The 144179-nt window shown below is 42.3% G+C and overlaps 1 protein-coding gene, 1 non-coding gene and 1 pseudogene across 2 annotated transcripts; 1 reads left to right on the forward strand and 2 right to left on the reverse strand.

Annotated features, from left to right (window-relative positions):
- The first annotated feature begins 5309 nt into the window (after positions 1-5309).
- Positions 5310-120855, forward strand: WLS (Wnt ligand secretion mediator). The gene is made up of 12 exons (XM_052636697.1): positions 5310-5633; positions 45834-46106; positions 76351-76475; positions 81586-81747; positions 82651-82787; positions 87923-88091; positions 90270-90367; positions 90727-90790; positions 93096-93239; positions 101824-101907; positions 108771-108924; positions 119838-120855. Exons 1-12 carry the CDS (start codon positions 5528-5530, stop codon positions 119945-119947), a joined length of 1626 nt encoding a protein of 541 aa, XP_052492657.1. The 5' UTR covers positions 5310-5527; the 3' UTR covers positions 119948-120855.
- On the reverse strand, positions 47418-47490 carry TRNAG-CCC (transfer RNA glycine (anticodon CCC)). The gene has a single exon. It is a non-coding gene; the product is annotated as a tRNA-Gly (tRNA).
- Positions 73996-74482, reverse strand: LOC128044468 (60S ribosomal protein L29-like; annotated as a pseudogene).
- Positions 120856-144179: the final 23324 nt, after the last annotated feature.

Consider the following 144179-nt stretch of genomic DNA (forward strand, 5'->3'; position numbering starts at 1 on the left):
CTTTATTTTCCCACATTACACATAGACGCCCGAAGCTGTTTTTATTGGAGATTGTCTTTCATACGGAGATCCTTAGTGATGATTCTGAGCTAATTTACAATTAGCATGGGGTAAGGATTGGGCTTTGGTCCAAGTCAGGGCCTATTCTCACCCCAGATGGTCTGGGGCTGACGTTAAGTCTGAGCCTCTCTTCCTGCCATTGGCCACCTGTGGGGGGCCTTTGACTTGAACCCCTGGATAGCCAGGGACTGGAGCAGGTTCACTTGTCATTCATTCATTCAGCAAAATGTGTGTACTGACTCTGTGCCAAGGTGTTGAGCATTGTCTCCACATCATAGGATCACTCTCCAGGCTCTCCTCCCACACTACTCTCGTGGGGAGGAGCAGATGGAGAGAAGCTTGTAAGTATGGGGGACTACAAGGTCAGAGGCAGAGGGACAGCAGTCATGAGAGAAAGGGGAGGTGGGGTAAGCAGGCAGCTCAGACCCCATTAGGCTTATCCTATGAAAACAGGCTGAGGGAGAAAGCCATTTCCCTCACCCCTGCTCTGGGAATCCAGCACCTGTGACCTCGGAGGTTTCAACACTGGAGGCATGTCTGCTCTCTGCTGAAGCTTCTTTCAAGCCTGGGAAACAGCAGGGGGTTGACTGGCTTCTTCAAGTTGCCAGCTGCCTCCCACCAGAGGCCTCTGAAAACCTATAAAGTTTCTTACCTGCCCTTCCAGGTTGCAATTTCAAAGAGACAATTTTATGAGACAATAATTAGGTGTTTCATAGTTCTTTGGGGTTTTCTTGTTTGTTTGTTTGTTTTTCCTATCTGGGAACAGAAATCTCCTTAACAACATGCAAAATGTTGGTTGAATGCCCACTTTATGCTCTATGCTGGGCACTTTGTAACATTATTTTGTTTAATGCTCATCACAGCCTATAAGGTTGATCTGATCACCTTTTTTAAAAAAAGAAATAAGTATCAAAAAGGTATGTAATTTTCTCAAGCTTATTTATACAATTACTAAGACTTAAAGATAAGCATGAATCATGTCTGAAATGTATGAGAAATGCAAAAGAAAAGGTGAAGTGGAGAACGGCAGGGCAGGTGCTGATGTGTAAAAGGGAGCAGAGGTGGGGATATTTATTACTTAAACAAATTCATCTAAAGGGTGAAATACTGATCTTCCAAGCTCTGGGTTCTAAATAGTTGCTACTGAAGATTAGTGTGTGAAGGGAGGGATTGGAAAAAGTCTTGTATATATACACAAAACAAGACAATGGGACTCAGAGAAAGACGGGAAGGGTGGTTCTGTCCGGAAAAAAAATAAGTATTTTAAAGGAAATGGAATATATTCAGAGACACAGAGAGAGAGAGAGAGAGAAAGGGAGAGTGAGAGAGAGAAGTGACACTGAATAATAGAGTGTGAACCCAAAATGCCTGCTCACATTCACAGGCACTAACTATGAGAAAATACCAACAGCGGAGGAGCCATGGGGATGCCATTTATGGATAAAAGCTATGTATGAGAATGAGAAGCCTCAGAGTGGGGTTATTACTCTTGTTAGGTCCCTCTGAGAAGTAAATTAGGTGTTTGAGTAGGTAGATACAATTCTTTTCTATTTCTATGTTACATTTACTGCAATGACAATAATAATATGCCACCTTGGCTTCCAGAGGGGTCTTTCTCAACTCAAGGAACTGAACCCTTCTCTGTGCACCCTGCTGTGCCAGGCTGTGAGAGACAAAAAGGCTCAGGTCATACTCTCCTTGTTTCTAAGAAGCTTGTAAGCCAGGGGTGACAACACAGTACATATATAGATAGGTGTGCAAACTTCAGTGCAGGGAAGTATGCCAGATGTTAACTGTTATGTAGGAATGGGACTGGGGGAGGGGGAGGAGTTGCAGTGAGTCCACCCGCAGTTATTATTTATTCATATGTTCATTCATTCATTCATCCATTCAATAAACATGCATTGCACATCCTTAAGAACTTCCATATGCCAAACCCTTCAAATAAATCAATGTATAAATCAAGATCCCCACTTTAAAGTCTAATGATAAGAAATTGGAATGATCAATTTCAGTTAGCAGAGTTGGATTACACCCTTGGGTTATCTGCCTTTTGGACAAACTACCCAATGACCACAAACCCTTTGAGAAGAGAATGGCTACCCACTCCAGTATTCTCACCTGGAGAATTCTGAGGACAGAGGAGCCTGGAAGGCTACAGTCCGTGGGGTTACAAAGAGTTGGACACGACTGAGTGATTAACATACACACACACTGGTGATTGGGAGTAGATTTAAAATAGGATGTTTTAATGTTTAAAGATCACTGAGTGTTTTTCAGAGTTCAATACCAGATGTTGGCCTTATTAGCACTTTTGTCAAATAGAGTTAATCACTCAGGAAGCTCCTAAAATATGTTTCCAAAAATAACTATAATATGATAAAATTTTAGAGCTGAGAAAGAATCAGTTAGTGATCAGTTTAATACAAGGGTTTTGTTTTCACATAAGGGCTCCTAAATATAATTATCATTATCATCATCATCATATCTTGCAAGAATACCGTGAGGCAGGTACTATTACTATCTCCATTTTACAGATGAGAAACCTGAGCCTCAGAATGGGTAAGTGACTGTGTAATGGCTTACAGTCATCACATATAGCAAGAGGGCAGAACTGGGATCTAGGCGCCACCCTAGATCCAGCAACTCATATGCTCATGCTTGTCTCTAGTTAGCTGTGTTATTCCCTTGGGAAATATGGATCTAATAGTCACTTTTAATATTCATAAAGACATAATAGACATTGTGAATTTTTTTTAAAGCAGTTCAGGGTGATGAATATGTGTCTGCCCTACACTCGGTTTGGCAATATTGGTAATCTCAGACAAGTTAGAAGTATTGATTAGCAATTAGAAATATCTGTTTTTAACTAAATTGGTTGTATAAGTACCTGTTCACAATAGGGGGATAATCTTTGTGAGGAACCACTACTTTATTCCAAGTCTCTAGTTTCCAGATGTGGACACTGGAACCTAAAGAGTTAGGCCAGTTATTCTGAAGAGATGCATTTGGGAGCTAAGGGGATCCAGTGTGTTGTAGCAGCTGATAAGAAAATGAATTGAGAACTCACTAATTTTAAACAAATAAACCAATGCAACTAGTTAAGAATATCTAATGGACCCAATTCTTACTCGAGCATTGGACTCTATTTCTTCTTAAATAGTGAAATATGGTATCAAATGGAGAGTAAATCTTGATGCTGAATCCTGTCAACCTTACTTTAAAAACGTCCCTTGATATTAAAAAAGATATTCTAACCCTAAGGCGGTATTATTTAAATGTGTGGACGCTGGCAGCTTGCTGAAATGAGCACACAGAATGGGGAGTTAACTAGCAGTAGAGGTGAGAGGACATTCTTGCTTCTTTTATATGATGCTCTGGAACCTCCTCCTGACAGGGGGAGAAAAAGATGTAAAAGGTTCTGAAAAGTTAAAGAAGAAATACAAATAATCCACTGCTGGTCCATCTATGTTTAGGTACCAGTCAAACTGTTAACCACAGTTCTGTCCTCTTCTGCCCATTTGCCATTTGATCTGGTGTTCTTTAAAGATTGTTAATCACTATTTAGTGAATGACAGCTAGACTAGGGCTCCTCCAGGACAAGGGCAAGTGTCTTCATATCTTGGTACCCTCAAGAACTTAGAAAAGAAAGCTTAGGACAAATTAAGTATATGCCTATTGATTAAAGGGTTAAAAGAAAGAATAAATAAATAGCAACTGTATCCCCAGAACTGTTAAAAACTGTTAGACTTCAAGGAGATGGAATATATATATATATAGTCACCTGTCCTTAAGGAGTGTCTAGTCTAGCTGGAGGGTAGAAATGAACACTTATTAAGCATAACCTTCATGGCGTCTTCTATAAGGGCAATGAAAAATCAGAAACAGAGAAGAAGAGGAGACAGGACTGGGGATATTCCCTTGGCATGAAGAAGGTGTAGCTGGAGGGGAGTATCAAGAAACTAGGTGTTTAAGGGGTGGTGGGTGGTGGAAACGGTGTATGTGTGGGAATAGGGTGTTACCAAACCAAGGGTCTACTGGGCAGTGTGAGTTATACTGACCAAGTGGCCAGTTTATGGAACATGGAACAACCAGGCCCAGGAATTTAGGCTTGATGGAGCAGGAAATCTCTAGGGTCCCACTTGCCTTTCCCCCTGAAAGTTAAGCATAAATATAAATTCTTACCAAAAAAAAAAAAAAAAAAAAGACAAACATTGTAACGTAATATGTGTTCCCTCTAAGTCAAATAAGGTCCCAGGCTTTTGAAATGCACACTGTGGGTTTGCTTTCATATTCATTTATTTATTCATTCCACAAAAGTTTACGGAGGACCTACTAGAGTTAGAATTTTGTTAAGCACCACGGGGGGTACAAAGATGAATAGCACTCGGTCCCTATCCCCAGGAATTTACAGCTCAATGGTGGAGACAAACGTGTACACACAAGTCCTTGCAATAGGAGGTAAGAACGTAAACACAGGAATTGTAAGGGCTTACTGCCTGAAGATATCAAAAGGAAGTGGTTTAGAAAATAAACAAGATTTTTCAGATGAGTTGGCTTTTAAATGAGGTTTAAAAAACTCCGATGGGGTAAGCTATATTCTTTTAGGGCAAGAGCCAGAGTTAAGGCTCTGGAAACCTTTGGAGTGGGGGGATCATGTGGTAATGAACAGTGGCCTGGTTTGGCTGGAGCGCAGAGTTCTTCAAGGGGTGCAGCGGGGATATTTTGCTGGGTATTTGCCCAATAACGAGGCTGGGATCTGGCAGAAGGAAGCCCAGCTGAGACTTTATTCCTCATCTCCGTGCTTTGACTTAAGCATCTATTGGGTCCCTTTAAAAAATTCTCCTCTTTCCTAAAGAGAGTTCTAGCAGTTGGGGGCGGGGACCGTTTCCTAAAGTCAACGCGTAAGTTAAAGGTCTGCAAAGCTGCCCACGGGTGATTTAAATCTCGCACCAAAAGAGGAAATGTGTGGGAAGCGGAGTAGGGGGAACCCACTAAACAACAACATCAACCCCCTCAACGATACCAGTTCCTGGCGGGACAGGCTGCCAGCCAGACCCGGGAGCGGGACACCGGCACCCGCCGGAGCTCGGAGCCCCGCACTGGCGGGCAAGGGGGAGAGGAAGAGAGGGAGGGAGGCAGGGTGGGAGGAAGCGCGAGAGGGAGGGAGGAAGAAAGGGAGGGAGGCGGCGTCATGTGATCGCTTCCCTGCTCCTTTAAGCGTCCACAGGCGGCGGAGCGGCCACAATCACAGCTCCGGGCATTGGGGGAGCCCGAGCCGGCTGAGCCGGGGGAATCCGTGCGGGCGCCTTTCGTCCCGGTCCCATCCTCGCCGCGCTCCCGTACCCCTGAAGTTTTGCAGCGCCTGGAAAGGAGGCGAGGGAGAAGGGAGCGTGAGAGGGGAGGGAGCAAAAAGCACACCCTAAAACATTTATTTCAAGGAGGAAAGAAAAAGGGGGGCGCAAAAATGGCTGGGGCAATTATAGAAAACATGAGCACCAAGAAGCTGTGCATTGTTGGTGGGATTCTGCTTGTGTTCCAAATCATCGCCTTTCTGGTGGGAGGCTTGATTGGTAAGTGCGAGAGCTGCAAACTTTTCCCCCTTTCTCTCTTTTCGGGCCCCTTCCCTCTTTGCCTCTCGGGCTACTTGTTACAGTATCACTGCCTTGCTTCTATGATCTAATTAGTCCGGCTATTGTGCTTAAGAAAGCAGAGCTCCATGGGGCTCCGTGGGGCACAATCCAGTCTAGTGGCTAAGAGAAAAGGAGGGGAAAAAGTTTTGGCCTAGTTTCAGTATCCACTTGAAAGGAAAGAGGGGGGTGGCGGGGGTGGGAATCTTAAGCATGGCGACGGATCGCGCGAGGAAGCGCTGGGTTACAAACTTGATTGCTCTCCCCCCGGCTTTTTCCCGCGTTCCCCCCTTTTCCTCTCGGTTCCCTCCTAATCAGCTCCGGGAGGGCAACGTAATCGACTTTATTAGGAACAACTGAAGAGTCGGAGAACTGCGCCCGGCGCAACCCCGAGCCCTGTTACTGGGCTGTGATCTCTGCATGTGTAAACGCTTTTGGTTGTCTCAGCTGGGGGTTGAGAGTTTGCATTTTGGGTCCTGACCTTCGTGCCCTCTGCTTCCTCGCCGCATCCCCAAGCCACCCCCAGCCGTGGCCGTTGGCAAAGTCCGAGCCTGGGCTGGGAGCTTGGATGGGTGAGGTTCGGTGGGAGAAAGTCCTCGACCAGCGCCGCGGGAAGTTGGAGAGGTCAGGGGAAAACGCGTATCAGAAAGGTGTGTTGCTTTTGGCCTCTGGGGAATTTCCCTTCCCCCATTTCTTAGAGCCCCGAGACCCTGTGAATCTGGAGCCTCAGGTCTTGCCCTGGCGCCTCGGAGGGCGGCCCCCGCCACAGCCCCCCGCAGGTGACAGCTTCCCCCTGGGACACCTCCCCTGGCGTGTATCGCCCGAACCTCTCGAGCTAAACAGGCTTCCCGGGTGAAGAAGATGGTTTCCTGGACCTTCCACTCAGAAAACTCCCTTCTTCTCGCCGTGTCTCCGTCTCATCTCCATCCTCCCGCCCCTCCGCACAGTCGCTTTCCCCTCCCCCTCGAGATTCAGGACGTCCCGGCGCAAACTTCAGCGCCAACTTCGCCGCGGGTGCGGATGCAAGGCTTCGCTTCCCTATTTCGCAGATTTGTAAAACTTTGCGGAGTGGAGAGTCCACGGAGGGGCTTTCTGCGCGCGTCTCTTTTCCAGAGCTCGCGTGGTGCGGGTGTCGTCGTGATTGTGAGAACTGCCCAGGCTTGGGCACCCGGGGTCGTGTGCGTGGCGTTTTGTCTCCAGGCTTGGGTTGGATGGGAATAAATGAAAGGGGAGTCTGGTTCTGTAAATCACTGTAACATTCAAGCTAACAGTTTAAACAAAGGAGAGTGGGTGAAGCTTTATGAAGGAGAGAAATTTCTAGAGGAGAACATGCCTTTCTCTGTGTATGTATCCACAAAGCAGAAAGAGGTTCCGAGTTTTCCAAGCTCATATCCTCAGTTTGGGTCAAACAGCTTAATTTTTTTATTCTTGAAAACCTACCCCCCACCACCCCACCCCGCCCCAATCCCATGAGCTCCTGTTTAGCTAAGTGCAATCTCCGTGTTTCCCTGTATTGGATTTTTCGAGGCTCTTAATACATTCTCTACTGGGAGCTGAAGGCAGCCTTCCCTGTGCCCTCACAGTGATTATGCAGCGGTTACAATTATACCTCTTGTCTCCCTTGATGAGCAGTTGCAGTTAGATGCCATTGGATCTTGTGTGATTTCAGTGGCAGACCATAATTAAAATTTCTTGCACCTTGTGCTTTCAGAATTAAATTGGCCTATTATCCCTGTCTGACCTTCATCCTCTTTGAGGTTTTTGCACAAGCAGCGAACCATTACACATAGTACCCTGGTATTTGTTGGTGTGTGTTTCTTTTTCCTTTTCTAAAGCTGATCTAGCCCATTATCTACTGTTGCAGGTTTCTTAGAGTCCTTCTGGAACTGGCATCATTTCTGGAATCTTAATATGGAGGAGAAGGTCCAAGGGCAGTCGCGAGTGGCTGCTGGAGTTGCCATAGGTTCAGAAAGGTTGTATGTTCAAAGAGAAGTTCGTTTGGAGTGAGCTGTGCCAAGGGTTGTTTTTCCAATAGAACTTGATTAGTGACCGCACCTGGTGACAATCTCAAAAAGTTAGTGATAGTCTAGATTTCCCCTCAGTAAATGAACTGCTTTAGTCCCAGCTTTCCTGGAACAAGACAACTTTCTATCTCTGTATAACACTTCTTGGGGAAAATTGTGTAAGTTTACCTCTTACCTTTCCTCCTTCCTCAGTTGCTAAGACTATGTCCCTAGTCCTGGCCTGAAGGCTGAAAAGATCAGATCCATTTCATTGTAAACACTTTGAATAGTGGCTTAGCCTTTATCTCAACCACTTAGAGGTTTTTTTTTTTTTTGGCTGTTAAATCTAAGAACTTAGGTATGCTCCAAGACCCAAATATGGGAAATAAATATCAACAAAAGGTAAGTGATATGTTTCCCCAGCAAACTGGAAGGCAGGAAACTAAGCAAAGGATGGAACTTCAAGAAAGTGGACGAGTGGAATTAGTAGCTAAAGGAGCAGTGGAAAGTAAGTCCAGAAACCTTTGCTTCCACCCTCCCCAGTAAAGGAGAGCTCTTTCAGTGCTCAACCGTATTGATGGTAGGATGTCAGGTGTCTTGCTTATGCAGTGCCTTTCTAATTCATTTGCAGAGGCCAAGTGAGAAAGTGAAATTTTCACTTTGAATTGGCCTTGGTATTTTGGTATAATGTTCCTTTTTGATCACTGTTGTCCTAGATGAAAGGAAACATGACTGCCTAGAAAGGGGAGGGGCTGAATAGCAAAGCTCCTTATTGTAAGGGTGTAAGTATACTACACACATATTCACAAAACAAAAACAACCACCACCCCCAAACAGTATTGACAAACCATGCACCTAAGCTGGTGAGGAGGAACCTTTTCAGACGAGTTTAAGATTCCTTTCGGTTATGAAATTGTATGACTTTCCAGTGCTTTTGAGAGTTTTATATGACATTCACACCGGTGTTTGGTTATAGCTTTCTAGAATTGATGGGGGAAAATTTAAACACTAGGTAAAAAGGAAATAAGAGGGATCTTCCCCTACTCCAGCAACCTTCTTAGAACCGAGCTTTTTTATTTTGGTTTGTTTTTGTACTTGTTGTTTGTTTGTTTTGTGCCAGGGTCTAAACCTTTAATGGGATTTTGCAGCAAGGCTCTGGAAAGCAATATCTTATATGGTAGAATTTGAGATACTTAAGAATTCACTGAATTATGCCATGCCATGCTTTTGTACAAACTTTGAGCCTTTATAAAATCATGCATTTGATTATTTTCTTATGTATTGAGAAGGTTTCCTAAGTGGATAACTTATTTTGTATTTAGAATTCATTTAAAAATGTAAGAATCCCTGAAGGAAAAGAAAATATTTTTAAAGATATAGCTTAATCTTTAGCCTTCTTAAAAATAAGCCTGCAGAAAATTTAAAAATAATTTTCCTTTGATTTCACGTTTGGTGAATTTTGTTCCTGGAGAAGCAGCTGCAGGGTGGTGGAAGGGGGGAGGGGAGGAGACCATGTTCCCTGAAACAAGAGTGCAGCCGACTAAAAATCATGAACTTGATTCCCTGGTCTATTATGTGCAATTTGCTCAGCTTCAGATTAGTCATGTCTGGGGGATATAATGGTTGGAAAAGCAGGTCAGCATTTCCACCTGTTCTAAAGACTGGTAACAGTATAAAGGATCAGGATTGGATGAATAGAAAATTATTGCATTGTTTTAAGTGTACCCATAAATGAGAATATTCCAAACTTAAACCCAAATAAATATCAACAAACTGACCATTATTATTTCTTTAGGAAAGATTACTTTCTTTCAGAGGTTTAGTATGTGAACAATCTTTCATTGTTTTTTATTGCTGAGAATATTATGTGTGTATATATGTATGATGTACATACATATATATACACATTTATTATCAGTTTTCTCAGTTTTAACATGGACTTATTACTGCTTTTCAAGGAGCTGGCCCATGTTTTTATGCTATTATTGTTTGAATAGGTACTGTGAATGGTTTTGATTATGGTCCATTCATACGAATAGTTTTTGTTTCTGCTACTGTCCTTTATTGGAAAGTGGCAGGATTTTAAGAAATTAAATAAAATTACAGTTATACAAAGTGTATAAGGGTTTGTTTCTCAGTGTATTAGGTTTTAAGCTTATCGTGGTATTTATTTTAGCATATATTAATAATGTAATACTTGGCAGTCCTAAGTGTTTGGGTATCTGTTGAGAAAATAACTAATGAATTGACTTGGTTGATGTTACTCCACATTTTTCTGTATTTGATTCTGCTTTTTATTTTGTAACATTTCATATTTGACTAAGCTATGTCTTTTTGTTGTTGTTGTTAACTACCAGAGTATCTAATATGGTTGGTAGAAGTACTGTGCAACTTGAGAAATCCTTTTGTAAAGAATGGAAAATCTTTTGTAGATTGAAATTACATTATTTAACTTTTAAAAAACTAAGCTGTCTCCTTGGTTATTGCAACAAAATCAATGCTAGTGCTAACAATCTCTAATCATGCTTTCATCTAATCATTTAGTACAGCCTGTCTAGCCTTCGATTGGAACTTTCCCTTTTTCTTTTTCAGAGTAAGAAACATTTCCTTGAGATAATAGTATGGCTTTGTAAGATTTTCAAGTTCCCTGCCTGGAACCCAGACCTAGACTCAAAGTCTTTCCTAGCTGGTTGACATTTTGCAATAATGTGGCCTTTAAAAAGATTTTTTTTTAATCCATGTAGACCGAGGAAAGATTCTAACCTTATCTTCCTCATAAAGATGTTTCTATGGAGATTTAGAACTTGAAATTGTATGAAAGTCCTTCGCTGAGAGTTCATGAATGGTACCTGCCTAGTGTGCAAAATATTGGTTAGATTCTAATGTGTACCTAGGATAGGACTACAATGCTGACTGTGCTTAGCAAAGACCAGATTTGAAGCCTGAGTAACATAGGGGAGCTAGAGGTAGAAAAGAGTCCCTGTTAATCCAGGTTCACTAGCAAAAGATTTCTTACAATGAGGTTTCGAACATGATGATAGTTCTCACTCATTTATGGAGAATTTGAGAGTATGTGAAATGAGAAGCCTTGTTAATTATGTCATCAAGTAGCTGTATTAATATTTCATCTTGAAATAAATATATTAACAATATAGATAGTTTAATGTGCATTAAATGTACACTGTGTACCAGGCTTTATTTAATTTGATCCACACAAAGCTTGCCACATTGATGCTGTTGTACTCATTTTACACACAAGTAAACTGAGATACAGAAAGCTCTGGTAAAATTGGTCAAGGCTGCCTATTAATAGCTGCTGCTGGTGCTATTGCTAAGTCGCTTCAGTTGTGTCCGACTCTGTGCGACCCTATAGATGGCAGCCCACCCAGCTCCCCCGTCCCTGGGATTCTCCAGGCAAGAACACTGGAGTGGGTTGCCATTTCCTTCTCCAATGCATGAAAGTGAAAAGTGAAAGTGAAGTTGCTCAGTCGTGTCCGACTCTTTGCGACCCCATGGACTGCAGCCTACCAGACTCCTCCGTCCATGGGATTTTCCAGGCAAGAGTAGTGGAGTGGGGTGCCATTGCCTTCTCTGTATTAATAGCTAGTCAGGGTCAAAGCTAGGATTGGATTCCAGTCAATCCAGAATAATCAACCGTTAGGTGCTCCTGTGCCTACCTGCCAAAGCCTTGACTTCTAGGGCTGAATAGAAATAATTTGAATGTAGGCATGATGAATAAGACTGAAAATGCAAATTATTTCCTATTTTTAACCATTGGGTAACATGGTAAAGGAAAAAAAAAAAAATCTGATGATAAGTGAAATGGAGTCCAGCTGTACTTAATAAAGCAGAGCCTTGCCAGGCTAAAGGAGGACAACTTCTGGGAAGTCTACATATGCCAGTCCATCCAATTTCTCCAGGTTCTAACCAGACTCTGTGATTCTTTGAATCATCTAGATGGCTGAGCAGCCAAGTTCATCGGCTACAAGGTGTTTGAGTTCTACTACCTTAAGGAAAATTACTCGATTTTATTTTCTCTAGTTAGTGGTTTTGACATATTTAAACAGTTATAGAGGTCTAGGCTTCTTCAAAGGAAGAGGAGAGAATAAGTCAACTGAGGCTGTAGCGATTTTAGAGGGTGTGGTTTGGCAGTGACAGCAGAGCAGTTGAAAGAAGAGCTTCATACTGAAAGTTGAAAATTCATTTTCCCCAAAGGATGATTTTTGTTTATATACACACCCATACCTAGTAATGAGGGCGTTTCAAACCAGAGGCTTGCATGCTGATACCTTGAATAGGTACATTTTGTTCTTTGGGAAAAATGCTGGTAGATTTTCTCTATTGAAAGATTTACTGCTCTCAGTTTTGATAGAGACTCTAAGAGATGATGGGAGACAGAGAGCATTGAGACATGAAGTGATCATATCTTTCATTGGTCTTGTGTTTTCTCGGAGGTGGTATGATGATGTGCAGTAGAACAGACAGGTGTGCCATATGTGGATGGTTCCCAGAAAGAGTGTCCAGACGGGGATGGGAATCGAGAGGAGGATCTTGAGGCATTGAAGTTCTCAGACTTGATAGTGAAATGCTTTGCATTTTTCCTTTTCCTGATAGGACTAATCTAAAAGGATTGAAAAATAGAAAAAGAGCAGCTGATATATTTTAGAACAGGGGTCCCCAACTTCTGGGATCTAATGCCTGATGATCTTAGTTGGAGCGAATGTAATAATAGAAATAAAGTGCACAATAAGTGTAATGTGCTTGAGTCACCCCAAAAGCATCCCCTCCCACCTGGCTTTGTTGAAAAGTTGTCTTCCATGAAAACTGGTCCCTGGTGCTAAAAACATTGGGGACTATTGTTTTAGAATACACAAAACCCTACAGTTCTTTAGCCCTTTAACACTAGCTCTCCCTCCCCTCCATCCCTCCCTTCCCCACCATGTTCCACACACAATTAAATTTTGTAGAGGAGCAAAAGCAATAATCAGAGTGTCATCTGACCAGTAGTGAAGGATTTGGCCAATTATGATTTGTTGCATTTTGAAGATTTACTGGGTGACTATAGAAAACATTTTACGTGATGTGTTGATTTATTTAGTGAACATAACAACCTAGAGCAGCAGGTCCTTTCTCCAGAGTTCAGATGAATGTTAGGTTCTCACTTAATCACGTCAGGATCTTTTTGGGTTTAGTAGAGATAGTAAGAGGCCTGGCATTCAAGTCCATGATCCTGAACTCAATCAAGCCATGCTCTCAAGTCTAATGTCACTCTCCTTCTATTGTTCCTTCAGTTTCTACTGGAAACAAAGAATCAAGTGTGATGAAACATTCTGCACAAAGTCAATAGAAGGTGAAAGTTCAGACTGGCTTGTTCTGATTTTACCCCTTTCCCAGACCACATGCTCCCATTACTGCCTGGGTACTATTCACTGACCTGGTTACTTTCTGTACAAATAATCCCAATTCCTAAAACATATTATGCTGGGAAAGCTTGAGGGCAGGAGAAGAAGGGAGGAACAGAAGATGAGGTGGTCAGAGGGCATCACCAACCCAATGGGCGTGAGTTTGAGCAAACTCAGGGAGATAGTAGAGGACAGGAGCTTGGTGTGCGGCAGTCCATGGGGTTGCAAAGAGTCGAACACAACTTAGTGATTGAACAACGACAACAAAAACATACTAACCTTTTCCAACAGCTATTGTAAATGTTGACCAGTGCTTGCAAGCCATGCTGGGGAAGGCTGAGCCTGAGATAATTACACCCCAGCTCCCCCCGCCAAAAGAAATTATTGCACCTAGCCGACAGTGACTGATAGTTGGAATCGAAAACTCACTGAAGTTCCTGACCTGAAGGCCAACTAGACTTAGCATACACAGTAGGTCCTGAATATCACTGTTGAATACAAGAGAGGTGGATATGGAGAAAAGAGATAGGGGTAGGATATGGACTCAGGAAAGAAAAATTAAGGCCTCTGTAAACATATGAGAGGGCTTCCCAGGTGGCTTTGTGGTAAAAAATCTACATGCCAAGCAGGAGACACAGGTTCAATCCCTGAGTTGGGAAGATCCCCCAGAGTAGGAAATGCTAACCCATATCGGTATTCTTGCCTGGAAAATCCCATAAACAGAGGAGCCTGGTGGGCTACAGTACAGGGAGTCACAAAAGAATCAGACTCCACCTAGTGACTAGACAACAGCTACAAATACATGAGAACACTCTTTGGGTCATAGCTTATGCCTGGATTTCCAGAATCTACTTCTGATGCCACACACTTTTCCCAAATTGAGCTAGTGTTTCTGTCTTCAAAGCCTGTTTAAATCCTGGGCCTCCAAGTGCAATTTCTGCTCCCTCTTTTTTCTCCCTACTCTATTCTTTTAATATTCCTTGGTAAAGGGTGTTTTTTTTTTTTTTTTCACTGACCCACAGGAATTATAGGGCCTTCTTAATCTTCCAGTTAATTCCCTGGATTAACTCAGAGGCTTTATCCATAAGTACACATTTCCAAGAAAGCAGAAGTGATTGAAAGAAGAGGCCAAGTTATTACATTTGTTTTGGCAAGGCATTATGATTTTTCTTTAGGAAGAAGGTAACCGATCCTTAAATGACGCAGTCCATCCCCCCTCCCTGCTCCCTGTCCCTCCAGCCCCAGATTAATAAGGTTAAGCTCATGAGAGCTGGCTGGGGGCCAATTAACTGCTGCTTTTAGTTTTGGGCTAAGCTCCTCCCAGAGAGAGAGCCTGGTGTCAGGGCAGCATCATGTCGGTGAGATGAACTTGACTGTAACTCAGCAGACCATCTGTGATTTTCGTGATCTCAAATAAGTTACAGAAGCTTCTTGATGCCAGCCCTCAATTGTGATGTGGGGCAGAGCCTCCTATTTCATGGATGATTGTAGTAAGGAAGCCACGATCCCAAGGTCAAGGCACCCTCTGGGTTCTCATGGAGTCAGGGCCACCAGAGATGTAATTCTCAGAGGACTTTTTGCTGAAAATATCTGCTTAACCCTGTATCTGTCTCTCCTACTTTTCTTTCTCTGTACCTCTCTGCTCTTAGATTTGGAAAAATGTAGCCTTGAGGTGGTTTATTTTCTATTCTTTTTCTTTCTTGAGTCACCACCACTTTGTCAAACACCTCCAGATTCATGGATCAATTTAGACAGAGGGAAGTGAAATAACCCAAAGCATTACTCATTTTGGGTTTGAAAGTGCATACAGAGTTCAACTACTTTCTAACATGGATTCTCATTATAATTGTTATGTCTCATAAGGTGCCTTCCCAAGATGGTAGATTTATAGTAATATTGTTGCAGATAACTAGTGAAAAAGGATATGAGTCTAAGTTGTTATCCTAAAACATGCACATTTTGCTCCAGGTCTATTACTTTTGCTTTATACACAATTTTAATAGAGCTTAGTTATGCCATTTTCTAAGTGTACAGTAGTTGGGTCGATTTGCCATAGAAACTCACTGGCAGCAAAGAGATGTAGGCAGGTGGTAGGTAATAGGAGGACACAGGAAGAGAAAGGGTGCATTCCCAAGGTTGTGGGTTATCGATATAGGCAGATCATTTCACACTAGAACCCTCTCCCACCCCACTGCAGTGGCTTCGTGACGTTATAGGCTGGCGCATGTTAATTGATTCCACTTTAAATCTGTGTGCTCTTAACGCTTGCCTTGGGTGCAGCTTTTTGGATCTACAATATCTGTCCACTTTGGTATTATTTGGGCTCAATGGGAGCTGTGGAACTTTCTGCTATTAAATTGCAAAGTTGAAAGAGCCTTGGAGATCATCTTGTCCCACTTCCTTTGAGGAGGGACCAGAGTCCCAAGAAAGGGAAGAGGCTCAGTTTACACAATTAGAGTCTTGGTTTAGACTCAGATTCTAATGAAGGTCAGCACTCCAAGCATGTATCTCCTCCCAAGTTGCAGGGTGAAAATCATTAGATTTCTATCTGAGACCTTCGAGTTATTGGGTAGAAAATTCCAGTTTGTGGTTCTTAAAGCTCTGTTGACTTTTCTGTTCCTTGAAAATAAAATAGTAATTAATAACTTTACTGTCCTCTCCTGCTTGCTTTTGTGTACTGAATATTCTTAGCTAATTTCTCATGAAGCAATAGGATTGTATGGAATGTTAAGCTGTTCTATGTGGATTTTAAAGAATACTACATACTTAAAAACAAGCGAAATTCCTTGCTTTCTGAGAGTGTAGTATATCCCCTTTGTCTTGCCTAAGAAACTGTAAATTAAAAAAAAAAAAAAAGTGTACTGTGGTCCTTACCAATCCAACCAAAGTGCCGTTCTCATGTTTTAAGACTTCATCAGTCTGAAGCTTCTTGTCTAAAATTTTGTGACTAACTTTTGTGCTTTCAGGGGCTGTTTGTGGCAGGCATAATTCTGAAATCGTAGTGAGTTTAGGGGAAGTGACATGCTCTATATTTTTTGGATCTGTTTTACATACCAAAGAAACAACAAAATTGCTCAGGCTTTGTTTCTGCGATTTCTTCACTCTGAAGGTAATTGCAAACTGAAAATTCAAATTGCCAAAATAGGGCTTAAAATGTTGAAGGCCTTAGGCCATTGGGATAGACAAGCATATTTTTATGATTTCAGAGGTACAAGTATTACAGGGTAAATTCTTTTATTTTTGTTGATATTAAGCAGAGTCGCAAAGCACTGTTTTTCGCATCCTCTGATTTAACTATAATGAATTTTTTTTTTAAGTCTGTGATTAGCATGCTGGTCTTCAGGTGATCACAATCAAAAGTTGAGTTCCATATTTGTGAAACCCAGCCCTCTGTCAAGCCAGAGGTCTTTTTTTTCTGTTCCTTTTACTCCAGGTTCTTATGTATTTTATCTGCTCTCATTTAGGTTGTAATTCGCCTGAGAATGGAATGCCTCAAGTGGAGAAAAGACACATCCCCACATTCCTTTCTTTTCTCTGGTCTGTTGAGCTAGTCCTGGCTTGTGTGAAATGGGCTCTGACTTTAGCTCCTGCGTGCCTGGGCTATGGGAAGTTGTAGATAAGATTTTAACTGAAGCTTTGGAAAGATTGCACCAGGGGCCTTACTGTCACTTAAAAGAACACACCTGTACTTAGAAGAGATCAGCTTCTGCAAAACTGTGAGGTGGAGTTGGGTAGGGTGGGGAGGGACTTGACTGTGTCCGGCAACTCCAGGGTCTTGGACATCTTTTCAGGCACCCTTCCTCCTAATTGTACAGCATTTGCATGCTGGCATTGGTTTTTAAACATGCCCGAACGGAACAGAGTTCTGCTCTACGAGAACATGCTGTTTCTGGATAATAGGTGATAAAAGAGAAAGAAACAGGATAATTTGTAGACACCCAAGATTTTTTTTACAGAGAAGGCAATGGCACCCCACTCCAGTACTCTTGCCTGGAAAATCCCATGGACGGAGGAGCCTGGTAGGCTGCAGTCCATGGGGTGGCGAAGACCCAGACACGACTGAGCCTGAGCGACTTCACTTTCACTCTTAACTTTCATGCATTGGAGAAGGAAATGGCAACCCACTCCAGTGTTCTTGCCTGGAGAATCCCAGGGACGGGGGAGCCTGGTGGGCTGCTGTCTGTGGGGTCGCACAGAGTCGCACAACTGAAGCAACTTAGCAGCAGCAGCAAGATTTTTAAACAAAAATATACTAAAGTCACCGTTCAATTAGCATTTTCTTTTTTCTTTCATAAGTATCAGGTAATTCTTTCATGTCCCTTCTTCTGTCTCCCACCTACCTGTTAAAAAAGACAGAGAGAAAATATAGTTTGGGAGAAAGATGAGCACTAGGCTTGGTATTTAAACAAAATCAGCACTAGTATATATTTGAGAAGATCACATTTCCAGGTCAGGATGTGGTTAGGTACTGATACCAAGTCTGTCCAGGTAAGCCACTGATTCTCTGTGCGTCTCATGTTAGAGTAACTCTCCCTGCCAGGCAACACTGGCACAGAAATTTGAAAGTTGTCTTTAATGACTTGGGTGCTTATAAGATTCCTAGGAAATTGTTGCACTAAAAAGCATGGTGTTAGCTCAAAGTTTTCCTGTGTTTCTGTTCAGCGATAGACTTACTGATCCTTGCATTCAAAAATCAGATTTTCTAACTGATGGCATGTGGTTTTAGGGTTGATCAGGGTGGTGTGGTCTGGTTCATTATCCAACTTGGACAAACCATATGCATGTTATGAACCTCAACTTTCTCATCTAAAAATGTCTCCTTCACAGGTGGTTGTGGGTTTAAATGAGGTAAGTTACCTGTGCATATGTGCTCAATTCATCAATATACATTAGCCATTTCCCTGAATTATAAGTTGACAAAGTTAACTTTGTAAAGTTTTTTTTTTTTTTCAGTCATCCCACATCTAGTTAGGCTCATGGCAGCTTATTTCTGCCTCTTAGTGGATTACATAAAATTAGAACCCCAGCAACCCTGCTTGATCGCTTTCCCATTTAGCATAATCCATGCAAGCCGACAGTTCAAGAAGCATGTCATCCACACATTTGGTGAACTAGAGCAATTAACTTTTTGATCCAGTGGTGATAGTTTTCATTAAGATTTAATTTGAATCTTAAATTTTGCCTTTTAAAATGCTTGCCAGTACTCATGGCTCTTTGTAGCATAGGTGAGCCCAGGTAGCTTGAGTTTTAAATGACTATCACTCAATGTGTGGAAGAGAGATTCCATCCATGCTTGCTGCATAGCAAATCCCGGTTGTTCATCTGTTTTACATTATAAAATTGAAGTCATTGTCCATTGGGAAATGTTTTTGCTTCTAGATAGAACATAAATGACAAAGACGTTTGAAAGTCAAGCTTCAAGGAAAAAAAATGATCTTTCCCTTATAAAATATTAACTACTTCTGAAACTTTAGCTAGAATTACCAAGGTGTATCATAAGGAATTATAAAGAAAAAGTTGAAATATAATTCCTATAAGACTATAAGCTACATGATAACATGTCATCTATCTTGCACATCTTTACTTTCCATGATTACCACAGGGTGGTATGGTATAGATACTCAGTAATACTTTTTGAAAAAATAAACACCTTGCATTTTGGACCTGTTAGAGAGGCAGTCAAAACACTTCAACTTTAAGATCAGCCCTAAAATTTGTAACACTCTCTTCTGGGCTAGTCTTTTATAACTAAAAAAGAAATATATTAATTTTATTTGTCCATTTTTGGCGTGCTGGGTCCTCGATGCTAGCTGTAGAAACTAAGGCTATTCTCTAATTGTAGAAACTAGGGTCCAGAGAAGTTGCAAGGAGAAAAGGTTTGAACCAAAATTCCAGACTGCTAGGAGAATGTTTCATTACCTGTGTCTACTGTTACATTGATTATACTAAGTCACTTCAGTCGTGTCCGACTCTGGGCGACCCTATAGACGGCAGCCCACCAGGCTCCCCCATCCCTGGGATTCTCCAGGCAAGAACACTGGAGTGGGTTGCCATTATCCTTCTCCAATGCTTGAAAGTGAAAAATGAAAGGGAAGTCGCTCAGTCGTGTCCAACTCTTTGCGACCCCATAGACTGCAGCCCACCAGGCTCCTCCATCCATAGGATTTTCCAGGCAAGAGTACTGGAGTGGGGTACCATTGCCTTCTCCGATATTTAAAGTCTAAACAACCTTAAAAACTACCCCTAAAATCATGCTTAGGTAAAACCTGCCTGGAATAGATTAGATACAATGCATATAAACACATATATACCACTCTAGTTTGAAATTTTTCAAAAAAACATGGACAATACAATAATTTATAAAGAACAGATGTTTATATTAACACTGTAATAAAGCACAAACTCAGAAAAAAGTGATCAGGGTATTACTTCTTACAGATAAGGCAACTAATGTTGCCGACTACAGTATTTCAAAATCCTTTACAAAAGGAGATAGCTTAATAAATTTTAGTTCAGAGTTTGATTATACTACTAGGTCTGATTTATGTATTTGGTCTTTATTTGGCCATAAAGGCAGAAAATCGAATGTGGCTATCCATACTGGTTGGTCAAAGAACTGATGCTTTTGAATCGTGGTACTGGAGAAGACTCTTGAGAGTCCCTTGGATTCCAAGGAGATCAAACCAGTCAGTCCTAAAGGAGATCAACCTTGAATATTCATTGAAAGGACTGATGCTGAAGCTAAAGTTCTAGTACTTTGGCCACCTGATGTGAAGAGCTGACTCACTGGAAAAGACCCTGATGCTAGGAAAGATTGAAGGCAAAAGGGGAAGAGGGCGGTGGAGGATGAGATGATTAGATAACATCACCGACCAAAATGGACATGAGTTTGAGCAAACTCCAGAAGATAATGAAGGACAGAGGAGCCAGGCATACAATAGTCCATGGGGTCTCAAAGAGTGGGACGTAACGTAGCAACTGAACAATCCATACTAGTTGATAAAGTTTGCTTGGAAAAAGGGAGCACACCTTGTGCATGAATTTTGAATATTCAAGTGGGAATGTGAACCGTAATAGAATTTTGTGATTTTTTTAAGAAGTAAATCTGTTTCTTCTGTTCCATGAGGGCTGTTTTTAAAAAAATATATGATTTGCTTAATTTAAAAAAAAAAGCTTTTAAAGATGGAAAATGCATCTTTCAAAGTTTCCTTTCTAAAATTTTGCAGATGTATTTATGTTTCTTCTTAGAGATCAGTAATGTATTTATGATGTCAGCTTTTATAGCTGCCCTTGACAAGAAAGCAAAAGACATTCGAATAAACCACCTCTGCATTCTATTGTGTTCAGCTTGTCGGTCTGGTGGGTGGGAATGAGTTCATCCACACATTCTTCCAGGTTCCTGAACAGTACTGAAACATGCTGTGCAGAATATGTGCCTGCAGGCAAACAGGAACCTGGGCCTATTGCCTTTCCAGTGGAGCTGGGTGGAGATGTGGGAACAGAGATTTGAGAAGGAGATGTAAACTGAAAGAGAAGGAAGCAGAAACCAGGGAGAAGCCACACAAAAGCTGGACTTGACTTCTCTTAGCCAGACCTACCGTTCACCATTCACAGAGAGGTGAGAGTGTTGGGGAGGGGACACAGGCTGGCGCAAGAGTCAGGAGAGAGGTAGGGGAGTGATGAAGAGAAAACGGAGGCTTGAAAGAGGCCACAGGAATTCCTCCTTGGTTGGGTCATCACACATCATCATTCAGGCCTTCCCCTCTAAAATAATGGCACTTGTGTATGTGTGTTCATGCCCCATGAACCTATCTACTGCTCGAAAGGCTAGGTAAAGCCACACTGGAAATGAGAGTTTGCTATTCTAAATGTAAGCAAGGGTTTGGAAGGACTGAATAGAAATCCTAGTTCTTAACAAGGCACATACCCCTTGTTGGCTCTGTGATCTTGAAAAATTATTTAAACTCCGAGTTAGAGTTTCCTCCTCTATCTCTTGGGTAAAATAGGAGTAATAGTGCTTGTTTTATAACATTGCTGTGAGTATTATATGAAATAATTTGTAAAATGAAAACTGTGTGTAGTAACTTGTAAGCAGTAAGCACATAGACAGTGCTGCATGTTATTTTATTATTAGTCTTATTCTTTTAATCCAAAAATGAGCTCCCAGTGTGAAGTCTCTCAGAGTTCATAAAAGGTTTTCTGCCTGCTCTGAACCTGGATACAGAGGTTCAGGGAGAAGTAGGTGGTTCTAGAGTCATGTTTAGATTGCTGTGTGAAATTAAACTCTAGGGACTAGAAAGATGCATTTTTGTTGCCTTCTAATTTTGTTTTCAACCAGAATACAATGATGTTAAAGGAATTAAAAGCAAAGAAAAAAGGAAAAGAATCCTCCTAAAATCCACCATTTAATACAGGTCCACGTTAATTTTTTATTCTTTCACACTTCTGTGACTATTTCCAATTTTATATAAAAGAAATGTAAAAGCCTAGTTAGCAGAGGCTCAGAAGTTTATTGTTTATGCCTCTACCAATTATGTGCTTTCTTTGGAAATTCAGCAGTCAGTTCCTCCTCTCCTTCTAAAACTCCTCTCTAATACTTAACTCAAGATTGCTTGTTGAACCATTGAACCATGGGAAATTCATTTTCAAAATCTGCTTAATTGCTGTGAGACTTTTAATTTGTTCTGGATGATGGTGCTAATGTCTGGGAACTGGGACTGAAGCCCTCCAAAGTTGTTAATTCAATCAGCTGCTGTGTCCTTGCCATGCCTAATGAAGGGGGGCATCCAGACCCCTCTCACAAAGAGGCTGGGTCCCTCCTGACCACCTCGTCAAAGATGAATAAGAGGGGCCCCCAAGTTAGGTTGAACACTTGGGGCAAATTACCAGGGTGTCAGTCTACATTATCCAAAGCCCTGGGTTGTGCTTCCCCAAATAATTATTTGATAGGTTTTATGTAGGACTCCAGAGTTTTAAGGCATGGTTTTTGTGTGCATGTGTTCACACCTGCTAATCTACGAAATTCTTTAATCACTGAGGGTCCATTTGGCTCTGTCTGGAATCTGTAAGATCATAAACATAACCTCCAGACTATTGATATTCCTGTTAACCACTGAAGTTTTCCATGGCACGACTGGTGAAAGCTTGCTCTGTCTTCATGATAAATTAGCTTGTTTATTCCTCTTCTGCTTATTTCTATCCTGCTGTTGGTTAGTGTAATGAAGCAGAAGCCCATTGTGTATGTTCATTGGGTAGCGATCCTCTGGCACCAAAGGGGGTAATTGAGTAGAAAGGCAGAATGCTGTTGGTGCATGGGAGAAGTTAACACCACATGAGGTCACCAGGCTTCAAGCTTTAATCAATGTGGACACAATGCAATTGAGATTTTGAAAAGGGTTTGTTTATAGTGTGAGAGTAAGGGTCAGTAGTTAATTTGAAATGCTGTAGGTGTGTTTTCCTTGAACCAAGAAGGTACAGAGCATGTGTCATAGAGGATTGTAAATATCCTCAAGGGAGGGATGTAATTGGGGTGGGGTTTAAAAAGAAGGGCATTTGAGAACTTCAGTATTCTTATTATTGACCCATCCATTTTTTATTTAAACTTTTATCATGCTTCAAAAATGATAAAGGGAGTGTAGAAAAAATACTAAGTCTATAGTATAGAGGCACAACCTTACCGAGAAACAACTTTTCTTTCTTTTTTTTTTTTGCTTTTCTTTGGGAAGATACTTGAAGTGCTATAAAACATCACTAAATTACTAAGAGTAGTATTGGGTGCTGGTTCTCAAAGAATTCTCACTCTCAAACTCTCAAAAGTTTATATCTTTTAGGATTGTTAATTTCTGTGGCTTGAATGAGATAGTATGAAAACCCTTAACCCTCTACTCATTTATGCTGCTGCCTTTTTCCATTTAAGGCTCCAGTCTAAACCAGGCATGTCTGTCTGCTTTTTGCATTATCTTTGACATTTCTCTCCATTACTTAATTATCTTAAGTTTCAACAGCCTGGAACACCACACTTTTATAATCCCTCTTCCAATTTGAAAGTAGAGAGGGCCCTGTCCTTTTGTTGCAAGGAAACTGCAGATCAACGTCTGGTTTTCAGAAATGACTGTGGGAAGAGAATGTGAAGGCTATGCAGAGCCAATGACTAGATAGGGATTCAGAGATGCTTTGTTAAGTGCATGTTAAACCTCTGATGAATTCATACTCCTAATACCTCGTATTTGTACGGTGCTTTTATCCTTCATACTTTCATAGGAGTTATCGCATTTGATCTTACCAACAACACTCAGACAGGCCAGTCTACCAGGAATATTCACATTTTTAAGTTATGGAAACTGAAGTGGAGAATAGCTGTGTTTGTAGTTGGTTTTGTTTGAGAGGGATTGATTTGGTGAGATCTATTTGTCGTGGAATTACTCTGAGGATTTGAAAAGTAATTGCTACATGATGATAGGATAAAGAATGGGAAAAGAGCTTTTTTTTTTTAATATAGAGAATTAATTTTTGTAGAAGTTGCTGTATGTTAACCAAACATGACTTTCAGAACTATCTTTTAGGACAAGTTCATGCCATCTGTGGTTCATTGTCTTTAATTTCCCCATGTAACACTCAGCTGCTCTCTTAAACAATTGTTAAGCAAATATGTAAAAAATATCTTTGAAGGAACAATAGATTGTAGCCATTGAAGGTGCCCAGGTGTTTTGACCTTTCCCTGAGCAGAATCTCAGTCTTTAGAACCCTATGGAAAATCTTACAGAAGGAGCTGTGGAGCATCTTGAGATAAGAGTGAAATTAATTTACTAATCTTAGCTAGTAAATGATGCTGTATGGTTACCCTCTATAGTAACTCTTCCCTGGAATGCGTTTCTCCCTTCAAGTCATGCCAACAAATACATATTGAAAGGTCATTTCTGATGTTGGTATGATAGCCTATAGAATGGATTATCATAATTATATTATCTAATCTCCTACTGTCGGACATTAATGATATTTCCTCCTTGGGGGCTTTATAGTAGCAATACTGGGAAAATCTCCCTTGTAGTTAAATTTTTATTTATACCCTTAATTATTTTTTTTTTTAGCAATTTCACGTCTGTGAATTTATCTGAGGTCAAAAATCATGCCAAAAAATTAAGACAAAAGGAATTTGCCTGGGAGTACAGGAGTTAAGACTTTGCACTTTGATCCCTAGTCAGGGAACTAAGATCCCACATACCACATGGCCAAAAAAAAAGTCATGCTCATTTTAAAAGATTTTTATAATAATCTCCGCTTGCCCTTTGAAATCAATAATAACCACCCGTATATCTCATAAATCAATCGTGGGAGTGTTCCAATCCCTGAATCTTGGCCAGTACTGGGCAATTTTTTTTTTTTTTTTTTTAGCAATTTTGCCAATGTGCCAAGAATATTGTTTCTATTAATTTACATTTCTTTAGTTACTAGTTAGAGTGAACCTATTTCCATATGCTTATTGGCTATTTATACTCCTTTCTTACTTATCTGTTTGTTTCCTTTTTTTAATATGCTATTTTCAAAGCTGACCATTTTTGTAGTACAACTTCTTAGAGATTATTAGGGAAAGAGGAAAGACTTACTAGGGAGAATTAGGTTCAGCCTAATTCCGTTGATAGCAGGATTCTGCATTTCCTTTGTGGTACCTCCCCTTTCTTAATCTCAGACCATGAGGTTTGAGACTCTTCATCTCTGACTCCAGTGATGGGATGTGACCAAGCCACAGGGGCACGTGGCTCAATTTAGTCTAATCAGAATGAAGTCTGAGACTTGTTGTGGAAGCTACCCGGAGCAGATGTCCTGTCTATTTATTATTGAACTTGAACTCAGATAATATGAACCTGGAACTGTTGGAGTCCTTCCCACGAATCCCGAAAATGAAGCTAGTAAAATATAAGCTAGAATTCAGTGACTGTAAAGAAATGAGACCTGTTGATATAATTTGACTTCTCAAAACAATCGCTATCTGAAGACCACTCTGTCTCTGGACATTTTTCATCGTCTCTTTACTAATTTATTGATTAATTTAATTTTTGCTCAAGCAGCTTGATGCAGGGTTTCCTTTCTTTTGCAACCAAAAGACCCCAGACTAATACACTTACTATGCCTTTGGTTAAAGATAGATCAGTGGAGACCACTACTGTATCATAGAAAGTGTATTTGGAGAGTTTGCTCATGTCTGGTGGAATAGGCCTTTAGTAGCAATTAAAAAATAAAATTAGGCATGGAACCAACCTCTGTTAGGCACAGCTCTTCCAACTAGAGCAGTGGTTGAAATGGGGTGTGTGTGTGTGTGTTGCACCACTGTTGGAGCACCAACTGGCTGGTAAACATCATTAGTGACAATTCTTGGAACTTGGCCAGACTGTTGGCTCTGAAGCAAAGCTCATTGCAACATGTACTCCTGCTGAGCTGGGTGTGTGTGTGTGTGAAATGAACGGCAAGAGGATGTCCCAGCAGCTAAAATGAGGTTCTTGAAGGCACTGGAGAAACTTTAATGACTACCCAAGTAGACTAGTATTTGAGAGGAATGGTTGGGAAACCTGAGTAGGTATTTTGATGACTCGAAGTTTCTTTGGAAATCCAGAAGTCTGTGAGGCAGAACAAACAATGAGCTGGTACATGTTACTACAGTCTCTGAGCCGGGTTAGTCATGGGCTATAGAAGGAAAGCACACATGCATCTTGCCTTCAGGCAACTTAAATTTGACTAGAGAGGCAAGAGCGATAAAATAAAGATATTTGTTAAGGTCAAAGTGAGTGAAATAGACTAAGTGTTCTAAGTATTTTTTAGATAAAAGGAATTTTTTTGAAGAATTAGGGAGTTTGACCTGAACTTTTGTGGTCTGCGTGGTCATTGGAAGCACAATTTGATGTGCATAATTCAAGACAAGATTCATATCATTCAAGGTACTGAATTAAGAATAAACTTAATAGAAAAAGCTATGAGCGGCGTATCAGAGAAATCTGGCCCATTTGCCTCCCTAGACATATCATTTAATCCCTTATGCTTCTTCTTGCCTTTGATTATTTGCTAAGTAGAGCTAGTAATGCTTTCCCACTGAGAAAAACAGAGGCATGTTTTTCTCAAAGCCAAATATGTTGGCCTTTACCACTCATTTCTTTTCTTTGTGTCAAGGGCTCAAAGTCTTGAGTAAGTCCTCAGAGTCTTTGACAGATTAGAAATCTGTCTAGATACACTGAGGCATAAATCATGATAATCTGCTCATCTATCTTGTCATGGAAAGAAAGCATGAGGCTAATGAGCTGAGATCTCAAGGAACCTACTTCTCACCAGCTGTGAGACTAGGTTTAGTATCTTGTCTGAAACTTGCCACAGATCTCTATATCTGTAAATAAGAAGATGTGTATGAAGGCAGGGAATTTATCTTCTGAAATGTACCAAAGAAAGATAAGGTGGCCCTGCTTTAGCTGAGCACACAGGCAGGACATATATAAAAATATCGTTAATAAAACAGCAGGATCTGGTAAAAATGTTAGGTAGTATTCAGTGAGCACTTACTATGTGCTAGGCAATGCTCTGTTTTATATGCCTATCTTGCCCCACTGACATGGTTGAGGAGGAACTTTGAGCTAAGAATCTTTGTCTTACTTGCTGTTTTCATGTTTAAAGGTCTATCTGAATGATCCTGAAAGCACCGATTTGGACCTCTTTAACTCGATAATTTTATTTTCTTTAAAAACTGTGCTTTCTGAAAGCAGTGGTTTGGGGGACAAAACCTGGGGGTGGCTGTAAATTGACTAGAAGGTTTACAAATGCCCATAAGGACAGGCATTGTGTTAGTCATTGTGGGCAAATCCATTCAGCCTAGAGCCTTCCGTCTGTATTTCCCTTTGTGAACTCTTTTGCTGAATGTCCCGTCATCCTTTGTGAGATGAGGTCCTGTTCATCCTGTCTGCTTTCACGACATAAATGTTTTAGGAACTCTCCACAGACTGGCTGGATTGTCTCTTTGGGCTATGAACAGATTGTGTGGGTGATGAGACAAGTAGGAAAAGACTCAGCAATCAAAACAGGGGGGTGGAAAGCTCTTTCTCTGGCTCTCAGAATGGAGCTTGGACACAAAGGGAACTTCGTTAATCATGCCTCCTTTGTAATCAGAATGGTGGAGGCATTTTTGAAAACCACTATTATTTTGTCCTCTGTCTCGTCTGAGTGAAACCAATTGTTAATAGCTAATCAAGGAGTTAAAAATTTCCCAGACATGGCCAGGCAGAATCAACTTCACTTGATAAAGTAGTGGGTGGATTTTGGTTGGAAAACCAAGTCAGGCTTCTTGCAGACATGTTGCTGACCTGATAGGATCCCCTTGTCCATGATCAACCTGGTGGCAGCTTTGTGCTTCGCAGAAAATTTCACGCATGTTTGGAAATGGGGAAGAGAGAAGCTTTAGGAATTTCGGTGAGTTAGGATTCAGTCACTTTGTAATACTAAGCAAATACTGAATGGACAGCTTCAAACATCTCAATTTACTGAGCAACTTGGACAACTTACTTGTTTAATCTTTCTGTAGTCCCTTTCTTAGAAATCAAAGGAGGGTAATAATCTTTGCTCCCCACTTAATGGGTACAAAATAATGAGAATGTAAATGCTTTGTGTGTCCTGGAGATGAAGAGATAGGGAAAATTCTCTTAGTGTTATTCATATTTAATATGGTAAGATGAATCAGTATTTTTTTTAAAACCTGTTATTATTTTAGCACCTCTTCCCTTTTACAAGGGAAGTTGTGGGCCTTAGCAGAAGTTGACTTTGTAACAGTTTCATTTTCCAAGACAGGTCCAACAAATTTACAGTGTGGCTGGTTTTCCAAGTGGAAAGTTAGAGGCTAGCCCTGTCCTATCCATTCCCTGAATCTAGTGATGAATTGTCCATTGAGGCATACCAAAGACGGTGAAACCGAAGGCAGTATTAGCATTTAGAAGAAACAGTTCATTCTTCTAGTTACTCCCTTGTTGTCATTCAGTCACTAAGTCATTTTCGACTCTTTACAGCCCCATGGCCTGCAGCACGCCAGGTTTCCTTGTCTTTCACTGTCTCCCAGAGTTTGCTCAGACTCACGTCCATCGAGTTGGTGATGCTGTCCAGCCGTATCGTCCTCTGTCGTCCCTTCTCCTCCTGCCCTCAGTCTTTCCCAGCATCAAGGTCTTTCCCAGTAAGTTGGCTCTTCGCATCAGGTGGCTAAAGTATTGGAGCTTCGGCTTCAGCATCGGTCCTTCCGATGAATATTCAGGGTTGATTTCTTTTAGGCTTGATTTCAGTCCAAGGGACTCTCAGAGCCTTTTCCTTACCTGGATGTTTTTTCTGTTTTCTTTAAAATACAGAATGGATTTTTGAAATCAGTAGTGAGAGGTGGCTGAAAATTCCAAGGAAGATGCATCACAGTGTATCTTAGGATTGGGAAACAATCCTTTTTTTTTTTTTTAAACAAAACAAAACAAAACAACCCTGCTGCACTATCCCGTGTTCATCTATTCAGAACAGAAAAAAGTCCCCCACAGGGTTTTCTTCTCTTAACCCGTTTCACCTAAATGATATTTCCTTCCCAGGCAAGATTGGAGTCTGCCTTTTCTATTATGGCAATGAGCTACTGCTGGTGCTCTTCGCCTAATGGAGACCTCCAGCTTTCCCACCCTCTGTTTTCACTGGAATCTGAAATTTCCCAAAGCTTTAGAAAAACAGAGATTCTTGTTTTATAAGAAGACCTGAGAATTTGTTGAGTCCAACCTTACCCACACTGGGATCTCCCCAACAGAGACAACCTCCCTGCCAGTATTTTTCCATTCCAGTGACAGTTGCTCAATAGACAATTAAAATTGTTTAACTTTTCAATCTAGTTGAAACACTATGATGATTAAATGTTCTTTCTTATGATTCAGTGAAAAACTGGCTTCCCTTACCAGATTGTATTATAATTCATTGTTATCTTCACTCATGAATCCTGGATTTTCCTTTTAGAATAACCTAGAACATGTGCTGCTTCCCTTTTGTTAGATGGTGACTTTTCAAATATTGAGTGGGCCAAAAAGTTCTAATATTGTGTTGGCTGAAAACTTCATTTGGGTTTTTTTCCATAAGATGACTATATCATTTCTCTCTTTTGACTTTCTCTTTTCCAGGTGAAAACACCCTTTTCTGATAAGATTCCTGACCATACTTGTTTCTATATGGTGATTGTATTCTCAGTCAAGATTAAGTTTACTTCTGCTACCATGGCAACCAGATACTGCTTGTTTCTACTTACAGGAAACCACCATTTTCCTGTTTTCAGCAGGAAATCCATAAATCAAAAATCAATTTATTAGTATCCTTAGAACAAACACATCTCCATTACTGGTGATCAGCTTAGTTCAGAGAACACTGAGTTTTATAACAATCTATGCACTGACTTCCCCATTTTAGCTCACGTAACTTATGCCAAATGTACTTCCCATATATGTCTGCATTGGTTTTTCTCGTTAGGAAAAACAGTGTGACCTATGATAGAGACTCTGGGCCTGGATGGATTTAGGTTTAAACCCTAGCTCAACCATTTATTGGCTGTGACCTTGGTTGAATTATTTACATTTTCAGAGCCTCACTCATCTCTTAATGGAGATAATGATATTTACCACTTAACTGCTATATAAGAATGAAAATCAACCCAGTTAAATCCTCTGTTCTTCTTCCTGGCATGTAAGAAATACCCAATGACTGGTAACTTTTATAATCATTTATAATTTGTAGATGACAACCTGATGCACAATGCAGCCAGTCCAGCATGTAGGCAGCTATGATGGTTATGGGTTATTGAGGGCCCGGAATCCCTGAGTTGTAACCTCTGAAAAGGGAGTGTCACGGGTTGGCTTAGCAGGGTATGAATTTTTCTTCTGAGTCGGAGGGATTGGGATGAAACAGGAGTTCTCAACCAGGATTAGTTTTGTCCACCCCCACCCCCCCCAATCCCCACTTCCCCAGAGGATATTTGGCAATGTCTAGAGACATTTTTGGTTTTCACTGCATTCGAGAGGGGAGAAGATGCTACTGGCAACTAGTAAATAGAAGCCAGGGCTCCTGCCAAATACCCTATAGTGCACAGAACAGCCAGCCCCACAAAATTTATCAAGCCAAAAATGTCAATAGTGCTGAGGTGGAGAAACTCTGGAGTGGAGGGAAGGGTACTGGGTAGCCAGCAATATTAAGAGGGAATAGGCATGTGCAGCTCTCTGATTGTAAAGAGCTCAGACTTTGAACAAGATATTGAAATAAAATGATGATCTAGCGTAGCTGTAGCTCAAACCTCATATGGTCAGCCCCTAACTTGCCTTTCTAAAATGTCAGTCCTTTCCATCTTCCCAATGTCATGTGTTACGTGCTAATTAGTCCTGCCAAAGGTTTGTATGAAGTTTTTGCACCTGTTATCTTTTTCTTTTAATGTTGCCCCTATTTAAAGACATGACTGACCTAACTGATCCATCTTGAAGTAGTGATTCTGTCAGAGAAATGGGCAATCCACCAAAAATGAGTTTAAAATAGTATAATAACTTAAGTTCTCTATTCATACTATGAAACACAGTAAAGAAGACATAATCAGTAGCGCTGCTTCTGGAAATCCCCCTTTTCTTTGATGCTTCTAACGTCTGTCTTCCAAAATACCCCTAAAACCTCCTCACGTAAAATTCTCCGTAATCCAAGCCCTTCTCTTATACTTGTCCCTTTTCTCTTGATTGTGTGTCATGAAAACTCAAAGAATCCATTCAGCAGCAATAGTGGGATGCTTGCTGGGGACCGGGTGAGGGCAACGCAGCAGAGCAAGCAAGACCAGCATTGTCTTTTTCTGCAGGGAGGAGGAGGGAAGGCCTGCAGTAATACTCTTGGCTATAGTTATTTTCTAATAATTTATGAAAATGTGAAAAAAGATGTTAAAATCTCATTTGGCTGAGGAGAAAATGAAGAGCTAGTTCTGTGTTCAGACAACACGCTACTTAGGATATCCCTGGGATATTTCTTAGGGAAAGACATTTTAGATGTTCAAGTCAAAATTCTGTTAGTATCCTCTCTGACTGTTGAGAGCCTCTGTTTTTAATGACCCAAGATTCAGACCTTTTAGTTCTTTGAATGTTTAGATAAACACATCCCTGGAGGGAGGAGGGAGAGACAGGATAGAGAGCAAGGAGTATGTTGCCATCTCTCATCAGATTCTTCTTCACCATCTGCTAGCAGCATCCTTACTATCAATAGTCAACACTCATTAAGATCTCGCTATGTGCGAGGTACTGTGGACTCTATTATTTTTGTCTTTACAACAAACTTACGAGGTGGGTTCTCTCAGCAAACTTTTCAAAGGAGAAACTGGCATTTTGTAAGGCTATGTAGTAAATAGCCCAGCTAAATTGCTAGTAATAGAGCTGGAATTTGATCCCAAGTTTTTCTGAGTCTAGAGCCCTTTTTAAATTTTAAATTTAAATTTTCTTATTCTGTTTTTGTAGGTGCCTACAATAATCTACAAAATCTTTCCAGTGAAAACATTTCCCTTGCTGCACAGTAATTGTTGTTTTCTCTTATGGAAATTTTTTTTTCGTAAAGGGTAATCTGAATAAATTTTGAAATGTATTAACCCAGCAGTTTAAATGAAAATCGAAATGAATGTTATGAATTGATGTCTTGTTAGCAAATTTTGCCCATGATCTTTAGGCTTAGAGCAGTGTTTGCCACGATTTCCATTTCTTCTGAATAATAGACTCAGCTCTGTTAAGCCTATCTCTATCATCCTGAAAAATAGAGGTTGGACATACTCCAGATTATTTCATTGTATTGGAATGTCTTTGTGTTGTGTTATACTGTGAGTGTATGGGCCATCAGCTAGAAGCTGGAATGGAGTTTTTTGTTTTTTTCCCTAAATGTTTTCATTATGAGTAGATTGGACCACCTTCCCATAGTATATATTATGGAGTATATTTCATTGTGCTGAATTCATCAGAATGAAATTTTACATATACAGTTGGCTCTAGCTTGCTCTTACTTTCTGGAATAGTTTGTTGATATCACCAGTTGTTGGAAGATAGAAAACACCCAGAGCCCATTTTGGCCTTAATAGGCAACACAAAGTGTAGGAGATTACAGTCTTTTCCACTAACAGATGTGAAAATAACAAGGCAAATGAGAGAAGGGGCTAGATGGGTAAGGCATGGCAGCCTATAGTATCGGCTTATACATTGATTCTAATTTTAAAGGGTATGTTTCAACCTTGAAAAGAATGACTTTCACCATAACATAGAATATATAAATTATCTTTAGAGTCGAAACATTTCTAAGTTAGGAGTGTCTAGCAGTAAAAACACTGCCTTTTACAGTTGAGAGAACTGGGGGCTCAAGCTTGGTTGAATAGTTTGTCTGTTTAGTGGTATATCTAGTACTAGAAAGCCACAATTCCCATCCCTGGGATAATTTATTCCACCAAGATTCTGATCCTCAAACTTGTAGTAATTCAGGAGTAGCAAGCCAATTTGTGGCCAGAGTTGAAGCTCTGAACATATGAAGAGTGCCCATAGAATGTAATGATGGAGGCCATAAGGCAGTCTTTTCATCCCCATCCAGTGCTCAGATGTCCTCTGCAATTTTTTGTTTTTTTTTTTAAAGATTTATTTTATTTTTTGGCTGTGGTAGGTCTATATTGCTGCACACAGGCTTTCTCTAGATGCAGCGAGCAGGGGCTTCTCAGTGTGATGGCTTCTCTTGTTGGGGTGCACAGGCTCTAGGCCACCAGACTTCTGTAGTTGCTGCCTGTGGGCTCAGTAGTTGTGGCACATGGGCTAAGTTGGTCCGTGACATACAGCATCTTCCCAGACCAGAGATTGAACCAGTGTCCCCTGCTTGCAGGGTGGATTCTTAACCACTGGACTGCCAGGGAAGCCACCTCATCCTCTGTACTCTTTGCATTTACCAAGTGTTAGTAACAGGAGCATTCCTACTCACACAAGTGTTGGCAATTGTTTGTCTTCAACTGGTTAGGTCAACTTTGGACTGTCTGATTTTTATTGCTGTCAGATTTTCTTCCTTTGAACTTGCAACATTGGAACCACCTAGAATAATTCTAACTACTCTTTCAAATCTTAGTCATTTGTGTATTTGACCTTTTAGCTGTAACACCCCCCACTTCATATAAACTGAGCTCTTTAATAAGCTTGATACTCCAGCTTCTATATAGTCTGACTGTCATATGACATATCATTCAATTTCTCTTGATTCCTATCCTAGCAAATGATATTGCCCATGCAAGGAACCTGGACATCCTTAACTTCTCTCTCTCACTCCCACTCCCTCAGAGTCTTTACCCTAACTAGATCTTCACTCCGGTCACAATTGCATTTGCGTGTCACCATTTAGAAGCTCCGTGTGCCATCTCAAGACTTCTGTGCCATCCTGTGCTCCACAGTCCCTTCAGTGTCAAGTCTTCCACTGCTTTTCCTCTGCTACTCTTTTGAGAACTTTCATATGTAATTCATTGGACCAGAAAGAAAAACTCATTTAGAGCCGCTAGGTAAATAGATCATACAGGCAGCAGGTTTCTGTTTGAGCTGTTTTGTAGATTTGGTCTCAAAAGTAGGATTTGATGCCTTTAAAAGGAAGTGCTTGAAATTCACAGGCAAGAATACTGGAGTGGGTTGCTATTTCCTTTTCCAGGGGATCTTCCCGACCCAGGGATCGAACCCACGTCTCCTGTGTCTCCTGCCTTGGCAGGTGGATTCTTTCAGTCTAAGATGTGAATATTTTATCTCATTTTGTCTCCTATTTTCTTTCCGTTGTGCCGGCCTTGATCCCTTCAGGGCAGTGTTGGCAGGGTAAATAACTATCTTACCTTTGTGAACTTTAGTTTCCAGGAAATATGCTAAAGAGTGGTATCCAAACATGCTTCTATAATTTTAATAGTGGCTGCAAACCCTTTGGAAGAAAATTTTCAAAAATTTCCATATTTTTTGCTTGTCTGCTGTTTGTCTTATACACCTTCTTTTGATGTGTGAATTTACTTTTTTTTTTCCTGTGGATTGGGGTGTGCATGTTTCAGTTTAGGACAAGTTCATTTTGATCCTCAAAATTCAGTATTCATTTCATATATAGGTTAATGAAGATCTGCATGAACCATCATGTGCTCAGTGGAAATGAGCATGTGTGCCATTGTGATGTTGGCATCACGGAAGGCAGCCGTGGCTTCTTCCCAAACTCTCTGAATGCTAGTCTTAATTGTACTTTGGTATAGGTAGGCCATGGATGTGATACACCAAGGACATATTTAAATGATCTAATGGGTGTTTGATAAAAGCTTGTTAGATAAATCAAGCATAACAATGTGTTTAGCATGACATAAAGACTCTTCAATGTAAATAGTTCACTTCAGGTTCGGAGGACCTATTCAGTCTCTATGCTTGATGCTGTATAAGACTTGGTCCTCCCCAGTGGAACTTATAATTTTGTAAGGTTCAGAAGCTATGTTTACAAATAAAGTAAAAGGCTCTAACAGAGACACAGACCAGGTGATCATTGGCATCAGAGATTGTGTAGGGATCATTTGTTACTGATGGGAAATTGGTGGAGGCCTTAGATGCTGGCATGTTTTAGGTGTTTAACAAATTGAATGAAGAAGTTGGCACTTGAGCTGACACCTGGACCTGATGAAACTATTAAAATATTTAACCTGTATTTAGTGACTTTACTTTTTTTTTTTCATTGTCCTGGGTCTTTCTTGCTGCACATTAGCTTTCTCTTTTTGCAGGGAGTGGGAGCTACTCTTTGTTCTGGTTCTCTGGTTTCTCATTGCGGTGGCTTCTCTTGTTGCAGAGCATGGGCTCTGGGGCTCATGGACTTCGGCAGTTGGGGCACAGGGCTTAGTTGCTCTGTGGCATGTGGGATCTTCCCAGAGCAGGGTTCAAACCTGTGTCCCCTGCATTGGCAGGTGGATTCTTAACCACTGGACCAAGCAGAGAAGTCCTATAGTGACTTTACTCATTTTTTTGTTATTTCAGTGTTTTAAAAAACCCAATTCCTAAGAATGTGACCATTAAAATTTCAGTTTACCCTTAACATGTACCTTTACCTCCAGTTCTAAGGAATTCACAGAGTATAAGGTCCAGTTTTTTCTTGAGTAATCAGGGAAGGGGAAATGATTATTCTTAGCATTTGTGAAATTCCAAATAAAGTCATTAACAGAACTTGCTTGACCTTAGCCTCAGCTTGTACTGTCCAACACTAAATTTTTGACCCTTTAGCATGTCCTGTACTTTTGTTCCTTTCCTACATGGGTCAGAATATGGAGAAAAATAAATCAGGAAACTCCATGACCCTCTTTATTGGACCCTAATGTTTCCATTCCCTAATATCCTGCATGTATTAACACATTGTGACTTTCCTATTTTGTTGTCACTGAGAAAAACTTACTTAGTTCAGGCTCTTATCTATTGAGTTATTTCCTGAATGTTTCCATGGATGTGGTGGAGAGCGCGCCCTTTCCTGAGTCAAGTTGTGCCATTGTCTGTCTACCCAAACTGTCAATGAATTCTTCCTTCAGTTGCTCTGAATTCAGCCTCTGCCTCATTTGTATCCTTGGCCCTTATTCTGCCTACAAGGTCTGTCACAGACTCTTTCATGGCAATTTCACCATGTGTTCCTTGAGCTGGATCTTCTCTAGACTGCTGGCCCAGAATTTGAGGTTAGAACTGAAACTCTAGTCAAATTAGCTTCAAGTGAGTTCAGTGCACTTTGGGAGCCTGTTATTCATCACCCTTTTGTGGAACTTGGTGGAGGCCGTCTGTTGCTGACTGTAGTCTTTCCAGATAAGCTGGCAGGAGTGCTAGGTAGTGCCCTGTCTGCGGAGCTCCTTAGGGTCCTGTTCAGTCATCCTTAGCCACCATTCTGCTCTGCAAGTCACCTCTCAGGTACTAATAAGTAGTGAGGGCTAATAAATAAACTGGCAATTGAGGCAATGTGGTATTAGAAGGAGCAGCAAATGTGAAGTGAAGACCAGGATTCCAGTCCCAGCTGTGTCACTCACTGGTGGGAGAAAACCACCAATTTAATTCATATACAGCGGGGACCATTATAATGACAACTTGACCTGTTTAATAATCCAAGTGTCTGAAAGTGCTTTGTAAAATGCAGTGTGCAAGTCACATATTAATGTTCATGTTTATTTTTAACATTGATAATATCGATAAAAGTAGAATATCTGTAATTTATAAAAATACAGGTCTGATAATAATTATAGGTAATAAAAGTGTGACATTATTATAGAGTGTAATACAGACTTCAGAACAAAGCAGCTGTTTCTCTTAGAAGATTTAATTTGAGGATTTTCTAACCCTAGAGTGTCACCCCACAGATGTGCTAGTGGCAAGCTCACCGGCTTGCAGAGCCAGCTGGCTAACTTGGTGTCTTCCCCACCCCAATACTCTGCCAGAGCAGCTTTGGGGGCCTCTATAGGGACTCTGAGAGATTTCCCACACAAGAGGTGGTTTGCCCTCCATGCTGGGTTTATGAGATCATAGCCAAGGTAGTAAATTATAAGATGCTATAATTCACTTTCCATAGGTGGTCTTGGCTGCATTCCACAGCCTTTTGGCTGAATGATGGCTGATTTTGACACACTGGCACAAAGTCAAAAATTCAGCCCAGATGACTGGTTTGCCGAGTGATGAGCAATAGCATCAACAGATGAGCCATTTGGTTTTTCTTTGGAGGCCTTTTTTGTTCACTTCATGTGTGTTTAGCTTATAGTGTTCTGAGTATTTCTACAGTGATGGAGAAACAGTAATTGTAGATATTTTTCAGAGCTAGAGGTTAGAAATGGTGATTTGATATACTCTTGTCAAGCTTCTTAATATAATCGCTTTTTGTTGCCAGACACCAAAGTTGAGGGTCAGTTTTTTAACCTGAATTCAGGATTGCTCCCCCAATTAGCATGTCTAATGGTTGGCAGATTTTATGTGCTAAATTTCTGGCAGGGCTCTTTATGTGCATTTTATTATTTAAAAAAAAAAAACTGGCACTAATCTTGAGCCTAAAGAAACTTCATGTTTACCACAGCATTTCAAATACTATGTAAGAATTTGGCTCAGTTTCCCAAAGCACTCTAATTTTTTTTTCCTCTTGGTTCCAGCACTCCTCAGTTCCACGGGATCCAAGCCAGGCAAATAATGGAAGCCAAGTGGTGCTTCATGTTTGCTGTGTAGATTCTGACAAATGTAGAGTAATTCTTCTATTCTTCAAAGCTGTTACATCTTTGGCTCCAGAACAATTGAGGTTGCCGGCTAAGCATTTAAAATCCTCTCATACTAAGATATAAACATATACGACTTTTCAATATTTTTTAAAAGAAAGAATGAATTGCACCAAGTGTTTGCTACAATTTATGAAACTTTGATGTTGAAATGTCATTTATTCATAAGTTTATGTTGCAGGGAGCTGTGTTAAAATACATGCTTGAATTGTGTGTGTACAGTACAAACTACTTTGCATTCAACTCTGCTATGTGGGGGTGTGTGTGTGTGTGTGTTGGTAGTGGCAGGTTAGTGTAGAGGATTGTTCTGCTATGTTTAAAAATTTAGCTTTCCTAGAACAGATGTTAGCATAATTAATTACTGCTTACTGAACACTGCTGGCAAGAATGAATTACATATCACTTAGTGTACCCCATTACATGCACTAGGGCATAGCTAGGGTAATTCTAAAGATTACTTCCCCAGATCTTGGCCCTGCACATCCACTCTCAGTTCTCCAATAATTGAAATTGAATTGTAAAATAATATTTCACTTAGTAATCTAGTAAGATTTAATTGGTCTGGTTGAAATATAGGAGAATTTTATCTTCAAAGTCAGTGCCAGAGGTAGAGTGTCTGACCGTTATAACTTCAGGGCAGTTTCAGTAAAGGAATTAACAAATTGAGTCAGTTAATTCCGAAGCACTAAGTCAGTTTAACACAAGCATTTACACTTTCTTTGGCTGAAAATTTTGAAGTGGTCATTATTATGAAACATTCTAAAACTGAGGTACATGTTGTGGTAGATACTAAGAAATCTTTTTTAGAAACTGACCTAGTGGGAACAGTAACTAGAATCAGCTCAAGGAATTGCTAGTGTCTGAAACCTCACAACTAGACCAGATGATATGATATGGCTACTTTGGCCCCATGGTGTATGGCACAAGTGTCTTTTTTAACTAGAATTAATGTAGGAGGTTTCTGAATTTGAGAAAGATACGGTCTCTGAGGGAACTCTATTAATACATTTAAACACTAATTTCTAAATTTAGCTAGATTGTTGGGGCCTTTGAATAAAAATTGTAGTTGTATAAATAACAGATATTCATCTGGTCTCCTTGGTTTCTGCCACTTATGTACCTCTTTCCCTCATGCCCTTTCTTGGAATCAAAGAATTCTAAGCAAACCCTGGTATTGTCCAAAGGACTTAAATGCCTAATGCATGTCTTATAAATTCTCATTTAGGCAAGCATAGATATTCAGATAGGCAAAGCCTAGAACCAATTTGAGTATATAATCTTTTATAAATGTCTTATACATACTGTTCATAGCCAGGCAGTGGAAGTTTTCTTTATATTACAAAGTAGAATGGATATTGAGCCATTTAGTATTGTATCAGTAGTTCAGGTGAGAGTTGTGGGGGCTTAAGTTATCCAGCTGTTGCATTTACTGTCTACTTTTAACCTATAGACATAGACCAAGTAATTTCAATGACCCAAATGTTAATTCCATCCTTTTAAATCAGCTTCAACTCCATTTTAAAAATAATAGTTTAAATTTTTGTTCCAAAATTTTTTGTGGAACAAAGAGAATAAATGGGATTATAAAAAACTGATAAATCAATTTTTCATGTTTATAGAGGTGCAGAGATCATGACAGCAGATTTTGAATTAAGACTAGATTTCGAGAGTTAAATCAACCTCCCTCTTGAGTCAGTAGAAAGTATCTGTTAGCAGTTGTCTGTATGTTTTTATTAAAAATTTTTTTTTTGTCCAGCTTTATTGAGATGTAGTTGACACACAGCACTGTATAAGTTTAAGGTGTATAGCATAATGATTTGATATTCAGACATCATGAAATGACTGTGTTTTTAAATCAGTGTGTATGGTTTTTGTTTTTTTCATTTTTGTTAGCTGGATGCTATTATAAAAATTCTCCAAAATATTTCTGAAATGGTTGACTATTTTTAATTAAAATCATTACTTTTTCACTTTGAGGGGTTCTCATTATTAATGCTTGTAAACATGAATTATCCCTTTTACTGGTCTAGTTTTCATATTCCTTCACCTTGAAACCCAAAGCAGATTAATCTTGAAATATCATTTTGGTTGCAATGAAGACAATCTTCCTCTCATTCAGTGAAGGCTATTCCTGATAATGGAGACTGCAAAGCTCTTTGGAGACCCTATTGCTTTCTTCGCTCCTTCTGGGGCACCCTGTTAGCTACCTTGTAGCTACCTACAAGATATCAGCATGTCTTAGAAGGAAAGATTTCCGCCCCCTCAAATAAAAATTCTGTTGTTTGTGGGTCTCTTCTTTATGTTGCTGTATAAGTGAAGCTAAGACTCTTGGGAGCAGTAGCCAAGGCCCTTGAGAGAACTGTACCACTGGTCAGAAGCAGCCGAGGGCTGTAACAAGGTTGGTGTGGTCCAGCATTTTCACTTATTAAATGATCACTTTTTAAATTTAATCCTCAAACACAGACCATACAATTAGCCTTCAGTATCTGCAGATCAACCAGGGATTGGTGTGATGATCAGGAGAACTGACTATACTGTGTCATTTTATAGAAGGGACTTGAGCATCCTCAGAATTTAGTATCTGTGGGGGTTGTGGAAGCAATTCTTAGTGGACACATAGGGACGACTGTACTGTGATTTTCTAGATATCTTCTGGCCCAGCACATGCTCTTTTTCAGTGCCTCCCCACTCCTGTCCCCTTTTCCACCAGCTAATGAACACCTGCTCTCTTTGAAGTCCAGGCCTCAGCCAAGCAGCTCTCCCAGCCCTCTTCACAAATGATGCATCCTGTGCAAACATCTGTAAGGGCTCGTTTCAATCAGGATGTACTTCTCTGCCAACTACTCACCCTCCCACACTCGACTGTGTGAGCAACTCAGGCTCTGGGGCTGTCATTTGTCTCTATCTTTAGGTAGCACAGTGCCCACATAATAGTAATACTTCTAGATAATTGCTAAAGGAATCTTCTTTATTTGTAATAAAGCAAAGAAATAAATAGTCTGTGTTGGCTTAAATGGAGACCATGTGTCATGTCAGCATGTTGTTTTAATTTTATTTTAACTTTTCTAGGGGGCAACCAAGTCTTGTATCTTTGTCCGACTCTCTAATTATAGGGTTTGGCGGGAGTAGGGGCTAATGATTTGATGTTGAGTCAACTTTGAGCATGATAGCAGTAGTGGTTGGCCAGATAGCAATTTGTAAACTGGACAGCCGTTTGAGATGCCATAACAGGAAGCTGACTGGAGTCAATGAATATTCTTCCAAAAGAAGTACGGGTTTAGTCATTGTTCACTTGAGTTTTTCTTCAAGGTTACATTGTAATGTTGACTGGAATTTTTGCCTCATTCTAGTGAATTCATTTCTCCTACCTCCCAAATATCCAACTATTGCCCTTTCTCAGGTAATGTCAGGGTAAATATAGTATCACCACAGCTATAATTACTTTTTCCTGTAATTATTTATGTATTGTTGGTTTTCCCCATTATTTTTACATTCCATGTGGCGGTGTCTATTAGGTTCACTTAAGTACTTCATGTATGGTAGGTACTTAAGACATATTTGGTGAATGCAATATGACCCTTAGTAATATATGTCACTGAAAGGTCACCAACTTTTCAAAGAGGCTTCAAGTTGTGCTTGTTCAGTTTTCCACAGCCTTGAATTAGAAGTCTTATTGATTTCCTATCACTTTAAAATTAAAGGTTGTATAGTGTCAGATTTCACAGTTCTCCATTATAGTGGAGAGGTGGAGGCCAATAAGTACTGTGTTGAAATACAGATTTAAAAAATAGAAAATACAGCTTATGTTTGACATGGTAAAGAGGACTGACCTTAAAATGGGGTGGTGTTTCATAAGCTTGTGAAGGTATTTTCAAAGAGTAGCTTGGTGCCTTCCTGTGAGAGTGGCATTAACCCACATAGACTAACCAGTCCACAGTGCCTGGGCATATTCATTTTGGGCCTGATTGCTCTACTAAATTGTACTGATGTGGAAGTAGCTTTAGGCCACTTGTTTTCAACTAAATGCTATATGGATGGGTAGAGGGGACATTTAAAATGTGTGCCAAGGCAGCTGGGTGATATTACATTACTATCCTAGGAATACTGAGGAGTAGTTATTTTTAGCTTTCACCTGAGCAAACATGACTCAGTTTGTTGACCTGAATCCATCCAGCCCCCTTCTTAAATACACAAACTATTAATCCCTAAAACCACGCTGGTGACTAACTGAGGCCTTCCTTATGTATAACTGTTGGTTAGTCAACTGTGGCTTGTTCAAAGGTTACAGATAATTTCAGCTTCTCCCATCTCATTCTTTTCTCTTACGATAAAATCTTTCACAATTCTAAAACAATTTAAGGACAGAAATCAGAGTTCTTTTGATTTTTAAACACTGTTTGGGGACCTGCGTAGTCACAATTTCGGCCATAGCTGATGAAAACACCTGCTACAGTAGGCAGCCAGCTAGTAGCTGTAGGCTTTGTTTCTGGTTTACATTGATATGCTTTCTACTTAAGAAACACCTGGAAATTCACTTTTAGCTGGAATAGGAAGTTGTCTTGAACTGTAAATATATTATTCAGGAAACATTATTCTGTTTAACTATCAGAATCTCTTTACTTTTTCAAACAAGTGTTTTCCCTTTTGAGCACTCCTAGAAATGGAAAATGTTGAATTATCTTCAGGTTTTTAAAGTTATGCAGAAGGGTTTTTTAGACTAGATTTATTCAAGTGGAGAAAAATACTTGTGATTCTCATATAGCTTGGGATGCACTTGTGGCTTCTCCAAGTTATGATGTTTATGAAAATATTAGTATTCCTGGGATATTTTTCTCTATGTGAGAAACACTAGACTAATGAAAGAATGAAAATAATTCAGGCTGCTACAAAGGCAGGCGTTCACCATGTCCATTAAAAATGCAGGCTTTGTGCCTGTAAAGTGTTCAGCTTCTCTGTTATTAAAGTTTGGAATGTGGCTTTGGAGGTTAAGTAGAAACTCAGATAGTTATTTTTCATTTTGGTCTAAGAAGAGAGTGACTTGTTTTTCAAAAGGATTAAAAAAAAAGAAATGAAAAAAGGTTAGGTTCATTTTGGAAGAATAGAAGTTTTAAAATGTAGTAACTATTTTCTGCAGTAAATAGTCAGTTTGAGTATGTTAGCCAAAAATAGAATTCATGACTTTTGTCTCCCTGTTTATACCTCTAACCACATTAAAAGGAGTTTAGTTAAATGTGCCACTTGGTCTTTGTAATGTTGGTGGACTATTTAGCTGAGTCAGGATGACCAGAGTTTGATCGATTCATATCTCTAATAAAAAGTAAGATGTCTGATTTCAGATGGATTAGGTATAAATTCATGATACATTTTGAGTTGTAAAGAAAAACTTTTCTGGTTTGAATTAGTGACAGCTCTGTGTTGCAGTATTCAGGATACTGCATTGAAGGACTTACGGCTAGAGTTCAGCAATGCTTTGTTTTCTGATAAGTTTCAGTAGGCATTATCCCAACTTTCTGGGAATATAATGTTTTACTACTCAAAATTTACCATTAGGATGGATATTTAGGGGTAGAAAAATGTGTATTTGAGTATTAGAAGTAGGGCAAAGTATTAATAAATAATGCACACTCTTTAGTCATAAATGATTTTTTTCTCTTACTTTACATATTCCTCTAGTTGCTATTTGATCTCTTCCAAATAAGAGATGATTTCTGTTCATTAAGTGTCTAAAAGCACAGTAGGTCAAGTATCGTATGTACCAAATTAAACATATTTAAACCATGAACATAAACCATAATTTATGTTTTCCTTTCACTACTTTCAGAGAAAAGTTTTATAAATAGATTTTTAAATATATTGTCAAAGGATCTCCATGAAGAAAACAATGAAAATTTTCAGAGATATAAAAATGGACTCCATTTATTAATCTCTGTTCTTGGGTGGAAAAACTAAGTGTTGGGAAAGGAGGCTGACTTTGTCCACATTAATTTATAGAGTTAATCTAATTTCAGTCAAATCCAGCAACAGATACAAATATTAGGTGGAGTAGGGGAGGGGTTTTACTCTATCAGATATTGATATAAACCCTCCATTTACAAGATTTAAAATCATGTTGGTTGGGCCATGAATTTAAAGCTCAATACATGGAAAAAGAGAAAAAAGTACAGTAATGGAATAGAGTAGGTTGTCCAGAAAAAATCTGTTGGTAAACATAAGACAAAGGTGCTGTCATAAATCAACAAAAGAAAAGCATTTGTTCAGTAAGGAATAATTTAAAGATTTAGAAACATAAAACTAGATTTTCACTTCATCCATTGTAGCAAACCAAATTTCAAGTGGATCAACTAAGCAATTTTTAAAAAATGAAATTGTTAAAAATAATCAAAAGTAATAAAGGTGACGACTGAATCTGGAAATTTGAAAATCTCTATATACAAAAGAGTGGAAAAAATATAAAGGAGAGATTATATATGAAATCTGGAACTTCTCTGTAGTATTAAAATATGCCATAAACAAATTAAGGCAGTAGATGGAAGAGCTGAGGTAAATTATTAACAAAACATATTAGGCAAAGAATTATTCTTATTTACAGACAAACTTTTTGGACCAAGGGGCTTGGGTATATGTAAATTAAATTGGTATATCACATGATTATTTTGCAACCACTAGATGAAAATTTTTAATTATGTAGAAAATACATATAACAGCTAAAATTCTGTATTTTTTCATGTACTTTTAAGCACTGTTCTGAATGCTTTTCATATGTTAACTTGTTTAATGTATATAGTGACTCAGAGTTAGTTGCTACTATGATTGCCATTTAAGAGATAGTAAAAGTAATACACACACAGGTTTAGAAATTCACCCCTAACTTTGCTAGCTTGAATTAATGGTGACACAACCAGAAATGACAGATCAGGCAGGTTGGCTCCACAGGTTGTGTTATTTACCACTGTGCTACTTTGCTTTGCTAAGTGAATAGAAAAGAAAACTCTACAAAACTATGTATGGTATGACCCTAATTTATAAAAACATATGTTAATATTATTATGTATGTTAAACTTATACAAATTAATTCCTCTATGAATTTTTATCTACGTATACACTGATAGAAAAAAACATAATATTTTGATATTTTTACAGCAGTGGTTCCTTCTCTCAAATAGGATTTTGGGTAAATGTCGTTTTGAACTTCAACATTTCTGTAGTTTGCAAATTTTCTTTTATAGTGATATGGCCATTTTATAATTACAAAATTGTGTTGTTAATGGTCTATCAAATTAAATGATCCCTCTGAAAATGTAGGGATCATATTTTAGTATATCCTTCAAGTGTCAAGTTGGTATTTGGGTTCCCACTCTCTGATAGGTACCTTCAGTGGGATCCCAAGGTCAAAATAATTCTTTCTCTCAATCAAAAGAAGTGTTGTAAAATTTCAGAGTGTAGAAAAGCCTCAGAAACCAACCATCAGCCAGCTTATGAGGATCCTGAAGCGATATGCTTTGTTTAACCAATTTATTCCAAATTACCCAAGAGTAAGTCATTCGACCATGCCTCAGACCCCAGGTTTCCTGACTTCAGACACTGTGTTCTGTGAAGCCCCAGTGCCCTCCAAGCCTTCAAGCAGGTGAAAGTGAAGCATAGTTGATTCTTGTGACATTTGTTTGGTGTGAGGAGGTGACGAAACAAAACTGGCTACACATGTTTTCAATCACCAGTTATTTATTGAAAGAATACAATGAGAAGGCTCTCGGGTATACTTTGTGACACCTCTAGAGATCACTGAAGGATCCTCACCTGGATTTGGGAGATCCCTTAGTATTAATAGGGCTTCCATGTAGCTCAGTTGGTAAAAAATCCGCCTGCAGTGCAGGAGACCCTGATTTGATTCCTGCTGGAGAAGGGATAGGCTACCACTCCAGTATTTTTGGGCTTCCCTGGTGGCTCAGCTGGTAAAGAGTCTGCCTGCAATGCAGGAGACCTGCGTTTGATCCCTGGGTTGGGAAGATCCCCTGGAGAAAGGAAAGGCTACCCCCTCCACTCTTCTGGCCTAGAGAATTCCATGGAGTGTATAGTCCATGGGGGTCACAAAGAGTTGGACACGACTGAGCAACTTTTACTCACTTGGTATTAATAGGTTTCCCTGGTGGCTCAGACAGTAAAGAATATGCCTGCAACTCAGAGGCCAGGCTGTGTTCCTGAATCGGGAAGATCCCCTGGAGAAAGAAAATCTTGCCTGGAGAATTTCATGGAGAGAGGAGCCTGATGGACTATAGTCCACGGGAGTCACAAAGAGCTGGATATAACTGAGCAACTAACGCTTGGTATTAATGAGCCTGAAGTTATGGAAGGCAGGGTCAAAAATGGAGAGAGGACAGTAGTGAAAAGAATGTCAGCCAGAATTAGGCACTTACGTGGATGATTCTTCTAAAACAGAAAAACATTCTCTTTTCAGCTCCAGGACCCACAACGGCAGTATCCTACATGTCAGTGAAATGCGTGGATGTCCGTAAAAACCATCACAAGGCAAAATGGTTAATGCCTTGGGGACCCAACCAATGTGACAAGATCCGAGACATCGAGGAAGCGATTCCAAGGGAAATTGAAGCCAATGACATTGTGTTTTCTGTCCACATCCCCCTCCCTTCCATGGAGATGAGTCCTTGGTTCCAGTTCATGCTATTTATCCTGCAGCTGGACATTGCATTCAAGCTGAACAACCAAATCAGTAAGTGCACTCTCCCTACCCCTCTCCTGTCTTGAGGAATTTTGCTTTTCAGCCTTTTCAGAGCCAGTTGTAATAGGCGTGAAATAATAGTGTTACTGGTGACGATTATTGACTGCTTTCTACTTACTAGATGCGTTTCTGAGTACTCTACCTGAACTAACCCATTTTATTTTCCCACCAGTTCCTAAAGGTGGGTCTTATTTCACTTTCTGGAGAGAAAACTCAGGCGTCAGTGAGGTTGCCCAGAGTCAGAAGGCCAGAGAGTGGAAGGGCTGGAATTCAAAGCCAGGCAGCCTGGCTTAGGAGCCCTGCTCTAGCCAAGCTCCCTTGCCTTAGTGCCACAAGGAAGCTCACCCCCGTGGAGTGATTTGAGAATTTCTGAAAGGTCCCATGTTTCCAAATGTCTTTTCTGGTGAGGCTTTGAATTAAGCCATTGCCTAAGAAAAATATACCTGTCAAAATGGGAGCACCAACCCAGGAGCTCCCATTTTCCCATAAAATCAGGTTATTTTTCTAGTTGGCTCAGCTGTGATTCAAGACTCTGAGGACATGAGGTACATTAGCATTTTGTGAGGGGGAGATTGGTGATTTTTGAGAGGCAGATTCACTTGTGACATCTGGGGATAGTATAGGGAATTTGTCCATGGATTAGAGCACTTTTTTAAATTCTCATTTTCTTGTATCAGAAATTATTGTGATACATAATTATATTAATTTTACTCCACTTAGGTGTTAGAACAGTATATATGCCTGATTGACATTTTATCTGGAACAGATTATGCTGAGATCATTTTTCAAAATGTAGTTCTACCCCTAATTCTTTCAATCTCTTACTCATTAATTCAGACTGTTTTTGAGTACCCACTGCTACCACACACAGAACTGATGGCTGGACATGTAGATACATATGAAGACACTGTCCTTCAAGGGGCTTACAGTGGAGATGCCAGGCAAATGATCAGTCATTACAGTACAGTGTCCAAGGTATACCCAGGAGCTGTGGGAGTATGAAGAGAAGGCTTTAGAGCAGAGAAAGGGAAGTCTGCCTTGGCATACACGCATACTTGTGTGTGTGTAGAGATGAGCAGACAGATCTTTGAGGTGAGCATTAAAGAGTGAAAATTCTGACAAGGAATTGGAGATGAGGGTGGGTGCAAGTGGAAGATCATTTTCTTTTAATTTAGTTTATTTATTTTGGATTTTTCTTTCTTTTTTTTTTTTTTTGCTATGCTGCATCTTAGTTGTGGGATGTGGGGTCTTCAATCTTTGTTGCAGCATGCCGGATCTTTATTTGTGGCATGCGGGATTTAATTCCCTGATCAGGGATCAAACCTGGGCCCACTGCATTGGGAGTGCAGTGTCCTAGCCACTGAACCACCAGAGAAGTCCCTGGAAGAGCATTTTAGCTAGAAGGAGTGGTTGATGTGCACCTGGACCTTCATATTAATAACAACCTGACACATTCAAGTGGTACTTCCTGTGTCCCTACTCTCTTGCCTGTTGACTTGCTTGCTCATTCATCGCCTGTGTAACGCATTTATTCATTCAAACTTACCAAGTTTCAACCTTGTGTTAAGTACTAGATACAGAAGATACAAGATTGAAGAAAGCACTAGGGAAGAAATGGTTGAGAAACAGACACTTAAACATATGATTAAGAAAGCTAAGTGCTATAATGAGAGGACTATACAGTATAATGTTTGAGTTTCAGCAAGGGAAATTGGCTATGAGGTTAAAAACGGAGACTAAAACTAATGTGTATACCTTGAGGTTTGGGTTTTTGTATTCCTAGTTCCCAGAATGTATTCGAGAAAAGGAGAATTAGCATCATTAGAGGAGCCATGGGAAGCTAACATGGGTAGATTAACTGATTTATGTTCTGATGTGAAGGTCAAGGACACAGTACTCTGTTATCTGGGCTGGTTGCCTGTTGTGTATTTCCATATAATGTTCCCAGACAGACTGCTTAACTCCAAGGGTAAAGGAAATGATTTACTCTGTAATAGGAATTAAATAATTGCTCTGTATTGGCTGTATTAGTGCTGGGTAACAAATTATCCTAAAATTTAGCAGCATAAATCAATAAACATGTATCATCTCCCTGTTTCTCTGGGTCAGGAATCTGGGCACAGATTAACTTGGGAGTCTCTGGCTGACTCTTCTGAGGTTGCAGTCAAGCTGTTGGTCTGGTCTACAGTCTTATCAGAAAGTTGAAGCCTCAACCGAGCTTGCGACTGGCATCTGAAGAGAGGGACAGTTTTGTGAGGCTGAGCCCTTTACCTGTGGAATCTGATGTTATCTCTGGGTAGATAGTGGTGTCAGAATTATTGGATGTGTGGGAAATTACACCCTCCATCCTAATTGGTGGTCAGAACCTGTTACATATCTGACTAACTTCACAGAGGAATTGCTTCCTGTCATATATTAAATCTAAACATCAAAAATATCTGTGTTGATGAGGCTTTAACTAAAACACTGCTATATGTAAATGAAATGTGAATGTATTGTATGTTTTTTTTCCCCCAAGTACATCTTCAGGTTCCAAAATACATTTTATCTTCATCCAGAAAAAGAGTGGACTAAAGATTCTTAAACAACATCCTTTAATTTCTTGTAACGTAAAGATCTGTACTTAAGAGGGACACACTAAAATTCTAATAAGATGGACAACTAACAGCTGCTTCAATAAATAAAATAAACTGGAACCATCAATAAAACCAAATTGATCAAAAAATTCTTATTTTGAGCAGTAGCTCTGATGGGGCCTGTTGACTTTAATTTGAAAATGTTATATGTTGGGTTCATGAGAATATTCTTTTCTTAAGTGCATTTTCTTTACCATTTGCTAATGGACACTAAAGAGGAAATCAGTTAAAGAGGGCTGGTATGCCTTTGCTGAGTTATATAGACATATGCATATAATAATATTTACGGGACATAGGAGGTCTAGGTTTCCCCCCGATCCTTATATTAAAGAGTATGTGCAGCCTCCTGTCTACTTTTTACATTTTATCATTGTTTGAATGCCTTTCTGATAGCAGTATGTGGGGCAGAAGAAAAAAGATTGGGAATGTGGTTAATAAGATCCTATTATATGTGGATGACTTTCTGTTTATTAAAGATTCAGTGCTAGCAATATTACCTCAAATGGAAGGAAAAGTCAGGACCAATCCTGTTTTTTCTTTAAGCTTTCCTAGGCAGTCTATGAAATGAGTTTCAGATTTCAAATAATAAGAGATTTCACACTTGGACTATTAAAGTTAGGATTTTAGACACACATGCAGAGTGTTCATGTATCTCTTAAGGGTCTTTGAGCAGACAAAATAATCGAAGGACTATATATTTTACGTGACACTTAGTCATTTGGAGCTAAATTGTTTATTCCTTTTAAACTTTCAGTTTAAGATGATACAAGTTTTGGCTAGGATTTGAGATCTTGACTATCCCTCAGAAACTGAAGAAGCATTGACATTTACTTTAAAAACTGGTCATCGTTTCATCAATTTCAAGATTTCATCAGACGCATGTCTTGAAAGTGAACGTGCAAGTCATTCAGTCACGTCCGACTCCATGCGACCCCATGGACTTTACGGTCCATGGAATTCTCCAGGCAAGAATACTGGAATGGGTAGCCTATCCCTTCTCCAGGGGATCTTCCTGACTCAGGAATTGAACTAGGGTCTCCTGCATTGCAGGCGGATTCTTTACCAACTGAGCAATTAGGGAATCTCTATGTCTTTGGAGGGGGAAATAATGATATTATAATTTATACTAATAAAAGTGTTTAGAGAATGTGTATATTTTGAGAAAGATATTCCATGTTTGTTATGCAAAATAAGTAATCTATACTTGAAAGAGCAGTATTAAACAGAATTCCTACTTTCATTTAAAAAAAAAAATTTATTTGCTGTGCTATACAGCACTGCATTTGGGATCTTAATTCTCTGACCAGGGATTGAACCTGCATCCCCTGCATCCCTGCATTTGGAAGCACATGGTCTTAACCACTGGGTCCCCAAGGAAGTCCCCCTAATTTGATTTTTTAAAAACAAACATTTAAATAACCTACTACTGTCCTTCATTGCTAAGTATGAAAAGTAGTAACCAGTTCAACTTGTAAATGGTGATAGTTTTAAAAGGGCTTTCCTGATAGCTCAGTTGGTAAAGAAACCTCCTGCAATGCAGAAGACCCTGGTTTGATTCCTGGGTCGGGAAGATCTGCTAGAGAAAGGATAGGCTGTCCACTCCAGTATTCTTGGGCTTCGCTTGTGGCTCAGATGGTAAAGAATCTGCCTGCAATGCAGGAGACCTGGGTTGAGAAGATCCCCTGGAGAAGGAAAAGGCTGCCCACTCCATTATTCTGGCCTGGAGAATTCCATGGACTGTATAGTCCATTGGGTTGCAAAGACATGACTGAGCAACTTTCATTTTTAAAACAATAGTCTGCAAGAACTGGGAAGGGAAAGCCAGTCAAAGAGAATCTAGAGACTTGTAGATACTTGGAAACTGGTTGTTGCTGTTGTTTAATTGCTTAGTCCTGTCCAACTGTTTGCGATCCCATTGACTGTAGGCTGCCAGACTCTACTGTCCATGGAATTTCCCAGGAGAGAATACTGGAATGGGTTGCCATTTTCTTCTCCAGGGGATCTTCCTAATCCAGAGATTGAACCCACGTCTCCTGTGTCTCCTGCATTAGCAGGCAGATTCTTTTCTACTAACGCCACCTGGGAAATTGGACTGTTCAGTAAATGCCAACTCAAGGTGGCTCTCTGCGTCTCATCTGTGGATACTGAGGGCCTACTGAACTGTTCTGTATAGGTGACTTGAGCATCCATAACTTTTGGTATCCACTGGGTGGGGATTTGGGGGTGGGGGGTGGTCCTAGAACCAATCTCCTGTGGATAATGAGGGATGACTATATGAATTCTGAGCAGACCTGTCTGTTGAAATCTGTGTTTGGGTCAGTGGTTGACTTTTACCTAAACATTTCAGAGGCATGGGATTAATGTGTTTGTCAGGACACAAACATGGTGCTTCTTTAGAGCTGAAAAGGACAGAGGACTTCAGTTTTTTCTCTGGAGAGTTAGAAAATGGAGGGAGTGTGAGTAGACTAAAAAATGTCAGAAAAAAGTCAGCCTAAACACCTGGTGTCTGGATGGTTAATCACTGGAAAAAAACGAATGTTTATCTATGTGATGGGCTTAGATTGTTCTGTAACAACAAATTATTTTATTTGAAAATATCATCTAGAGTGGATGTATACCTTTCTTTTTATAGTGTTTTATCAATCCCTCAATTTACATAGATATTTTTAAAATGCAGGTTTGGGATGGCCAAAATGGTACTCACTTGTAACGTAATATCACTCTACTGATTACAACTGCAAGTCACATACTTAGCATAACCTCAGATTCTCTATGGGGCTTCTTTTGAGGAGCTTGGGTGCTGAGACCAAACGAAAAGGTATTTATTTATTTTTTCAACGTGTGTCTACCCAGCTTTCAAATTTTCTGTTGAAATAGAAGCACTGAAATTCATTGGCAGAAAGCATCAGGATGAATTGATCTGTCTTTAGCAGTAAATCTAGGATTTTCAGATGTCTAAAAAACTCTTTAGCTGAAGAAGTCCTGATAAATGGTGTGGGATGGGGAAAGCCAGGGTATTTATTCTGTTCTTAGGTAATGAAGTCATTATGTTTTGCCTTGAGCCCTATGCTGTACTCTCCAATTGAGCACTGTCTTAACTTGTTTCACTTTTGCAAATGACTACATTGAAATGATCAAATTATTTCTCTAACAAGTGACTTTTCTTTTCTTAAACTGAAAATATTTCTTTGAAATATTTCTAGTAAAAATATAGAAAAACAAGTCATTTTTCACATTAGATGTCTGAGTGTCCTGGGAGAAAGTTGCCTAACTTTTTATGAAATGATTGTACTCTTTCATTTGTGTAGCTTGTTATAGAATGTTAGGTAGACACCAGATGAAGATAATTAGGATAAAGGAACAATCTACTGACTGTGAAAAATGAACTGTCACTTTATCTAAAATGATTGGGGCGGACTTATAGAAGGGAAAAGATGGAATCCTTTTGTGACCTTATTGTTGACCATCAGCCAGAGCTGTGGTTCTTAATTCTGTATTTTCGGATGCTTCTTGGGAAGAGTCCACAAAGAGAGCTTAATGGAGCAGAGGATTCTCTACACCATAAAACTGTAACTGCTGTGATCGAGCAGACCGTTGGTAATATGGTATCCACACAACAGGAATTCCATGCTTCATCAGCTAACCCTCTTTAACAAACTATGTTGAAGCAAGTCACTGAGAAGAAATCTAATTCTACCCTCCCACTCCCATTCCACCACCTTCCCTAAAAGAGACTTCTTGGGTGTATGACTGTGTTACAGTCTCATAAAGAAACATTTCTGAGTGGATAGTTTTTATTACAGGCTAGTGACACCAAGAGTTTTAAAGTTCCTTTGTAAATTTCTTTACCTACCCCAGCGTCAATGGGGGAAGAAATAAAACTTCAAAATTTTCCTCTTCTCTCTCCCTACCCCCTCAAAAGAAGATAAGCTGAGAAAGCTCAAAACACACCAGAAAGAGGCAGCAGCCTTAAATGGAGTGGGGTTTGAGGTGGTGAGGAAAGGGAGAGAGGTTGTCAGTATTCAAGATGAATTTACATGGCCAGTCCTCTTTCTTAGGGAGTTGTGTTTCCTCTTCAAACCAAGGCTAGAACTTAGAATTTACAAGTATAACTCCATCTTACGTAACTTACCTGACTTAAAATAGAAGGAAACTAAAATCACAGGAGAGGACCATTTTTTGTTGATTATAACCCAAGATAGTGAATATTAAAGACATCATGTTTGTTTACTCTCATTCATGGATTATCTTTCCCTTTGAGGGAATCTTCAGCAACAATTGAAATTAACCATTGTGAACATGTTTATATTGGCAGGAGCGTGAGAACCTTTGGCTTTGTTGTATTTGGGTGTGATACGTGTAAGCCCATGACTTGGACAGCATCCCCATAAAGCTGTCTGGATCTCTATACTTTCTGGCTCAATGGTTATGTGTTATGTATTTCCAAGTGAAAAAATCCAGTGAAGAAACAGAGTTGGACTCTCAAAACCTTCCCAAGACTTTATTTATTTATTTTTTAAATGTTGATAGTTTGCTATGGCTTCCCACGTGGCTCAGTGGTAAAGAATCTGTCTGCTGATGCTGGAGACATAGGAGACGTGGGTTCAATCCCTGGGTTGGGAAGACCCACTGAAAGAGGAAATGGCAACCCACTCCAGTATTTTTGCCTGGATAATCTCCTGAACAGAGGAGCCTGGTGGTCTGTGGTCCATGGGGTTGCAAAGAATCCGACACGACTGAGCACACATATAGTTTATTATGTGAGATCCCTCCCACTTTCTTCTCGTCATCCATTGGCTTATTGGTCAGTTTAGCATTAGAAAAAGATTGTGTTGGATTGGTCTCTAGCCTTAGCGAAACACTCACCCATGGTGTTGAATAATTTGTAGTAATTGTTACTAAACATCCACTGTGTGATTGCAGACTTTGAGCACTGGAAGAAAGGTTAGAATGCTGTTGGTCTAATAATTTAAAAGGACTCTATGGGTAGACTTCAAGGACCGTATGAGCCCCTGATACTGTGTGAAATTTTAGTCCTGTTTACTTATGTGCATTTTGGGAATAAGAGGTTTTGAGGCTTTTTTCAGATTTTCAAATGGGCCCCCAAATGTTAAAGGACTAATTTATGAAATGAGGGAACCTTACAGTACTTGCCCACTGTAGCACAGCTGGCTGTAGACAGAGCAGGATCTCCTGGTTGTATATCAATTGTGTAGACTAAATAAACAAGTCAGTGAGGCTTCTATCAAACAGAGGCCTCTTAAGATTCTTGGACAGAATGCACTGGTCATTCTAAAATGGTATATTTTCTTTTTTTCAATCTCCCAAGTTCAAGTTCAGGAAATGTAGTGCAGTCTAGAATCTAGACTAGGAGGTAGGCTGGTCCTGTTTATAGTGCCACAGCTGCAGATCACCCACGTGTCTCATTTCCTGCTCTGAGTTTAGGATATAAATGAGGAGATTCTCTTTGCATCCATAACAAGTATATCCTGGTTACTAAAATAAAAGCCTGGTGACATCAATGAAAAATGTAAGCAGCAAAGCCACCACAAGCAGCAGATTCCTTGATGGTGCCCCACTATATATAAGACATTTTGTGCTTTTTTACATCCTCTTCTAATTTTGGGTGTTGTCAGTATTTAAATACCAGTCAGTCATCACATAGCTAATGTGAGGTTATTTCATGGAAAATCATACCTTTATTTGGGGTGACCTAAGAAAATAAGAAGTAGAATTATTTTCTGAATGATACTTCTGAAAGCAAAAGAAAGTTGGAGAAAGAAAATCCTTTGTTATACAAAGCAGAATTTTACTTACAGTGCCAGGGACTCTACAATGGAAAAAAACACTTTCCTCAATAGCTTCGTACTATCTACACACTGATGCTAAAAATGGTTCCAATTCTTCTTTTGCTTTAGTAAATTAGTGCTTGTGGTATTAGTAGGAGAGGTAGTAGTAATTCTTTGAAGGAAGAGGAGGTTCTGGTTTAGGTTGTTCCCTAAGGTACTTGTCCATTGAATCTATCTTTGCTGCCTTACTGGTTATTCATATTATGACTGCAAGGGAAAGCCCAGGCCTGACCTAGCAGACAAGATTATATGTTCTTTAAATGTAAGGGCTAGGGAAAGATAGAAGAATTTAGTGTCTTTTTGAAAAATTGCTGCCATGTAGAAAAGTTTTAATAGATGAAATTGTTCAGCAATGAAAAGGCTGTCTCTCTAGGTAGTGAGCAGCCTGTTATTGGTAGCAATCAAGTGGGAGCTGGTTGAAGGGGCAATCATAATGATGACCATAGTGATAACTTGCATTTAATGTTGATTTCTTTACAAAGTACTTTTGTACTAGGGATGCTGGTGGTTGTCTCTGTTGCCAACCATTTGCTTTGGCCTCACATCATTTTCTTACAGAACTTGTCTATTTCTCCTCCCTCAGAGTGTGGACTTCCATCATGCGTCCTGAATGGGCACCTGGCCACATAATCAGTCCCTCAGCCATAGCTGATTGGATTAGCATGGGCTCTTGCCCCAAGGGGGAACAATCAGATTCTGTCTTATAAGAAATTGGGGTTCACTATTTCTAGGCTCACCTTCATTGGCATTTAAATTGAAAAATCCTGAGGGCTGCCTGGGCAGCCATCATTCGTCTCATGCCTGGAGAAGCAGAGAAAGTTGGTTGGCAGAGTGGGAAAACCGGATACAAAGAGAGAAGTGGAGATGAAGGACCATGGGGTATAATTACAGTCGAATACAAGTGATGAGTCTCTCCCTGACAGTTTTCTCTTCCTGCTTCTGGTTCCTCAAGCTCGTCAGCACTTGAGCTTCTCAAGATACCTTTGTATCCTTCCGGCTAATTTCTGCTTAAGCTAGTGTGTGTAAAGTCCTGTTGCTTGCAAACAAATTATCTCTGAGTATGACAACTTTATTTTTATTTCATCTGATCATCTCAACAGTTCTCCCTTATGAATGAGAGGAAACTGAGGATGAGAGAAGTTAAACGGTTTGTCCAAAGTCTCCTAGCTGAGAAATAGAGGGGTTACAAGCGTAAGTGATCTTGGGAGTCGGGTGCCGTGATCCCACTGAGTCTGTGGCACGAATCCATCGATAGTGCCCTGGAGAGGCTTCCTGATCTGAGTGGGAAATCATACGAGATGACCCTTAAGGTCCTGTCCACTCTGTGTCTCTTTCGCTGAAAGTCCATGAGTCACTTAAGGTTCTTAGACTATAAAAATCTCATGAGTATCCCTTCAGTTACTTCAAAGACCCTCAAGAGTGAACCATTTTAGAAGATGCTGTTAAGTGGGGATGGATGCCCTTATGTTAGTGGGTAAACTTAGTGTTGAGTGAGTTTTCTTGTCTTTCATTTTGTTACGTGTTACCTTGTGTTCATTTCTAGTCCTTGGGTAGGCAGACAGGGTTGGTGTACTGGAAGTGTATTTTTAGTCTGACATTAAAAAATGTATCATAGACACCAACTCAGGAAGCAGTTTTTAGGTGAGTCAGTATATAAATAACCTCAAAGAGTTTTCATAAAGGGATGGTAGATCTTTTAAATTTAACAGCCCAGCTTCTGAGGCCCCCTTTCCAAAGTCCTCCATTCATTTAGTGGTCATTTACTGGGCTTCTACTGTGTGCTGGCATGTTTTACTCAGAAATTAAGGTATAAAGATAAATCCTTATCTTTCATAATATAATTTCAAAAAACCTCATGGTCCTTCTTTGTTTACTTCTCTCTATCCTGAAAGACTGAATTTTGAGGGCAGGGACTGTATCTTGTTCATCTTTGTGTCCCCATACTTAGCACAGCCCCAAGAACAGTAAACACTTGAGATGTACTCAGAAGAATTAGGATCTCACTGTCTAGTTAGGAGAGAAAGAAACAAAAAAATCACACTAGTGTGTTCAGTGCTAAGTGCCCAGAATATTCCATGAACACAGGAGGGCGAAATGATTAACTCACTGGGAATACAGTTTTTTAATTGAGCCTTGAAAGGTGGAGTCTTAATGAGAGATGGTGGAATCTGTGACTCTCTACTATCTGATGGCAAGGAGGCAATCCAAGGGCAGCCTTATTTTGTTCTGAAGCCAGAGTATTGGGCCAAAAACTGGACCTGTCACTTTACAGATTTATGTGACACCTTTGGCAAGTAAGTTTCTGAATTTCCTTGTGCTTCATTTTCTTTATCTATAAAATAGAGATAATAGTAGTACCATGCTTATTAGGATTGTTTTAAGGGTGAAACAGTAATACATATGAGGCTCTTACATAGGAAGTATACAGAATAAATGTTCAATAAAGGTGAGTTACTGGACTTGAGCAGAGAGAAGAAATGTAAGTTCTTAAGAGAACAGAGTAGCCCAGAAAGGGTGGCAGCAGGACCCAGTATGTAAAACAAGGACCTGAACAGATGCTAGCCACAGGCCTTTCACTACTGAAGCACCCCAGTTTTTAACTTTGGATTAAGAACCTTGACCTTGAGAGAAAAATGTGCACAGACCCCATACAGATAGTTTGTATTCATATTTCACCTGAAGACCTGAAGGTCATCTGTGGGATTCAGAGGTTCATCAATCTCAAGGAAAGGGTTCTACCTTCATGGTATAGGTAGACCCCCTGAGTGCCCGGTTGTATGTTGATTACCAGTGAAGCAACTGGAGAACACCGTGAAATAGAAGATGGGGGAAATTCTCAGCACCCTTAGGAGATTATGTGCACAAGGGATGATTTAATTATATTTGACTCTAAACAGGAATATGTAAATTAAAATATTTGGGAATAGAGTAATAATTCAAGAAGGGACCAGAGGTATGTGGGAGAAAACCTCTTAGAAGTCTGCAAATGGAGATTATAGAAGTTACGTGACTTCTCCAAAGTCATCTGGGTTGCAGCTGAGGAAGGCAGGACTAAGAACCCTGTTTTTCCACCATGAAATACTGTGAAATGACATGTTGTATGGAGAAGATCGTAAATTCCCTTGTTAAAAGAATTTAATATTGGAAAAAAAAGATAAGCTCCTAAAAGAAAGAGAGGCCAATTGGTGGGTTGCCTTGATGACTGGGCTAAGAAATTTGGAATTTCATCCTTAAGAAAAAGAATTGAAAATCACATATTTAGTACTGAAATGAAATGTGGAATTCAGGATTTGAGACTTGTAGCTTATCCTTTGAATTATACAGCAGCTGGAAATCGATTTTTTCCCCCATCTGGACTTCTCACATGGTGGTCTTCCCAACAGGAGGGCATCTGTGAACTTTTTAATGGGAGAAGTCATAAAGCTGGGTTAGGGCTGTGTTCGCACAAGGCTGGCTTCCGAGGCAGGTAAAATCTAACTCCCCTTTTGCTTTTCAGCCACAGACACAGCCATCGCTGCCACCACCAGCTGAGTAACTCGGAATCTAGGGGTTGCCAGTAATTGTGGGTTTTAAGTCACAGAGGAGAAAGATAAGAGGCGAGCAAGGCTGGTTTTTTCACAATTAAATGTTGCCTCTCGGGCTTGTCTGTCGGCAGGAATCCAAGAGGTCAGGACCCACCAGCCATATTATTTTTCTCCCTGGCTGCCTGCTGTCACTCTTATCCCCTCCTCATTCATGGGAATGAGGAAAAGGTGGGTTGGAAATAAAAAGCTTTCGCTAGCCTACTTTTTCCTTTACGAAACTTGTCGGAAACAAAGCTTTCCGGTGAAACAGACGGGATCCCTTTAGGTAGCTGGCTTGTCCTGGCGACAGCACAAAGGTATTTTTATGGGGGGGGGAAAGAAACCATTATTGAAATGTCCCCTTGTCATTTTATAGTTATGACATTGTTTTTTCTCCAGGACTGCCATGTACTCTGGTATTTTTACATTTGTTTCTGTTTAACTCTTTCTGTTGGTCAACATCAAGTTTCTATCCCTGGTCTCGCCAGCTCCACTGCAAGTGCCCTGAAGGCAGGGATTGTTTTACTGTTGTTTGTTTTTAACAGAGCGCTGCAAAGGTAGAAGGCAGTTAAGCATCTGGTGTTTCCATTTTCTGTGTTCAAGAGATGTTAGAACTAGAGGGACCTTAGTCATCATACGTTCAACTTCAGTATTTAATGAAAGAATACAATGTGTAAAGTGACTTATTCCAATTGTACAGGTAATTAGTGACTTTCCCAGAGCAAGAAACAGGTCTCATCTCCTAACTCATGACTTAATAGGAGAGGCCTGGAGTGATGAAGTCAGGCAAACCCCGTTCAGTTTGCCTCCCTCCCACGCTGACACTGAGACCACATGCCTCGGTTTCCTCATTTTGAGATTACCAGATAATCTTCTATATCTGGCTGGCATCTAGGTGCGGCTGAAAATGTCTACACATAATAGGCACTCAAAAATGAGAGAATCTTTAGAGAATCGTTAGAGAATCTTTATGTCTTTTAAAAATACAAGACCTCCTTTACAAGAAAACACATTTCTGTGATCTCTTCACCATCAGAAAATGTAACTTGATTGCTGTTGGTGAGAACAACTTAGGAGGAACAGCAGGCTAGCGGGGCTCTTGGGAAGATGCAGCCTGGAATGGACCAGAAGTGGAAAGTGGTCCTGCCCACAGATAAGAAAGGTAACAAGTGCCGTGCCTCGGCCTGTGTTCCAGCAGTCCTCAATGGGAGGGAGTTGGGTTGGCTTGTTCAGCAGTTGGTAAGGAATGCCTGCCGCACCCGCCATGCTGGGCAAGAGGCTAGATAGAGATGTTGGGGGTTGGAGGGGATGAACAAGTCAATGGGCCTAACTTGCTGCAGGAGTGAGATGAGTGTGAATGATGGTAAGTCACACAGTGAGAGAGGGAAGGGCCAGGGGCTGAGGGACAAGCACTCAGGAGAACACTGCCCAGGCTCAGTGTTATTCAGAGGCAAGTTGGGGGAGTTAGATGCATGGAAAGATTGACCGAGATGGGGTGGGGCAGGGGGAGTGCCAACATTACTGGAAAGGAAAGAGTCTTTCAAAGGAAAGACTGAGGTGCCTGGGGAGGAAGAGCAGAAAGAACCTGCTCTGAGCATCAGTGGCTCTTACTGAGGAAGAAGTGGTGAAGGTCTTTGGGCCGCGACCCAGAGCTCTGGTTTTTGGTTATCCTTCACTCTCACAGACATAGATGCCTTCTCCACCCTCTCTGTGGTGTTGGGTCTGTCTATCTCCTGGAAGCCTGAGCAGCTCCCACACATTGTCCCATTGCTTCCTGGAGCTCAGAGAATGCCCTCACTGATGATCAAGGGGAGGACCTCATCTGCAAATGAGAACCCCAGTCCCCACCTGTGTGCTTAGTCGCTCAGTCATGTCTGACTCTTTGTGACCCCATGAACTGTAGCCCACCAGGCTCCTCTGTCCATGGGGATTTTCCAGGCAAGGATACTGGAGTGGGTTGCCATGCCCTCCTCCAGGGGATCTTCCCAACCCAGGGATCGAACCCAGGTCTCCTGCATTGCAGGCAGATTCTTTATCATCTGAGCCACCAGGGAAGTCCCCCATCCCCACCTAAGCCACATGAAATATTCTGTGCGAATAACACTGGCCTGACTCCAGCAATAACACAGCTGCTGAAACAGCTTAGTCACCAGGGCGATGGAGGTAGTGCGGCGTGGGAATGTGGGGTGCAGAGATCTGACATTTAGCTGGCTGGCAGCCCCCCGGGAGCCAGCACAGATCTGTGGGAGAGCCTCAGAGAGAGTCCGCTTCCCATTCACAAGCATGTCCTTGTTTCTTTTGAAGCCCAACCGTAATCCTCTCCCTGGGCCGGGCAGACTGTGGAAGAAAACTGAAACATTTTGGAACCGAGGAGAGGAAAACCGAAATGGTTTACTCCTCTGAGACACCTGGTTTCTTTCCCTTAATGATCCATGTTTATTTCCTGGATTTTTTTTTCCCCTGCTCCAGGTTAGGCAGAGTGTGATTTAGAGGAAGGTCGAGTGGGAGGAAGGGATGGTGGGGAAGAGCTCTTATCTAGAAAATGTGACTTTCTTAGCTTTTAGGTATCCAGGTGATGTAGGAAGAAGAGGGCAAATCCTGGCCCTCCTGCCTGATCTTGCTTGAGCTTCTTCTGCGTCTTCATCCATTAGAGCTCCTGTCTGAAGGACTCTGGGCAGATCTGGGCACACTGCTTCCCTGGTTTCAAGCAGGGTTTTAGGAGGACTAATAAGCTGCCACGGAGTGACCCCATTCCTCTTCTAGCCTTTTGAAGAAGTGACCTTTGTGTTTTCTCTTTATCCTGGACTACTTCTGCACTGTTTATTTTGGGGGTTGTTAAGTTAAATTAGCCATCCCTTTCCTCTCCTAGTTACTGTATGAGAATGCAGCTGTCAGTCTGTGAACTCTGCCATCATCTATTTTTAGATTCAGGGTGAATGAAGCCCTCTTCTCTAATTGCATCTGGTGGGGAGGGGGGAGGGCAGGTAGATTTTCATAACCATCACGTCAGCTGTTCTTCTAAATGCCCTGTGCTCTGATGGCGTCCTGGGGAGAAAGCAAAGAAGCCCACTGTGCGGTTCCCTGCCCTGGCTGTCGGGTTTGTTTTCACTCCACATTCATGTTGATTATGGTCAAATAGGAAAGAGCTGTTTCCACGTTTGCTCTCCAGTGTTTTAACACTTGCCAACTTGGATGGTTCTGATTTCTCTAGCTTTGTCAGGAAATGATTGGTTCATTGTTTAGTTCAGGTTCCTTGGAAAACAGGGAAGATCCTTCTGGTGACATTTACTATGAGAGTCAATAATCTTAAACATACTGAGAGCTGTGTAAGTGCAGCAGGCCTCAATTTTTTCGAGATCTCTCTACCCCCTCCTCCCCCATCCCCCCCATCCCAGTCTGCCTTTCACACAGCTGCCAGATCTCTTTGCTTAAACATCCTTCTAAATAAGATGCTGCAGTGTTCAGAGCACATTTCTCTTTCTCAGCAGATGCTTCCTCATCCCAACCTTGTCTGTTTCCTCTTCTCCATCTCCCATCCCCTGCCGTAGTGAATGAGTTGATTTCTCTGACTGCACTGTGCTATTTTGCGTTCCCATGACTCTTTAGCCATGGGTTCCCTCTGCCTATAATTCCTTCTCCTGCTTCCTTACCTAGTGAACTCTTACTCATCCTGTGAGTCAACAGTTAAACATCATTTCTTGTAGATGAGATACTCCAGAAGATTGTATATTCTGTGCTGTGTTTCTCATCCCCCTAGTTAGTACTCTTGACAGCTTATGCTGACTACAGTTGTCCCTTGATATCCCTCAGTTCAGTTCAGTCGCTCAGTCGTGTCCGACTCTTTGCGACCCCATGAATCGCAGCACGCCAGGCCTTCCTGTCCATCACCAACTCCCAGAGTTCACTCAGACTCATGTCCGTCGAGTCAGTGATGCCATCCAGCCATCTCATCCTCTGTCATCCCCTTCTCCTCCTGCCCCCAATCCCTCCCAATATCAGTCTTTTCCAATGAGTCAACTCTTCGCATGAGGTGGCCAAAGTACTGGAGTTTCAGCTTTAGCATCATTCCTTCCAAAGAAATCCCAGGGCTGATCTCCTTCAGAATGCACTGGTTCTCTAGGGGATTGGTTTCAGGACCCCTGTGAATGTCAAAATTCACAGATGCCCACGTCCTTTATATACCTCACCTTTATATGGTACAGTACAGTCAGCATTCCATTTCTGCAGGTTCTGCATCTGTGGATACAGAGGACTGATTGAATATATTGATTTCATAAGCACTACCCACATGGGGTAATATTCCTTCCCTGCTGGCTCATTAGTAAAGAATCCACCTACCAATGTAGGAAATGGTGGTTCGATCCCTGGGTTGAGAATATCCCCTGGAGAAGGAAATGGCAACCCATTCCAGTATTCTTGTCTGAGAAACCTGGGGCAGAGGAACCTGGCAGGTTATAATCCATGGGATCACAAAGAATCAGACATGACTTAGCAACTGAAAAACAACTGCCTTCCTTACCTTACTGTGAACAATTGAGGGCAATGAGTCTGCCTTGAAACTAGTAGGTGCTTAAATATATTTGGTGGAGGAAAACATGGATTGGGTGGTCCAACTAGCATTAGAGGTTTCAGAGGTGTATTATTCCATCTTGGTGGCAGCATCAGCTGTTACGATTTCTCAGTTCCTGATGGACTTCTTTTATGTCCCGGAAAAGTTGGCTTGAGTAGATTATCGGAGACCTAACATGTCATACCCGAATGATTGCTGTAGATTTTTCTTTTCTGAGGTCTTACCAGTAGTTCAGTCTATTCTCTTATCTCTGTAGACGTGGACAGGCATGACTGTTGTTGGTCAGTTGTTAAGTCGTGTCTGACTCTCTGTGACCCCATGGACTGCAACACGCCAGGCTTCCCTGTCCTTCACTATCTCCTAGAGTTTGCCCAAATTCATGTTCATTGAGTCAGTGATGCTATCTAACCATCACATCCTCTGTCACCTTCTTCTCCTTTTTGCCTTCAATCTTTTCCCAGAATCAGGGTGTTTTCCAGTGAGTTGAGTCTTCGCATCAGGTGGTCAAAGTAATGGAGCTTCAGCATCAGTCCTTCCAATGAGTATTCAGGGTTGATTTCCTTTTGGATTGACTGGTTTGATCTCCTTGCAGTGCAACGGACTCTCAGGAGTGGTCTCCTCCTGTATCCCTACTAGCCCTCTCAAGCAGAACACTGTTGCAACTCCATGTTGTAATTCAGATGGAGCAGGAGGAAGGGAATGGTGACCCCAGGCTCACTCTTTCCACCCAGTCCTAGGGAGCAGGTGTATTGCTCCTTGATGGTACCCTTGGCCAAATTTGAAGAACATCCTTTTTATCTGAGTGTGTGTGTGTGTGTGTGTGTACACATATGTATGGGGGTGGGAGAAAGGAAGCAGGTTGTAGGGAAAATAAAGTGAATGCCCCCCAAATAGCAGACTGTAGACTACACACAAGTGGTATAGAAATGATGGAGTGACAGAGAGAATTTTGGATTCTAAGGCTGTTTAGAGAAAGAAGAATTTATATTCACTCATTAATTTGGCAGATATTTAATGATGATTTGTAAAGACATGAGTGATGTAGCTATGAACAAGACAGAGGCAGTCCTTGGCTCTCAGAACCTCTCAAAGTGGGAGGTGGGCAGGGAAAGCGATACAGGGAAGTAAGCAGTCAGTAGCTGAGCTGCAGTAGGGTACGTGTTACAGCGACGGATAGGGTGCTGTAGGAGCAAGAGGAGAAGCCCTCCCTCTGTTTTAGTGGGTGAGGGAAGGTGGGAATGAGTCTGTAGAATTCTAGAAGATGAGCAAGTGTTCTTCTGGCATGAGGGGGGACGCCAAGCACTATCTTCAGAGGACTGTCTGCAGCCCAGAGGAAAAGCCCTTTTGTAATATACCCTCTCAAAGAAGGCTTCCTGGTAAAAACCCAGTGTGCCAGCAGGGACCCCAGGTGCAGTAAGTGTAGATAACTTTTAGTGAAACTGAAAAGTAAAAGTTGCTCAGTTGTATCGGACTCTTTGCAACTCCATGGACTATACAGTACATGGAATTCTCCAGGCCAGAATACTGGAGTGGGTAGCCTTTCCCTTTCCCAGAGGATTTTCCCAACCCAGGGATTGAACCCAGGTCTCCCACGTCGCAGGCGGATTCTTTACCAGCTGAGCCACAAGGAAAGCCCAAGAATACTGGAGTGGGTAACCTATCCCTTCTCCAGGGGATCTTCCCGACCCAGGAATTGAACCAGGGTCTCCTGCATTGCAGGCAGATTCTTTACCAACTGAGCTATCAGGGAAGCCTTAAAAAAGCAGTCAGCATTTGCTGCGTACTTACTGTATGCTAGGGCTGTGTGAGTGAGTAGCACATTTAATCCTCACAACCGTAGGAGATGGACACACTGTCATCCCCCTCTTTGTAGAGAAGTTCAGTGACTTGCCAATGATTGCACAGGCACCAAGTGGCTAAGGTGGTCCCTGATCCCAGGCTGCCTCTCTCTGAAGCCTGAACGCTTACCCATCTTCAAGGCTGAAAGTGGGATGGCAGGCTAAGGTGACCAGTGTAGCAGGCAGGGATAGGAAAGGGGTTGTGAGATGAGATCCTGAGATGCTAACCAGGAGCCAGGTCTTAGTCTTGTATGCCATTTAAGGAATTTCAAGATTAGACTGAGGGCAATGTAAAGGCATTGCAAGTATTTTAGAAATCATCTATGAAAAACATACATGGGGCATGTGTTTGAGTCATCTAGACCTGAAATGATGTTAGCCTTGAATAAGGGCTTCCCTGGTGGTTCAAACGGTAAAGCATTTGCCTGCAGTGTCGGATACCCAGCTTTGATTCCTGGGTCTGGAAGATCCCCTGGAGAAGGGAATGGCTACCCATTCCAGTATTCTTGCCTGGAGAATTCCATGGACAGAGGAGCCTGGCAGGCTACAGTCCATAGGGTTGCAAAGACTCGGACATGACCGAGTGACTAACACTTTCACTTTGAACAAGTGGAGAGTGGTGATGAGGACAGAGAGGGAGATAAATCTATAAGACTTAATGAGCTCAGAGAATGGACTGAATTTGGTGGTTTGGCTTTCTTTTGTGAACCGTGGAAATAGAGCCATCCATCCAGTGGAAAGTGGGCATGCAGATTTGAAACTCAGGAGGGAAATCTGAACTTGAGAGGTGACTGATGCCCCAGGAAGAGATGAGACCCCTCAGAATGAGTGCGCTGAGTTGGAAGGGGAAGGAGTGGGATTTCCCTAGTGGTCCGGTGGTTAAGACTCCACATCTCCACTGCAGGCAGTTTGGGTTCATTCCCTGGTTGGGGAACTAAGATCCTGTATGCTATGCAGCCGAGAAGCTTAAATAAAATAAGGAAGGGAAAAGAGCTACTCTACAGCTCAGTGAACATCAGGATGTGGTTATTCTATATTCTGTTGTCCTACCAATTCATTTGTTTACAAAACATTTGATGCCCCAGCTACTTTTCGAAATGTATATCCTTTAAGCAGTTCAGTAGGATGCAGTAGGGCTAAGTGGATATTTTCTGAGAAGATGTCACTTTGCAAAGGGCCTGATGTGAGGAACATTCCACAATGTCCTAGTCATATTTTCATAGGCAAGTTACTTCAGTTAGGAGATACTACTTCAGAATATAGCAAGGGATCATTCTGACAATGCTTAGAAAAATGTTTTACATGTGAAAAATATTTCTCCACAATGCAAATACTTGACATGACGGGGTAAAAGTGAGACAGGTGAACTCAACTGTTAGTCTGGTTTGTGAAATAATTGTACTCATTCATTTTATAACTACCTCACACCCAGGCCTGTAGGGCATCTTAAAAAAACAGCCAGGACCAAATTTATAATTAGCTGAGTCCATTTTTGCCAGACCTAACCATGGATATAGGACAGGGTTGGTTTTGTTATTTCCTTAATTGAAAGCGTCAAGAAAATACAAGCCAGGTCAGGGAGTTTTTGATCAGGGAAAGAACGCTGGCATAAATAACCCCAGATTATATGTCTGCAGGAGGCTGGGAGGAGGCTGGTCTGCACGGCCTCCTTCTGAGGTTACCCAAACAAACCTGGTGACTGGCAGCTCCCCTATGTAATGTGGGAATGTGTGTGAGCATTTTGAAATCTCTAATTTTTTCCCAGGGCAAGGGTCCAGGGAAATCAAGGTTTCTCAGGGTACTCACAAGCCTTTGACAACCATAAAATAATTCTTTATTTTCTCTTAATGTGACTTGCCCTCCCCCTTTTCCCCTTTATTTCTTTAACTGATCAATAATATCACCTAATCATCATGGGACTGGATGGAAAAGAAATAAGGATTTTTAAGTGTTTATGTACCAAGTGACTCTGTCTACAGCCTTGGGAAGTAGGTCCCGCTGTTTCTATATTGCAGAGGTGGAAACGGACTTAATCAAAAGTCACTTAGCTAAGAAGACATTAAGATAAAGTTGAAAAGTGGATTTGTTTGTCCCCCACACTCTTTGTAATATCCTGACTGGCAAATGCCTATTTCCAACAGTGTAAGTAAGAAGTGTTCTGATGAATTCCTTGAAGAAGGCTCATCTTTCATAGCTTCAGCCTCTCCTCCCAGGGGCCATTCTGACATTAAGCAGCTGCCCTGGGTTTCTTGGGGTGCTCACACTGTTTCCTAGCTCTTTGTCCCCCTCCCCCATCATTTTTGGCTTATGCTGAGGACTTGCTCACCTTTCTGGCTTCCTACTTGTCTTCACAAAACTGATCGGCAAACACTTTCCCATGAAGGGCAGGATGGTTTAACTCATGCAGAGATAAATGCTTCCTAAGGGTATGCTTGGTCTGTGTGTCCCAGTGTGGGAAGGCCCAGATCTTCCTACCTGTAATGGTACTCAGCCTGGGTCTGCTCCCACAGAACCCTGCAGTGCAGCTTCCTCATGTCAGGCTTCCATAACAGGGTGGAAATCCCAGCCGTGCCTTTCCATACCTCCCTTCCCAGTATTGAGAATGGATTTTCCATGCAAACAAAATGTATCTCCAAAGTCATTTGAGAAATGTGAGGCTCAGCCCACAGGACAACAGAGCTGCTGGTCTCATTTAGGTGTGGAAAGTCATGCATCTCAAATCTATAAATGCCCTATGCTGATACTTTACAGCTTCACCCCATAGAACTGGTGTAACCAGCATTCTTGTCTTATAGAGAAGGTTCTCCGGGAGCCAGAGGTAGTCGTGGCCTTCCTGCCATTCTCCCAAGGAGTTCAAATTGAATGTTTCACTTTCGTTCTCTCTGTGGAGGTGGGGGAGGGGAGTATTGCCCCAACAGCACCGTAGGAGTCATGAGACCCGTGCTTTATTACCTGCAACATGGTCATTAAAGCTGAGCTTTGTTTCCGGTCCATTGGAGGCTGGATCCACTGGTGGCTGGCTTCAAGCTTTGCTGGGTCCTCTGCTCAGTGTTTTCCTGTCTCTGAGTTTTGTGCTCCAGGTTTGGATATGGGTTCATAGTGGGAGGTTCATGTCTCTGAAACCCGGTTATTATTTTGAATTAAAGTAGATATGAGACTTACTTTCATATCCCTTATGACATGATAAAAACAATAGCTAAACCCGTCATGGGGGGCAGGAGGAAAAGGGGACGACAGAGGATGAGATGGCTGAATGGCATCACTGACTCGATGGCCGTGAATCTGAGTAAACTCCGGGAGTTGGTGATGGACAGGGAGGCCTGGCGTGCTGCGATTCATGGGGTCGCAAAGAGTCGGACACGACTGAGTGACTGAACTGAACTGAAACCCATCATGCCTTCAGCACTGATCTAAGAATTTTTCGTGTAGTAACTGATTTAAAGATCACAAAGTCCTAGGTGTGTGCTCAGTCGCTTCAGTCATGTCTGACTCTGTGCGACTCTGAGGACTGTAGCCATCCAGGCTTCTTTGTCCATGGGATTCTTCAGGCAAGAATGCTGGAATGGATTGCTGTGCCCTTCTCCAAGGGATCTTTCAAGCTAGGGATGGAACCCATGTCTCTTGTGTCTCCCGTGTTGGCAAGTGGGTTCTTTACTACTAGCACCACCTGGGAAGCTCCAGTGTCCTAGGAGGCAAGTCCTGTTCCAACAGGGTGAAGAAACTATGAGTGTCCATGGCTGGGGGGAGATCACAGAGTCCTGTGAGGGGAGGCTAGCAGGTCACTTGAACCGGCCATTCTCCCTGTATAAGAACCACAGGCCATGAAGCTCTAGAAGCTTGAGTCTGAAACTTCTAGAAGCTTGAGCTTCTAGGGGAAGCTGAGTCTTGGCTTCTTTGCCTTATGAACAGGAATGATAACATCTGCCCCAGACAGCACAGAAAGTAGGGAGGTGATCCATGAGGATTAGGCAGAGCCTGTGGCAAATGTTATGAACAAAATAGAAAAGTTTAGAAAGAACTTCACTCGGTGGTAAAATGGGAAGAAACGAATAGTGGTGTGGGGCAGTATGAAAAGTGTCTCCCTTCACCCCAAAGAATGATGTTTACTTAGCTGACGTGCGTAGAGATTTTGTTTCCTTTTGGTGTTTTTTTGTTTTTAAGATATTTTTGTTTGTTTGTTTGGCTGCATTGAGTCTTAGATGTGGCACGTGGGATCTTCGTTGCATCATGCAGGATCTTTTGTTGTGGTGCGTGGACTCTCTAGGTATAGAACATGGGCTCCAGACCATGCAGGCTCTCTAGGTGCAGCCTACAGCCTTAGTTGCTTCACTGAATGTGGGATCTTAGTTCCCTGACTAGGGATTAAAACTGCATCCCCTGCATGACAAGGCAAATTCTTAACTGCTAGACTGCCAGGGAAGTCCCTTCGTTTTGTTTTTAGTTAGTTATTAACATTCAAAAGTTGAGAGATGTATAACCATCTGAGGAGAAGGAAGTGGCAGCCCACTCCAATGTTCTTGCCTGGAGAATCCCAGGGACGGAGGAGCCTGGTGGGCTGCTGTCTTTGGGGTCACACGGAGTCGGACACGACTGAAGCGATTTAGCAGCAGCATAACCATCTGAACCTGGCTTCTCTTGAAGCAGCAGGTCTGGAAAGATAACCTGTGCTGTCTCTTGAGGTTTGGAGTTGAAAGCAGACATGACTGAAGCGATTTAGCCGCAGCAGCCCACATACATAGGGCTCTCCCGTCCCTGATCACACACCAACTTAGGGCCAGATCCAGGATCAGAACACAGGCGTCCCTGGGCTTCCAGCTCCAGGCAGGGTGGGTCCCTTTACACTTCTCCAGTCAGTTTTCTGAAGCTCTGTAGGTTCTGGGAGTTCCTCTCCTCAGTGCTCAGATTAGAGAATTGCAGCCATGCTCCTAGTGGTCTCCTGGGAGCATTGCATGTTTCTCTCCCCTAGAAAGTTGTTTGGTCAGAGTTAAGTGGCCTGCAGTGTGCTTGATTCAACTATTAGGTTTCTTTTGAATTCTGTTTCTGCCAACGAAGATAGTAGAGCGTGGTTGGGTCTGGGGGAACCAGACTGAGGTGTAAGGCCCAGCTCTACCACTTACTAGATATATTCTTGGGCAATTTTTCTAGCTGACTTCTTCCTCATAGGATAGGTGTGAGGATAAAAGAGTACAGTGTTCTCATGGAGCCTTGTTTTTATTAAAGACGTACCTGTTCATATTTTGTGACTCATTTGAGGGGCTTCTTTCATCACAAGTTAACCCAATTTTCCTTAGGCAATACAAAAAAAATGGTTGTCTTTTAAGAAGGCTTCAAAATAGTTCTCTTTCTCATATTGCCAACAACAATACAACTTCAGGCAAGTCACTTCATATCTGAGGGCCTCGGTTTACTTACTAATCAAAAGGAAATACCCATGCCCACTTTATAGAGTTGTTTAGTGAGGTCATTTAAATGAAAGCACAGAAGTCATGAGGGCCTAATAGAAAGTAATTGTACATGAAAACAGTCTTTAAAATTTTTGTTTTTAACAGCATATTTTAAAACAGTTTGGAGATTCCCAACAGGTAGCAATAACTCTTAAAATAGGAAGAAGGCCAGGAGGCAAGTATGTCTGGTCCTTTCTCTTCCTGAGGCACCTCCTCTGTAAGGCCCACCCCTAACATTTGTGGGGCCCAGGGCAAGAGTACCTATGAAGGCATGGTTGCCATATGTCTACATATTTTAAAGTAATAAATCACACCAACAAATTGTTGAGCCAAATAAGACCTATCACACAAATGTAACTAATCTACCTTCATGATGAACTGGAAGTCTGGGTTTGAATTCAGGGTTCTTGGACTCCTTGGAATTCTGTGTCAAAAATGGGATGGACCAGGGAGTGTGGGCTTCTCAATGTGTTTTCTTCCCATCCCTGACCCCATCCCACACAAAGACTATGTTTATGTATGGACACCCCACCCTCCAAGCTCAATCTCTGTCTGTGTCCTCAAAAACAGCAGCTGTTTGATCACTCATGAGCCCAAAGGTGCACAAGTGGTTGTGGAGTTCCCTTTGGGAGACCAGATCTGGGGAAGTTGTCCTCCTCCCCAGGATGTGGAAATAGGCTCAGAGCTGTCTGAGTTATGTATTCTGGATTCCTGAGTTCCTGGGCCATGTTCTATAAATTGGGGGAGAGGTTAGGCTCTTGGTGAGCATGTCCCTTTCACTTCAGGGTCTTCTCATCTGGAGAAGAAGTGGACAGCTGGGAAAGGGTGGACAAAGTGGGACCCTTTATTTGTTTTTTAATTTTATATATATATATATATATATATATATATATATATATATATATATATATATGAGAAGGAAATGGCAAGCCACTCCATTGTTCTTGCCTAGAGGATCCCAGGGATGGGGGAGCCTGGTGGGCTGCCGTCTATGGGGTCGCACAGAGTCGGACATGACTGAAGCAACTTAGCAGTACATGTATATATATATATTTACACTGGGCTTCCCTGGTGGCTCAGATGGTAAAGAATCTGCCTGCAATGCAGGAGACTGGGGTTTGATCCCTGGGTTGGGAAGATCCCCTGGAGGAGGGCATGGCAACTCACTTCAGTATTCTTGCCTGGAGAATCCCCGTGGATAGAGGAGCCCGATGGGCTACAGTCCACGGAGTCGCACAGAGTTGGACACGACTGAGAGACTTCCATTCATTTATTTATTTTTTTGTTGCGCTGGCCTTCATTGCGGTGCGCGTGCTCTTGACTGCAGCATGTGGCCTCCTCTCTTGTTGCAGTGCATGTGTTCAACGGTTGCTGCTTACGGGCTTCTCTAGTTGCGCCACGTGACTCTCTAGTTGCTGTATATGGGTTTAGTTGCCCTGCAGCACGTGAAATCTTAGTTCCCTGACAAGGGATCAAACCCATGTCCCCCTTCATTGCAAGGCAGATTCTTAACCACTGTGCCAGCAGTGAAGTCCCTGGAGAAGGACCCTTTAAAAGTCTGGGGCTGAGATTCAGGGCCGCTCCTGCTGTGTTGTGCCTAAGGCCAGTGCTGTCCTGAACCCTGGCCCTCCAAGGAGCTCAACACAAGAACTGATAACTGCATTTATAGCATTCATATTTATACTATTGAGTTCCATGGAAATACCCTTTCAACAGAGTTGACAGTCCCAATTCCTAATCCCAGGATTAGAAGTGAAAAGGAGGTAACGTGGTACCTAATACTCAACTCACAGATGGAAGCTCTGGCCAGTTCTTTCTTTGGACCACTGAGGCTGCCAAGCAAGGAGCAGTTGTAGTCATTCTGGCTCCTAACCAAGAGGATATACAAACTCTGATTATTGCTGCTGCCAAGCCAGGCATCCCACAGTTTCTTATACAGACGCTAATTATTCTGCATTCTTAGCCCTGGGTCTCTGCACAGCCTGGTGTCCTCAAGTCCAGAGTCTCCTCCTGGACTGTGTGGAGCTGAGATGGATGAGAACTGGAGTTCCAGTGATTCTGTGTATAGACTTTGACCCCACTTCTCTGTTGTCAGCATCTTGCCTTTCCTGTCTTATGCAACACCTGGTACTTTCCAGTTCTAAGTGGCTTGCCGGTCTATTGGACACATTGGCTCACTTTTCCAAAATATCCCTTCTGTGGAGTTTCAGCTGTGCCCATCTTTGTGGCTGTCAGGAAATCCTACTTCATCTGTTTTTCATCTTCAAAAAAATTGTTGCAATCTCTGATCTGCTCATGTCACTACCATTTTTCCCCCTTGAGATTTAATGGCTTTTATTTTCCTTTCCTGTTTTTTGTTTTGTTTTTGTGAAGTTTCAGGAGTGAGATGAGAAAACACAAGGGGCCAGTTCACCATATTTGACTGAGGATTTATTATCTTTAGCTATTTCTTTGTTGAAGTATAGTTGATTTGCAATATTAGTTTCAGATATATAGCATAGAGATTCATGCTATGACATTATGAGCATTGTGCTATGCTATAACATTTACATATCATACTCTATTAACAGTTATCATAAGATAATGGCTACAATCCTCTGTGCTATGCAATATGTCCTTGTTGTTTGTTTTATACATAGTAGTTTGTATCTCTTAATATCATACCCCTGAAATGTCCCTCCCCGTTTCCTCTACCTACAGGTAACCACTAGTTTTCTTTTTTTATTTACTTCTGTTTTGCCATATATGTTTGTTTGTATTATTTTAGATTCCACATATAAGTGATAACATACGATATTTGTCTTTCCCTGACTTATTTCACGAAGCATAATATTCTCTAGATCCATCCACATTGCTGCAAATGGCAGAATTTCATTCTTTTTTATGACTAATATTCCAGTGTGTGTGTGTGTGTGTGTGTGTGTGTAATTTGTACCACATCTTATTTATTTATTTTTTAGTTGAAAGATAATTGCTTTACAGAATTTTGTTGTTTTCTGTCAAACCTCAACATGAATCAGCCATAGGTATACATATGTGCCCTCCTCCTTGAATCTCCTTCCTATACCACATCTTCTTTATCCACTCGTTTATTGATGGACACTTAGGTTGCTTCTATATCTTGTGTGGAAGCTATTGCTTCTATGAACATTAGAGTATGTGTATCTTTTTGAATTAGTGTTTTTGGTTTTTCTGGATATATACCCAGAAGTGGAATTGCTGTGACATACGGTTCTGTTTTTAGTTTTTGGAAGAATCTCCATGTTCTTTTCCATAGTGGCTGCACCAATTTACATTCCCAACAGCAAAGTACAGGGTTCATTTTTCTCTATATCCTCACCACCACTTGTTATTTGTAGACTTTTTGGTGCTAGCCATTCTGACAAGTGTAGGTAATACTTCATTGTGCTTTGATTTGCATTTCTCTAATAATTAGCGATGTTGAGCATCTTTTCATGTGCCATCTGAATATCTTCTTTGGAAAAATGTCTTCAGATCTTCTGCCCATTTTTTGACTGGGTTATTTGGTTTTTTTAAAATGTTGAGTTGTACAACCTGTTTTTATATTTTGACTACTAACCCCTTGTTGGTTGCATCATTTGTAAATATTTTCTCCTGTTCCATAGGTTGTCTTCTTGTTTTATTATTGCTTTCCTTTGCTATGCAAAAGCTTTAAAGTTTAATTAGGTTTCAGTTTGTTTACTTTTGCTTTTATTTTTTTGCCTTAGGAGACCGATCCAAAAAAAAAAAAACCCGCTGTGATTTAAGTCAAAGAGTGTCCCGCTTATATTCTCTTCTTTATAGTGTCATGTCCTACATTTAGGTCTTTAATACATTTTGAGTTTATTTATTTATTGATTGATTTTTTCCTGTCTCAGATTTATTCATACAAATAGCACAGGAGGACACCAGCCCCATGAAGAGAGCAACCCAGGGGGTCACACCAGTCCTTCTGTCCTCACACTGGCAGATAAAGGTCTCTACTCCAGGGCTTTGGTGGGGTTCTGGGCACCCTTGGCAGCTTGGAGCTGCAGCTGCAGGTGGCTTGGCCTTGGTTGGAGTCTTGACCTGGGACTTCAGCTGGCAGAGCCTGAGGTCCTTGGCGGTGCGAGCAGGAGCGCACTTCCCGAGCTTGGGGTGGGCGATGTAGGCAAGTCGGCTGAGCTTGCAGCTGCCACCTGTTGGCATTTTGGCCTTGACCCCCTTGGGCTTCACTAGGGCCTTGACGGCCTCAGCACGTGCACTCATGGCCTTGGCATTGTCGGCCTTCTTCAGGCCCTTCCTGTTGTGCTTCTTGGCAAAGCGCATGTTCCTCAGGAACTTGGGGTCTACCCCCTTAAGAGATTCGTATCGTTGTGATCGGGGTTTCTTGATGCCGTTTCTATGCCATTTTCAGGACTGGTTGTGCATGGTGTGGTTCTTGGACTTGGCCATGTCTGCACCCGGGCCCTCAGATGCCGAAGCGCGTGGGACCGGAAGAGAAACTTGAGTTTATTTTTGTATATAGTTTGAGGAAATGTTGTAATTGCTTTCTTTTACATGTCCAAGTTTCTCCAGCACTGCTTATTGAAGAGACTATCTTTTCTACATTGTATATTCTTGCTTCCTTTGTCATAGATTAATCGACCATAGGTGCATGGGTTTATTTCTGGGTTCACTATCTGCTCTGTTGATCTATGTGTCTATTTTGTGTCAGTACCGCACTTTTGATTACTGTAGCTTTGTGGTATAGCTGAAATCTGGGAGGGTGATACCTCCAGCTTTATTTTTTCTCAAGATTGCTTTGGCAGTTCAGGGCCTTCTGTGGTCCCATATCAATTTTAGGATTATTTGTTTTAGTTCTGTGAAAAAGGGCATGGGTATTTTCGTAGGTACTGCATTCCATCTGTAGATGGCTTTGGGTAGCATGGCCATTTTAACAGTTAATTATTCCATTACAAGAGCATGGGAGATCTCTCCATTTTGTTGTAACATCTTTAGTTTCTTGCATCAGTATTTCATAGTTTGCATTGTATAGGTATTTTATTTTATTTCTTGGTTAAGTTTATTCCTAGGTTTTTTACTCTTTTTGACATCATTTTAAGTGGGATTTTTTTTTAGCTTTTTCTCTCCAATAGTTCATTATTAGTGATTGAATATTTAAATGGTACTAATAAAAGAGTCGGCACTGATGTTCATTGAGAGTTTTGTCTATATCAGAATGGCCTCAGATCCCTTCTTTCCTGTGTTATTTCTTTCTCTTCTAGATTTCCTCAGAGAACTAGGAATTTACTGCACTGTCAAATTGTCTTCAAGCCACACTGGGTCAGTGGATAGTAAAGCCCCAGTTTTCTAGACAGCAGCTATTCTTACCTGTTTCCCTTGTGACCTAGAGTGGAGGTTCCAGGGCCCAGAACTGAGCCCAGTCTCATAACCCCAATGGGAGCTGGCTCACCATGATCATTTTAGAAATGTAGTTGTGCTTTTTTTCCCCCATTAAGACTCCTCTATTCTGAAACTTGTTCAACAAAGTATAAAACAGACCAAGTGGATAGATGTAATTTTTATCAAACTAATCTCTTTAATGAGCTCTGTGATAAGTTAAACCCATTCATGGTCCTTATTGATACAGAAGTATATATGAATGTTCATTTGCATAATTATGAACTTATTCTAATATTCTTGTCTGTGTATAAGTCTTAAATTTAGAGAAACCCTTCACATCTTAAATTAACTTTGTCCACACTCTGAAGAAAGAGTTTGGAGTTTTAGAGAAGCAGGAGAGCCTGCATTTGAGAACTTCTTGGGGGAATTTTAGAAAGGATCTTTCAGACTAGAGTGTTCCTGAAGAAAGCGCCCAAGGTACTTGTCATTTATCTGAGAGGTGGCAAAAAATCTTGGTCATTTTGATCAGAGAGGAGAGAACAGATGAGTTGTAGGTTTCAAGTATTAAGGCACTTTTGTGGAAAATGACCTCATGTGCCATGGGACTTACATGGGGGGATGTAGGACCAGTGGTATAAGTTAAGGAGGATACATGTTGAGTCAGAACCTGACCATTTGGAACTGCCTCAGAGAGAATGAGACTGCCGTCTCTAGAGGAATTTCAGTGGGAGCTCTTTGACTCCTTAGCAGAGCAGTTGGTTATGGGAGGGGACCCAGCATCCAGCTCAGACATTCATCCTGTGACTTTTAAGTCTTCAGATTTGGAAAGTCAGGTTTGGTGCTTGATAGGAACTGATACATCTCTTTTGTCTTGTTGGTTTCCATGGTGGAACCTGTAAGAGTTTTTAAACTGTTTTCAAAGTATCTTTCCAGAAGCCATTTCTGAATTGTGCTTCCTTTATCTCTTGCAGGAGAAAATGCAGAAGTTTCCATGGATGTTTCTCTGGCTTACCGTGATGATATGTTTGCTGAGTGGACTGAAATGGCCCATGAGAGAGTGCCCCGGAAACTCAAATGTACCTTCACCTCCCCCAAGGTAGGGTACCTTGATGTCCTAGTTGATGGGGTTTTTATCTCGTTTCCAGGTATGTGGGAACATTTGCTCAGACAGATTCCTTGTTCCTAAGCATGCATGACCCACAAAGATTAGTGGTCACCATCCTTTGTCCTAGAAGAGGGCAATTTAGATATTTCATGTCCCTGCAAAGGAGCAAAGAACAGAAGAAGGAATGTTTGTTTGAAGTGATTTCGTTGTTTCTCTAAAATACCTCCATAAAAATAAGCTCTTTGTTCTTCTGTTAATTAGCTAAGTGTTTGAAGAATGTTGCTTAGTTAATTTTAGGTGTGTAAATCTGTTCATATTGGATCAATGCGTGTGTCTGCTGTTTCTTAGGCATCTCTGTTGCCAAAATCAGTGTGCAGGTGTGAAGACTAACAATCCCAGGGAACAAACATCAGAGACAAAAAGAAGGGCCTGAGGGAGCAATCTAGTTTCCGTTGTGACCTCTCAGTTTTTTGCACGTCTGTGGGACTCTCCTTTCTTTGGTTCTTCCAGGAAGATTTGTTTAACCACCAAGAAGGAAGAATGTCCCTATCCTGCATTGAGTGCAGGAGATGGGGTTCGATCTCTAGGTCAGGAAGATCTTCTGAAAAAGGAAATGGCAGCCCACTCCAGTATTCTTGCCTGGGAAATCCCATGGATCAAGGAGCCTGGCAGGCTACAGTCCATGAGGTCCCAAAAGAGTTGGACATGGCCAAGTGAATAAACAGCAAACAACAAATACTTGGCTTCAATTCCAGACCATTTCATTTACTGACTACATTCCCTCAGGCTAGCTTGCTTTATCTGCTCAAGCTTCAGTTTCTCTTTTGCCAAACGAAATAATAATGAATACCTGCCTGTGGAATCTCTGTAAGGACTAGATAACAGAACGAATCCTACCACTTGAATCTAGTCTGGGACATGTTTCACTAGATGGGCCACCAGGACAAAACATTTTAACTAAAACCCTCATGGGCCAACCGTGCACCCTACATAGAAGCATCTTTTGGGGCACCTGGTATTTGTTAAGCCTCTCTTTCCCTAGGGTTCCTAGACCAGAGCTATGGAAAGTGTGGCCTAAGAATTAACAGCATCAGCATCACCTGGTAGCTTGTAGGAAATGCAGATTTTCAGGTCACACTCCAAACACAAGAATCAAAATTCACACAGAACCAAGGAACCTGTGTTTTAATAGGATTTCAATTCCTTCTCTTAAGTTTGATAAAGTTTGAAAGTGACTTCAGTAGATCCTTTCCTTAATGGTCAAATGTAGGGTTCCCCCCACCCCAAATTCATCCAGAATTGTTTTGAGTAGGCCCTTGGGGGTAATCTGTAGGTGAAAAGGAATGGTAGAGAGGAACTGGAGGTAGCAGAAGAGAGATATGTAATATTTCTAGATCTTTGTATGCAGTGGAGGAAATTAATTAAAACCTTTCTAACTGTTGCTGCAAGTTGATTGCATCATTCAAGGGTAAGACTGGTTGGATGTCTAAAGCTAAAGGATATAAAGCTTTTGCATATGGAATTTCATTCTCAGAAAAAGCAAAAAGTCATTTCTCACCTTACTTAAACTCTTAGAGGGCACTGAGAAGCAGAGTCAGGGGAGGTTATTAAGAAGCCTGCAACTGCTTCTTAATGACAGTTGCTTGATTATCTTTAGGATGTGTTGATCTCTTTCAAGAAAGATACTAAACCTTGAAAAGTGTGAAGGAAATGAATCATCAAATCTATGCTTTTTGATTGCAGTGAAATTTAGACTTGAGTCTGAAGATTAAATGAGAAATTGCTTTAAAGCTTTTTAGTCTCTGGTGGATTGTGAAGTTTAAAAAAAAAAAAAAAGTCAAGTTGCCACCTGCTGTAATTTGTCCTAATTAGCCAGTCTCATGCTGGATTTAGGGGAGGGCTGAGGGGGCTGGGGAAAGGAAAAGGAGGGAGAGCAGGAAATCTTTCTTTCTAAATGCCCTAAATACTGGCAGAGGCAGAACGTCAGTCCATAGAGTCCCCAGCAGGATAAGGTGAATTTGTCTGAGACAGGTAGGACAGGCCAGGATCCCAGGACCCTGTATGTGTCTCTGATCTGTTGGATTTAAGTAAATTTGTCCCATGTGGTGGTGTTACCCTCTGTGTAGGGACAGGGGAGTGGAAGACAAGGGAGTGGATGACCCATGAAGGGGCATTAGAAGGAACTCAAGAGATCACATAAATAAACCTTCTTGCTTTACTTAGGGGGCTTCCCTGGTGGCTCAGATGGTAAAGAATCTGCCTGCAAAACAGGAAATTCAGATTTGATCCCTGGGTCAGGAAGATCCCTTGGAGAAGGGAATAGCTACTCACTCCAGTATTTTTCCCTGGAGAATCCCATGGAGAGAGGAGCCTGGCAGGCTACAATCCATGGAATTGCAAAGAGTTGGACATGACTGAGCAACTAAGTATGCATGCATGCTTAGAAAGTGATACCAAATGAGGTGGGTGACCTTCCCCAGCTACCCAGTAAGGGGTGAGGTCAGGACTAGAATTTGAATCTCTTGGCTTGAAGTTCAGTGCCCTCCTTACTATAGCACAACACCTACCTTCAGGCATGTCCAAGGCCACAGCATTCCTTTCTTTCTGCTTCATTCATGTGTCCTCCTCCCTGTCAGAGCTGGAGGCTGGACTTGCAAGACTCATGTCCTCAACTCGATTCTGCCATGACTTTTGGGACCTTGGGTAAGACACGTAATGAAGACAGTGGCATTAGACTAAATAAGTTTTGTTGCCTTCAAACTCTCAATTTCTGTAAATAAGCTTATTGGAAACACATCAGAATATCCACTTTTTGCTGTTACAAGAGTAGGTAATCAGCTTCCTTAGTTCACCTTCATCTGAGGTTGAATTAGAGCCTATACTGTATTTTCAGCAATTTTGCAGAGTCCTTCCTGCCTTGATTTATAAGTAGAAGAGAGGGGAGCAGAGGGGAGAGAAAGATCTATACAGGAAGACTTACCCAACTTGCAGCTGAGTTTTGGAAAAGGATTCTTTCTACGGAAGAATTTTTAAAACTTCAAATGCATGTCTAATCAACTGGTCATTCTGATAAGAGCCCCTAAGACCTTAGAAAATGAAAAACGATCATGATCAATCAGTGATGTCTACCATTAGTAGGAAAGGGAAGAGTGGAAGAACGTACACCGGATCTGTACCTACTCTACCTGTTTTTGTCCTTTGTGTCTTCTGTCCCTGGATGAAGGTCTGCTTATTGCACCCTTGAGCTCTGACTGTCTAGTAAACCACTCCCCCACCCCCACCCCCAAGATCGCAGAAAGAACAGACTCCTTGTTATCTTCTTTTCTCCTCTGGACTTTTTGCTCTGAAGATTTACAAAAACTTTTGGGAGGCCCTGAGAATTCAAGCTTAGGAATACCAAATTCCATCCCTCCATCACTTCATCAGAAGGTACCAGGCAAACCTTAAAGCTGGAATACAAACCCAGCATGAAGGCAGACACTTGTCTGGTTCATTGGGAAATAGTCCTCAGTTGCTGAAGCTCCTGCTTCTCCATGCCCATGCTTGTGAGCTGCCCCTACCCCTCAGCTAAGCCACGAAGTGTTGTGTCCTGTGGAGCTGGAACAGAATTTCATTTTCAAAAGCAAGCTGCGCCCCTACTCACCAATCTCCCACTGCCATGTGCTGGCTGGTACCTCTTAAATTGCTTGGCAGGAAGTCCAGGAGGCCTTCCTAGCCATAGTTGTTCAGTTGCCAAGTTGTGTCCAGCTCTTTGTGACCCCATGGACTGCAGCACGCCAGGCTTCCCTGTCCCTCGCCCAAGTTTGCCCAAATTCATGTCCAGTGAATCAGTGATGGCATCCAACCATCTCATCCTTTGTCGCCCTCTTCTTCTGCCTTCAGTCTTTCCCAGCATCAGGGTCTTTTCCAGTGAGTCGACTGTTCGCATCAGGTAGCCAAAGTATTGGAGCTTCAGCTTCAGCATCACTCCTTCCAATGAATATTCAGAGTTGATTTCCTTTAAGAGTGACTGGTTTGATCTTGCAGTGCAAAGGACTCTCAAGAGTCTTCTCCAGCACCACAATTTTTCGGTGCTCTGCCTTCTTTATGGTCCAACTCCCACATCCACACATGACTACTGGAAAGTCTGTATCCTTGACTATACAGATTTTTGTCAGCAAAGTGATGCCTTTGCTTTTTAACACACTGTCTAGGTTTGTCATGACTTTCCTGCACAGAAGCAATCGTCTTCTAATTCATGGCTGCAGTCACCATCTATAGTGATTTTAGAGCTCAAGAAGAAGAAATCTGTCACTGCTTCCACCTTTTCCCCTTCTATTTGCCATGAAGTGATAGGACTGATGCCATGATCTTAGATTTTTAAAAACTGAGTTTTAAGCCAGCTTTAAAAAGTAGAAAGGACTTCCTAAAAACTGTGTTAAATGTTTATTTAGTTTCTACTCCCTTCTGCCATTTTGTCTTTTGGGCAGTTAGAAAGATTTAAAGGTAGAAAATTCCAAGTGGTCATCTCTATCAACCTAATCTCATCATTCCCCTCATCCCTTTGAATCTTCCCCAAATTCCAAGGTTCTTTTAGTTGCTGCTTCTATTTTTTTGGTCAAATCAATAAAAAGTAGGTGTTTCCTGCTTATTGTAGCATCTCCTGCAGGCCAAAACTATGTAAATAAATGATCACGATACAAGAATGTGATGAACATTAGCAAGGACTTCCTCCTGAACATTTAAGGAGTTGACTGTTCCACAAAGCTATACAGTATCTGACAGTACGCTGTAAATTAAAAGTTCTTATAGCCCTTATAGACCAGACTAGTGTGATGTGAGGCTGTAATAAGGACTGAAGAGCTGAGAAAGGTGTTGAAATAGAAGAAATCCCTACTTGTTACCTGAGATTTCTGGTTCCACCTCAAATGTGGCTGGGTTTTATTTTGGGGAGGGAGGGTGGCAGCTTATATAAACCCAGGTACCCTATTATGTGTACCTCTGAAGTATACATTTAAGCCTTAGCTTTTTAGAGTTGGTGATAGGAGTCAAAGGCAAGACAATTCAGACCCAGTTTATTGAAAATGGTGACCTTGCCTCAAACCCTCTTCTCTTCTTCCAGACCGTAGAACATGAGGGCCGTTACTATGAATGTGATGTGCTTCCTTTCATGGAAATTGGGTCCGTGGCTCATAAGTATTACCTTCTAAATATCCGGCTGCCTGTGAATGAGAAGAAGAAAATCAATGTTGGGATTGGAGAGATAAAGGATATTCGGCTGGTGGTAAGTGAATCTGATTGATCACAGTTGTGGTATAGGTTCTTACCATTTTGTCTCTTTAGTAGGGAAAAAAGTACAATGTGGAGTAGATTTTTTAAACCTAATTGAGGTTTTTTTAAATCTAAAAAGCAACTGCATATTTATTGTAGAAAATTAGAAGCACAAATAAACACATAGTAGAACATGAAAGTTATCTGTAATATCCTACCATCTTGAGAAATAACCGTTTTGAGGTTTTGCTGTTATCTCCTTCTTGATTTTTTTCTGTGTGTGTGTGTGTGTGTGTGTATGAATATATTTAAAATTGTTCCCTTCTAGAGAAGGAAATGGCAACCCATTCCAGTATTCTTTCCTGGAAAATTCCATGGACAGAAGAGCCCAGTGGGCTACAGTCCGTGGGGTCACAAAGAGACACAACTGAGAGACTGAGCTCAACCCTTCTCTTAAAGAAAGGGAGGAGATCATATGCGACTGACTCTTCCATTCTTTGCTTTTTTAAAATTTAATGGCATATTATAAATACAATGTAAATATACTTTGCGGTACTGCTTAGCTTTCCACAGTATGTATTCACCTTAACACATTATGCCAGTGCCATCATTTGGGGCATCTAAGATAGCTCCAATTTTGCAATGCAAACCTTGGAGAAAAATCTTTGATCACGTTCCTAATCATTCCCTTAGGATAGAGTGAGGCTATCTTCATGCCTTTTGATTTAGTTTTATACAGTGCCTGAGGAGGGGTTGAGGCGAGTGTGAAGACGTTACCTGCTGTGAATGTTAAAGTTCTTGATCTTGGAAGTTCAGCAATAAAGATCTCCACTTACTGCTCTTCAAAATGCATCTGCTGGTAGAAAATAACACCAAGATATATTGACCTTCAAAGTTATGATTGGTCTCTATCTAGGGAATTCACCAAAATGGAGGCTTCACCAAGGTGTGGTTTGCCATGAAGACCTTCCTTACGCCCAGCATCTTCATCATTATGGTGTGGTATTGGAGGAGGATCACCATGATGTCTCGACCCCCAGTGCTCCTAGAAAAGTAAGAGCTGATTTTGCAGCACTCTTAAGAAACACTGGCACAGCCTCGCGTGCACCTGTTGCAAGTGGTCAGTGTGTTATTTGGACTGGAGACTTGACTCCTTTTTCTCCTTCAGCTTTTACATGCAAATTATTGTTAAATCCTAAGGGCTCTTCTGCTCTCATATTTCCAGCTCTCTGTTCCATGTTTGCTCTTTCACGTTCTGCATCAGATACATTTCTCTGCAACAGTGGATGAACTGCATTGATGCTCACGAATCCCAACCCCTCTCAGCACCTCTCAGCAAGGATGATTTTCCTGTAGAGATAGCCCCTTTCGCTCCCACATTATTGACTTTTTGCCTTCTGTTGGATTATTCCCATTAATATACAAACACACTCTTCCATCCCCATTCACAGTTAGAATTCTGTGTACTTCCCCTCAAAGCTACTGCGTCATTTCTCAGCTGGTCTTTACAACAAAATTCCTCAAAAATCTTGTGTGTATACCTTCTCCTGTTTTTTCTTGAGCCCCTTCCACCCCTTATTAAAATTATTCTTAACAGGATCACCAATGACCCCTGCCTTCCAAATCCAGTCCTCAGTCCTCACTTTTTTTGACTCGTTGTCAGCATTTAGGTCACATCCACTATATGACCTAAATCAAATCCCATATGATTATACACTGAAAGTGACAAATAGATTCAAGGGAATAGATCTGATAGACAGAGTGCCTGAAGAATTATGGACGGAGGTTCATGACATTGTACAGGAGACAGGGATCAAGACCATCCCTAAGAAAAAGAAATGCAAAAAGGCAAAATGGTTGTCTGAGGAGGCCTTACAAGTAGCTGAGAAAAGAAGAGAAGCAAAAGGCAAAGGAGAAAAGGAAATATATACCCATCTGAGTGAAGAGTTCCAAAGAATAGGAAGGAGAGATAGGAAAGCCGTCCTCGGTGATCAGTGCAAAGAAGTAGAGGCAAACAACAGGATGGGAAAGACTAGAGATCTCTTCAAGAAAATTAGAGATACCAAGGGAACATTTCATGCAAAGATGGGCTCGATAAAGGACAGAAATGGTATGGACCTAACAGAAGCAGAAGATACTAAGAAGAGGTGGCAAGAATACGCTGAAGAACTGTACAAAAAAGATCTTCGTGACTCAGATAATCATGATGGTGTGATCACTCATCTAGAGCCAGACATCCTGGAATGCGAAGTCAAGTGGGCCTTAGAAAGCATCACTACAAACAAAGCTAGTGGAGGTGATGGCATTCCAGTGGAGCTATTTCAAATCCTGAAAGATGATGCTGTGAAAGTGCTGCACTCAATATGCCAGCAAATTTGGAAAACTCAGCAGTGGCCACAGGACTGGAAAAGGTCAGTTTTCATCCAGTCCCAAAGAAAGGCAATGCAAGGAATGTTCAAACTACTGCACAATTGCTCATCTCACATGTTAGCAAAGTAATTCTCAAAATTCGCCAAGCCAGGCTTCAATAGTACATGAACCGTGAACTTCCAGATGTTCAAGCTCAATTTAGAAAAGGCAGAGGAACCAGAGATCAAATTGCCAACATCCATTGGATCATGGAAAAAGCCAGAGAGTTTCAGAAGAACATCTACTTCTGCTTTATTGACTATGCTAAAACCTTTGACTGTGTATATCAGCAAACTGTAGAAAATTCTTAAAGAGATGGGAATACCAGGACCACCTTACCTGCCTCCTGAGAAAACTGTATGCAGGTGAGGAAGCAACAGCTAGAACTGGACATGGAACAACAGACTAATTCAAAATCGGGAAAGACGTATGTCAAGGCTGTATATTGTCACCCTGCTTATTTAACTTCTATGCAGAGTACATCATGTGAAATGCCAGACTGGATGAAGCACAAGCTAGAATCAAGATTGCTGGGAGAAATATCAATAACCTCAGATACACAGATGACACTGTCCTTGTGGCAGAAGGCAAAGAAGAACTAAAGAGCCTCTCGATGAAAGTGACAGAGGAGAGTGAAAAAGTTGGCTTAAAACTCAACATTCAGAAAACTAAGATCATGGCATCCAATCCCATCACTTCATGGAAAGTAGATGGGGAAACAATGGAACCAGTGACTAACTTTATTTTGGGGGCTCCAAAATCACTGCAGATGGTAACTGCAGCCATGAAATTAAAAGACACTTACTCCTTGGAAGAAAAGCTATGACCAACCTAGATAGTATATTAAAAAGCAGAGACATTATTTTGCCAACAAATATCTGTGTAGCCAAAGCTATGGTTTCTCCAGTAGTCATGTATGAATGTGAGAGTTGGAGTGTAAAGACGGCTGAGCACTGAAGAATCGATGCTTTTGAACTGTGGTGTTGGAGAAGACTCTTGAACAACCAGTCCATCCTAAAGGAAATCAGTCCTGAATATTCATTGGAAGGACTGATGCTCAAGCAGAAGCTCCAATACTTTGGCCACCTGATGGGAAGAACTGACGCCTTGGAAAAGACCCTGATGCTGGGAACGATTGAAGGCTAGAAGAGAGGGGATGACAGAGGAGGATATGGTTGGATGGCATCACTGACTCGATGGACATGAGTTTGAGCAAGCTCCAGGAGTTGGTGATGGACAGGGAGTCCTTGCCTGCTGCAGTCCATGGGGTCACAAAGAGTTGGACACGATTGAGCAACTGAACTGAACTAAAGTGTCAGCATCTGGCAAAGCTGATCACTCCCTTGTTTTTTCATAGAGCCTCCTCCACATTCTCACGGTTATTCTCTCTTTTGCTGACTGTCACTCAGTCTCCATGACTGTCTCCAGTGATCTTTTCAACCTCTTAAGCTTTGGAGCTGAGGCTCGGTCTTTGTGTTGCAGGAAGGGGGACCCCTACCAGGCCCCAAAACTGGGCTCTTGTCTAATGCGCAGAAATGAATTGTCTAAGGAGACACATCTCTTGCTTTGCCAGCACATGTGTCTCCTCAGACAATTCATTTCCGACCATTAGACAAGAGCCCAGTTTCAGGCCCTGGAACGGGTCTCCCTTCCTGCAACATTTGGACCTCTTCTCTTTACTAGCTACGTTTGTTTCCCTGGTGATCTCGTCTAGTCTTGTGGCCTTAAAAACCTTCTGTACTCTGATGCTCTTCATGTACACGGTCAACTTCAGCTACTCCCAACTCTGGACCCTAGTATTTCATCCATTTACTTAACACCTTCATTTACGTAGAAATGTACCACATACAAAGAAGTGTCTTCCTCCCACTTCAAACTTGCTCCTCTTTGGGGCACCTTTATCTTAGAAAATAGCAACTCTGTCCTTTCAGCTGTTTAATAAGAGCAGCTGATCAGACATGGAGGAGGCATCCTTGACTCCACTTTTATTCACACCCCTCTTCAAACATACCAGGAAATTCTCACCATTTCCATATCTACCACCCTGATCTACCCCTGATTCCTCATTTCTCACCTGGATTATTGAAATAGCCTCTTAACTGCTCCTCTTATTTCCATCATTTTATTTCCTGCAGTCTGTTCACACAGCAGCCAGGCTTTTTCTTTTAAGTAGAAATTGGATCATTTAACTGCTCTGTTCAAAGCTTTCTGTTGGCTTTTCATTTCCTTTACTCTGGCCTGTAAACCCTCAGTGATCCGGCCCTTCACCACCTCTAATTTTATCTCCTATTCTCTTCACCACAGGCCATCCACCTTGATGGTGCTCAGACATGACCAGCATGCACTCTCTTTAGGGCCTTTGCACTTGCTCTCCTCTTCATCTGAAATGCTTCTCCCCAGATATCTTTGTGGCTCAATGACTCATTTCCTTCAGCCCTAGTATAATTTCTGTCTTATAGGCTTTCCCCCATCTACCTTATTTAAATTGCCTCCCATCACACTCCATTCTCCCACTTGGCTCTTTTTATACTTCTTCATAATACTTATTCTCTATTTATTATCATTCCCTCTCTACCCCTCTGCTCACCCCATCTGAATACAAGCATCACTAGAGCAGGACCATTGCCTACTCTGTTTACCTCTATATCCCCAGCGTCTAGAATCGTGACTGGCACACAGTAGGAGCTCAATAAATATGAATTTGTTGAGTGAATGAATGAAATGATGCTGCTTCATTTTTTAACCTTCTTATTGGATCCTCAGTCCTTTCAGGATAAATTTAAAATTCTCTAATAAGGTATTCAAGTTTCTTTACCAGCTCAGCCTTTTTATATATATTTCTCTGGTCTCATGGCCTATCATTTCCTGATATGTTCCATAGTCAGATCCCCAAATGCTTCAGGCTCTTCTAGTCTTCATCCAGGCTCTTTCCTCTGTTTGGAATTCCCTTCCACCTCCCTAACCTTGACTTACAACTCAGCTTAATTTCTGTCTCTGTCAAAGTAAGAAATCCTGATAGCAATTTATTGTACTCATCTGTCATATTGCTTGTCACACTTTATCTGGTTCAGCTACTGAATATCCATAAAGGAAAGAACTGGTCCTATTCATTTAGAACTGGACCATAGAAGTGGTCCTGTCCATGGCCCTAACAAAATGCCTGATACATGATTTATGTTTAATAACACATGGGTATGAATGAAAGTATGGATAAATAAATGAAATTTTGATAGGGAAGTGGCAATTAATGGGAGAAAAGCAAAATAAAAATCAAACAAGCAGCTAAAATAATTTGTATTTCATATCGTTTGGAGTCATGTGTTATTGAAATTAAAATGCTTGTATGATTCATAGTTGCTGAGAATATCATAATAATGAGTGTTCTTAATGATCAGGTTAATGATACCCTGAATAGGTAAGAGAGGATAATTATTGGTATATTCAATGAGGTCTGTGTAAGAAGGCAAGGGAGGGTGAAAACATTTAGGAAGCACTTGATCTGAGGTGGCACCAAGATAAAGTTCAGAGCATTCAGGTTAGGTTCAATTACTGTGTAGAAGGATTAATGCAACAGTCGTTCATTCTGCAGTGGTGCAGAAGAAGACATTTAGCTTCTCCATGTAGATACTTGTTATAATGAGAGCCAAGAAACTGATCATATGGCTTCAGTGCCAACATGGAGCATCTCATTTCCCAAAACTGAGTTTTGATTTTTAAATAAAAAATGTTTTGGCTTCCAGATAAATAAAATAGCTTTCCTCATGTTTTCGCACCATCAGAGTCATCTTTGCCCTTGGGATTTCCATGACTTTTATCAACATCCCAGTGGAGTGGTTTTCCATTGGGTTTGACTGGACCTGGATGCTGTTGTTTGGTGATATCCGACAGGGCATCTTCTATGCAATGCTTCTCTCCTTCTGGATCATCTTCTGTGGTGAGCACATGATGGTAAGTGCACCCTGGGCAAGGGGCAGTGGTGAGACAGAATAAACTAGTGGTTACAGGAGTAGGCTCAAGAGCCCCGGAGACAGACTCATGGTTCAGCTTCCTGCATTACCACTTATAAACTAGCTGGCACGTGACTTAATTGCTCTCAGTCTCAGGTTCCTCATCTATAAAATGGGTTTTAAAGGCTAATGTGTAGGGTTTTTGTGAGGTTTAGATGAGATAATGTGAGTAAATATTTAGCATAAAGTAGATGTGCAAACATTAATGATTATCAACATTTCTTGTCCTTTGACTTCAGCACTGCTTGTCCCCAGGACCAAGGTAACCACCAGAGAATGTGGGCCTGGCACTTTCCAGCTGGCAATGTGTTCAGGTGGCCTAGTAACCCCTGTTACCCAGAAATGCTGACCTCTCTGGTGTCAGTTTGCACAGACACCAAATCATATTTCAAGAGGGATTGATGATACCGTGGATAAACATAAGAATGGTGCAGCCATCACGCTGTGGCTAGGATGATATGCCAGTTGGAGCCTGGTCCTTGGGTTAGGCACATGAGCCTCGTAGTAGCATGGACTATTTTTAAATTCCATTTTGTGGCTTCTGAAGCCTTGCAGCCCTTCCAGGAGAGCAGTGAGAGGAGAAAGAGGCTTTTTCTTACAGCTGGGTGTCACTGGGGGTCCTCCAGGAGCTGCACTGACCACAAGCCCTCGTCAGCATGGATGGGAATGGAGGGGACTGTCTGTTTTCCTAACTGAAAGAAACCTCTTACACTTGACATATTTTAATGCTTTCGAGTCTTTATTTTGTCCTCTGGGAACTACCCCACCTTAAAAAAGACTGGTGATAAGTCATATTGCAATTTAAATCTGAAAGGGTTCTTTTGTGGATCACAGAACTTCTACTACCTAAGGTATGTAAGGGAGCGAAATTTGCTACCACAAACCAAAATATCTCTTTAGCGCATGAATTATTTCTAGCTGAAAACAATCAAGGTTCAAAAGACTGGAAGAGGGCTTCCCTGGTGACTCAGTGCTTGTCAATGCAGGAGACATGGGTTCAATCTCTGATGTGGGAGGATCCCACATGCCTTGGAACAACTGAGCTTGTGTGCCGCAACTATTGAGCCTGTGCTCTAGAGCCCGGGAGCTACAACTACTGAGCCCACATGCCGCAACTGCTTAAGCCCTCGTGCCCTAGAGCCCATGCTCTGCAAAGGAGAAGCCGCCGCAATAAGAAGCCCACACGTCACAACTGGAGAGTGGCCTCTGCTTGCCGCAACTGAGCAAAGCCCCAGGAGAAATGAAAACCCAATAGAGCAAAAAAAAAAAAAAAAAAAAGACAGGAAGAAACTTTGCCCTTCCCCTTAACTGCCTAAAAGAATTTCGGTAGATGACCTGTTTCCCTGAATAGAGCTATTACCAGGTGGTGAAGGTGAAGTCGCTCAGTCGTGTCCGACTCTTTGCAACCCCATGGACTGTAACCTACTAGGCTTCTCCGTCCATGGGATTCTCCAGGCAAGAATACTAGAGTGGATTGCCATTTCCTTCTCCAGGGGATGTTCCTGACCCAGGGCTCAAACCTGGGCCTCCCGCATTGGAGGCAGACGCTTAAACCTCTGAGCCACCAGGGTATCACCAGAGATACCTGCAAAGAATATGGGCTGGGTGGTGGAGGAAAACTCAAGGCAGGGCCTTAAAGATCAGTTTACTCCTTGTCTTATTGTCTCAGCATGGCCCAGCAAACATTTGTTTACCAAACGTTTGCTTTTCTATCTCCATGTGAATTGCCTTCTTCCCCTTTGAAGTCCCAAACCACCACTCCCAACATCTTTTGTCCTTAGCTGAAGACCGGTATTAAGAGGTGAGGGTCAGTGATCTGGAGATTAGGTCAAAGTATTTATGAAAGCAAAACAACAAATGGATCAGTTATTTAGATAATTTCTGGAAGATGTTGAGAAAGAATTGATAAGACTCTGTGATGTAATTTTTTAAAAAAAATAAAAAACTATGTGCAATTTAGAGAAATGTTTTCCATTTGTTAGGACTGTGTTGTTGTTGTTTTAATCTATAACATGATTTGATACACAGGAGATAGGCAGCAAGGATTGTTGGATGACTGACTCACTTGTAGAATTGCTTTGCTATTCTTTTTCTCATTTCTCAACTTGGTTTTCCTCAGGACCAGCATGAGCGGAATCATATAGCAGGGTATTGGAAGCAAGTCGGACCAATTGCTGTTGGCTCTTTCTGCCTTTTCATATTTGACATGTGTGAGAGGTAAGCAGGGGGCCTATGGAACTCTGGATGGAAATGCATGTCACTGGGTTCGCTCTCAACTCTTTAGAAAAAGTATCTGAAAAGGCGGAGGAGGTGATTGGGAGCCTGTAGGATGAAAGCATGGACATGACCACATCCTCAGGTTAGCACTGGGATTAAGAGACAGAGCTCTCTAGAGATGCAAAATATTTGAGCTAATTGTATTCTTCAGACTTTGTTTCTCTCTACATCCTCTGCGACTTAGTCTGAATACAGACACCACCCCTCTGGCTGAAAAGCTGAGAGTGTATAGAAGAGAAAGCTCCCCATTGCCTCTGTATTAATTGTGTCTTGCCTTTCCGTCTCATTTCTCTTTGTAGAGGGGTACAACTCACAAATCCCTTCTACAGTATCTGGACTACAGATGTCGGAACAGAACTGGCTGTATCCTTCCTTGATGGGCTCAGGGTTTTGTTTCTTCCTGTAGCCGCCTGGTCCCCAAGATAATTTTCTAAGTCTCACTGATGCTTTCCATGTGTACTCAGCCGGGGCTTTGATCTTCAGACCAATGATAACAGCACAATTAAGGCAAATAATGAGGAGAATTAATGCTTGCTTTCAAGCCGGGGTGAGAGCAGGCAAAACAAGAAGGTTGCAGCAAGTCCACACAGCCGAGGCATCGGAGTGGCTAGTCTTGCCGCTGCCTGTCTAAATGCTCTATTATGTACTTGTTTACCACAGACTGAAGCATGACTGGTTTTTCCCTGCAGCCACGGAGGTTCGTCTCAGGGCCCCCGTTACTGACATCGTCTGTGTGCCAGACTTCTTACAGTGACCTTGGTGTGCTGGCATCCGATGCCGCTGCTATTCATTTCCAAGACCAAGTGGAGATAAGGCTAAGGTGATTAGTTCCAGAAGAGTCACCCAGGCTTCTGGTTGGTTGGCATAAACTCTCCGAGTCATCTTCATGAAGCAGAAGCGACAATCTTAGCTTATCCCTTTTAGGATGCTGGATTTAAACATTTTATCTTCCTCAATAATATGTTAAGTGCTTCAGGAAAAAAAGACTGTCCTAGGGAGAAGAGAGAAAGGCTTGAGTTGTATTCTTTCTTGATAATATCTTGTCATATGCTGATAAATTAGCTTTGTCCAGCCATGGTCTTTATATTGGCTTCTTAGCATCGCAAGAACTTTGCGAGTAAACTAGATCAAAATTATCATTGCTTTAAAGATGAGAGAATTGAGCTCCCCATTTCTGCCATCCCCCCACCAAAAAAAGTTAGCTGTACCACCTGAGGACTGTTTATGATCCTTAGTCTGTTTCAACCCCTCATTTTTTAGAAATGCTGGAGGTCCAAGGAGGCAAATAATTAGTCAAGTCTTGCAGCAAGTAACTCTTTTCCCTTCATTCGAAGGCACCATTGATTTTAGGAAAGGAGTGTAGTAGTAGTTAATTGCTCAATCGTGTCCAACTCTTTGCAACCCCATAGGCTGTAGCCCGCCAGGCTCCTCTGTCCATGGAATTCTCCAGGCAAGAATACTGGAGTGGGTTGCCATTTCCTTCTCCAAGGAAAGAAAGAGAAACTGCATTAAATATATTATTTAGTGAAATATGGGGCTTCCCTGGTGGCTCAGACAGTAAAGAATCTTCCTGCATTGCAGGAGACCCGGATTCCATCCCTGAGTCGGGAAGATTCCCTGGAGAAGGGAATGGCTACCCACTCCAGTATTCTTGCCAGGAGAATTCCATGGACAGAGAAGCTTGGTGGGCTACAATCCATGAGGTCGCAAAGAGTTGGACACAACTGAGTGACTAACACTTTCATTTTAGTGAAATATAAATGCTGAGTTCACCCTTGTTTAATTTTTTTCTTAAAATATGCTATTGGCCTGGAGTTATAGCAGAAAAAAGTTGGAGTCTGGTCATTTGCCTCCCAAGTCAGATCACTGCACCCCAAGCCTTGCTAATTGTCAGATTAAGTTTTGAAGGTCCACCTCAGAGTATATTGCCCCCACCCTCAACTCCCACCTTGGCCATGTGTCCTCTGCTCCACATTCCATCTGACAAGATTTTTCTTGTGTTGAGAGAAGATTGCAACAGAACTTCCTCTTGAAGGTTTCACTTCAGTACCTTCAGCCTCAGGCCCAGCATCCCTTATAGCCACAGTTGCTGCTACTGCCTCCAACCCCCACTCCATGCCCTGCAAATTCCAGGTCACCTCAACCTCCTTATAAAAATCTGGATACTAGGCCAATGGTTTGCAAACATGGTTATACTTGGTTTCCTAGCCCTTGGAAAACCTGATTCTGTAGATGTGCAGTGGGACCTGGGCACCTGTGTCTTTACTCTTGTGGTGATTTTAATGCAGCTTTCTACTTGATCAATATTTTACAACCAATATCCAATATTGTAGTGCTTTTCAAACTTACTGTGCATATGACTCTCCCTAGGACCTTGTTAAAAGGCAGATTCTGATTTAGGAGGTCTAGGGTGGACCCTAGAGTCTGTATATCTAAAAACAAGGTTCTGTCCCTCTTGTTGTCCAGCTCAGAAAGCTATTTGGAACATTCTTCACTCACTGGCACTTTTATGTTAGGAAACCTCTCTGATGTTGATATTAGAAAGCCAGGTTTTAATACTTTATCCTCCTGAAAATTGCCTACGTATTTGGAGACATAGAGTGGTACCCTTGAGTGGAGTGCTTGAGTCCGTGGCGAGCTGGCCATTTCCTTGACTGGACCCCCTCAGATGGCCTTCATCATCGTGGCTGGGATCTGCCTCTGCCTCTACTTCCTGTTCCTGTGCTTCATGGTCTTTCAGGTTTTCCGGAACATCAGCGGGAAGCAGTCTAGCCTGCCGGCCATGAGCAAGGTCCGGCGGCTGCACTATGAGGTGAGCAGGAAACGGGGAAGAGGGCAGGACGGTAAAAGAATGGTGTGGCCATAGCACATGACTAAAACTGTTAGACTCAACTACGTCCAAGATGGCAGAGATTTGGCTTCCAGTAGACCTTGAGCCTCATTATACACTAATTGTAATACATTCAGTTCAGTTCAGTTCAGTCGCTCAGTCGTGTCCGACTCTTTGCGACCCCATGAATCGCAGCACGCCAGGCCTCCCCGTCCATCACCAACTCCCGGAGTTCACTCAGACTCGCATCCATCGAGTCAGGGATGCCATCCAGCCATCTCATCCTCTGTCGTCCCCTTTTTCTCCTGCTCCCAATCCCTCCCAGCATCAGTCTCTTCCAATGAGTCAACTCTTCGCATGAGGTGGCCAAAGTACTGGAGTTTCAGCTTTAGCATCATTCCTTCCAAAGAAATCCCAGGGCTGATCTCCTTCAAAATGGACTGGTTGGATCTCCTTGCAGTCCAAGGGACTCTCGAGTCTTCTCCAACACCACAGTTCAAAAGCATCAATTCTTTGGCACTCAGCCTTCTTCATAGTCCAACTCTCACATCCATACATGACCACTGGAAAAACCATAGCCTTGACTAGACGGACCATAGTCAGCAAAGTAATGTCTCTGCTTTTGAATATGCTATCTAGGTTGCTCATAACTTTTCTTCCAAGGAGTAAGCGTCTTTTAATTTCATGGCTGCTGTCACCGTCTGCAGTGATTTTTGGACCCCCCAAAAATAAAGTCTGACACTGTTTCCACTGTTTCCCCATCTATTTCCCATGAAGTGATGGGACCTGATGCCATGATCTTCGTTTTCTGAATGTTGAGCTTTAAGCCATTAGTATAAGCTAAATGACATACCCACCAGCACCATGACAGTTCTGAGGCTAACCCATAAAAGACCAAAAAGTGGGTGGTGGCCCAATTCCTGGAAATCCTTACCTTTTCCCCCAAATAATTGGAATAATCCTCCCACTCTCTAGCTTATGAACTTACCTAGTCCATAAAAACTAACCACACCATATTTCAGTTCCTCTTCCCTTCTGAGATGGCCCACACTGTGTCTGTGGAGTGTGTTTTTCTCTAAATAAATCCATTTCTTGTCTATCACTTGTCTCAGAAATCTTTTGAGGCAAAGCAAGAACCTCAAATTCATCAGCAACATACTGGTGAAGCAAGCCAGGAGGATTGGGTAAACCTCAGCCTCTGGCTTCCATGCCGCTCAAGAGGCACTGCCTTACTTCCTGCCCTTACTTGCCCACTCTCTCCCTTACTCTCTCTTTTGCTTTCTTACTCTGTCGCCTTTTAGACTTAGCCTCTCACCTCCCTTGCCCTTGAGAGGTGCTGCCTTACTCTGCTGGAAATGGGGAAAGAGAGATCTGCCAGGCATTTTCAAACCTTGCCACTTGGTCTTCCACTTCTTACTGTTATATATGCACAGGGCATGTCAGGGAAAGTCTCCAGCCATCCTCACAGGATGGGAATTGAGCCATATGATGTTTGCCCTTTGGGTTTACCTTATCCACCATATAAGTAACTGTTAGCAAGTGCAATTGTGTAAAAATATGAAATACAGCCTAAGAGTTTGTACCATGGGCTGCAGTTCCATTGGGAGCTCCCTTGAATAGTAGGTCATTTGTGCCCTTTACCTCTGGGTGTTGGATGGGCAGGGGTTGGTCCTGCTCCACTTGGTGGTAGCCCTCACCCTCCTGGTGTTGGCTGGCCTCCTCTAGGGTCCACCTGACCCCACCGTGCCCTTGTAGGGCAAGGCAGGAGACTCGAGCTGGGTTGTTGCACACACAGCTATGCCTCTGGGGTGGCACGATGCAACAATGACCTGCATTTGCTGTGCTTGACACCCTCGGGGTCCTGTGATTGGGAATGTCCTTCCAGTGTCCTGGGGTCCTCTCTCCCCCTACCTACAGTCATGATGTCTCCACCTCTGCTGCTGTATCTGTGCCTGCACCCAGCCCCACTGTCTGCTGACCGGAGCACATGTGGGAAGGCACAGGAGGAGGATGGCACTGAAGCCCCAGGGATGCTGCCCTCAAAAAAGAAGGGGAAAGAGGTTTATTTTTTGCTTTTTCACACACCATCTCCCTTAATGGCCAGTGCCTGTTTTCCAAAACTTAACCACCCTTTTAGAGAAAAAGGCTGGGACTTAAATAGGTCTTAGAATAATGAGGGGGCTTCCCTGGTGGTGCAGTAGTAAAGAACCTGTCTGCTGATACAGGAGACGCAGGTTCAACCCCTAGGTTGGGAAGATCCCCTGGAGGAGGAAATGGCAACTCACTCCAGTATTCTTGCCTGGGAAATCCCATGGACAGAGGAGCCTGGCGGGCTGCAGTCCACGGGGTCACAAAGAGAAACATCTTAGCGAGTGAGCACACATGCAGAACCAAGAGGATGTCCTTCCAAAAGCAGCATAACCTGGAACACAGGGATTAATCTATAGAATCTATAGGGAAGCCTTCAGGAAGGTCACTCATGCTGGATACCATGGATGTCAGGATAGGACACGGGCCCCACTGCTGCCACAGCAGCGAGTAGCTAACTCGTTGTGGATAAAGTGGACAGGATAGGTGGTCAGGAGCACTTGGAACCAGTCCGCTCTCAGAGAGCCCCCATGGGATCTTGTAGTGATAGTGTTCCTCTCTGGTACAGGAGCATTCTCTCCCTGAAGGAATGATGGGGAACACCTCCTGCATCCCCAAGAACTCACCCCTGCGGTGCACTTTGAGTCGCTGGGACCTGTTTTCTCTAGATTCTTTTTCTAAGAAGTAATTTTATTTATTTACTTTTGACTGTGCTGGGCCTTTGTCACCATGGGGCCTTTTCTCTAGTTGCAGTGAGCAGGAGCTATTCTCCAGCTGTGGTACTAGGGCTTCTCATTGCAGCGGTTTCTCTTGTTGTGGAACACGGGCTCTAGGGCATTCAGGCTTCACTGGTTGTAGCACGTGGGCTCAGCAGCTGTGGTTCCTGGGCTCTAGAGATGGGCTTAGTTGCTCAGTGGCATGTGGGATCTTCTCAGACCAGGGATCGAACCTGCATCTCCTGGATTGGCAAGCGGATTCTCTACCACTGAGCCACCAGGGAAGCCCTCTAGATTCTTTAAAACACAAGAGCTCATTTGTTTCTGTAATGAAGCCTGGCCCCAGTATAAACTGATGATGAGGCCTGGCCAGAAAATGGGAACCTCAGCTACAGTGCCACCCTACAGTTAGACATCTTTTTGCAAAAGGCAAGGAAAATGAATAGAAATTCCTTATACAGGCTTTTATGGCCCTAAGAGGAAACCCAGAGCTATTCAATTTCCATGTTAAGGAACCTTGCTGACTGGGACCCATTCGGACTACACAAAAGCCCTCTCTAGTGGCACCCCTGGAAGAACACAAGCCGCAGAGAGAAGACCCAAGTCCCAACACTATTCCGCTATATTCAGCCTCTGCCCTGCCTTTTAAGCATCTTTGCCCTTCCACCACACTCAATGCAAAGCGTCTTTGCATTTCCACACACAAATGCAGCCAGAGCCTCCTTGCCCCCTTCAGAAAATAGTAGGTATGCCTCAGGGAATTACCCAGCTTCCACACACCTTATTCCTTATCTGACCTCAACCAGTGCCTTATCTGCTTAGGTAGATTCTCAGAGGACTCTAGCTGGTTCACTGAAGAATTCCAGGCACTGACTCTTTCCTTTGATATTACCTGGAAGGATGTAAATTTTATCCTTTTCCACTGCTGCATCAGTGAGGAAAAGGCCCATATTGAGGCACAGGCTCAAAAATATGCTCATGAATTACACATTGCCCAGCTACACTGATGCCCTGTTGGCCTGAGAGCCGTGCCTCTAATGGGTCCCAATTGGGACTATCAGCCAGACCAGCCTGGTGTTGCTGGTAGGGATCCTTTGCCTCATTAAAGGGATGAAATGATGCATAATTAAACCTATTAACTATGGTAAGGTTAAAGAGATCACCCAAGTCCAAGATGAAAATCCAGCCCTATTTCAGACTTGATTATTTGCAATGTACTTCATTAGTCAGTCAGCCCCTGACATCTGTTAGAAGCTTCAGAAACTTGCCATGGGGCCCCAGACCCCTCTCAATCTTCTTATAGACCCAGCCTTCAGTGTTTTTAACAATAAGGAGCATGCTGAGGAGGAAAAGAAGAAATGCAGGACTTAAGGAAGGACAACAAGCCAGGCTTTTGGCAGCTGTCATGACAAGATCTAACCCACCTCCGGTTACCCCAGAAATACTCTCAGAAGACTCCCACCAGGAAAGGGAGCATGTTTTAGCTGTGGGAACCCTAAACACTAGATCAAGGAATGCCATGGAAACATGTCCCAGCCTCCACCCTCGCTGCCATGCCCAGTTTGTAAGAAGATGGGTCACTGGAGAAGGGGATTGCCCCCAGCTCTGAAGGAAGTGAGGAAATTCCCCCTGCTGGTCATGGCAGTGGTTGATTGACAGGACCTAGGACCTCCCAAGGGTTCTGAGAAGCCAGTCATCACCATATGGGAGGTACTACAGGTGGCTGTTGATGTAGCAGGTAAGCTTGTCCAATTTCTAGTGGACATGGGAAACACTAACTCTGTCCAGGCTTCTCACACTGGGTCCCTTGCCCCTGAAACCTGCTCTTTTGCAGAAAGAAAGCTAAAATTAAAACATTTTACCACCCTTTTAACTTGTACCTAACTCTCAAAACTTTCAAGTTTCTTGTCTTGCCTGAATACCCCTAACCCATTATTGGGAAGTGATTTTCTCTTAGCTTTGGGGGCAACTCTTACTTTCTCTGAAGACCAAAGTGAAGGAGTGTTTTTGACTGGACTGTGTATTATATGAGACATGGATGATCCAATCCAAAATATTCCCTCAGAATCTGAAAAACATAGATCCATAGGAAATCCCAGGGAAGGCAAAATTTGTCACTCTTATAAAAATCACCTCAAAGGAAATGAATCACTTCCCTTCTAGGCACCAATACCCCATAAAATCAGAGGTTCGATGAGGCCCCAACCCTAATCTAAAAATTCATTAAATACAGGCTTTTGGTGCCATGCCAATCTCCCTGTAATACATCAAATACTACCTGGTCTTCAGGAGCCCTTATCTCTGCCATCTTTTTAAATGCAAATTTTTAAAAAGGGGGTAAGGTAATTTAGAACTGACTAGTCAAGGATAAATGGAAATCCTAAGTATCTGTAAACACCAGTAAGAAAGGGTTTGAAAGTGAAGTCACTCAGTCGTGTCCGACTCTTTGTGACCCCGTGGACTGTAGCCTACCAAGCTCCTCTGTCCATGGGATTCTCCAGGCAAGAGTACTAGAGTGGGTTGCCATTTCCTTCTCCAGGGGATCTTCCTGGCTATCTAGATAAGTGACCTTGATTTGTTCCAACTGCCAGAAGCCCAGTTTGAATCCAACCCCTTGTAACTGATGGGTTTTACATTTTTGTAACCGACTCAGGGCTGAAATCTTGAAATGGGAACTATGAGGTATCTGTGTTTGCATGTTTGTATATATCTGTGTTGTAGATGTATGGTATTGCCAAAAGGAAATTAAGTGCTTATAGTAATACGAACACTCAGAAGACTGGCCAGAACGAAGTTCAGGTTCATGTCATCTGTAAGATTTTCAGTACTAAACAGATATCTGGGATTGGAGGTGCCTAAATTTATTGATTTGATTGATATAGACATGTCTTTAGTGTCATCAACATTAAATATAATACCTTTATTGTACCTAGATTTATTAGAGGTCAAAAAAGACCTCATTCTGTCTTTTACAAATTTGTCAATAAGAAAATTAACTTGATGTAAAAAAAAAAGCTTTTAAAGTGGGTTGTGTCTTTTCAGTAAAAAAGTTATAAGCAGTGGAATTGCATTTTAGTAAGGGAAAAGAAAGTAAGTCTGTCTTCCAGTTGTTTCTGGGTGGAAAAATATAAAGTGATGGATACAGACAGTCATGGAGGATTTGTGGAAACTGGACCCTGAGAAAAGGGAAATTCCATGGCCAGAATTGACTAAGTTTGGAATACATGTAATTGAGTAAATTAATTTTAAAAGTAAGTTGGTGCAGAACCTGAATTTGGGCTTTCTCTTTGTTAAAAGGACAAGTTTTCTTGAAATGTTGAATTGCCTATGATAACAGATTTAAAATTTCTTTGCCTTTAAAATCTTTTATTGTCATTTTGGTTAAGGTACAAATATTATCTCACAGTGACTTAGATCTTATTTGATCAAGTGTTTTAAAACTTTTTGACAAGCTTCCCAAATATTGAATTTAGTTAAAGTTCTTTTGATTTCCAGCTAACTTTGGGATACTTTAGAGGGTCCCTGAGGTATCTCAAAGAGAAATATTTGACTAGAATTATTTGGTATGTTAATTTAAATGGAATCATTTGTAATTCTGGTTACTGTAACCAAGTTTCATTGTTAATTAAACTGTAATCAGATGTTTAACCTTGTGTTTTTAAGTCTTTTATCATTTATAGATATTTTTGTACTCTGTTGCTGTTACAAAAAGTGCTTCATCATCAAGGAGATTCATATAAAGTCTATGGAAGCTCTTACAACAGTTCCACATCAAGATGATGGCTACATGAGGATTCCAGCCCATACCAATTTATTTATTTTTTTTTTTTTTAGTATTAAGTTTTTTATTTTTTTAATTTTAAAATCTTTAATTCTTACATGTGTTCATACCAATTTAAAACAAGACTCTATCCTGCCCCTGCAGCCCCTAGATCAGGCACTCAGAGAATTTTACTCCCTGACAGGCAGGGTCGACACCGCTACTCAGCCTTGAAGCAGTTACAGCAGGCAGTTGCCCCTCTGCTTCCCATGAGAGTATGAGTGTAAAACTGAGAGGGGAATGGAGCAGAAGGGAAGGGGGCAGGGCACAACCTTTAAAAGAATGATATGGCCCTAGTTCTTGATATGACAAGGACTTAGAAGTAACAGTGTCCAAGAGCAGTAGGAGCCTCATTATGTGCTCATTGTAGTACATTAGCACGTTAAGTAATACATCCACTAGAACCAGGACAGTTCTGAGGCTAACCATGAAAGACCAAAAAGTGGGCGGTGGCCCAATTCCTGGAAATCTCCACCCTTTCCCCAAAATAATTGGAATAATCCTCCCACTCATCATCTTATGAAATTACTCAACCCATAAAAGCTAACCACGCCCCATTTGGGGACTCTCAAGCCTTATGAACTGGAGCACACTCTATGGATTGTGTTTCTCCCAAGTTTTTCTCACTTTCTGAGATAGCCCACACTCGGTCTGTAGAGTATTTCTCTCTAAATAACTTCACTTCTTATCCATCACTTGTCTGAATTCTTTTGTGACGAAGCAAGAACCTCAGATTCACCAGGAACAGCACATCTCTGGACTCATTGAGGAACTGGTGCTCACTGACCCCTGCTTGATAAGAAGACACACACACCCACCTACCCACACACACCCCACTATGCCTGGAGATGTGGGGGATATGGAAGCCTCTGGCTGTCTGGGCAAAATAAAAGGCTAAATCCTGCTCTGAGAGGCATCTGGCTTTCTGGCTTATCTAGGTCTTAGAGTTTTCTGTGGTATAAATGTCTTTCTATCCTCAATAAAGAGTAAACTTGTTCAGCAGGTTCTTCAGCTTTGGAATGGAATGTGGGTGCGAACTAGATAGGAGACCTGACTAGTAGAATTGGGATTTGGCTTGGAGTGAGGCTTTATTTAAAATTCTCTTGCTGAGAATCAGCCTTTAGAGTAGGATTCAACCCAGGTGATCTGATTTCAGTTAGCCAACTTTTCCCTAAAATATCCAGCAGGTGCTCACATAGAGTTAGTTCAGTGATCTCTTTTTACAGATCATGCCCCTATTCAAGAGACGCACTAGACAGACTGACATCTCTGATGCAGGCAACACATTCTTAATTTTTCAAGGATCCCTTGGGCTCATGCCACTTCCTTGGAGGCATGGGCCTCATTCCTTTGTGAAAAGAGAAACAGAAACTGCAGAACTACAGGGTTTTCATAGACAGCAGAAATAAGAGCCCCTGAATAAGAGGCCTCTCTCCCTGAAACACAGGTTCCCTCAGTACTCCTCGCAGGAAAGCGGGGGTATTTTCAGAAGCTTTGCCCGTGACTCGAACTGGAATGACACATGAGAAAATGCAACCAAGTCCACTTCATGTTGATTAATATGCACATTTCTTTTTGTTCACTGGAGCAGAATTTTATTACAACCGCAGAAAACTTGGATTTGGTAACTTTGAACCCTTGCAGAGAAGCATAACCAGCTTAGCAGGGAAATTAGCAGCCTCCTGACGTGCTGTGAATGTAATTTCCCAGGCTCTGGTATCACTGTTTCATGAGAGATAAGAAGCTAGGAAATATTTGGGCCAATAAATTTTTCAGCCACATCCACCTCTGCAGGAGAAATGTTACGATGTGAAACTATTTTACCGTCACTCTTAGGGATTGGTTTTACAGATTTCTTTAAAATTAGCTTTTGATAGGTTTATATTTTGAGAAACGGATCGGTGGTAGAGTGTTAAACTGCTCTCTCTCTCTTTCCTAATAGGGGCTAATTTTCAGGTTCAAGTTCCTCATGCTTATCACCTTGGCCTGTGCTGCCATGACTGTCATCTTCTTCATTGTTAGTCAGGTAAGTGGACCCCAGGAGGTCAGGATGAGAATGTCCTGGAAAGGTGCCTCCACTTTACAGCAAATTCTGTAAAGTTGCTGTGAAAGGAGTGAAGAAGCTGTTATGCCGGGCAGCTCATCAAGCTGTTTGTTTTAGGCTGCTCTGATTTCGGACTTGTTATCACTTTTCCAGAGGCAGACTGAATTTTCCTTTCAGTGCAGTCTCATAGGAGGAAAAAGTTAGTAAATGAAAGCCTGCTGCTAGATTGAAGGGCACTTGTTTCATTCACTTAAGAGAATAACTTTTCAAGCTCCGTAGAAGAATAACAATGAGCAAGTATTAATTTGATTTGATCCTTATCTAGCATTAACATAGATCCTTTTACAGTCCGTCAGCCATTCTTTATAATAGTTATATTGCTGCTTACAACATGAAATATATTTCAAAAGTCCCCTTGATAGAGCTTTATCCTTTTGCTGCTGCTGCTGCTGCTGCTGCTGCTAAGTCGCTTCAGTCATGTCCGACTCTGTGCGACCCCATAGACGGCAGCCCACCAGGCTCCTCCGTCCCTGGGATTCTCCAGGCAAGAACACTGGAGTGGGTTGCCATTTCCTTCTCCAGTGCATGAAAGTGAAGTCGCTCAGTCATGTCCGACTCTGTGCGACCCCATGGAATGTAGCCCACCAGGCTCCTCCATCCATGGGATTTTCCAGGCAAGAGTACTGGAGTGGGGTGCCATTGCCTTCTCCAATCCTTTTGCTAGTTATTTCCAAAACTCAAAATCTTGCTATACTTGAAAATCTCAGTCATGATAATGATTTTTAAATATCGGTAACTTGTTTTGGAAAGTGGAAACTACTGTTTAAATCATGTGCTGTGCTTAGTCGCTCAGTTGTGTCCGACTCTTTGCAACCCCATGGACAGAGGAGCCTGGTGGGCTACAGGCAAGAATATTGGAGTGGATTGCCAAGCCCTCCTCCAGGGGATCTTCCCAACCCAAGTATTGAACCCAGGTCTCCCGAATTCAGGCAGATTCCTTACCATCTGAGCCACCAGGGAAGCTTACGTATCTATCATTCTTTTGAGCTTCACAGAAGTCTTTTGGGTAAGTAGGATATCCCAGTTTGCGAGAATATGAAATTTAATGGCCTTAGAGACATTTCCCATTGATGCTGTCTTCCACTGGGTGAGCTGGGATGGATTACTTAACAATTCCAAGGATTAATTTTCTTATCCATAAAATGGTGGTACTGTGGTGACAGTACCACCTGAAGTAGGTGGCTGTATGGACCATATGAAGTAACGCTTATAGAGGGATTTGTGGACTGCCTGGCACACTGTGAGCATGAATAGCTGTCCTCTTATGAATAGCAACAAGGTGAATGTCGTGTCAAAGGATGTCCAGTAAGTTAGGGACCAGAATCCAATCTTTCTGGTTTTCTTTACCAATTACTCTGTCATCCCTATATTTGGCTAAAATTAAGAATGTTAGTGGTGCAGATATAGCCTTATGACAAGACTTGCCCCATTCAGCTAGCAAGCTTCCTTTTAGGAGAGGGGCTCCTAAGCTTTTTGTGTGTTCTGGACCCCTTAGGCAAACTTGGGTGAAGGCCATGACCTTCCAAATATCCAAAAGCCTCTTCTTTGAGTGTTTTTAAGTAAACAGAATACTTGGATTTAAAAGTGAATCATATAGATAGATGGTATATATTTGCAATTATACTTTTACAGATATTTCAGATCTGTAGTATTGATATGAAACTATGATTTCTATTGGAGACAAAATTGCAGGTGGTGCTAATACTACAGAAATTTATTTTTTCACAATGGAAAGAAATGGTAACCTTTCAGTTAGAGACTGGTGAGAATAAAGATATAATTTTTTCTCACTCTAGTTCATGGACCCTTGAATTCTATCCAGGGATACTCAAGGGTGCCTCTAACCTCTAGAGCCCTGTTGGCTATGTCTGCTGGGCAGAGCTAGTGCTGCTGCTGAAGGCTGAAGTAAGTAGAAAAAAATAAATACGCATACATATCTTAGGAAGTTCTGCTCACCACCTTTGCTTTGACCTATAACAGTACTGTGTTTGTATCAGACTGTTTGTTTATAAAACTTTGGAAACTTCACTTTCCACTCCAAATGTGGTAAAAATATTTCAAATTCTGAATAAGTTTTTTATTCAACCAGCTGAGGCTCCAACAGAGCCTCAGACCAGACTTTTCCTTTGGTTGATTCCCTCATGTGGCCAAAAAGCTTTCTAGTCCTCCAGTCCCTCAGTAATGCACGGTGACACATAATACAGCCAGTTCTGCAAGGCTGAGAGAGCAGGACACGCTCTTGGAGAGACAGAACCTTGAGGAAGGTAGCTGAGGATTAAACGGTATTACCAAGATACGTTCTCAGGGAGACAAAAAGAAAGGGCACTTTTGCTCCCAGCACGTATTTCTACCACTTTATTTTCTTACTTATTTATTTTTGGCTGTGTTGTGTGGCATGCAGGATCTTAGTTTCTTGAACCCATGCTCCTTGTAGTGGAAGCACAGAGTCTTAACCACTGGCCTGCCAGGGAAGTCTCCCTGCAACTTTAGAAAGCTGAAGTCATCCCCACAGTCCCACCCCACCCCACTTTCTGCAGAGTGCCTCCCACCTGAAGTCAAGAGGGACTTTGTGCTAGTGTTTAAGGTGGCTATGTGTTGCCCAAATTTATCTTGTACATATTTAATTAGTGCACCTTTTTGAAGCAAAGGAGGCCAGTCTTCCAAGTTGCAGACTTGGTGGCTTTTAGAAAAAGATTGATATTCTACTGCCCTAGTATTTTCTAGCAGGGCTCCAGCCTGTGGCTGGCTTTTTATATCTGCTGCAACAGTCAACAGTCAGCCTGGAGTGGATTTCAACTCTAAGAGGGTAGCAATGAGGTCTTTTGGATTCCATTAGCTCCTTACAGTCCTCCTGCTGTTTTTTTTTTTTTTTTAAAGGTTTATTTTTAGATATCTAAGACGTTTTCAGGCAGAACTCTCAGTGCCACAGGTACTGTATTAATATAGTCATCAGAGGATTTATTTTTTAATGTCATTTTGGAATGTCTCAGCAATGAGCTCACCTGAAAGGAAACCTATTGGGTAACTTTTTGAAATAGATCCCAGCCTTAGGTAAAAGGAATGTATTAAAAACTCCCATTATACTCTCAGACTTGCTGGGAGAGCTTGCATTTAAGCCCCATGAAATATAATGCAAGGGGATCTCACCAGGATATTGAAGCTCCGAGGCCAGGAATGAAAGGCTGATGGAAGCTGTGGAATGCAGTGACCTTGAGGCTTTGTAGCTGGGTACTGAGGTGCAGTCTTTAATGCCTGCCATTTTAATGGCCTCAGTCATAGCAACCGGGCGATGGCACAGCACAGTCTGGTGTTTTAGCCCCTTCACTCTGGAAAAGAAAGAGGCGCTCCATTTAGATGGGGCAGGCAGTGGGGAACAGAAGTGCAATGCAGGAGAGAAGGCCGCTGACCTTCACGAAGGGGACTCCAGGTACCTGACATTCAGATCAAGTCATATGCGCAAACTCCCAGAGAGTGAGTCTGCAGGGTTTTTTTTTGGGGGGGGGGGGGGGCGGGTGGTGGTGCAGAGGGTGGGCATGTCATCACTTCATTCTGTTACTTACAGAGGAAATGTTTCCAGTAAGAGAGCCTGTGTCTGGGATCTGGAAATCTTGTTGTGAAGTGGAATGCTGGTTGTCAAGACTACTGGGTGTAAAGGGATTTGACCTTCACTTGGCTACAGGGGTATAATTGGGTGGTTTCACACAAAAGTAAATTGTTCAAATGTGAAATCAGGAAAAACGGGGACTTTTAGAAATAAGACTTTAGGTAGAGGGGAGATTATTTTCCTTTTTCTTTTTTGTGGTTGGGGCTACCTGATTTTTCTCTCTGAAAGTTTAAAGGGCGTGACTGGCACCTCTTTGCCTTAGCATTCATAAGATTTGGACTCACAAGGCCTGCTCTGTTGAGGCTGCTCATTGTGGTATGTATTAGCGGGAATGTACTCAGAGCTCAGGATGTCTCAAGCATGAATAATTGAGAGAGGAGAGAAGAAGGCACAATGGGGTCTCCTAACACTAGAGTGACGTTATGTATACAGTCCAGTTATGCAAATTCAACTCTTTGCCCTCAGCAGGAAATAATGCATTTAGAGATTACAAATTACAGAGTATGGGTAATTCTGCAACTCCATTCTAAACAAGTGCACGTGTCCTGAAGCAGGCATGAGCAGGGGGCGTGAATCTACGGTTTCTTCAGCCAATCTTGGCTCCAGTGTGTCCCTCATAAGCACTTCATTTTCAGTGGTTCTACTGTAAAATTGTATTTTGCATGTATATGCAGTTATATACCAAACATTACTACATCTGAGATACACAGTGCATATATATTTTATGCAGATTTGAGTATACAAACTATATATATAGAATATAGATATAATGCATATATACTCTCTCTATATATATATATACTGTATAAATATATATATAATGCCCAATTAAGTGAATTTCAAAGGAAATTTGACCTGACATTATAGTTGCCTCTTAGTCTCTCTAAGTGAGAGACTTATCCTATTTAAGATAATATTCCTACTCTTGTGTTGTATAGTAGTTAGGAACACCCACCACCTTTGGTGGGTCAGAGCCATAACTTTCTAGCTGAATAGTCTTGGGCAAGATACTCTCTGTGTCACAGTTTACCCATGAGTTGAGATGTTACCTGCCTACCTCCTAGAGCTGCTATTAAGGCTAAATGAGATCTTCCATACACATGGAGTACTGTACTTAAAAGTAAGAAGAGTGATATTTGGTGATGTTTCTAAGAAGCAGTCCTGAATAGCTTGAATGCTGGTGCATTATTCTAAAATCACTAATGAAATCCTTTTTTGCTAACACTTCCCTGAGCATGTCATGTAGCGAATTATTTCCCAAAGGAAATAGCTTAGTGATGGTGGTTTGTTTATGAATCACAAAAATGAAAAATTCTGTATGACCAAGGTCAAACTAAAAGTAAATAAGTGATAAGTCTATGATTCATTAACCTGGTTAACTGACACTCCAGGTCTTTCAGAAGGAAATACCTGCTGTTATAGCTTTATTATTCCTGGTGGCTCTGTAAGTCATATGAGTTATACAGAGGGTACCAAATGAATATAGACCCACAGCCTCATAAACAGGAGGTGAAAGCAACCTGCTTGAATAAGTCATTAACATTTAGAGATAGCTTGCCATCTTATACTTTAGCTGCTATAAGGAGGGGCTCCTAGAGATGGATTATGTAATCCAGCCTCATTAAGCTATCACAGAAACAGCTATCTCTTTCTTTTATTCCCATTTAAGGTTTCCTGTGGGCTTCCCTTGTGGCTCAGCTGGTAAAGAATCCGCCTGCAATGCGGAAGACCCCAGTTCGATCCCTGGGTTGTAGATCCCCTGGAGAAGGGAAAAGCTACCCCCTCGAGTATTCCGGCCTGGAGAATTCGATGGACTGTATAGTTCATGGGGTCGCAAAGAGTCAGACACGACTGAGCGACTTTTACTTTCAAGATATCCTGTAGCAGGCAGTAGTCAAAATCATTTCATTGATCTCAGAACCAGCACAAATTTTTAGTTCCTGTGCTCCACAGTTTTCTTGACAGTTCTTAGTGCAATCCATATGTCATCAGATAGCCCTTAAAACAATTACCATGTCATCAATATAGACAAAAGCAGCCTCAAAACATTCTTGCCAAATTGTAAAGCATATGAAAGCTTCATAATTACCTTCGTGAGTGGCTTATAAAATTATAAACATAACATTATAAAATAAGATTTATTGAATGTTTTCTGTGGGCCAGGAAATTCCTAAAAATATTTTTACCTAATTCTACTTAGTGGTTAACCCTGCAAGTTTTTGTTTTGTACCTAAGAAAACTGAAGTCTAGGGGTCTTAATCTTACTTCTCTTACGTTAAACAGAAAGGGAGTGGGAGAGCCTGGATTTGAAGCCAGGTTTCTGACTTCAAGCCTGTGTCTTTCTGCTTCTCTACACTGCCCCACCCAGGAAAACTACTCAGTCCAAGGCCCATTTGTTTATTTAATCAATGCTGTGGTACATCAGGTCCTGAAGATACGGCAGAAAACAAACCAGAACTGGTCTTGCCTGCAAGGTGTTTACATCCACCTTGCAGAAGAGGGAAGGTGGATAGCAGGGGAGGAACTATAACTGTGGAGAAGTGTTAGACTCAAATGCAGGTTCATTAAATTAGGTGTAACAATGTACTACTGTTTCAGAAAGAAATACTCTCCAGGTGATGCTGATATGCAGACAAGATGAGAACGATTGACTTTGTGCCTGACATAGGAAACCCTCAGTTAACCTTAATTCATCCTAGTATGATTCAGAGTGAAAAATGGAATCCTGGGGCTTTCTTGGTGGTCCAGTGGTTAAGAATCCACTTTGCAGTGTAAGGGACACCGATTCAGTCCCTGGTCTAGGAAGATTCCACATGCTGCAGAGCAGCTAAGCCCGTGCGCCGCAGCTACTGAGCGGGTGCTCTCAAGCCCATGTGCTGCAACTGCTGAAGTCCATGCGCCTAGAACCTGTGCTCTGCAACGTGAGAAGCCACCACAATGAGAAGCGTGCACGCTGCAACAGAGATTAGCCTCCACTCACTGCAACTAGAGAAAGCCCATGTGTAGCAATGAAGACCAACCACAGCTGAAATTTTTAAAAAGAAAACTTTAAAAAAATGGAATCTTACATGGCCCTTCACTTTTCCATGTATGGGAGAGACTTGGTGTTTGTGTTAGGTGATTGTTACGTTGGAGTTGTTTCTCATTGGTTCCGATTGAATGTCACCTCTCTTTCCCATAGGTGACTGAAGGCCATTGGAAGTGGGGCGGTGTCACAGTCCAAGTGAATAGTGCCTTTTTCACTGGCATCTACGGCATGTGGAACCTGTATGTCTTTGCTTTGATGTTCTTGTACGCGCCATCCCATAAGAACTATGGGGAAGACCAATCCAACGGTGAGTTCAAGTCTCTTTGGCGTAGCTTTATTCAGGATAAGTAGGCTTCTGACTTTTCAAGACAGGCAGCAAAGGCTCCAGGTTCCCTAGTCAAATGTTTTCTCCAAGTGTGAACAAGCACCTCTAGGGACTCTGGGGCCATAAGACAAAAAGCCAATACAGGGCTGATATTTCTATGAATCCTCATTTTAAAAAAATATTTAAAATGAATTGGGACTATTACATTCTAGTTTACAATATCTCCCAGTATTAGTACAAAAATTAAATTTGCTTTTCTCAATTATTTGAACAAAGTTGACTGTTGGAAAGTGTGCCAAATTTATTCTTCTAGTTTGAGAACCACGATCTGAGATACTGGGTAGATGGGGACTGGGCCCTGAGTTGAAGTGGAGCTGGCTTCATTTCTTCCCTGTTCATTCTCCTGTAAGCCTGTTGACTTGTCCAAACCAAAGGCCATGCTCCTGTCCCCGTCACCTTCCTCCCCTTACGTGCTGGTGTGTGCTATCTGTGGTGCTGATGCTGTGAGGAGCCTTGGAGAACTTAGCCTAGCGGTTCTACAGACGAGGAAACTGAGACCCAAGGGAAGGGAGGGACTTGCCTGGGACTTCTCTACCAGCTGTGGCAGAGGGAAATGAACATTGCTGCCTGAGCCAGTGCTAGTAACATGGACGAGGTGGCCTGGTAAGCAACGCATCTGATAGCTGCTTTTTCTTTGCATACTTAAGCCTACATTGTTTGGCTCCACCTTTATGCTTTCTTCTCTTTTTTCATACCTGCTTTACCCTGAAGTGAAAGTGTTAGTCGCTCAGTCATGTCCAACTTTTTGTGACCCTATGAACTATACAGCCTGCCAGGCCCTCTGTCCATGGAATTCTCTAGTCAAGAGTACTGGAGTGGGTTGCCATTCGCTTCCCCAGGGGATCGTTCCAACCCAGAGACTGAACCCAGGTCTCCTGCATTGGCATTGTCTGAGCCACTGAAGCCCTGGCCACATGCCTATTCCCCAGACATACCCCACCTCCATCTGGGCCTGACAAAACCCTATTCATCTTTTGGGTCTATTCAAAATGTTTCCTCCTGATCACTCCAGTTGGCGTGTGGCAAATTATATTCAATAGAATATTGTTGCCATGGGATGCTGGTAGGTTTTAGTGGTCAAATAAGTTTGAGAATCATTGGGGTTTTAATCAGCATTATTATGATTCACTGTAGGATATATTAATGCCTTTAGCATATTAATTTGTACTGTTAGGTCTTTTAAAATAGGTAGGGGTAACAGCATTTCCAAATTCTTAAGTCATTTGGGCCTGCAACCCTTTTTCCAGGCTATCTTTTTGATATTCTAAAAAACACACTCATGTCCCCTGCATTGGCAGGAGGATTCTTAACCACTGGACCACCAAGGAAGCCCTGCATTAATGCTTTAGAAATAAGAGTTCTAGATTAGCTTTCTTATTTCACAGATGGGCCAGTGATCTTGAGACAGGGCTGTGATGACATGAGAGAGAGCAGGGAAAAGAGGGCATCTGTGCTGAGGGTCAAGGGTAGTGGAATGGTCTCACCCACTGTCTGCAGTACTACACCTGACTCTCCAAACAAAAGCATCCTAGACACCAAGGTTCTCTTCCTTCCTACTCCATGACTTCCTGTCATACTCAGTATCTCTGGCTATAGGTCCTGGGGAAGTGTAAAGACCGTTGGCTCACCTATCTACCTGCCTACTTCTTGGTTTGAGTGGCTTCCTTTCTAGAAAGCACGTGAGCTGGGTAGGCTTCAGCTTCCTTTCTACTGCTAGAACTCTGTGTTTTACATATGCATGGTGATTGGGAGCAGGTGGTCTCTCTGTTGTTGTTGTTGTTCAGATGCCAAGTCGTGTCTGACCCTTTGTGACCCATGAACTGTAGCATGCCAGGCTCCTCTGCCCCCCTCTCTCTCTCAGAGTTTGCTCAAATTATGTCTGTTGAGTCAGTGATGCTCTCTAACCATCTTATCCTCTGCCACCCCTTTCTCCTTTTGCTTTCACTCTTTCTCAGCATCAGGGTCTTTTCCAATGAGTCAGCTCTTCACATCAGGTGGCCACAGTATTGCAGCTTCAACATCAATCCTTCCAATAAATATTCAGGATTGATTTCCTTTAGGATTGATTGGTTTGAACTCCTTGCAGTCCAAGGGACTCTCAAGAGTCTTCAGCACCACAGTTCTCTCCCCATGGCCTTCTAAAATGCCAGAGGAAGAGGTTCTGGACTTGTTAACAAAAGTCTTGGTTTCATTTCATGACCAGCCTGTTGGACATGACAGGATGGACTGTGACAGAAACCATATGGACCTGTCCTTGACTTGGGAGTATTAAGCAGGAACCTAGTAGGTAGAGTTCCTACCTTCCAGGGAAATGCCACTTATAGCAGTAGCTGGACTTCCCGGGATGTTGGAATGATAATCCTAGCGGGTAAAAGTTAAGGGTGTGCTGCAGCAGTGTTTGGATGTAAACTGCTCTGCTTGTTTTTGTTGTGTGACTTGTCAAACTGCTTGCCCTCCCTGTGCACCACTTTTCCCACCTGTACATAATCTCTTAAAGTCTTCTGGGAACAAAAATTTCTATGATTGACTTCCTTCCTATTAGCAGGGAAGGGGCAGAAGAGCACCTTGTTTCATATAGTGGCCATCCAGGGGGTGATTCTGTCACATGTAAGGATTTTCCGAACACTGGTAAGAATTCACCCAAGCCCAGCACTTTCAGGCACATGCGAGGCCAGAGCTGCAGCCAAGCCTACAGGGGCAGGATGACTGCCTTCTACCCAGTGACACTGGATGCTTGACCTGTGAGCCAGGTGCTAGGCGGCTCCCATGAGGACTTCTCACCCAGGACAACAGCCACTGTCCTAGGCTTCAAACCTTGCAGTTGAGGAAAGTACTTGATTTGTTCCCCAGTAGATTTGTTGCTGTTGAAGACCATACAACACACAGATCTGCAGTTTCACAGAAAGCTCAAAGCTGTTCTCCACAGGAGGTCATATTCCCTGAATCCCATGCCAAGAGGTGTTCGAAAACAGACATGGTTGTTCTGGATTGTCGTTTACGACTGGAATGTGCTGCCTGCATGTAGTGGGTACATTCTAGGGGTGCTCTATGTCCAACATTGAGGAAAACAGTTCTTTATTGTAAAGAGTGGTCCTGCCCAACATGCCAGTAGGGCCCTGGTTGAAAACCATTCAAGCAGTCCAGTGGCAGACTCTTTGGGGACCCTGTTCTGATCATAAACACAGTAGTCACACAATTCAGCATCTCTGTGGTGATGACATGACCCGCTGTGACTCTGCAGCAGTCAGTGAGCCCCTGGTGGCTTTCTGTGCTTCTCGAGGCCCTGGGCAGTGCTGTGTCTGGAAAGGGCTCATCCAAGTTGGATTCTCTGATCGTTTTCCTTCTCTGCTCTCTTTTCATCTCCTCATCCGCTGCCAGACCACACACTGTATCACAGGAATTATGGAGCATTTACCAAGATTTTGAAGCTCCTTGGAAAGAGCTAATTTGGAATAGTACGTGGAAACCTAGAAAATGAACTCTCAGAGGGATACACTGTATTTTTAAATTCTCTGCGTCTCTGGATGGCGTTCTTCCTCCTCCCCCCCAGCCTTCTTTCCCTTTCTTGTGGAAAGTTTTTATTTTTAAATGGCTTGGACTCCCTCCCCACTCTAGCTTTTAAAGTCCAGAGCCAAGAATTCGGATTTCTTGCTATGGAGAATGAATCCCAGGTGTGTTGTGTTCTTGCCTTCGTGAGATGGATCCTGGGTGGACCGCTGGAAAAAAGCTTATTTCCAGGAACTTGGTAAGCAGTTTCTGATGCAGCGGAAGCCAGGGAGGCTAAGGAAAGAGAAAGAGACATTAAGAAGCATTTTGTTTGGGAGATGGAGAGAGATGCCGAGGAGTATGTATATGTGGAGAGGGGATGGGTAGGAAGAAAGTGAAAGTAGAGAGCTTGGATTTTTGCTTCTCTCGTTCCGTCAAGGAATGGCGAAGAGAAACGAAGTGGGAAGCAGGTTTGAGAAAGGGTTGCTTTCCAAAGAACATTTTCTCTCACATAATTCTGTTTCTCTTTATTGTGTGGCTTGGAAAGCGACCCATAGAAGCAGTGGGTGCCGCAGTGCTTAGCACTGTGTGGGGTTTGAGAGGATGAGCGATGAAGACACAGTCCTTGCTCTCACAGAACCAGTAGCCTGGTCTGGGAGATGAGACTTCCTCCTCTGCCTCTTGAAACCCGGGACGTGGCAGGACAGCTCCAGCCAAACTGTCCGAGCCAGAATGTTGTCATGTGTCAGCGGCTGATTGGTGCTGCAGGGGTGTGGTGTTCTGGGTTCCGAACTGCTGGCTGGTCCACTGTAGCTACAGTGTTGGTATAATGAACACGCTCAGATCAGTCTGTATATGTGAGACGATCAATGTGTTCGTCTGTTTACAGACAATCATTTAGTCTGTATAAGGATGCATATATTCATATACACAGTCAACATAATACACTTTTTCTTTTTTAATCTAGCAAAGATACTTTAGCTTCTCTTTCAAGGACCATTCACATTTTCTGCCCTGCTGCTCCTGGGTTTTCATTAAAGCTCTTCCTTTGGCGTGTGTGCATGCTAATGCTGCTTCTGTCGTGTCTGGCCCTTTGCAACCCACTGGACTGCATCCCACCAGACTTCTCTGTCCATGGGATTTCCAAGGCAAGAACACTGGAGTGGGTTGCCGTGCCCTCTCCAGGGGATCTTCCCAACCCAGGGATCGAACCTGCATCTTACATCTCCTGCATGGCAGGCGAGTTCTTTACCACTAGCGCCACCTGAGAAGGCTGCTCTTCCTTTTACCTGTTTCCATAACCGCTCTGTGACTCATTCCTAATGTCTTCCCACGCAGAAACGAACTCCAGCTCAGGCTGGTGGTAACCCTTAGAGAAGGCTTCATATCCCAGGGGTGCGACATCGATGCCCTCCCTGCACACAAGACACACTGACCAGATTCCCTCAGTTACCAGTTCACGTAGAGAAAAAAGTTGGAGCTGCTCAGGAAGTCAGACAATTCTCGATACTAGGTTTCATTTTTGTGTTATTTCATCTACGAAATTTTTGTCAGAAGGTTTTAGAGAAAAAGTAAAGAAATGGAGTTCCTGACTGGATGACCTAGGGAACAGGAGACACTAGTTGCCGACAGATTCCGTTCTCTTTCTGTTTGTACTAAATGGCTTCTGTCTGACACACTCTCTTTTTTGGAAGCTGCAGCAGCAAGCCCGGGCCGCATGCCTTCGGAGCTACCGCTTGGTGGCAGTTTAGCTTCTGGAGGCCCCTGAGGTCTCCAGCTGCTTGTTTCACAGGAGAAGGTGGCTTTGGCCTTTGCTGCCTCAGTAAAGGTTTGGTTTGAGTTGTGAGGCTTAAGTAGCGGCTGCTTTTTGTTGCGATCTTTCCCCTGCTTGTGTGCTGGATAACATGGACCCACCCCTGATTTCCCTGGCTTCCCCTTGATGTCCGTGAGCAGTGATAGCCTGGGCCTTGCCCCCTGGACTGGACCCGGATTCTGAAGTGGGGCTTGACATCCTGTGTCTTCGCATGTTCTCCCGTCATGTGTGTCTATATCCTACTTTCTTTTTCTCGTGAGAAGTTGTTCAGTTGCTAAGTTGTGTTCGACTCTGTGATCCCATGGACTACAGCACGCCAGGCTTCCTTGTCCTTCACCATCTCCTAGAGTTCGCTCAAACTCATGTCCACTGAGTCGATGATGCCATCCCCCCATCTCATCCTTTGTCGCCTCCTTCTCTTCCTGCCCTCAATCTTGGCCATCATCAGGGTCTTTACCAATGAGGTGGCTCTTCACATCAGGTGGCAAAGTATTGCGGCTTCAGCATCACTCCTTCCAATTCAGGGTTGATTTCCTTTTGGATTAACTGATTTGATCACCTTGCTGTCCAAGGGACTCCCAGGAGTCTTCTCCAGTACCACAGTTCGAAAGCATCAGTTCTCCTAGATGCTCAGCCTTTATGGTCCAACTCTCACGTCTGTACATGACTACTGGAAAAATCATAGCCCTATGGTTACATTGAATCAGGGTTCACCCCAGCAGCTTCATTTTAAACTAGTCACCTCCTTAAAGGCCCTGTGTCTAAACGCTCACATCCTGAGGTACTGGGAAATAGGACTTCAACAAATGAAGAGGGATGGCATATGATTCCGGCCATCATGCTAAGATTTCACGCAAAATGTCTAGGCTTTATGTGTTCCCTTCTTAGGCCTGGCGCTGAGTGTCTGGAGACAGGAAATGGCACACTTCAAGCCTGTTATAAACTGTCTTGATGGTTGAAAGGAATTGAGAGATGGCTGGACCCGGGGTTCCTGAACCCTGTCTCACCAAGATCTCACTGCCTTATTGCCCAGAAGGGATCACAAAGGCTGAGTCATCCCAGAGCACACCTGTTTTCTAGCTGTGTGTTTGTCCCTAAGCTCTGGTGGGGAACACCAGTGCTGGGGTGTGGGACGAGAAACCAGGCAGAGCAGGGAGCAGCTGGACCAGCCCATGCAAGGATGTCTTGGTGGGTATTTTAATGCTCACTTAACTACATACCAGATACTGTCCTGGTGATTTACATTCTTAAAAAAAAAGGAAAAAAAAATTTTTTTAAAGATTTAGAAAACCCACCATTCACCAGTTTGTTAACACCCAAAATGCAAAAAGAATGTAATATTAAGAGTAAACAACAGTGCTTGATATGGAAATAATTTTGCTTTACAAACATTACTCGTGCCTTGATTTTTTTTCATTTTGCCGTGAACCAGGGACATCATTATCATTTGAACTTAGCTTTGAAGGTGAATAGGAGGGGATTTGTTGTGGGAAAAAATTCCACAGAAAAGGCAGGGGTGTTATAGAAAGAACATAAAGTCTCGAAGAGAACACAGATGGTTTGGAATCCTGACTCCAATATATACTGTGACCTCAAGAAATAAATATGAACTCATGGTGTAAGAGTTGTCTGGCTTCCACAAATGGATAATGAGGTGTTAATTTATCCTAGTGCTTGTGAGGACAGAATTAGGTAGCCCATATTAATATTAGAAAACGGTGGCGCTCTCCCAAATTTGTGAAACAGCCTTGAAATTCAATTAGGAGTTCCCTTTCTTTTGACTAAAGGATCCAGAGATATACAAATGATTGTCATTAGAATGCTGCCAATCTTAGGAAGCTGTGCTCATTATTATATCATTAGAGTGCATTTTGTGTAGCTTTCTACATCCCCAGTATGCATTCCAGGCAGTTAAAATCCAGCAGCAGCTGCATATCCGTGGATGTGATATGGATCCACTGATAGTCCTTTGAGATTACATTCAATGCCAGAGATTGGTCTCATTTCACAATGGTTAGAAATAAGCCTTCATCTTATTCTTGATTAGCTGAGATGAATTGACACCATAACTAGGGAAAGAGACTCACTGCAAACTAGAGAATTATTTTCTTTTCCTTTCATAATTTATTCTTTTCCATTTATTCTGCCCTTCCTCCCTAATAAATAACATATCACATTTTTGGAAGGGCTTTTTTTTTTTTTGGCTTGGAAGGGAAAAGACTTCAAGCATGTTTGTGTGCTGAGCAGCAGAAGCTAAGAGAGGGAGGGTAACAGATGGAGTGAGACCTTGGCAGAAGAGGGAGTTTGATGGGATCCCCACTCCTGCTATGTCACTGCCATATTCCCATCCGTTCCCTAAGGGGAAAATGTTGGCCTTCATGGTACATACAGTAAAACCATGCATGATCATAGATTTTGCTAACCAGAATCCCATTGATCTGGACTCTCATTGCAGCTCTGCCGGGAGCAAGCCTGGTCACATTATAGAAATTCATTGCCTATTTGAGCCTCGGTGTCTTCACATCTTAGTAGGAAATACTGGGCATGCTAAGCCCCTAATCGTGTATACGGTAAATACTCATAAATAATAGCTCTCTTTACTATCAGTGCACTGATGTTGTGTGCTATAAATTCTCTTTCATCAGATCCAAAAGCAAAATTAATATGCTGAACAATTCATCCAAGTTGTTGTATGTATATATTTATGATGATAATGCATCGCACGGGGACTCATACTTCACCCGCAGTCTCAATGGCAGTTGGAAACTTGAATATTTCAGAGTCAGCATAGCTTAAGGTTGAGGAGCCTGGATTCTGGAGCCTCATTGCTCCAGTTTCAACCCCACATGCTGTTATCCACTTGGGCCTTGGGAAAGTTACTTGATCTCTCTCTGCCTCAGTTTCTTCTTCAAAAGAATGAGGATGATGAAATAGTACCTCTATCAGAGGGTTGGTAATGAGGATTAAATGCATTAATATTTGTAAAGTGTTTAGAATAGAGTCAGACATAGGATAGTATTTGTTAAAATAAACAAAACAAGTAATTTTGTTTGTTCCTTCATGTGATGTAATCTGTAGGGTTAGACACATTTTCTAGGACCTGTTAATTGGAATCACATTTTAAGCTTAAATACTTGACACCTTGAAGTAAAATTACACTCTGTCTATTTCCAAGAAGTCTTCAATGAAAGGGATTTCTTAGGTAAACACTTGGAGCTGCTAATGGGTCTGCTCAGGTGGTCAGGACTCTCTTTGAAATTTTGATGACTTTCAGACATGCAGATCATGAAATCTGCTTTGAAGTTTTGGTGGCTCAGCCAGATATGCAAATCCAGAACTAGCTTTGAGCTAGAAATTTGAGGTTTATACCTGTTCTTGAATGAGGAGTGAGCCAGAAGTTGCAGCAGTGAGAAAACAAGTTAGTGACCTGGGAAAGGTTTGTGTGGCCCCAGGCAGCTCTGTGTAAAACCTTTAGGCAGACTTTCCACCTATTAGTGCTGTGCCAAGGGTCAGGAGTGTTGGAGGCTGGATTGACACCCCTTTGGTACCTGTTCCACCCCCTGTCCTTTGATGGGATACTTGCTGTGCTGTGCTAAGTCAGTCATGTCTGACTCTGCAACCCTGTGGACTGTAGCCCACCAGGCTCCTCTGTCCATGGGGATTCTCCAGGCAAGAATACTAGAGTGGGTTGCCATGTCCTCCTCCAGGGGATTGTCCCAACCCAGGGATCGAACCCAGGTCTCCTGCATTGCAGGCAGATTCTTTATCGTCTGAGCCACCAGGGAAGCCCAAGAATACTGAAGTGGGTGGCCTATCCCTTCTGCGGGAGAACTTCCTGACCCAGGAATCAAACTGGGGTATCTCGCACTGCAGGCAGATTCTTTACCAGCTGAGCTATCAGGGAAGCCCAAAAGGGCATGTTGTCTCCCCATCAGGGAATCGAACCCTGGTGTCCCACGTGACAGGTGGGGATACTCACCACTATACAAAAGAGGAAGGTGGTGGGCTACTTGCTAGTACAGCCCCAAGTTGCCATTAGCAGTCTCTGCAAAACTAATGACCCTCCTTCAAGGACAAAGGATTCTCCTGGGTAGAGAGCTGCCATGCCAGCACTTCATAAGACTGAAGTAGTTCCACAGCCTCCGAGGGTCTACAGTGAAAACCTAACACCATGTGGCACGCATGAAGGGCACCAGCCAGGCAGCCTGCAGGGCCAGTGAGTGGGGTGGTCCCTGGGTTCCTAAGGCCTTCAGATTCATGGATGCGCAGCAGGTCCTAAGCTAGTGACAAGATGTTAGTCCTGAGGGTCAAGCTAGAGCTTTCTTCTAAGTAAAGGTATGAAATCCCAATGGAAAACAGAGCTTGTGTATTTAATTCCATGCTTTGAACTAGGAAAAGTTTTAATCCCCAAAACTATGAAGTCATATGTATATATGTGTAAGTATAAAAATCCCAGATATAACCATAACCTTTTGTTCTCCAGTCCTCCTCTCTGCAAATATGACTGTATACATGCACCCCATACACAGTCTAATTGAGAAGCATTGGGTGTGGGTTTTTTCGTTTTCCCTTTGCCAGTTATATATTCACGGAAAAGGAAATGACAACCCACTCCAGTATTCTTGCCTGGGAAATCCCATGGACAGAGGAGCCTGGCGGAGTACAGTCCATGGTGTTTCAAAGAGTCGGACATGACTGTAGCAACTAAACATGCGTGCAGTTATACATTCACTTAAATGTCTTATGGCAGGTAGCAGACTTTAAGGGTGTAACACAGAAACTTATTTTTCTCCTGATAGTTGAGAAGAGGCCACGTTATGCCATTTTAGCAGAAGAATAAAACACTGGTGTTATATAGAATCCTGGAGGCAACAGAAAATTCAGAGCACATTTCTGGTACTTTTTTCCTTGGTGGAGAAACCCCCTAATTATTCCTAAAGGCATTACATGTAGTACCCTATCCAATCTTTTGGTAAATATAGGCAGGTTTTCTTTGCCTTCACATGGCATAGCTGCTTTGTAAATTATTCACAGCAAATGTGTATGTGGTCTTGGAATCAGACCTTCCTTCCTATCTCCATCATGTGTCTGCACCTCTTCCTGGCCTCCCTCCCAGCTTCCTCACCTATAAAGCTGGCAAGACCAGAATGCCTGCCTCAGAAGGCAAAACCACATGATCATCTCAATAGGTGCAGAAACAGCATGAAGCATTTGACAAAGATCATGTATAAAGTGTTGAGAATAGCACTAGGCACAAAGTAAGCTCTCGTTAAATGTTAATAATTACCATAAATAATATAAGCAGTAAGCTGACTCATCTGTTATTAAAATCTTTTTTGGAAGACAAAAATGTTAAGAAATTACTGCCAAGTCCGAGTGCTAAGGGTGGAAGTCAGCCCCAGTTTTAGGTATCTGTGCCATAGTTTTCTCTCTAAGCTCAGAATGTGAAAGGTCTGGTTGGGCAGCTGTTAGTGAGGCAAATCCCTGCTTTCTCCTTCCTCCTTGATCACATCTAACACCAGAATTCCTGTTTCAGGTGATCTGGGTGTACACAGTGGGGAAGAACTCCAGCTCACCACCACTATCACCCACGTGGACGGGCCCACTGAGATCTACAAGTTGACCCGCAAGGAGGCCCAGGAGTAGGAGGATTCAGCACCCGACTGGGACTGTCCGCCACATCCCAGCCATTTTTACGAGAACGGGGAGCGTGCCAGAGAGCTCCACGTGCCAACGACTGCTCTGTCTCTTAGCTGTGGTTTCTTGGACCAGTGGTGTGGACATTTGTCAGCTTGCCTGCTGACAAGTAGTTCTCGGAGAAAGACTCCTGTAGCCACTAAAGTGTTGTGTATGATAACAAAACCTCTGGTATGACACATTTTCTGTGATCATTGTTAATTAGTGACATAGTAACATCTGTAGCAGGTGGTTAGTAAGCCTCATGTGTTGGGGGTGCACTCCTTGGGGAATGGTTTGGGCCAGATGGGGTCTATATGGAGTGGAATATTTGACTCCTTTTTCCTTGTTTTAGGTTCTAGGATAGAGTTTAACATTCTTTGCAGTCCATGACAGGCTGGTGTCATAGTCTTCTCACTCCTAATCCATGACCACTTTTTTCCCTATTTATATCACCAAGTAGCCTATCGAGTTAATATTTAAGTTGTCAATCGATATGTGTCCCTATTTTTTAAGGCATAATATAAAATAAACAAATTTCATGAGAAGATCTATTACACCAGGGGCATTTCAGCTTTGAAACCAAATCTGAGTATCCAATACTAACCAGTCTGTTGGATGTGGGTTTTAAAAAAAATTGTTTGCTAAACTATCCAAGTAGGATTTATTGTATTAAATGGCCTTTGGGTCTAAAAAACTTTTTTAACCTCTTGCTTAAAATGTGTTTTCTTTTGATAAGATGCTTCAAACAGCCTCCAAAAGTGTAGATCTGATCATTTAAATAAACCTGTATGTATATGCACGTACGTATATGCACACCTCGTCCTCCTGCTCAGCCGCAACACATGCATGCAGTTTCTTTTTTCGAGTTGTGTCTATGGGGTGGGGGGAAATAGCTTTATGAAAAATTAAAATATTTTGTCATCAAAGTTTTGGGGGCAGTATATATTTCTGGAAACAGGGTAACATTTTCTGTACTGCATGGTTAACCTCCACTGGATGGCGTGTGTGGCAAAAAGGATGTGTGTGGGAGGGGAGTTAAATGATTTAGGAGTAGACTATGACTCCCCTACTATGCCCAGTTCCCCAAGTAGAGTGTTTCATTGTACTTTAACTCTGCCATTGGAAAGGCAATGTAATACAGCAGAGAAAGAATAGTGGGTGGGAGGTTAGAAGTGTTTCCTAGCAGAGGTCTGACATTTATTACATAGTGTGACCTTGTTGAAACCACCTGACCTGGCTGTTCCCTTATGTACAAACTGCCATTCATGAACTTTTAACTGCATCACGAGGTGGCAGTGCAAATTAGATCAGTTAATGTGTATGGAAATGCATTTTAAACTCTAAAACTGTGTAAATATGTTCTTTCTGGAGTCTAAAGACAATTTCATGAGTGTCCTGTTTTTCAGACATCGATGCCTGGAGGTTTGGGACACAATCCACTTAATTTGCCTACTCAGCACTCCTTCTCTATCCTTTCTTTTCCCTGATTTTGGCTAAAGCCATGGTAAATAGTGATGGGAGGAAATATTTTGGTTTTGGCTGATCTCTCAGGCCTTTTCCTCTCCTGGTAAACATTTGATAGTGTCTGATCCAGTGCACTCAGCATCCACTTCTGATTGATCACTGTGGTGCCAGGCTTTAAATGTAGCCCATGTCTCACAGTCTGAAAGGGAAGATGGACTTAAAATACGACAAGTAATCTTGTGCCCCAGAGGATGAAGGCAGAATTTCTCCAAGGAGATGAGAAAAGGGCCTGATATAGGTCTTGTAGAAGAAATAGTAAGATTTTACCAGGGCTGAAGGACAAAGGGAACAGCAGGACAAAAATAGAGGAAGTGAAGAATGGAGAATGTTTAGATAAGGCTGGTCATCAGGCCTGGCTGGCATATAGAAGGAGTGGAAATAGCAGAAGGTAGGCCCCATGCATCTGTGAGCCAAAATGAGAAGGGTCCTTAATGCTGTGGGAAGAGTGATCAGACTCTACCTAGGGTTTTATGTGGAGACGTGATATGATCAGAATTACTGCTGGAGCAAGAGAGAGGCTGGACAAGCCCAGGAAAAAGATCACTAAGGCTGAAACCAGGGCAATAGTAGAGGACATGGAGAAGAGTAGCTTAGTTTTGGAGATGGAAGTGGCAAGGTTTGGGCATTCTGAATGTGGACATGAAAAGCAACAGCAGAGTCAATGTCAAGCCCTTCGAGGAGAGAGAATGGTTTGGCCCTTTAAGGATTCCTGGAGGGGCAGCGTCAGTGAGTCTATCACCTAAGGCTCTGTGTCAATACTAAGAAGTCAAGTCTAGCAAGCTTACCTAAAAGAGACTGTAGCAGAACTTTCCAAGAGCACCAATACCAGTAATTCATGGACCTTTCCACTAAAACAGTACCATTTACTCGCTGTCTGTCTCTCTAGCCTCTGAAGTAGGGGAGGTACAGGAGTGGCTCAGTCTCAGGCAAGTGGCTGCCCCTTGCTGATCAACTGTGATCAGGAAACCAAGTCAGATGGCCGCTAGCAGATTACCCTGTGGAGTGGGGTCAGTTTCTGAAGAATGCAGAGTCCATTTTGAGCTGGCACACAGTCGGAAAAGATGTACTACAGTGGGCCAGAAGAGAAGTTTGGATTTGCTTGGGCTGGGTTTTGAAAGCTGTCTTCTGGAAGAAATGACAAGCTAACAGAAGCAAGAGGAGAAACAGACCAGTCAGGGCAGGAGGCTTTGCAGCCAGCACTGAGAATGAAGCTGAGCTTGGCACAGCATCAAAACATCACATAACTATGGTGAACCAGGCACGGCCACATTCAAGAGGCGACAGAAAGAAATCGAGGTAGGTGATCACAGCCATGCCAAGTATCAATGAAGCCAAAGAAGAACCAGATTCAAGGGGGAAAGTTAGACACCCTGAGAAACTCAGCAGTGTTGAAAGATTGAATAAGGCACGTTGGATTTGGTGTTGATACGTGGGACCTCATGGCAAGTGCAGAAATTAGACGTAGAATAAGGTCAGTGAGTGCTCGTGATGGGAAGATAGGATGGTGGCTCTAGGAGAAACCAGAGTCTGGGGAGAAAATGGGACTGGATTTGTAGACATTGAGGGTGAGAGTCAGCCATGCAGTCAAGATGATGATGAAGTAGCTGAAGCCCCAGGAAAGGTCAGAGACTTGGGATAAAGGACACAAGCTGATGAGTTAGTTTTGACAGAGTGAAAGGTCACTTTTATACAGAGATAGGAGAGAAATAACCAATGGATGCTGGAGGAGAAACTTGAGGTCAAAAGAAGAGAAGTTGGCAACCTGTCCCTCTGTGTATTCTGTTTTCTCTTTCTTCCTTGAACATGAAATGAGCTTGCAGTTGTCCTGAAGAATTTCTTGGTTTCAACAATGCAGGTAGAATACAATTGAAAAATCAGCAGAAAGTTCAAGAAACACTTCAAGAGGTGAGAAAAAGCCTTTAATAAAGGACTGTCAACCCAGAGCAAAAATTAATTATTGGTCATGTATATGTTTTATGAATTGTCTTAAAATTTTTATGTAGTTTTCAAGAATATAATAATAAGTGTAATAAGTTTAAAATTCCCCAACTGTCTGCTTTTTAAAAATAAGAAAAGGGGTGGGTAGCATTAAGTATTAGTCACTCAGTCGTGCCCGACTCTTTGCGACCCCATGGACTGCAGGCCACCAGGCTCCTCGTCCATGAGACTTTCCAGGCAAGGACACTGGAGTGGGTTGCCATTTCCTTAAACTTGCCATTATATGCAACAAACAGGTAAAATACAATCTATATTTCCCATAGAAAACAGTCAGTTTTATATTAACTTACTGGGTTCACCAGGTGTTAATCCTACATTTTCCCCTTAGGGGAAGAAAATGTCTATAATAATGAAATAAATAGTTTCTTTCACAGCCTCTAGGTAATTATAATCATTTCTCAGAACTGAGAGGATGCCTCAATCCTGATGCCTGAAGCTGGTGAAGCTTTTGGAAGTCACACCCCTGGGATCCCTGCAGGTACTTTGAGAAAATCTACAAAAATGTTAAAAGGCAGGTTATGGGTCTCATCCTCATCTTAGCAGTTCCAGAAACTCTATATTGTCAACTCTTTCAAACAGGTCAAGTTCTGAGAGGCTGCCTGGCCACACTGGGGCATCTCAAGGAATGAGAATTCCTATGCAATCTTTTATAGTGAAGAGTTCACCATGTCCTGTGTCTCCATCATTTCCAGCACATTCTACCTTGCTATTGTTGAGTAACCATGGAGGCTAAGAGAGGAAGTACAAAGGGATTTTTTGGTGGACAAACGATAAAAGTACAGAGGAATGAGTGCACTTGAAAGAAGTAACATCCCAACCACGATAAAGCCTGAGGGATCATCCCTGTACTTCTAAAGGCAATACACACAGCTCCCTGGAAAGTGCCTAACACAGTGTGGGCATTCAGCTGGGGAGGGTTGCTGGGTGAACCAGGGAACACACCTCAGCTCGTCCTAGTCTCTCTGACTGTTGTGGACTCCTTCTTCCTTTGATTCAATCAGACCCTGCTCCTTTCGCAGCCTTTCAGCACCAGGATATGTTAATGCGGTAAATTCGGCTTAAGTGTGGATGCAGCCTGACTCCCGTGAGTCTATGCCTCACTCATCGAAGGTCCCATCATCCTTTCATGCTATGGGAATCCTTCTGACTTGGGCTGCTTGCTCTCACCCCATCACACTTCGCTTTGTGACTGATTAGGTTGTACAGAGATGACTTGGTTTCTGAGACTGTGTCAGCAATGCCTTTCTTCTCTCCTGACATCAGAGTGATCTTCTGGGCACTCCTTGAACCACCCACTGTCTGGGAGCCTCCTGTCTCAACGACCAGGCTTTTGGCTTTAGAGGTTGAGAAGACCCTTGTGTATGGAGATCAGACCCTCTTTGTGACTTTGCCTTTTTGTTCTGACTGTACTTCCTCCCACAAGTCCTGTCCTAGCCAGGACTTTTCTCCTTCAGGCTCGTGTCTCAGTTCCTCAGCCCCTCCTCCAGATATGTTTTCCAGACCCTTGCCTCAGTGCCCGGTTAACTGCATTCTAGTTCCTCACTGTTCTAGAATATGATTATCAGACTGCAGCGTTGCTCTAGCTGGCACAGATGAGTGGAAAAATAATATTTCTACTAGGGTTCAACATCCTAAGAAAATGGCCCTAGATTTGAAAAATTGTCCACTTCTTCTTTGCTTCTCGTGAACATTTCAACCACTAAAACACAGTTCTAAAAATTAATACAGGTATACCTTGTTTCATTGCACTTTGCAGATACTGCCTGTTTTTTTGTTGTTTTTTTTTTACAAATTGAAGCTTTATGGCAACCCTCTGTCAGATGATGGTTAGCATTTTTTATTTTAGCAATAAAATATTTTTTACTCAGGTATGTGCATTGTTATTTAAACATGCTGCTACTGCATACCGAATAGACTACAGTATGTGTAGACATGACTTTTATATGCATTGGGAAACCAAAACACCCATGTGACTCCTTTTATTGTGGTATTCACTTTATCCCAGCGGTCTGGAACCAAGCCTGCAGTATCTCCAAGTTGTGCCTATATCACCAAAAATACTGTATTCAGCTAAATTATAGGACTTTACACATATGAATTTCACTTTTCCCACACACAGATACAATGGGTAAAGCACATCTTTAAGTTTTAAAATACACACAATTTGATATATAAATAAAAGTAGTTAAGTCCTTTCTAGGTGCAGAATGTGTTGGTTTCAATTGCTGGAGAATTGCCTCCCTCAGCTTGGACCTCTTCTTTGTCCCACTCTCTGTCTACACACACTCGTACATAAATACAAACACACACACATATACATCCCATTACTGTTAAACCCCTTTTTTCATGTGTTGGTATTTTGTAATATGGGACTTTATAATGTACGTATGTTTCCTTTAATATCTCCTCTTCATAGTCACGGGGCTTCTCAGATGGCGCTAGTGGTAAAGAACCTGCCTGCCAATGCAGGAGACGTAGAGACCTGGGCTCGATCCCTGGGTCGGGAAGATCCCCTGGAGGAGGGCATGGCAACCCCCTCCAGTGTTCTTGCCTGGAGAATTACACGGACAGAGGAGCTTGGTGGTCTGTGGTCCACAGGGTCGAACATGACTGAAGTGACTTAGCACATACATGCACCCTCTTCACAGTCACATAGTGACTGCTTTACATAATAAAGAAGTGGGAAGTGACAAAATTGGAACCAAGGAGAGATCTTCAGTCTCTGAACCTGCCTCTTAAGTAGCTTACTTGCAGCAGAAGAGTCAAGAATTTTGTTTTGAGCTACAGCTCTCATTAGAGCAGAATGACCTTATTGGGAAATGTTATTCCAGAGGAAGAAAATAGCTGCCTACTCTCCATTTTCATCGATGGCAAGTGTCTGCCCTCTTCTGGCCAAAGGGAGGATGACGGCTATCACTGAGCAAATTCTTAGGACTAAAGTCAAACCTTCATAGGGGGAAGTTTGTAGTGGCTCCGTGATGATTATTGCTTTTTTAGTGAGTTCTTGTCATAGCTTTGCATATGACTTTGCTCTGGGACTTTCCAGACGACTGCCTGTGCCCTATTCCCCTTGAATTTGGTGATCTCAGAAGTCCTCAGCAGCCCTAACTTTAAGAACTGTAAAGGAGGCTTGTGTTAATGACGTCTTACAGCAATGCAGGGCCCGGTCCGCTGTGGGTAGATACAAAGGCATGGCAGCATGGCAACCTGAGCGGGGGCCAGTGCAAATAGACCCCCTGCATTTATTGATTAGGAAGCCCCTTCGATCCTGCTCGTTATTCTCCTGAGCCCCTTCGAGGCTCTGAGCTCCCTCCAGTGGCTGCTATATCCAGCAACCTTTTTCATAAGTCAAGGTCAGGATGGTATTCACTCCCATGATGAACTCTTCTCAATCAGGGACACCAAGAAACTGAAAGTGAGCCATAAACAGGAGCGGCCAACACACGAGGTCTTTCATTGCACGTGCTTGGCGGACGTTCCTCACATGCTGACTCGATGGAAACTTCATGGGCAACACAAAAGGCCGGAAGCCAGTCAAGACACAGGAGAACTGGGAATCCGATGTAAAGACTCTTCGTTTGTTTTTTGAAATGCTTCACAAAGGCAGTTGTTGCTAGGAATGGGCAAGAGTTTTAAATCACGTATGTGTGTTTTGGCTGGGTTACCCTAAAGGCAGCTTCTGAGTCAAGAATCCATGTGAAGGTTTGGAAGGCCACCAGAGGAGACGAAGAGAAGGTGGGAGACTGGGAAGGCCACGAGGGTGACGAGCAGCCCTACTGAGCAAGGAGGCAGAGTCTAGGCGGCACTTGCCCTCTGTAGGTGCAGGGTCACCCCTGAGCTGTTAGCTACCTGGAGCCAGAGTCAGCTTGAAGAATACAGGTGCTACACTGTGCTTAGCTATCCCCAAAGCAAAACAGGCTTGTTTTAAAAACCTTGGAGAGATGTGTAAGAGTAAGAAACAAAAGGTAAACTTTTCATTGATCATACCAAGTGTTAGAGATAAATACTAAAATGTCAGTGTTCTTACACAACTTGTGATATGCAAGTATATATCATGTATATGTATATATCAAATATATATGTGTATATAATATTTATCATGTATCTTACATGGTAGCGATGGTATTATATATGGAAGATTTCTGGAGAATTTCTCCAGAAATTCTCTAGAAAGCAGTATTATGTAACCTGCCTTTTTTACAATTAACTATATCTAGAAACTCTTTTCCTTTTTTTCATTACCTACAGCATGATTTTAATGACTTTATTATTGTAGTCTCTGAGAAGGGTATGTCACCATTTGTTTATGAAGCCCCTACTTTGGACTCTAAATGGTTTGCAGAGTCTGACTATTTGATGCTGAAATGAACATCCTTGGATATAAGTCTCGTTGCAGATCTCTGATGGTTGCCTTAAGATCAGTTCCTAACGGCAGAATCACTGGGCAGAAGTTCAATTATTCATTTGCTAAGTGTATATCAAACACCTTATTATGTGCCAGTGTGTCCTAAGTCCTTGGGACAGACCAGTAAGCCATGTCTCTGTCACTAAGATGTGTATTGACTGGTAGGGGGAGGTGGTGAGGGGGCAATAGATAATAAATAAATACAGTGGTGCTGATAAAAGCTATCAAGAAAAGCATTTATCATGGACACCTGAAAGCTTCCCATGGCCCCCAGAAACATGCCACCAGCAGAATGGGGCCTGTGGCTTCATGTCCTCACTGACACTATGCAGTTTTGACATTTGCCACTTCAAGATGCAAGCAAGTTGCATTTGATATTTATTGCATGACCAGTGACATTGAACACATTACTGTGAGTTTATATTTTTAGGTTTTCGGTTCAGGTTCTTCATCTGTCTTCCTCTGATATTCTGCTTTAGGATATTCATCTTTTGTCTCTCATACACGTAACCAACCTTTCCCCAATTTACTACTTGCTTTTAATTTTGTTTTTGATGTTTCTTGGGGGCATGGAGCTTTTAAATTTTATGTAATCAAATCTGTAAATCCTTTCCTTTATATAATCTACATTTCCTGTAATGCTGAAGGAAATCTTCCTAATCTAATACATTAGGTCATCCATATTTGTTTCTATTTCTCTAAATTTTCTTTCGAAATTTTCTTTCATATGGAATGTGTTTTTCAGTAGGACTCTCAAATACTTTTTTCTGAAGTTTTTTGGAAAATGATTGGGAAAGACTCTCTTAAGCAAGCTGAGGGGAGATGTTGGGGCTGGGTCTGTGGTTTTGGGCCACCCCTGAGCTGAGACTCTGGGGCAGCCCTGAGGCTGAAGTGTGGGAGCCCTTCCAGCCTCCAGTCATGCCAGAAGCTGCCTTGGAGGAGTACAGCCCTCTGTGCTCTGCTGCCTAGGGGCTCCCCAGGTCTTCACCTTGACTTTGCTGGTGTGGCCCTGCCATATAGGGAAGGTAGACTCTCACAGGGTCATGGAGGAAATGGGAGAGCTGTGGGCAGGGGTCGAGTTTACTGAGGAACAAGTAGGTAGTGGTTGCTGACTGACCCCGGTGCCTAGGCCTGCCAAGGGATGCACTGGAAAGCCATCAGCTCCTCTGATGCAGAGCTCAGGGGAAGAGCATCCTGGATCAGAAACTATTAGCCACATTGATTGGACCAATAAATGGCAACCACTTAAGCCACCTACCTCTGTGGGTAGAAGGGGAGGTGAGTGATGGTCTGGTGAGATAAACAGCAGAATGTCCTGGTTGGTGCTCTAACTTTGCAACTAATTGCTGTGTGTCCTTGACCAAGTTACAATACCTCTCTGGTTCAAGTTTTATCAAATCAGATGTTCTATTGTACTATATCTAGCAACATTAATTGGTTGGGAAGAATATCCACAGTAGACTTCTTGATTTGGAGTGCTTGGTACAGTTGTACAGATAAAGTTGGGGAATGTGTACAGTACACTAGCTTGATGCTTTGGAACGAGTGAGTGAGTGTGAGTGTGTGTGTGTGTATGAGTGAGAGAGAGAGAGATAATTAGAGAAAGAGAAGGGAGGAGGGAAAGAAGGGAGGGAGAGAGGGAAGGAAGAACGAAAGTAAGAAGGAAATTGAAAATAAGTTGGCCCTGTGAAAAAAATTGAGCCAAGGTTTGTTGTGAGTTGGAATTTCTGCCCATCATCCTAACCTGCATAAAGGTAAGTGGGAGGGGTAGGGATCACTCATATAGGTGCAATAACAAACTTTCAACCCACCAACTACCTCAGGAGGGGAGAGTCCTGTTAGCCTTCAAAATTAGCATTTAAAACCACCCTTGTCCAGAATTGTCACTCACAGCTACTTGCTGCCCTCTGCTGGTTAAAATAAATAATGTCTGCATTACAAAATAAGTTTAAGAGTATAGTTGCTTTGCCAATTGCTCACATGGTAAAGACTCTGCCTGCAATGCAGTAAACCCAGGTTCAATCCCTGGGTCAGGAGGATCCCCTGGAGAAGGGAATGGCTACCCACTCCAGTACTCTTGCCTGGAGAATTGCATGGACAGAGGAGCCTGGTGGGCTATAGGCCATGGGGTCACAAAAAGTTGGGCACAACTAAGCAATTAACACTTTCACTTCATAGTTGCTTTACAATGTTGTGTTAGTTTCTACTGTATAGCAAAGTGAATCAGCTATGTATACATATATCCCTTCTTCCCATTTAGGTTGCCACATAGTATGAGTTGAGTTCCATTTGCTATACAGTAGGTTCTTATTAGTGATCTATTTTATACATGAAAGTGAAAGTGAAGTAGCTCAGTCTTGTCCGACTCTGTGACCCCGTGGATTGTAGCCTACCAGGCTCCTCCCTCCATGGGATTCTCCAGGCAAGAATACTAGAGTGGGTTGCCATTTCCTTCTCCAGGGGATCTTCTCAACTCAGGAATTGAACCTGGGTCTCCTGCATTGCAGGCAGACGCTTTAACCTCTGAGCCACCAGGGAAGCCCTGCTATTTTATACACAGCAGTGTATATATGTCAATCCCAATCTCCCACTTCATCCCACCCTGTATTGCCCCCTTGGCATCCATGCGCTTCTTCTCTACATCTGTGTGTCTATTTCTGCTTTGCAAATAAGTTCATCTATATCATTTTTCTAGATGCCACATATAAACAATATTATACAATATTTTTCTCTGAGTTTTTCACTCTCTCTGAGTCTCTAGGTCCATCCACGACTCTGTAAATGGCACTATTTTGTTCCTTTTTATGACTGAGGAGTATTCCAGTGTATATGTATTACATCTTCTTTCTCCACTACTCTGTCACTGGACATTTAGGTTGCTTCCATGTCCCGGCTATTATAAATAATGCTGATGCGTCAATGAACATTTGGGTACATGTATGTTTTTGAATTAGTTTTCTCTGAATTTGTGCCCAGGAGTGAAATTGCTGGGTCACATGGTAGTTCTATTTTTAGTCTTTTAAGGAACTGCATACTATCCTCTATAGTGGCTGTCTCAATTTACACTCCCATCAACAGTGTAAGAAGGTTCCCTTTTCTCCACACCCTCTCCAGCATTTATTGTTTTTAGATTTCTTGATGATGGCCATTTAACTGATTGTAATAATGATATTTATTTACTTCCCCACCCCAAATATTTATGGAGCACCTAAGTACCAGCCACAGTTGATGTTCAGTCGCTAAGTTGTATCTAACTTTTTGTGACCCCATGGACTGTAGCCTGCCAGGCTCCTCTGCTTGCCTGGATTTCCCACACTAAAGTGGGTTGCCTTTTCCTTTTCCAGGGTCTTCCCAACCCAGGGATTGAACCTGCATTTGCTTCATTGCAGGTGAATTCTTTACCACTGAGCCACCTGGGAAGCCTGTTCTAAAGCAGACCAGTGACCAAAATGTACAGGTATTCCTACCTTTGTGGAATTTAATTCAATAACAGTGATAACATGTAACATTTATAGAGTTCTTGCTATGTGTGTGTGAGGTAGTATTTTAATTCTTTGATATTTATCAATTCTTTTTAATCCTAAAATCAATCCTAAGAAATAAGTATGCATTTCAATCATTTTAAAGCTGAATAAATTGATACTCAAGAGAAGTTAACAATTTCCCTGAGGTTAGACAGCTGGGACGCTGGAGAAGGGTATGGCAACCAAGTCCAGTATTCTTGCCTAGAGAATCCCCTTGGACAGAGGAGCCTGGCAGGCTGCAGTCCATGGGGCTGCAGAGTCGGACATGACTGAGCAATTAAGCACAAACAGCTGGGAAATAACTGAGCCAGGTTTAATTCATTTTTTCTCTAGAGTCTGTTCTTAACCAAGTCCCTTCACTGCCTTTACTGTTATTTCTAGCAGATACATTTCCCTCCCTGTCCCAAATACTGTGCAGACACTGACATGAAATGGAAAGGCAAACTCTGACCTACTTGTTTGGTTCAGCCACTCATCCATCTTAGCCTCTGTGTGGCCCTGAGCCAGTCTCTTACCCCACGTAGTTATAGGCAGATTAATATACGGTGAGTGCATGCTCACAGCAGGCCCTGACAAATGTTGTCCTTGTCCTCCTCCTAAGCTGATCTTCAGATGAGAGGAAGCCACTGGAGGGGCGGAATCTCTGACCTGTTGCTCCAGGCTTCTGTCTCAAGGTCCTTGTGAGTCCTGCATCTCCAGTTCAGCACAAAGGGCAGGAGGCAATCTGGAGCTTAATGATGAAACTGAAAGTTCCTCCCTGCTCAGCCTGGATCTCTGGGGCACAGGGACAGCTTACAGCAAGAGGGCTTCAGGTCAGCTCCAGAGCTGGCATCTCTTGACTGGAAGGTGGAGAGCCTGCCAGGCTCCAGGGAAAGCAGCAGTCAGACGCTGGAGGGAGGGTGGAGAGCAGCAGGGCCTGGAACAAGTGAGGGAGTCCTCACATTTTATAAGCCCTAGATTTCTACTTGCTAATTTTCTTTTTATCATGTGTGCCCAACCTCATAAAATATCAGCTTTATAGAGAAAGGGCATATTGCTAAATTTCATTTTTTTTTAATATCTTCAGAAATTCGATGTTTTTAAAAGCAAATTTTAAAAGTATTCTGACATTGTATACGCTAGAATCCCCTCTTGTAACCCTCTAGTTAACAGCATTATACTAGCTACTCTTGAGGAAGCACTCATGTGCCAGCCCCCATGACACAGGTTCTTTATTCACATCACTTAGAGAGCAACACGCTGAAGCTCAGAGAGGTTAAGTCATTTGTCCTGGGTCACACAGCCAACTCTCACGGTTGTGCCTGGATGGCTCCCTTACCACCCTATTCTGTGTCCCAAAGTGAGGAGAACATCATAAACTGACCTCTAGGTCCCAGTGTCATCCCAAAAAGCAAAGACAGTTTATCACTGGGTTTTGTCTGAACACAGAACAGAGGTTTCATCCTCATCTCTGGGCTTCTGTCACATGCAAGCAGCAGATCTGCATGTCCCTGAGAGAGGGGTGATGGGGCCAGCTGTCACGTGATCCAGATCCACCAGCCTGGAGCAGCCAAAGGCTCAAGGGAGCCCCAGAAAGGACCTCATGAGAAGCAGTCAGTGAGTTGAAACAGGAGCTGCCAGGAACTGTCATACATACTTGGTGAGAAATTCTCAGTAGCTTTATGTGGGGGTGGGAGGGGAGGGCTATCACTATTCTGAACACTAAAGAAAAGGGACTGAGGTCCAGGGGAAGAGGCCTGCCAGAGGCCAGGTGGTGGCTGGACGCCAGAGCCTTACAGAATGAAGTTCAGTCCTACCTGTGGTCCACCCCCATGGCCCTGCCCTCCAGGTTGGACGCAGCAGCATCGACACCACCTGGGGCATGACAGAAATACAGAATCAGGCAAACCAGCATCCTCTCCCAGCCCCGGCCCACCAGTGAGGCTGCTGCAGCCTGCACCTGCCCGCTGAGGGCTATCTCACACCTGAAGGGGCACCCCCAAAGTGCAGACAGGAGAGACATTTTCCCAAAGGAGAGGCAACTTTCTTGGTTGATACTATTCCAGTAGGAAGACCATAGCATGGTAACTGAAGTTTTACTGAGGCACGAATTTGAGTCATGGCCACTGCCTGGCTGGTGGTCTGGGGAAGGAGCTCTGCTCTTGGGAGCTGACTGGGAGGATGGAGGGGACCCAAGGGCCACTTCATCCTCTGGCTGGTTTGGTCCTGTCACCTAGATCTCAGACATTAAGTGCATTAAGCATAAAAGGGAATGAAGTGAGGACCCCAGCTCTGTGCCACTGTTTCCTCATGTGTAAAATGATTCATACTGTTTATCTCACCGTGTTTTTGTAGGGAAAGGTGAGTTAGGTCAGGCTTGGAATGTCAGAAACGCTCCATAAATGTTAGCTGTGATCATCAACATCACGGATTCTTGACATCTGTGGGTATAATGCACCCCAGACCCTTTTCCAGTTTCCTAAATGGCAAACCAAGAATGCATATGTTGGCTCCTGAGTTTCTCCAGACGACATGTTCCACGTTGAATGCAGTGTTTTCTGTGTACGTCATCACACTGCAAGTCAACCAACTATTCAGCTTAACTCTCACCATAGTGGTGAATACGTGGTGGCCAGAATTCACCGAGATGCAGTATTCTTCTTACTCCATGAGTTTGTTACTGACTCAGTCGTAAGCAGAGACCAACCCATCCACAAGAATGAGCAGTCCCTGGGTCCCCTCCATCCCCGCAAAAGCCCTGCAGAGCTGAGACTTTTTCCCAGAGCCCCAGCAGTGGACATGACTCAAATCTGTGGCCCAGCAAAGCTGTCAGTTATTATGCAATGGGCTCATTCCATCTGGAACTGTTTAAACCAAGTAAGTTGGCACCATGACTGTCAGAGGGCCATTATGATTTTTCCCAAGGTGTGTTTCAGAGGATGCTAGTTCCAGTGAATGTTTGCAGGTGCTGAATCTTCACTGGGCTCTCAAGGAAGTTTGAGGAACCTTGGCATTTTAAGCAAGTTCCTTTTCTGAGGACATCTGCATCTTTCACTGGCCAGCTTTGAGTTTGCAGGGAGGATAAGGCAGGCTCTTCCTCACACTTCTTTGACCACATACTCTTGTCTGTGTGGGACATGTTCTACTGCAGTACTTTCCAGACCTTCCTCTGCACCTGGTTCACCTGGGAGCTTATGTGCTGTTTCTGACTCAGAAGATCTCGGGAGGAGCCTGAGAGTCTGCATTCCTTTCAGGTTCCCAGGTCCTGTGGATGCTACTGGTTCCACGGACTTGGAATAGTTGGGGTTTGAAGAGATACTTCTGAAAGGTGTGTACTGCCTTCACTACCCCAGAGGGCTCCTGTGACCTCCCTTTTGCACAGCTTTAACACTTGCTGAAGTGTTGGAGTGTGGGAAAAGTGAGCCGAGCAGTAGGCTGGAGAGGAAGCTCAGGAGAGCAAAGAGTTCCGTCTGTTTTGTTCCCAGCAATATCTCCAGAACCGGGAGCTGAGCCTGGATCACCCAGGGGCTCAGTCACACCTGTGGAATGACGTCACTACTAGGGAAACTCAGCCATGATGCTCTTTTCCAGGCATCTTCTGAAATGTGCTGTGCTAAGCTGTGATGGATTTGAGTTTTTCAGTGGGCTGAGATTGCTGCAGACTCACCAAAGATTTTGAAAAGCATCCAAAGCATCTCTTTCTTAAGCTTATAAATCTGACTCAGCATCTAGGTGAGGCCCCTATCTGCGAGGCATGGCTGCTTTTCTTGTTATGGGAGCTTCAACTTACGTGGTCTTTGAGCATTCATGGAGAGAGAGGGCATCCTGCTCTGGCACTTGGGGGTATGGGCTACAGGTGGCCCATTATCTCCAGAATAAAGCACTTTCTTTGAGATAGGGCCAAAGTAGCCCAGGCAAAGTTCATGGGCAAATTATTAAACCAAGATCAAGGATTCGGCCTCAATCTTGTCCTGATGTTCTCATTACCAATCCAGGCAGGGAACCAAATTCCTTGTTCTTCAAGTGTGTGTGTATTTCTTTGTTTGTTTTGATCTGAGAGAACAGGAGAAGCTATTTGTTACCATGGTAAGTACTCAGATTCTTATTTATTTTTTTGTATGGAAGTATAGTTGACTCATGATAGTATATTAGTTTCAAGTGTACAATAGTGATTTAGTATTTTTTATGGATTATACTCCTCTTTAAAGTGAAAGTGAAGTCACTCAGTCATGTCCGACTCTTTGCAACCCCATGGACTGTAGCCTACCAGGCTCCTCCCTCCATGGGATTCTCCAGGCAAGAATACTGGAGTGAGTTGCCATTTATTTTTCCAGGGGATCTTCCCAACCCAGGGATCGAACCCGAGTCTTCCACTTTGCAGGCAGACGATTAACCTCTGAGCCACCAGGGAAGCCTCATACTCCACTTTAAGTTATCATAAAATATTGGTTATATTTCCTATGCTGTACAATATATCCTTGTAGCTTATTTCACGCACAGTAGTTTGTGCTTCTTAATCCCCTACTCCCATCTCACTCCCTTCCTTCATCCTGCTTCCTACTGGTAATCACTAGTTTGTTCTTTCTATCTGAGTCTATTTCTGTTTTGTTATATTTGCTCATTTGTTTTATTATTATTATTTTTTTAGATTCCACATATAAGTGAAAATATGCAGTCTTTGTCTTTCTTTGTCTGCTTATTTCACAAAGAATAATACCTTCCAGTGAGGTTCTTAAATAGGAGAGCATGGGGGTTCTTAAATAGGGGTTTAGTCTCTTCAACAGCTTCTCACCTTTGAGAAACTTAATCTTCTTAGGAAGCCCCAGCTCTCAGTATATAAGCTGTGTAGCCAGCGACCAATGGGAAGCGTGCTGGGAGCTCCTCAGTGATGCCTGAGCGGAGGCCATCCCAGAGGGCCTCTCAGAGAAGTGGGAATTAGCTGAGTCTTCAAGTGGGTGGTTAACAGGGCAGGATAAAGGAGGAGAGTGTGAGTGTGAAGATGAACTTCCACAAGCATTATCTGGAAAGCTGTGACTAGAGTAGCCTGCCTAGAAGATGGGCTGATATGCAGTGGATAGAAAAGGAGACAGGAAGCGGAGTGTAAAAAGCCTTAAATGTCAGGTCACGGGGGCTGGACACCTGGACCCATCTCTTTAGAACTGGAGTCTGGTCCCGGCAACCACTAGGCAATCACAGAAAGGCTCCTCTTGCGTGAGGCCGAGGGTGGTCACCAGATTGATAGGGAGCCACTGGGTTAGGCCACGAGGTACGGTTGTACAGCTTGTGCGCTGCGCCAGAGTGCCTGACCAACGCGCAGTTCTCACTCCCCATCAAGCTGTGCGCCCTGGCATGGGACTGCCTTCTCCCAAAGGGCCTCCTCCATCCGGTGTTCAAAGACACCCTCGTGAGCTGGCGGTGGTCAGATCCTCTCAAGTGGCAGCCGTGGGTGTTTACATTTTCTCAGAGCAGCCGCTGTGTATGTTCCCAGGGTGTCCCGGGGAGGGCGCTGCTCAGCTTAGCACAGGCCGACAGAGTCCTGACCGCAGAGCTGTTGTAAGAATGCGGCCAGAACTGGAGCAAGCCGGTTTTCAGCTCCGGGACTCACGGACCAGCGAGCAAGTGGTCTGTACCTGTCCTCGCAGCCGAATTAAACGAAATCTTAACTGCGAGGAGGACTCGATTCCCAGCACGAAAGAAGTGAGAACAGAGCGTCTGCAGCCCTAAAGCTCCTAAAGTGCTCCTAAAGTTCGGACCGGCAGCCCTCTGTCCTGAGGGGCTTGGGCGGAGACTTGTCCCGCCGTTTCCGGCCGGGCAGGAGCAGAGACACAAGCAGAGGATACAGAGAGAGGCGGGGGCTCCGAGGATGGGGCAGCGGGTGTGTCTCATCAGGGGACACAAGCGGAGGATACAGAGAGACGCGGGGGCCCCAAGGATGGGGCAGCGGGTGTGTCTCATCAGGGCCACTGCTAGCCTTTGGGTTCTCCTGTCACTGTGACAACCAGAAACTTTCCCCTGCGTGTTTCAAAGCCCCCCTCAGGAGGGTTGAATCATTCCCAAATGACCGCTGAGCCAGGTCCTGGCGTTGAAGGCAAGGGTCCCAGCCTGATTCAAAGGCAGCTGAGCACAGCGCCACTGTCTCCTGCCAGGTTCTTGGTTAGGCTCCTCTGAAGAGTGAGTGTCCTCTGCTGACTGTGGCACAGCACCACCACCACCACCCCCCGCGCCCAGCAAGGAGCGCCCAGGGTTCCCCCCCACCCCCAATTATTGTCAGGGAGGTGAACCCAGCACCAAGTCCACCACTTAGCCTGAGAAGATCATGCGTGACTTGGGGTGTTTACTGCTCCTTTGCCTTATTTTCATATTTTATCACATCCTTACGGATATTTAAACAATGTATTGTTTCATCTTGGTCTTTTGGAATGTTACGAAAAGATCATACCTTAGTTGAGTTACGTTTTTTAAAAATTAAAAGCTGTGTTTGTGAGATTTAATTGAGTTGATGCCAATAGGTGTAGTTCATTCATTTTCACGTTCTCACACAAGTCTCCCAGGGCACGTGGGCAAATGTCTTGAGGTATATATTTAGGAATGAAGTGGATAGGTCAGAGAGTCAGATTTTCAACTTCTATGTGGCACCAAATTGTTTTGCAAAGTGATTGCACAAATTTCACTGCTACTGGCAGTATGCAAAAAGTTCCTATTAAACCACATTCTCATAAACACCAGCTATTAGCTTAATTTTCTCAATCTAGTGTGCGTAATATAGTATCTTCTTGTTCTTAGTTTTCATTACCCTGGTTACTAATGAGATTAAACATAATTTCATGTTTATTTGTCATTTGTGCTTCCTCTTCTGTGAAATGCTTATTTGTTCCTGTTCTGTTCCCACTTTCATTAGGTTGTCCTACTTTGTAGAATTAAAAAGCATGCAATCTGAATATTAATTCCTTGTTAGTTATATCTCTTACAATTATCATAGTATTTTCACTTTATGGTATCTTTTGATAGTATTAATATAGATGTATTACCAGTGTTTTCTTTTTTTTAATTTATTTCTTATATTTATTTGGTTATGCCAGGTCTTAGCTGTAGTATGTGGGATCTAGTTCCCTGGCCAGAAATCGAACCCAGGCCTCCTTCACTGGGAGCACAGAGTCTTACCACTAGACCACTAGGGAAGTTCAGTTCAGTTGCTCAGTCGTGTCCGACTCTTTGCGACCCCATGAATCGCAGCACGCCAGGCCTCCCTGACCATCATGATCTCCCGGAGTTCACTCAGGCGCACGTCCATCGAGTCCATGATGCCATCCAGCCATCTCATCCTCGGTCGTCCCCTTCTCCTCCTGCCCCCAATCCCTCCCAGCATCAGAGTCTTTTCCAATGAGTCAACTCTTCGCATGAGGTGTTCGAAGTACTGGAGCTTCAGCTTTAGCATCATTCCTTCCAAAGAAATCCCAGGGTTGATCTCCTTCAGAATGGACTGGTTGGATCTCCTTGCAGTCCAAGGGACTCTCAAGAGTCTTCTCCAACACCACACTTCAAAAGCATCAATTCTTCGGCGCTCAGCCTTCTTCACAGTCCAACTCTCACATCCATACATGACCACAGGAAAAACCATAGCCTTGACTAGACGGACCTTAGTCAGCAATTGAATATACTATCTAGATTGGACATAACTTTTCTTCCAAGGAGTAAGCGTCTTTTAATATCATGGCTGCAGTCACCATCTGCAGTGATTTTGGAGCCCAAAACAATGAAGTCTGACACTGTTTCTACTGTTTCCCCATCTATTTCCCACGAAGTGACAGGACCAGATGCCATGATCTTCGTTTTCTGAATGTTGAGCTTTAAGCCAACTTTTTCACTCTCCTCTTTCACTTTCATCAAGAGGCTTTTCAGCTTCTCTTCACTTTCTGCCATAAGTGTGGTATCATCTGCATATCTGAGGTTACTGATATTTCTCCCAGCAATCTTGATTCCAGCTTGTGTTTCTTCCAACCCAGCATTTCTCCTGATGTACTCTGCATAGAAGTTAAATAAGCAGGGTGACAATATACAGCCTTGACGTACTCCTTTTCCTATTTGGAACCAGTCTGTTGTTCCATGTCCAGTTCTAACTGTCGCTTCCTGACCTGCATACAGATTTCTCAAGAGGCAGGTTAGGTGGTCTGGTATTCCCATCTCTTTCAGAATTTTCCACAGTTTATTGTGATCCACATAGTCAAAGGCTTTGGCATAGTCAATAAAGCAGAAATAGATGTTTTTCTGGAACTCTCTTGCTTTTTCCATGATCCAGCAGATGTTGGCAATTTGATCTCTGGTTCCTCTGCCTTTTCTAAAACCAGCTTGAACATCAGGGAGTTCGTGGTTCACGTATTGCTGAAGCCTAGCTTGGAGAATTTTGAGCATTACTTTACTAGCATTTTATTTTTAAATAATCATTTTAATAAATTGCAAGGTTACAAAGGTATTTGAAATTTCCTCTAAAAACTTTTTGCATATTTAAAATTTTAATCTGTTGGAAATTAACTTTTGTATATGAGAATTAGTATTACCTTTCAAGTTTTCTTTTATGGATAAGCAGTCACCTCAGCACCTTTTATGGAATGCTCTGCCCATAATTTTCAAGGTCACTCTCTTCATGTAGCAACTCATATGATAGATGTAGACCTATTTCCTTCTCTGTCCCATTGATAAATTTGGCTATCCTGACCTCAAAACCACACTGTTTTAACTACATTCACTTTCTAGTAAGCCTTGTAATCCAGGAAAGAAAGTTCCTTCATCCTGTTTGTCTTCAAAATATCTGGGCTCTTCTTGACTATTTGCTCTTCTGTATAGAGAGAGAATAATATGCTAATAAAGCCATTTAACCCTTTTCTTTGCAAAAACAATTTGGACTACTCTTTCAGTCTATTTAACTATTATAAAGTTATTTAGACTTCCATTTCTTCAATTACTGTCATAAGCAGTATATTTTTAGGAATGTTTTCATTTCTTTTAGTGTATAGGCATAAAGTAGTGTATTCTAGTACCACTTTTTAAAAAAGTTTTGTAGACATGTCCCTTTGTTCATATACATTCATTCCTTCTCTCTTCTTCTCAAATCTTACCAGAGGTCGATTAATCCAGTTTTAACAGTTTTTTCAAAGAACTTTTGATTTGGTAGTCCTCCTGTGTCATGTCCTTGCTTCCTGTTGTTCTGATGTATCCTCCTTTCTGTGTTATATCCTCCCCTCCGCTTTCCTAGTGTTTGTTTTGTCTTTCAGACTGGGTGGATTTCAATGAATTCCTCACCACCAATTTATGATTTGGCTTGCTCAGTTCTAGTAAGTCTGGTATTGTGTGTTTTTTACCTTCTTTCCCTTTTCCAAAAGTTTGTTGCTGTAGTTGTTTTTTTCTTATATTCTACCCATATTTGTGAGCATATATCATTTTTTTTTAAATAATAGGTTTGGGGAAGGGAATCAAATTGTTTATATGTAGATGTATGTGCTCAATTTTCTGTCTTTGCCTGGAACCTATAACCATTTATTAATCTTTCTTTCTCATTTATCACCTTCTGATTCTCACTGGGATATATTCTGTTTAGTTTCTCCAACTCTGTCTTCTAGTTCACTAATTCTCTCTTCTTCTTTTTAACCCATCCCCTGGGTTTTATTTGATAATAATAATATATTTTGTTTATAAAAATTATATTTAATCTTTCATCTCTACCATTTTATTTTTGATGGTCTGCCCCTTGCATTCTGTTTCTGTGACTTTGCAATCTATTTCTTTAAGGATTTCAAACATAGTTGTTTCACATTTATATATAGTTATTTTAATATTTAAAATCTTTGACAGTCTAAATCTGATGTACTTTGTTTCTTCCGTCTCTGGCCCAAAGTTATTTGCTTTCTTATGTTTTTGTTTCTTAAATTTTATTAAGAGCTTCTATTTTGATCTTTGTCTGTGGAAATCCTAGAAACCCTAATTGCTTAATTGAGGAAGCTTTTCTCTAGAGCAGAATTCCATTTGCCAAGAGCCAGAGGGTGTTACCTACCTATAAAAACTTTAGCACCCCCCCCCCCCCCGCCCCCAACTAGAATCCCAGGCTTAATCTCTTCATTTTGTTACTTAGCTTTGATTTTTGATTTTAGAATCAGCATTCACCAGCAGGGCAGCCCTATCTTTCTCCCGCACTTATCACAGTGAGTTCAGATCTTTGGGAAAGTGTGAGTGTGAGCGTGGATGAGTCATACATTGCTTCTCACAAACCTAGGGATAAAATCAAAGGTGTGTTTTATGAGGTTGTATTCATTTCATAGTAGGGGAGGCTTCGTAGTATCTAGTCTCCATCGTGCCAGACTTGCTTTGTAGCACTTCACTATTGGATTCTACTCTCAGGGAATTTTGGTATAGCTGTTGAGGACAGAAATTATCTGGTGTTCACGATCATCTCTACCTCCCAAGTGGTGTTTGAATACCTTTAGGCGGTTCCATTTCTTTTCTTTGTATTTGGCATTTCTCTAAATCCGCAGCATGTTGATGTGAGAATTTTTCCTGTAATAAGAAAATCTCTTCAATTTTTTTCAGCTCTTTGATTTCTGGTTTTACCCTCTTCAGAGAATGAATCTACAAGCCTCTGCCATTCAGTATGGTCGCCACTAGCTCCATGTGGCTGTTTAAATTTAAATCAATCAGTTCTCAGTGAAAAATCCAGTTCTCAGTGAAAAATCTCAAAAGAAGGAAGGTGTTCCAAGTGACTCAGCATATTGATGGCTTTCTTTGAGACCAGCTCCCTTTCTTTGGTGTAACTGTTCAGCTCATTCTAATCAACCACAGTAGAGAAGGGAGTTGGGGGAGGGGATTGTGTCCCCCATAGAATCCAAAGCGGGGTCTCTCCTGAAGCAGGGAGAGGTGAGTACACTGTGTTAGAGGGAGGAGGCAGACAGTCCTGGGCACTTCTAACATTCTCATGACCTCATTTGGTTTTCAGGACAATCCTAGAACATAAAGGCATTATTGTCTCTGTTGAAGACGCCTTTTGAAAGATGAGGAAACTGAATCTCTGAGCAGTAAGGTGAGTTAACCAAAGATGCACAACTGAGGAGGAAAAGGCACACACAGGTACTCAGTTTATAGAAGGATCCTTTCCCTCTTTCCTACTGAATGTCTGTGCATTCCTCTGACTTCCTATGTGTACTACTGATAGGTTTCCCATGGATGTAGCCTCAGAACCCAGTCCTGTTTTCCCACCCCTGCTTCCTGAATCAGACATATTCCAACTCCTTGCTCTTAAGTCTGAGGTTGCCTACACCTCCCACATTCTAATGAGTATAAATTTCCAGTTTTACATTGTAGCTAGTTTCCTAGTAATTGTTGAACAGAATTCTGAGAGAAAACTAGGATTCTTTCTTATCTGGGATTTGGACTTCCTAGAGAGCCCAGGGTACCTTTGACAGTGATATCTGCCATCATTCCATAGTTTGAAATTTGCAAAGTTGCCTTTCATGACCAGTTACTTCTACCTGGGTTCTTTCTCTCCAGTGAGGCAAACCTTGGTTCTGAATTTGTGGCACAGAAAACTAGATTTTCCATAAGAGTGAATAAGAATTTAACATGTGTCCTTTTCTTATAGACCTGGAAGTTGTTAAAGACAATTAGCACAAAAACAAGCAGTACTAAACAAATGAAAGGGCTCTGCAAAATACAAAACACTCATGTTGGAAGTCTTTTGCCAAAATCCTAAACTATTATCTCTCACATGGGTAAGATAAATATTATCAGATAAAGTATGATGCTTCAGTAGATCAGAGAAAGAGCAGGACCCCTCAGCCCCTCCAACTTTTCGGTCAAGGAATTAGAAAGAGAGACTAGACACGGATAAAGGGCAGATGAGACATTTAATTTCATTAAACACACTGGTCTGGATAAATTAGAGCTGAGGAGAATAGGAACATGCTGATGAGATCAGTTATCCACAGGCAGCGATCTGGGAACTGAAAAACCAGGAGAGGTGCCAGAGAGCCAGGATCCCTGTGATCCTGAATTTTAAACTGCTGAAGGTGAACTCATAAACTTGACAACAGGTGCAGACAAGGATCTAGAAGCCCTGGGCCTCCACGGTCCCAAGAGAGTGGGTGGGGGCCACATAATGCTGCACCAACAAAGGAGATGCAGCTGGGGGGCTCTCAGTGACTACAGACTCCAGCATGAGTCACCACTGGGATACAGCAGCCACGAGTTAATGTCACAGTCAGCCATGTTCACAGAACTATAGTGTTTCAGAAGGGAGCACGATTAGTGACATCTGAAGCACTGAGTCATCCTCTATTGATCCTGCTATTGTATAGAGAAGAGGTTCATGACATTTACGCCGGGCAACAGGGTCTGTGCTTTGATTTTGGTTTTTTATCACGATGAGATAAACATCACTAGGCCCTAGAGACAGCGGCTGTTTGCTTTGCTCTTAATCAAGAGCTGGATCAAGGAACATTCTGTTTTTGTCCCTGCTGCTGCTCCCCTCCATCTGAAGGTAGGAGTCTGTATGGATTCTCCTGGGTCCCAGCACCAGTGTGGCTTGTTGGTGATGAGCATCTGTGACAGAGGAAGGATGCTTCTGAGCTTATAAACAAGCCTCTGGGAGCTTAGCCAGTCGACTGCATCAATCAGGGAGTGTGCCACCCGTCCCGCACCCCTTTTTTGACTCAATATAAGGCAGATTTCCTAACAATCAGGGCTGTTTAAAAACCGAACTGGCTGCCTTGGCGAGGAGTGAGTGCCT

Source organism: Budorcas taxicolor, chromosome 3 (assembly GCF_023091745.1).
Source record: "Budorcas taxicolor isolate Tak-1 chromosome 3, Takin1.1, whole genome shotgun sequence".
Taxonomy (NCBI): domain Eukaryota; kingdom Metazoa; phylum Chordata; class Mammalia; order Artiodactyla; family Bovidae; genus Budorcas; species Budorcas taxicolor.

Bases quoted from the DNA above. Each gene is read 5' to 3' on its own strand.
- WLS (XM_052636697.1), top strand. From the start codon at position 5,528: ATGGCTGGGGCAATTATAGAAAACATGAGCACCAAGAAGCTGTGCATT. The intron at 93,240-101,823 runs GTGAGCAGGAAA...CTTTCCTAATAG, and splicing joins TCCGGCGGCTGCACTATGAG to GGGCTAATTTTCAGGTTCAA. The intron at 101,908-108,770 runs GTAAGTGGACCC...TCTTTCCCATAG, and splicing joins TCTTCTTCATTGTTAGTCAG to GTGACTGAAGGCCATTGGAA.